This window comes from Mesoplodon mirus (assembly GCF_964341445.2).
Source record: "Mesoplodon mirus genome assembly, chromosome: 19".
In the NCBI taxonomy this organism is placed as follows: Eukaryota; Metazoa; Chordata; class Mammalia; order Artiodactyla; family Ziphiidae; genus Mesoplodon; species Mesoplodon mirus.
In genome coordinates this window covers 52412882-52526233 of record NC_138995.1, presented here as the reverse complement: position 1 = coordinate 52526233, position 113352 = coordinate 52412882, and the positions used below count along the sequence as shown (strand labels likewise).

General features: G+C 50.0%; 6 protein-coding genes and 1 pseudogene across 15 annotated transcripts; 4 read left to right on the top strand and 3 right to left on the bottom strand.

Annotated features, from left to right (window-relative positions):
- Nucleotides 1–2150: 2150 nt before the first annotated feature.
- On the bottom strand, nt 2151–5485 carry MED29 (mediator complex subunit 29). Its single transcript, XM_082606827.1, has 4 exons — nt 5223–5485; nt 4608–4666; nt 4255–4339; nt 2151–2454 (listed from the first exon to the last, which is right to left on the bottom strand). Exons 1-4 carry the CDS (start codon nt 5436–5438, stop codon nt 2212–2214), a joined length of 603 nt encoding a protein of 200 aa, XP_082462953.1. The 5' UTR covers nt 5439–5485; the 3' UTR covers nt 2151–2211.
- Nucleotides 5486–5698: 213 nt separating this feature from the next.
- On the top strand, nt 5699–10485 carry PAF1 (PAF1 homolog, Paf1/RNA polymerase II complex component). Its single transcript, XM_082606826.1, has 14 exons — nt 5699–6047; nt 6600–6629; nt 6728–6820; nt 7133–7254; nt 7348–7414; nt 7502–7603; nt 7685–7790; nt 7882–7950; nt 8035–8138; nt 8229–8345; nt 8443–8571; nt 9561–9666; nt 9779–9869; nt 9948–10485. Exons 1-14 carry the CDS (start codon nt 6001–6003, stop codon nt 10343–10345), a joined length of 1581 nt encoding a protein of 526 aa, XP_082462952.1. The 5' UTR covers nt 5699–6000; the 3' UTR covers nt 10346–10485.
- Nucleotides 10486–10776: 291 nt separating this feature from the next.
- On the bottom strand, nt 10777–48277 carry SAMD4B (sterile alpha motif domain containing 4B). Of its 6 annotated transcripts, XM_082606823.1 has the most exons (16): nt 48172–48269; nt 41738–42056; nt 37096–37156; nt 36099–36155; nt 34440–34842; nt 24258–24728; nt 19671–19910; nt 18988–19097; nt 18743–18829; nt 17668–18004; nt 16477–16562; nt 15857–15975; nt 15087–15285; nt 14776–14899; nt 13085–13168; nt 10777–12874 (listed from the first exon to the last, which is right to left on the bottom strand). In XM_082606823.1, exons 5-16 carry the CDS (start codon nt 34633–34635, stop codon nt 12846–12848), a joined length of 2082 nt encoding a protein of 693 aa, XP_082462949.1. In that variant the 5' UTR covers nt 34636–34842; nt 36099–36155; nt 37096–37156; nt 41738–42056; nt 48172–48269; the 3' UTR covers nt 10777–12845. The 6 variants fall into 6 exon arrangements, with proteins under 6 accessions (XP_082462949.1, XP_082462947.1, XP_082462950.1 ...); XM_082606821.1 differs by lacking the exon at nt 37096–37156; XM_082606824.1 differs by lacking the exon at nt 41738–42056 and having other exon boundaries at nt 48172–48267.
- A 6658-nt stretch (nt 48278–54935) lies between these two features.
- GMFG (glia maturation factor gamma) lies at nt 54936–59777 on the top strand. Of its 2 annotated transcripts, none has more exons than XM_082606828.1 (7): nt 54936–55076; nt 55461–55557; nt 55655–55704; nt 56154–56203; nt 58807–58889; nt 59368–59441; nt 59615–59777. In XM_082606828.1, the coding sequence occupies exons 1-7, from the start codon at nt 55074–55076 to the stop codon at nt 59684–59686; spliced, it is 429 nt and encodes a 142-aa protein (XP_082462954.1). In that variant the 5' UTR covers nt 54936–55073; the 3' UTR covers nt 59687–59777. The 2 variants fall into 2 exon arrangements, with proteins under 2 accessions (XP_082462954.1, XP_082462955.1); XM_082606829.1 differs by having other exon boundaries at nt 54993–55076; nt 55382–55557.
- A 5885-nt stretch (nt 59778–65662) lies between these two features.
- Nucleotides 65663–77829, top strand: LRFN1 (leucine rich repeat and fibronectin type III domain containing 1). Of its 3 annotated transcripts, XM_082606815.1 has the most exons (5): nt 65663–65738; nt 68182–68214; nt 70416–70470; nt 70885–72327; nt 76125–77829. In XM_082606815.1, exons 4-5 carry the CDS (start codon nt 70922–70924, stop codon nt 77035–77037), a joined length of 2319 nt encoding a protein of 772 aa, XP_082462941.1. In that variant the 5' UTR covers nt 65663–65738; nt 68182–68214; nt 70416–70470; nt 70885–70921; the 3' UTR covers nt 77038–77829. The 3 variants fall into 3 exon arrangements, with proteins under 3 accessions (XP_082462941.1, XP_082462942.1, XP_082462943.1); XM_082606816.1 differs by lacking the exon at nt 65663–65738 and having other exon boundaries at nt 68104–68214; XM_082606817.1 differs by lacking the exon at nt 65663–65738 and having other exon boundaries at nt 68139–68385.
- A 5502-nt stretch (nt 77830–83331) lies between these two features.
- Nucleotides 83332–94987, bottom strand: LOC309794788 (interferon lambda-3-like; annotated as a pseudogene). Its single transcript has 6 exons — nt 94889–94987; nt 94593–94643; nt 84698–84757; nt 83717–83855; nt 83527–83611; nt 83332–83430 (listed from the first exon to the last, which is right to left on the bottom strand). The product of its transcript is annotated as an interferon lambda-3-like (transcript).
- Nucleotides 94988–110647: 15660 nt separating this feature from the next.
- Nucleotides 110648–111288, top strand: DPRX (divergent-paired related homeobox; the record flags this gene model as incomplete). Its single annotated transcript, XM_082606675.1, has 1 exon — nt 110648–111288. The coding sequence occupies one exon, from the start codon at nt 110648–110650 to the stop codon at nt 111269–111271; it is 624 nt and encodes a 207-aa protein (XP_082462801.1). The 3' UTR covers nt 111272–111288.
- Nucleotides 111289–113352: the final 2064 nt, after the last annotated feature.

The following is a 113352-nucleotide window of genomic DNA, read 5'->3' as shown; positions in this document are numbered from 1 at the left end:
GTCTGGGGTGTGTACACACACACACACACACACACACACACACTTCCCAGGATTCCAGTATGGGGACCTGGGCTCTGGGTGAATCGCAGGTCTCACACACACACACACACACTTCCCAGGATTCCAGTATGGGGACCTGGGCTCTGGGTGAATCGCAGGTCACACACACACCCCCCCCCCCCCCAGGATTCCAGTATGGGGACCTGGGCTCTGGGTGAATCGCAGGTCACACACACACACACACACACACACACTTCCCAGGATTCCAGTGTGGGGACCTGGGCTCTGGGTGAATCGCAGGTCACTCACACACACACACACACACACACACACACACACACACTTCCCAGGATTCCAGTATGGGGACTTGGGCTCTGGGTGAATCGCAGGTCTCACACACACACACACACACACACACTTCCCAGGATTCCAGTATGGGGACCTGGGCTCTGGGTGAATCGCAGGTCACACACACACACACACACACACACACACACACACACACACACTTCCCAGGATTCCAGTATGGGGACCTGGGCTCTGGGTGAATCGCAGGTCACACACACACACACACACACACACACACACACACACACACACACACACACACACACACACACTTCCCAGGATTCCAGTATGGGGACCTGGGCTCTGGGTGAATCGCAGGTCTCACACACACACACACACACTTCCCAGGATTCCAGTATGGGGACCTGGGCTCTGGGTGAATCGCAGGTCACACACACACACACACACTTCCCAGGATTCCAGTATGGGGACCTGGGCTCTGGGTGAATCGCAGGTCACTCACTCACACACACTCACACTCACACACACACACACACACACACACTTCCCAGGATTCCAGTATGGGGACCTGGGCTCTGGGTGAATCGCAGGTCACTCACTCACACACACACACACACACACACACACACACTCACTCACTCACTCACTCACTCCCTCCCTCCCTCCCTCCCAGGATTCCAGTATGGGGACCTGGGCTCTGGGTGAATCGCAGGTCACACACACACACACACACTCACACTCACTCACTCACTCACTCCCAGGATTCCAGTATGGGGACCTGGGCTCTGGGTGAATCGCAGGTCTCCATGGTCCCGGGTTTTCCTTACAGATGTGGAGTCCAGGACAGGAGGCCTCTGGGCGGTGCCATGGGAACCAGGGTACAGAAGGTTTTGGGTGGGTCAGTCCCCCAACCAGGCTGAGTCACTTGAGCCTTTCACACCCACCAGCTGGGCCTGGGCTGGTAGCTCCGCCCTATACTTGCCCAGGCCTGAAGGCCATGGGGAAGCCTGGTGGGGCACTCCCTCCCTGAAGCCCCCTCCCCAAGGTCTGCTTCCCGGAGCTGGGGCCCAGGCGCCTGTCTTCTTCCCCAGGACTGATGATTCACCCCTGCTGGGGCCTTTTCACTTCTCCTTTGGGGCTAAAAATACAGGGACCCAGGCATCCAGTTGGGCCAGGCTTCACCGCAGATTGCACAACGCCCCTCGTTTGAGTGCTGCTGACGCAGACCCCAGCTATGGGGGGTGGCGGGCTGGGTTGCTCCCCAATCGGGCGTGCTGAGGTCAGGGCCTAGACCCCTCCACTTCCTCTTTCCTGGGTCAAGTTGACATGGGAGGTGCTAGGGATCCCTGGATATGACTGTGGTCCCTGGAAATGAAGCTCCTTCTAGCCCCAGGTAAGCCAGGGGTTCTGGCTTCCATTTTGGCCCCCTGCACAGACACAGAGTCCCAGTTAGGAGCTGGGGGCAGAAGACAGCAAAGGGGCACTGGGAGAGAGATGTTCAGAGACAGGGAGATGGGGACAAAGAGATCGAATGACACAAGATGCTCAGAGGAGCAGCTAGAAAAAGGAGCAGGCACAGAGACCACCCCCAAACTGGGACAGAATCAAGGAAGGATTGAGGGAGAGGGACCCAGTCAGGGCTCCAGAGCCAGGCCAGGTCGGGGGAGAGCCCCTGGAAGAGGTCACCAACAGGCACAATCCAAAGTCCACCCTCAGCCAGGGAACAGAAAAGGCAGCCCGCAGAGGCCAGGCCCCGCCCTGGGTGCTCCCTGCTGGCCTCTGCTGCCCCCTGCTGGCGCCAGCCGCAGTGCGCAGGCAGGAAGAAAAGTCAGAGACATAGCTGCTTTGAGGCCACTCTTCATTCCCTCCCCCACTGCCAGCCCCACTCCCAGCCCTGCCAGCTCACAGGGCGCCCCCCGGGCCCGTAGGCGGTGCAGGCGTCTTGCCTGTGACCTTGTTGGCGCAGTCCAGCAGGGCAGTGTGAATGTCCTTGGCACAGGCAATCTGGGCTTTGATGACCGCCAGGTATTGCGGGTAGGGCAGGCTGTCAGGCTGGACGGCGTCAGGCTTGGTGGCTGTGGGCACCAGTGTCGGAGAGTGCTTGGCACTGTCGCAACTCTGTGACAGGCACTCATGGGCCAGGCGCTGTGGGCAGGCAGGCAAGGCATGGCATCAGCCTTCACTCCGGGTACTGCCAACCCCACCCCAAGGGCCAGCCTGGGGTAGCCTTTTCAGCCTCTGGAATCCTGGGGTCTTGGGGTCAGAGCCTGGCCCTGCCACTCGCTGGGTGACCTCAGGCATGCGGCTGCTCCTCTCTGCATCTGTTTCCTCCTTTGGAAAATGGGTTTAATAACTACTCCTACTATCTAATAAGGTGAGAATGGTGAGAGCAGCGTGCAAGAGACACAGGCACAGGTCCTGGCAAGTTAACTTAAGTGCTAGTTGATGAATGTCAACTACTCTCGTTGTGACTGTCCTCACCCTAGGCTTGGCATTGGCACTAGCTTCTCTGGCGGCACCTGCTCCTCCTGGTTTTCCTCCTACTTCTCTGGCTGGTCCTTCTAGATGCTTTTTAATCTACCTAAGCCTTAAATGTGGTCATTCCCGTATCCCTTCTCCTCCTCTCATTCTCATTCCCTCTAGGGGTTGTCTCACCCCCACACACTACTGTTCCGACCTCTGTACTGATGACACCACTTCTGTGCGCCCAGCCTCCCCTAAAATTCCAGAGTTCCCATACTCTGCCCCCAAAACCACTCTCCTTCCTGGGTCCCTGTCTCAGGGACGGCCCTACCATTCCAACTAGAGCCCTGGGCCTCATCTTGGAGGCTCCTCCCCCAGCCTGTCAGTCCCATGGCCCTGTGCACAAAGCCTTCTGAGTACCTCTCCCACCTGCCCTTTCCCACTTCCTCAGGACCCTGCCCTGGTGGAACCTGGCCCTCCTGAGTCCTGCCATGGGCTCCCAGCCTCCACTCTCAGCCCCTTGCACCCATCCCTCATGTGGCAGCCAGAGGCATATTCCTAAAAAAGCAAATGGGTCCATGTCCTTCCCTGCTTGAAACCCTCCATGGCTCCCCAGCACCCTCCAGGCTATATTCAAAATCCAACAAGCGCCAACGCCTACCACACCTCAGCCAGACTGAATTTCATGATGTTCCTAAAGGGAACTTAAAGCAGAAGCTGTTCCGTCTGGCTGGAATATCTTTCTACCACTACGAGGCTCCTCAGACTGACTTTTCCTTCAAAGTCCAGTTCAAAATAATGACAATGAGGATACTACAGGAAACATTTGCCATGTGTCCATCACCAGGTTAAGTGCTTTATATGCAAGATCTTGCTGAGCCCTTCCCAAAAATCCGTTTTCCAAAGGAGGAACCCAAGGCTCAGAGGTAGAGATTGGTGGTCCATCTGACTCCAAAGGCTGCGCTCTGAGCCATTTGCCCTCCTCTCAACTCCTGCCCTTCTTCCATTTTTGTTCCAGCCTCCGCTCAGATGTGCTCTCCACTAATAGTCTACCTTGAGCCACTTCCTCCCTAAACCTGCCCTAGGCAGGGTCAGGTGCCTTCTCTGGACTTCCACAGCCCCCCTGAGCTTCCCTCATTTTAATCCTGCCCCCTCTGCCTGTGCCTCCACGACTCCAGCCCTGAGCCTTCTGTCTGTGCTTCCCCCTTCAGAGCCCTCCATGGCCTGAGTTTCTCCCATCAGAGCCCTGACTACTCTGAGCTGTCACTGTTTGAGGATATATTTGTCACCCCACTGAACTGGAAGCTCTGTGAGGGCAAGGATTGGGCAATATTGTGCCCCCAGCATCAGCTGCAGCGTCAGCACAGGTCTGGGCCGCGGGAGGTGCTCAGTGAGCGTGTGTTGATTGACTGAATGAAGGTTCCTGAAGCACCAGGAACTGAGGCAGGGCTGTGGTCACCTGGTGGCTGGGAGACCCCTTACCAGGCAGAGCTCTAGCTGGTCACAGAGTGCGTAGAACTCCTCCAGACACTTGTCAAAGCGCTGAATGGGTCCATCGCTGCTCTTCCTACAGTCCAGGAGAGGAAGGTGCGGAATGTATTTCCAGTCTCTGGGACTAAATGACTACCCAACCAAGTATCCATCAGAAAACCAGGTATAGGCCCAGGAGACCCAAGGCAGGGCCTAGGGGACAGTTAATAGAGGAAGGGGCAAAAAGGGCAAGGTCAAGCGCTAGGGAGCCAGGCTTGAAAATAAGAGAAAAGTGGGGTGGGTGTGGTGCAAGGGGGATGAGTTTCTAAGACTAGGATGGAGTTAGGAGAAAGAGGAGTACTCACTGTCCATTGTCAATGTTAGTGTTCTGAATCAAGTTCTGGGCCGCAACCTTCATCAAGGTCTAGTTTAAAGAAAAAAAAAAAAAAAAAGAGGTGCAGGAGATGGAGAAAGAGAAGAGGACACTTTTGGTAGATCTACACTCTTCCTTAAGATACACCCAATCTCAGGTCTCCTCTTCACTTGGCACTTACCCTCCCGTCACTCCAGAGTAACTCCAGCTTCCATTCCTCTATAGCATTAACCACCTGTATTTTCCCGGAGGCCCGCTCTCACCTGCGGTTCTCGCCAATACCCTCCCGGACATACCTTAGAGTCCTCCCTCACCCACCAGTCACGGTCAGTCTCTGTACAGGCCAGTCCTTTCCTCAGGCTTTAACGACTAGAGCTAAGTTTCTCCTTTAAATTCCCTCCCCCTCGAATTGCAGTCAGTCTCAAGCTCAAGATTCGCCCTGATCCCACCTCACACTGTCAATCCACAGAGCTTCGCTTTGGCCTCACGAAGAAGATCAAGTCTCATTCCTCTTCCCTGCCTAACGCTCCTTTTGCTCTCTCCCTGACTAAACAGTCCCTCCGCCCACCCCCGTGATGTCAGAGAGCCTAATCTCCCGACCACTCACCTGCAGACTTTCCTTCAGCTGCGGGATAAGCATCTTATAGCGCTGCACAGGATCGAAGTCCTGTTGCTGTTGCTGCAAAAGCCCGCTCTGGGCAGGTCCCACAAGCTGTGTTGGTGGTTGTGGCTGCTGCTGGGGACCCGAGCCACCGGCCGAACCCGGACCTGACACACTAGCGGCAGAGGAAGCCGCGGAAGCCTGCTGCTGGGATGCAGCCATCTTTCTCGCTTCGCGCGCGGGAAGTGCGTCAGAAGCGCGTCTTCCCGGTTTCTTCTTAGCGTCTTGATCTCTAGGCCCCGTTTACTGGTTAGCTCCGCCTCCCATAAAATTTAACCAATGGGAGGAAAGAACCCACCCTCCAACTCGACTCTCAAATCCGACGTCTAGACTGAGATACCGATTCACCAATCACAAGAGGCCCTCCCTGCCTCGCTCCGCCCTTTGCCCAGAAGTTCGCCAATCCGGGTGTGGTTCCAATCAGACTCTATTTCCCAGAAGGCGTCGCCGCCTGAGGCGACCTGCGGTCCTCAGAGCACTGGCGGCAGTTGGTGTTCTGGAGCTGTGAGTCAGTCCCTGGTGTTGTTTGCGCGTTTACCTGAGTACTACGTAGTACTCCAGTGTTGCTGGAACGCTTCTCACCAGCCCACCTCACTCCGACCCTATCCCTGAGGAGAGCGGTGTCAACCCGAGTCCTGCCTCGGATTGGGCGTGCGCCGAAGTCGGCACGCCTTTTACCGTGGCTCTTTGAGGCTCTTGTCAGGACTTATCTCGCGTCGTCGCCATGGCGCCCACTATCCAGACCCAGGCCCAGCGCGAGGATGGCCACAGGTAGGCATTACGGCGCCTGACTGTACTGTTTTTCTTTACGTTTGGGTAGGCATCGGCGAGGTGGGAGGGTCGAGCCCAGCTGTCAGCCTACAACCTCACCAGCCCCCCAAGTCAGCCCGTAACGTCATGGAGCGCTCACCCGTTCACGGGGGCGGGTCTCAGAAGGCGTATTGCCCCCGTCTTTCCCTGCCGCGGAGTTCTGGAATTAAGCTCTTGGGGACTTTACCCAGAAGGGATTGAGTTTTTATTCTTCCAGTCAGACGTTTGGAGATCCCTCTTCCCCAAAACAATTGAGCATGCGACTCTTTATTAAAGCACTTGAACACATCTCCTTCAAAAGGGATTGAGCACTTGGCTTCATTCATTAAAGCCTTTAGGGACACTGAAAGGAATACGTGACACTCTCATTAGAGCACTTGGGACACCCCTACCAAGAGGAATTAGCGTTTGTCATTCTCTCCTTCCCTTTTAAAAGCTTGGAAAACCCCCCTTTGCTCTCCTGTCAGTCCCGTTCTTTCCATCTTTTGTCAGTGTCTCTCTTTTACCCCCCAGGCCCAATTCTCACCGGACTCTGCCTGAGAGGTGAGCTCCATTGTGTTTTCTTAGGACGGGTGGGCCAATGGGGGCTGCGAACAGAGGTGGGGCATCAGGGGCTGGGTTTTGAGCCACTGTGTTCCCAGGTCTGGAGTGGTCTGCCGAGTCAAGTACTGCAATAGCCTCCCTGACATCCCCTTCGACCCCAAGTTCATTACCTATCCCTTCGACCAGAACAGGTGAGACTGCGCATGGGGGTTAGGGAAACACCTCACTTAGAATATGAGTTCCTTGAGGGCAAGGACTGCTTTTCTTGTTGACTGTTCAGGCATACAACAGTAGCTAGCACATAATAGTAGGTGCCCCGTAAATATTTAAGTACAGAAGCAAGCAGCATCCAAGTCTCTTCGAGAGCTGCTAGCCTGCGGACTCCAACATGGGGGACATTTCATTCCGAGTTCCTCCCTGGAGGAGCTTAGCCTCTGGGAAGCAGGGATGTGAGGGATGAGGCTGGAATTAGGCAACCATAATGGGCATGTTTCCCCACCCAGGTTCGTCCAGTACAAAGCGACTTCCTTGGAGAAACAGCACAAACATGATCTCCTGACTGAGCCAGACCTGGGAGTTACCATTGACCTCATCAACCCTGATACCTACCGCATCGACCCCAATGGTGTGTTGGGAGACAGGGAGGGCCTGCCCTAGGCTAGCGAGGGCTGGCTGTGGTCCTCTGTCATAGTGCTTCTCTCACCTTGCTCTCTTCTAGTACTCCTAGATCCAGCTGATGAGAAGCTTTTGGAAGAGGAGATTCAGGCCCCTACCAGCTCCAAGAGGTGAGGGGGTGCTGAGTGGGGACTCAGGACTGGCTCTGATGGGAGGAAGGCAGTGGGGTCCTGAGGTGCCCGATTCTCCCGCCCCAGATCCCAGCAGCATGCAAAGGTGGTGCCATGGATGCGGAAGACAGAGTACATCTCCACCGAGTTCAATCGTTATGGCATTTCCAATGAGAAGCCTGAGGTTAAGTAAGTTGCGGTGGGTAGCGGGGAAGGTGGAGCATTCAGGTATATCCCGTGGCCTCTAAAGGCCTTTTTCTTCCTCCCTAGGATTGGGGTTTCTGTGAAGCAGCAGTTCACTGAGGAAGAAATATACAAAGACAGGGATAGCCAGATCACAGCTATTGAGAAGACTTTTGAGGATGCCCAGAAATCCGTAATTGAGGGACTGGGATCGGGGGGAGGCAGGCAAAGGTGTGCTTCCACAGCACTTTGTACTCCTCTCACCCCGTTTTTGCCTCTGCCAGATCTCCCAGCATTACAGCAAGCCCCGAGTGACACCAGTGGAGGTCATGCCTGTCTTTCCAGATTTTAAGGTCAGATCCAGGGCAGGGGGCAGAGAGGGATAGCCTGCCATCTCTCCCTGTCCCAGTCTAACCCCCGTGCCCTCCACCTCCCAGATGTGGATCAACCCTTGCGCTCAGGTAATCTTTGATTCAGACCCCGCCCCCAAGGACACAAGTGGTGCAGCTGCATTGGAGATGATGTCTCAGGCCATGATCAGGTAAGTGGCCCTGCTGTCCACCTTGGCCTGCTGCTTATTGTCTCTTGCTCCTCACTCACTCTTAACTGCTCCTCCTCTCCCCGCAACCAGGGGCATGATGGATGAGGAAGGGAACCAGTTTGTGGCTTACTTCCTGCCTGTGGAAGAAACACTGAAGAAGCGAAAACGGGACCAGGAAGAGGAGATGGATTATGCACCAGATGACGTGTGCGTGGGTTGGGGTTAGGTTTTGGGTATTGAGAAGTGTCTCCTTTTCTCCCTCACAGGGAAGAAATGGGGCTGACCCTATCCCCTTTATCCTCAGGTACGACTACAAGATTGCTCGGGAGTACAACTGGAATGTGAAGAACAAGGCTAGCAAGGGCTACGAGGAAAACTACTTCTTCATCTTCCGAGAGGGTGATGGGGTTTACTACAATGAGTTGGAGACCAGGTACTCAGCACAGTCCTACCTCACGCAGATTAGCCTGGGCTTGTACTTCAGTACCCTGGGGTATGCAGGAGCCACCTTGGAGGTCATTTATACCTAAAGATTTGCCATGTGCATTTGTAAGAGCAGAAGCCTGTTCATGCATGTGGGCTGGACCTGGTTCTGACACAAGAACCCAGAAACAAAATCTTTACTTAACACTGGAAATATTTAGAGCTTTCATGTAGGGTAGGACTACCAAGTTTACCGATACTAAGGAGACTTCATGTAAGAGTAAACATAGCTAAAGTATGGAGTAATACATAAAATTAGCATGAATGTTTTAAATGAAGCGCTAGATACCCAAGTTCAAAAAACATGACCCCCCAGACTTCCCTGATGGTTAAAAGTTTACTGCCATGTTGGGACCCTTGGTGTAAGGTTGGGAAAGTGTGACCTGGAGTTTCTATTTAAAGGAGAGATCCAGATCCTGATCCCATTAAGACAGGCAAAAAATCTAAAAGGCACAGTGGGCTGCTGGGGGCTGGGTGACCTGGAGCTCTTGGCAACCTCCAAGGGGCACTGTGACCAGCACAGCAACCCATTTGCCGCTATGCTCGGAGTGGGGGTGGGGGGTGCTGGCAAGGCAACAAAGGCCCAGGGGGGTCACAGAATCTTATTTTCCAAAAGCCAGAAATCGAGATTATGTTCTTTTCAAGTGTTGGTATCTAATTCACATTGAAGTCTCTTTATACGTTTATGTGTATGTGTACAGGGCACACATGTACACATATATAAAGTGCAGGGCAACCAAACTGCTATCCTGATGGCTATCATGCCGCCCGTCCCTTACCCCCAAGTTTAGTCTCCTTTATTCAGTCTGTACTTATTCTGGTCTGCTCTAGGCTAAGCATAGATGAGTAAGGATGGGTAAAGAACCATATTAGACCAGATTCCCCACGGGGGTCCTTAACTGAATCTCACGCACCCCTCCCCCAACTCCGCCGCCGCAGGGTCCGCCTGAGTAAGCGCCGAGCCAAGGCTGGGGTTCAGTCGGGTACCAATGCCCTGCTTGTGGTCAAACACCGGGACATGAATGAGAAGGAACTAGAAGCCCAGGTAACAAGCACCACTGACCCAGGGCACCCATGGGGTGGGTGGTAGTTCGTGAGGAGTGGGGCAGGAACCAGATAGAACACCCTCCCCTTCCCCTCAACCCTGCTGCTTCCAGGAAGCACGGAAGGCCCAGCTGGAGAACCACGAACCCGAGGAGGAAGAAGAGGAGGAAATGGAGACGGAAGAGAAAGAAGCTGGGGGCTCAGGTAAAGCTGGACGGGCCAAACTCTGGGAGCCCTGGGAGGGTGGGGAACTGGGTCTTACTTCTTCTTGCTCCTTCACAGATGAGGAACGAGAGAAGGGCAGCAGCAGTGAGAAGGAAGGCAGCGAGGATGAGCGCTCAGGCAGCGAGAGTGAACGGGAGGAGGGTGACAGGGATGAGGCGAGTGACAAGAGTGGCAGCGGTGAGGACGAAAGCAGTGAGGATGAGGCCCGGGCTGCCAGGGACAAAGAGGAGATCTTCGGCAGTGATGCTGATTCAGAGGACGACGCTGACTCTGATGATGAGGACAGAGGACGGGCCCACGGCAGTGACAATGATTCAGACAGTGGCAGCGATGGGGGTGGCCAGCGGAGCCGGAGCGCCAGTCCCTTCCCCAGTGGCAGCGAGCATTCTGCTCAGGAGGATGGCAGTGAAGCCGCAGCTTCTGATTCCAGTGAAGCTGAAAGTGACAGTGACTGAGTCCCAGGGCCTTCAGGGCTGGTGCGGATAGTTACTTCGTGCAGGAAGGCACTTTTCGAGTGGTCTCTTTGTGAGCCTTTTGCTTTGTTTCCCTCTCCTCCAAACCTCTGCTGTTAATAAAGCCAACTTCTCTTTACTTACCCTCCCAGGCACCATGGTCTCATTCTCCTGCCCCCCCCCCACACCCCTGGTGCTTAAGGCATAGAAGCAAAGGCCACAAAGGCAGGGCCACTAGGTTTTTCATGAAATGTAGCATAACAAAGGTCAGAATCCTTTTTGTTTGTTTTGTTTTTTTTTTTCCAAAATAAGCCCAGACCATTAAACAAGTGAAACTCCAACAAATAAGTCTTCTCCAACAGCGAGAAAAACTGTACAGTTACTCAAAGCTGATTCTGCCGGTGGGGCTGGGAATAGAAGGGAGAGTGAAATCATGGTGGAGGAGCAGGGGCCGGGGAGGGTCGGGAGTGGATCAGGGTCCTGCCCATCAGAGTGGGGCCGCCTGCGTCCTGCACACTCTGCTGACAGGTGGAGGGATGGGGGGCAACTCTTGCCTCCCACTGTGTATGGGGGTGTCCCTCACCACCTCCCAGGGCCAGGAAGACCCAGCTCACCCTGATGGGTAGTGAACAAGACAGGACTGGCTGGGAAGAGGTGAGGGTCTCTAAGAGGAACACCCTGCTGATTCCAAAACGAGGTGGCCCCTGTCCATCCCACTTCCCCGGGCTAGGAGAGGATTGGAGAAGCCCTGGGAGTTGGAGGGGAATGAGCAAAGGCACAGAAACATGGAGGGGCCGGGGTGGGGGACTTGCATAGGTTGATGAGTGTGCAAGAGGTACATAAATAAACCTGACACCCTACCCAGCCCGGCACTGGGAGAGGAGGTGGGGACCTAGAGCAGGTCCCCAGGGCCACCCCACCCCCTGGCTTCCTCCCCCTCCCTGGGCTCAGAGTTGAGGGAGGTCCAGACCAGGAGAGCAGAGGCAAGAAGGTCTGGGGAATGGGTGAGTGCAGGGAGGGTGGTGGTTTTAAAATTTTTTTTTTTTTGGTTTTTTTTTTCCCAACATTTTGTATCTTTAATAACATACACAATGGTTACCAGCCATATTCATAACAAAAGTTATTCATAAAATGTATCTAAAAATAACATTTTTTTCCTTTTCGGTGTGAAAAGCTTGAGAATGTCCCAGTGTGGGGGGGGCGGGTTGAGGGGGACAGGGGGTTGGAATAGAGGACCCTGGCTTCCCTACAGCCTGAACCCCCAGATCCCCTCCCTCCACCTGGGCCCCAGCACAACCCCTCAGGAGGAACAGGGATCAGAGGGTCTGTATGACTCTGGGGCTGGGACGAATCTCTGGCTTATGATATAGTGTTCCACTTAAGTGAGGTCATGACAGAATGGGGGGTGGGGGTGGGGTAAGGGTGAAAGAAAAGGGGATGGGGGTGGGGAAAGAAACCAAAAACCATCCCCTTTCCCTTATTCCTTACCCCCAAGTCTTTCAGCAACCAGACCTGGGAGTGGAGAAGGGTTTGTGTCGGTGGGGGAAGGAGACGTTAAGGCAACAGACTTCCTGACCTCACTGGCTGCCCTGGCTCCCGGCCTTCAACCTCCGCATCTGGGGAGCCAGGGCTGGGGGCAAGTGGGGAAGGGCTGGAGGGGTCTGGAGGAGAGGGCGCTGCCCTCCCCCCTCGTAAAATTCAGGCTCCCCCTGCCACCTTCTTGGCTCAGAGAGAGGCCTGGGGATTCTAAAAAAATGAGAGGGAATGATCAGAGAGAAAAACCGTTAAGAACTATATAAATATGTATCTTAAATAGGCCTAAGAAATTAATTGCAGAGAACCTCTGATAAACAGGGCAAAGGGAGGTGAGGGAGAGGAGAGTGGCTCCTGTCCTTGGGGAATGATGGGAATGGGGAAGGAGGAGAAGGCGGCAAGGAGGTGAGGGGGGCGGGGGGAGGGGGGAGGGAGAGAGAGAGACAGAGAGCATGCCAAGACAGACACGCTCCTCTCCTCACCCGCCTTTATCTCCTCAGCTCCTCTCAAATAACGTTCAGGAGAGCAGATTATCTACCTCACTCATCTCTCCCCAAATGTCAGATGGTTCTGAGCAGGCCCCACAAGATAGTGGGTCAGTGAGTCTCTGGGGTAGACTGTTTCCTTGGGAGGGGCAGGTGGCCGGCAGTCTGGAGGAGGTAGGGGTGGGACGGGGCCAGGTGGGGGATGAAGGAGGGAAGGAGGGGGCAGGCAGGCTGGCCAGTCCCTGCCCCCTTTATCCTGGCTGCCCCCTACCTCCCTGGGCCTCAGCAGAGATCCCTCGACGGGCCTGGGAGTGAGCAAGGTATGTGCCAATGTTAAACAAAAGTTAAAAGGGTGAGAGAGTAGAAAAATATTAGAATGTATAGCTGAGCCAGCCCACCCTCTCGCTGTCGCGGAGAAGCCCGTTGGGGGTTGGCCCCCGCCCGCCGCCCGGGGAGCCTATGGGTGCGCTGGGCTGTGGGTCCTGTCAGATGGTGGAGGTTTTGTCTGTCCCATCTGTGGTAAGAAAGGGAGGAAGGGAGGAAGGTCAGGAGCTGGCGGGAGGCCCAAGAAAAGGTGCTCAGGTAGCCTGTCATCCCAGTCAGGCCCTCCCTGGAGTCCGGCCTCCCCTGGGGACCCCTCAGGATGACTCTGAGTTGCTCAGTTCAGAGGTGGAGACGCTGGTGGGTAGGTGGGAGCTGGGTCAGGGAAAGAGGAAATGCTCACCACCCAAGGCGTGTTCTGTCATGCTCAGACACAGAGACTCCAGAGTGGGATTGATCTCCAGGTCAGGCCCAGGGACCGGGCAGTCTGGGTGGGAGAGAGGAGAATGGAAGCAGTAAGGACTGGACTGGGGTGAAAGGTAGAGTCATGAAGACAAAGGCTGGCATGAGGGAGAGGCTGAGGGGGACGAGAGGGAAAGGGAGGAAGGGAAAGTAAAGGCAAGAGACAGAGACCCAGAGAATGTAAGACATGCACACACTTGGATGGAAGGTATGACTGGGCAGAGTTGAAGGACAGACAGGCCTGGGAGTGCCACTAAGCAGGCAGAGGTGATGATGGCAAGGGCAGAGGCTTGGCAACACAGAGAAAGGCTGACAGGAAGTAATGTAAAGCTGGGGGAGCTGCTTGGAGGCCACGACTATTTTGGACACACTACATGTTCCCTTGGGCACAGTGAGGGCATCTGCCCTGAGCACTGGGCAGCCCCGTGCTCCCTGACTAATGACTTGCTCTGTACTTGGTGCGGAAGCTTAATTAGAACCCTTCCCTCCCACCTGGACTTGCTCCTCTGGCAGGATGCTGTTGGGGAAGGCCTAGCAGGCAGGGCAAGTCTGGACAGCAGCCATGGGGGCTGGTCTTCATACAGTCTTTCAAAGGGCCTCCTGTTCTGGCACCTGGGCAAGAGCCCTGTCTCTCCTTAATGAAAACAATTTTCGACCTTGGGCAAATCACCTCTCTGAGACTCCGATTCATGACTAATAAGATGGGAATAGTATCAGTGCCTTCACGTGTGCAGTTGGGAGGATTTCAGTCAACAGTGCCGAGAAGCTGTCTGACACGCAGTCTAGCACACGCCATACTGGTGAAAAGAACTGTTCTCATGTTGACTCCTGCGATTCATCCATCTAGTCATTTAATATCATTTACAGATGCCTACCATGTGCCAAGCCCTGTGCTAGGATGAATGGGCCGAATGGGGTCTCTTGCCTCCCACAGATGGCAGTTTGCGTAATCTCATAAAGAATCCCTATTGATTTGGCTATTTGTGACATGAAGACTTTAGGGTCACAGGCAAATCTAAGCTCTCTCTAGAGGCAGCCCTTTCCAAACCAGCCTTATCTGCTTCTGCAGCCTCAGTGCCCAGCAGCAGGCCTGGCACAGGGGGTCACCTCTGACTTACTGAGCAAGGCAGGGCTAGCGCTTCTCTAACCTCCCTTTTGCCCACTTTGCCCTCATTTTAATCTCCCATCTCTAGGCTGATCTGTGAGCAGAGGGGAAGACAGCCCTTCCACCCTTTAGTGTAGAACCCATTCCAGGAGCTGAAGTCTACTGGTTCCTGCTCGGTCACCTGGCTCCTGAAAGAATGCCAGCGGACTGATAGGCAGGACTCCCTTCTATAGACAACTGGCTGCTGTGACTGTCTCATCCCCTCCACCCTTCCAAACTGAGTACTCGAAGAAGACGGGGACAGAGACCAGTATGAACACTAAGATTATGACACAGGGAGGGAGAGAGATAGAGATGGGGGGTGGGGTGGGAATAAGGAGTGAGAGAAGATGACAGGGAGGGGGAGAAAGACAGAAAGACAGAGAGAGAGAACACATGCAAGGGATAGTGTGTACAAGACCCAGAAGAGAAAAGAAAGGCCAGCTAAGGGTGCTGTTGAGGCCGAGTCCTAAGGGTGGGCACTGTACCTGGAGGGAACATGAGAATGGCCTGGGGGGACGAGTGGACCGGGAGCGAGTGGGTCCGCTGCACAGAGCTACGGCTCTGGCTGGGCATGCTGTTGCTGCCTCCAGGGTTGGCGAACCACAGGTTCTGCATGTGGCATGGGAGAGAAAGCAGTGGGTGAGCGGGGAAGAGGCCCAGACCCAGGAGTGGTGGAGCTGGCAGAGTCGTCCCCTCCCCTCTACGCTGGGCCCAGACACAAAGATATGGACACATATCTCAGGCACCACCACCCCAACCCCAGAAGTGCCAGGTCCTTTGTTTCCAGCTGGCTCACCTGTCGGCCCTGGCCCCCAAGGCTGGGGCTGGTGAGGGCATGTCGAGGGGAGATGCCCCCAATGCCCGAGGGGCTCAGAAGGCCCATTCTGCCAGGCGGAAGGGCCCGGGGAGGCATTGGGAACTGCCGCTGGGTCCGCCGGGCCACCCCCATCCCCACAGAGCCAGCTATGGGGAGTGAGTTGGAGCCGAATGCCCAGCTGTGAGAGAGCAGAAGGCAGGGTGTCAGTTTAGGTGGATGGAGCCCATCTGTTCACCTCTTCCTCACACCCCCCGCAGCCCCCATGGGTAGACAGAACACAGATCTGCTCTGAGCAGGGATTCCCTGTCCAAGTCCCTGCTCTGTACATTGTCTCCTCCTGCCCCAAGGGTACTCCCAGGATGGAGACGGGGAGTGTACGAAGGTTTCCTCAAGTCCACTCAAAGTAGTTCTCCTAACTTCAATTCTCAAGCAGAATATTTGTTGTTTGTCTGGAGTGAGAAGGGACTTCAGAGTCCTCTGCACACAGGTGAGGAGAACAAGGGACAGGTAAGGGGCCAGCTATGGGGACACGTGCTAGTTTTGCCAGCTCAGCACTCTATTCTAATGGAAAATCAGGGACCACCTGATTTTCTTATGGCAAAGTCCTCACTGGGTGACTTAAAGACACCCAGTTACTGAATGAGTATAACAGGATTCCCAGCCCAGAACGCAATCACCCCTCTAGGCACTATCTGTCAACCAACGAGGGCCTAGGGAGGGAAGTCCCTGTGCCCTGGCCGCCCGCCTACCCTTTCTGCTGCCGGTAGTTCTGCATCTCTAGTGCGGCTTTGCGCGGGAAGGTCCGGAGGAGCTTCAGCACTTGCTGTTTCCAGGACAGCAGCCGTTTCTTCTGCGTTTCCGTGAAAGCCTAGAATTAGGGGGGTGAAAGGGGTGTGTGTGCTTCTTTCACATTTGCCTTCCATCCATTTGCTCAAATATTTATCAACTGCCTGTGCTGGTCAATGCTGGGACACAGAGGTGACCTGTGCTCACGGAGCTTACAGTTTAGTTGGGGAGAAGGTACACACGCATTCATAACAGTGATAATGCTGTGAGGGAGAAGCACAGGAGGCACAAGAAACCTGATGTTATGAGGGGCTGGTCAAGGCATCCCTGAGATACAGATGTATCAACTGAGATCTGAGGGGTCAGCAGACAGGAGGGGGACTTACTCCCCAGAAGATTATGTACTAAGGCTCTAAGAATGAGCGCTCAGGGGCATCCACTGAACCCAACACTGGGAAGGATGAGGGCTGGAGAGGTGGGCACGTGCCAGTCAGGCAGGGCCCTATTGGCTGTATAAGGAATGTTGGTCCTGAGAGTGACAGGGCAGCCTTTCCCTTCTTGGGACCCCTAGAGAAGGCCTCACCTCATGAGTCAGGCACTTTTCGATGAGCTGGAGGTAACTGGTGATGTTCTCCTCGTCTGGTCGGGACACCAGCAGCTGGGTGCACACTTGGGGACATGGGAAAGGGCAGGAGGTTAGCTACCAGCGTGCCCTCTGCCATGTTCCAGCTTCCCTGGCCCAGCTGGGTGGCACAGAAGGTGGGTCAGGAAACTCATGCTGGATGAGTACTAGCTATGTGCCAAGCACTGTACCTGGCTTATCACAAGGATATATGAAGTGCCCACCATAGTGCCTGGCATAAAGCAGATGTGAAGTCAATGATACCTTTTCTCTTTTTTAAGTCTTGCAACAGTCTCATCAATGTAGGCACTTTTAGCCCGAGGCTCAGAGAGGTTGAGTCACTTGTCCCAGCCACACAGCTAAAAGAACTTAGACCTGGGACTTCCCTGGTGGTGCAGTAGTTAAGAACCCGCCTGCCAATACAGGTGACACGGGTTCGAGCCCTGGTCTGGGAAAATCCCACAGGCCGCGGAACAGCTAAGCCCGTGCGCCACAACTACCGAGCCTGTGCTCTAGAGCCCACGCGCCACAACTACTGGAGCCCGCGCACCTAGAGCCCGTGCTCTGCAACAAGAGAATCCACCGTAACGAGAAGCCCGCGCACCGAAATGGAAGAGTCGCCGCTGCTCGCCACAACTAGAGAAAGCCCGTGCACAGCAATGAAGACCCAATGCAGCCAAAAATAAATAAATAAATTTATATATAAAAAAAAGAAAACAAACTTATTAAAAAAAAAACCAAAACTTAAACCCAAGTGTAAAGTTGCCTACACTGTGCTGCCTTAGGAAAAGGCGAGCCCATTAAGAGCTTCACCATACCCATCCCGTGGACTTCAGTCCCCTCTGAAAGAACCAACGGATTCGCCTTATCTGTTCACTCTTTACTGTATGCAGTTTCCACTGACACAATGTCCCATCTTCTGCTCAGGCTGGAGACACTTTGAGGGTAAGGGCTGTCTCCCACCATCAGCCTGGACGCACCCGAGGGCAGGGGCCCTGTCATCTCAATCTTAGCCACTCTCTGTAGTGCTCTGATCCCCAGAGTGCTTTGAAAAGTTTTGCTTCCATCATTTAAACTGGATTTGACCTTTGATGCCTGGGTTCACTTGGCACCCTGCCCCAGAATTTCCTGCTGGGCCCTGGGTGGTCTCACCTTTGCCCATCACCCGTGTAAACTGACTGGGGATGTCTCCGTCAGCGACGGGAGCCGGGGCTGGCTCACTGCCATCAGTGGGAGCTGGAGCTGGTGGAGGGGGGTAGCCCTCTGCAGCTGGAGGGTCCTTGGCCTCACTGCCCTTGTCTGTGCCAGGGTGAGCCAGGGGAGGCTCCGCACCTGGCAGCGGCGGCTCCCCCCGGCCCCCATCCTTGGCAGTAGAGGTGGTGGCGGCGGCCACAGTGGCCTGGAGGACACTGTAGGCCTTGATGGGGGTGATGATGATCTGCTGCAGCTCCTGCAGAGCGTTTCGCAGATTCCCGCCTTCCAGCACATCCTGAGTGGGGAAGACACAGCCTGGGTCACATGCCAACCCCCAGAGCTACGTAGAATGACTATACACGTGGGGTCAAACAGTCCTTGCAGAGGGCTGGTGGGACCCTGGGTTCCAGCACACAGAGAAGGCAGGTAAGGGCACTGCCAGAGCATACACACACACACACGCACAAACACACACGTTTGTACATACACAGTCCCTCTTCCCCCCCTCAAGGTAGAGTCCCACGTAGCTTAGAAGGTGGGGCCTCAGGGTCCCACCGAGGATGGAACCAGATTCAGACCCAGAGATCTGGACTAAGACACTGAAGGGGGCAAAAACCAGAAGGTAAGTGGCGGGGAAAGGGAAAAAGGGATGTAAATCAAGGCAGATGTGTAAGGAGAGTGAGCGGATAAGAAACAACCAACTGGAAAGAGAGATCATGCACACAGGGGAGACACTCTGCTCTATCAGAAAGAGCTGTTAGAAATGGAAAAGTGAAATGGAAGAGAGGGGCTGAGTCAACAAACAAGATTCTGGAGACAAAGGCCAGGACAGACAGGGAGGAGAGCCTCTTAGCTTAGCCACAGCAAGTGAGCCCTGTGATCCGACCTGCACTTGGTCCCTGGACCCTGGTTCCCTAGGGCTGGGGAGGTCCCGAGATGGGGGCCACATGGGCAGCAAGGCTGACCCAGAGACTTCAGCCACTAGCACCACTGGGTAGCCAGTTGGCCTTGGATGGGGATACCAGGTCCTCACCTTCTCCAGGGATTTGAGGACACTCTGCCTCTCGCGCAGCTTCTGGATGCTCAGGGCTATCTTGTGGCGGGCACCTTTGGTGACATTCTGCGGTAGGGCAGAAGGGGACAGGAAGCTGGAAATGGGAGGCTGAGGTACTCAAGGTGCCCCAACAAGGCCCAAAGAGACAGAGGAGGCTTGGGCTGCAAGGGTAATGTCAAAATGGTACTGCCCCCAGCCCCGCCCTGATGGTCCCTCTGCTTCACCTGAGACTCCAAGTGCTGCTCAGTCAGTGTCATCATCTCCTCATAGCTCATCTGTGAGAAGAGGGCCGCGTACTTGTGCAAGCGGAGGCTCTTAAGCCACGAGGGCACATCTGTGGAAAAGAAGGGAGGGCCTAAGATCAGGAATCTGGCCCTGGTAACAGTTGTGGGGAAGGAACAGGGATAAATCATAGGCAGCCTTAAAAGCTGTAGAAAATTGGAAGGAGGTAGGGAGAAGCCAAGGGTCCATAGGCTACCTTCTTCTGTCCAGCCAGACCCTTCCAGGTGGCCTTCCCTGGTCAGAACACCCGATCCTCCTGAGTTGCTGGGTTGGATGTGTACTAGGATGACCTCTGATGCCTTTAAAAGTATTCCTGGAACCTCTATTCCATCAGTTACCTCTGTGTCCTGGCTTTCTTGTCAGACTGGTGTGCCTGAGGGCAGGGGCTTTTCCCCCATCAGACTGGGACCTGTGGGGGTCCCTCTGCTCAGTCTTAAGCCCTAAGGGCAGGGCCTGTCCACTCTCCTCAGACCTGTCCCCTTCTCGGGGATGGAGTGGGGGAGAGGAAGAATTGGGTGGGGAGGGACCGGACAGGTGGGGTGGCAGCTACAAGCTCTCTTCTGTCCTTGTAAGTTCTGTGGAAGCCTCTTGAGGAGGGTCCTAGTGCTACTCTCCCCCATTGTACCTTTCATGCCACTGCCGTCCTCCTGAAAAGTGTTCCGGCTGGAGCCCTGCTCCTCCGTCTGCTCGCTGCCAGAGGAGGCCACGCTGCTCTGGGGCGAGAGGGGTGCGTGGTCGGGCGTGGTGAAAGCAGCCCGGGCCCCAAGCTCCTCTGGACTCGGCCACTCACCAGGGGCCTGGGGGCTCGTGGGGATGAGCGACATGGAGCGCTTCAGCGGGCTGGGGTGGATTTGGCAGGGGAGACCTGGCCGGAGGGGGAGAGAGGGAAAAGGTCAGGCTTGGGGATCTGACCACAGGAGACCGTGTCCCCCTGGTCAGTGCCATGGACGGCAGCTCAGCCCTGGAATCCAACAAGAGGAAGGGACCCTGGGGTCTGAGGGGAACCACCTACCAGGTACTGCTGGTTCCCTCATTCCTCCACCCCCCAATCCATCAGCAAGCTCTCAGCCACTTCTCTGAACTGCTCCACTTCCTCTGCTAGCACCCTGGGCCAAGTCACTGGCGTCCCCAGCTGGAATTACTGTCACAACCTGCTCACCGGTTTCTTGCCTTCATCCTTGCCCCCTACAGTCTAGTCAACTCACAACAGCCACACTGATCCTTCTTAAAGATGCCAAGTCTGACCCAGTCAGTCCCCGATTAAACCTTACCTGTAGCTTCCCTTCACACTGAGAATAAAATTCAAACTCTTCCCCTGACACCTACGAGGCCCTGCAGGATCTGGGTCCTGCTCACCTCTGACTCCTCATCTCTCATGACTCACCCCTTTGGTTCAAGCCCTTTTAGCCTTTGCCGCACACCTGCCCCAATTTGTTCCTGGAACACTCAAGCTTGTTCCAGCCTCAGGACTTCCGTGCTTGCTCGCTCTTCTCGTTCTCCTGATCTTAGCAGTTGGCTCCCCCAGGTCTCATCTCAATCACCTCTTCTGAGGCTTTCCCTGAACCCTCAGTCAGCAGTAGCTGTCCCCCACCAACCCACCATCATATCACTCTGCCTTATCTTTCTTACAGCACCTATCACAGCTTGAAATGACCTTATCTAGTTATTTGTTCCCTTATTGACTGTACGCCTCTCCTACAAGACCTGTGACAGGAGGGCCCTGTCCTGTCGCAAACATCATTGTATCCTCAGTAATTACAATGGGGCCTCGACTAGAGGAGGTTCTTCACAACTACTTGCAAAGTAAGTGAATGAAGTACATAAACTGCTTCCTCAACATCTGTTATTGGGCTTCATCACCTCCCGAAGATTTTTCCTATCCTGAGCCCAGATCAGGGTGAATCCAGGCCCTCATCCACAGGATGTTTCGCATCCTCCACCCATCCCATTCCTGAGGTAAGAAAAAGGATCCAACTTGATTTGTAACCATTCTAAGGACAGGGCAGGTTCTCATGAGCTTTCAGACCTTTACAAGTGCTATTCCTTCCCCCTAGCTCACTGCTCGTCCACCCTATCTGCCAGCCACTTCAGCCTTCCCTCCTGGCTCACGTGTTCCCTCCTCTGTGACTCCTTCCTCTGCGTTCCCTGGGCCCCTGTGCTGCTACCTGAAGTCCAGCACTTACTGCCCCCTTCACGAGCCTGCCTCGCACTGGACTCTGGGCTTCTGTAGGATGGCAGCAAGCCTGCCCAACCATTTCTGCACCTCCGGGTCAGGGCAAGATACACAGGAATTTTCAAAGTTTCACTAAGTCCGAAAGGAGGGCACCCACCATCCTAAGGGTGCTAAGGGGGCCTCTGAGCTTGACACAGGAAATCTAGAAGTATCCCAAGTCAAAAAAAGAAAAGGAAACAAAGCCAAAAAGCCTCACCCTGGGTAGGTGAGAACATCAAGGCCTGGGGAACTGAAGTCCTTTGCCCCAGTTCCCACAAAGAGTTGGGAGGCAGAGACAGAAGAACCCCAGCCTTGTTTCTGATGGAAAGGCTGGGATTCCTGCCAGTGCTACACTGACACCCAGCCTCAGAAGGACAACCAGCCTGGTACAGGCCCCCAAAGCACCTTCCCTCATCTGTGACAGTTATCTATGATCCTAGCCAGGAAGTCACCTGAGGGAGAGGGCAGTGCATTGATCCCACCCACTAAGGCTAGCCTCCTCCCCCTATCAGTGATTTCTGGGGCTCTCTGCAAGGGGCTTCTCCAAGCCTCTGGACTCCTAGAAGATGTTACCCTCTGGGCCCTGGGGAGGGCTGGGTAACCCTTAACACAGGTCTTTTTTTTTTTTTGCCTATCTTGGTGTTCCTGGCTTCCTCCTTCCTCCCTTCTCAACCAAGAAGCGGGAAGGCGAGGCTGAGAGGGCTGGAAATTATCCTGATTGGAACGATTATGCAGTTCCTGAGGAGCCCTTTTTGGACCCACACTGGGGTGGAGGCTGGCCACAGTATAAGAACCATAAAAACAGGAATGCCGGCCAGACATCCAGGGCCTCACACTCTCCAAGAAGCCCTGGCCTGCCCTTGGCAGCACCCCAAACCCACCCTGCCTGCCCTTACGGGCCAATCCTTGCTCCCCACTCAAAAATAGTTTAATGGCTTCCTGTTTCCTGCAACTGCTTGAAATTGAAATTGAAAAGCTTCATCCTACCCTTCAAGGCCCCCTCTGAATGTGGCCCTAACATACTGAGATCTGAGAGTCAAGACAGACCTGCGTTCAAATTCTGGCTCTGCCATCTATTAACTTCATGATCCTGGGCAAGTCACTTCATCTTCCCCCTCTGTCTCCACTTCCATGTGAAGTCTCTGGCACAGGGTAAACATGAATATTTGCTACTGCTATTACTCATTTAAATCCTCGCACTTCTCCATCCTAGCCGGACCTGTCTGCATACTGTCCCCTCCAATTTGTCACCCCTATACCTTCAATTCATGCTGTGCCCTCTACCTGGAATGCCCAATTCCTCTTCTGGTTCAAATCCCCTATTCAACATTGTTCCAGCTTGGTCCTCTAAAGCTGCTGTCCCCATCGTGGGGAGGAAGGAATGTATGGGCACCCTGCATGGGTGACCCCTCCCCTTGATGAGCATCTTCGGGAGGGTCACTTTTAGGTGGGGGCAGTGTAGCACAGTAACAAAGAATATAAGCTGAGGAGCCAGGCTGCCTGGATTGAAATTCTGGCTACAACACCTTGGGCAAGTGACTCCTCTGTGCCTCAGCCAATGAACTTATAAGTATAAACTTCTCAGAACAGCTCTTGGCAAAGACTAAACGCTGAATATATTTTAGCTAGAATTATCATTATTAATATACCCTCCCAACCTGGACCCAGAAACTGTCATGCTCTGAGACTAGAAAACCAGGTCCAAGACACCTTGGGTTGCTAGAGTTCCCAAAAGTGCCCTTCTACCCCTCTGTCTTCCCTGATTCTTGCCAGCATCTGGGAAGGAGGCAGGTGACCAGGATATCCATATTCAGCTGGGGAAGAAAGAGGCTCAGGGGTAACTGATATGTACCAGGTGCCACACAGCTGGGCAATGAAGACCCAGGGTTCACCCTACCCACTGGCACAGGTAACATTCCACTGCCACCCTCTCCTGGCCTGCTTTAACCAGTGCCTGCAAAAAGGGGCCGGCTACCTTGACGTTACATTTGGAAACTTCTTGCTTTGAGTCAGGTCCTGTCACCTCATCAATCCTTGGAAACGCCATTCTCCCTTATACTGTTCAACGAATATTTCAAAAACTCTCTGGAATACCAGCTCCTCCCACTGACCCCAGCCTCTGCGGGTGCTTGCTAAGAGACCACTTAGTTGAAGGATGGCACAGTGGTCAGACGCAAGCTCTGGTATCAGACTGCCTGGGTCTAAACCCCGGCCAGTTCCACCACTTGTTCTGTGACCTTGAATACAAGACTTCGCCTCTTTGAGTCTCAGTGCCTTCATCTGCAGAATGGGGCTAATAATATTGTTGTGATGAGGATTAAACGAGATCATGCCTGAAAAGTGCTCATACAAGAGTACCGAGCACAGTCAACGCTCAACAACGTTACCCACTGTTACTAATGCCTTTTGCAGCATGAGCTACATCTAGTATGAACAGGCTTACAGACATACATTTCTCAGAAATGAGTCTGTACGCTGGAGCCAGATACAAAAAGCCAGAATGTCTGGGCTGGAAGGGACCTCAAATTATGATGGTCTACAACTGAAGTCAGGCAGTTGTCACACATGCCCAAAGTGGGATGGTAGGGGCAGAGGCCGACTGGGACACATGTGCAGGGTCAGAAGGCGGTGATCAATATTCAACTCCATCTTACGGTTGCCACCAGGAATACAGGCCTTGAGTTGCCAGATCTTTTGACTTTTCAAGAGCAGCTGAAAATCCGGATTTTTAGGAGAAAATTCCCAATTCCTTACATCACCAAATTTATTTAAAAACATAAAAAAACAAAACCCAAAGTTTTGTTGAGTTTGAGCTCAATAAAACATGTCTGCAGGTCAGAAATGGCTCTGGGAATGCCAGTTCACAACCTCTGCACTGTCTCATAAAGCTGAGGCCCAGAGAGGTTATGTGACTTGCCCAGGGACACAGAGCGAGTGAAGAGAGAGCCCAGTCCAACCCTTTTCAAGTAGGCATGGCCTCCCGGACTCCCACCTCCTCACCTGCGTTTGCGTTGCTCCCAATACTGTTGATGGCTGGCGGCACTGAGCTGGGTGGGTGGAAGGGCACGTGTCCATTTTCCCGGGGTGGCTTGTCCTGCCAGCCTGGTCCTGCCTCCCCAGGGCCCAGCTCTGCAGGGCCACCCCACTCATCTGAGCCCTGGCGTGAGTGGTAGGTGGGCTCAGGCCGGGTGCGGAAGCCGCTAGCTAGCCGCTCTTCCAAGTGACTCAGCCAGAGGGCCAGCGCATTGCGGTCCTCCAGAGTGGTGGCCGGGTGGATGAGGGCATAGGAGAGCAGCTGGCGGCTCTCCTCGATGAAGGCATTGCTCTCAATCGAGTAGGCCAGCACTTTCTGCAGCAGCCTCATGTACTCCGACTTGGCCTCTGTGTTGCCTGGCTGAAGCAGGGGTAGGTGGGACAGCAGGAGGGACACCACCTTCTCTTTGGACTCCTGCTGCCACTGGCTGACGATGGCTGCAGAGGGGACAAGAGGGAATGTCAGGGGAGCCAGGGTGGGGGACTCCCATAAAGCCAGGAGAAGTGCCTATAGCCTGCTCCCTCAGCTCCAATCTCATTTCCCTTCTCCTTTCATGACTCTGACCTTGTCCCTCATACAAGCGATATCTAACACACTCAGCCTGCTTCCAGAGTAATTTTTTTTCTGGTTTTTCTGGTTTCATCACTCCCACTCTCAGAAACCTGCTATGACTCCTAATAAGCCAAACTTGCTACTCTGGAATCTGAGCCCCTCCTGCTGCCCCCAGGCCTGCTCTTCTTGCTGTATCCCCACTCTTTATCTTCATGGCCTGTACCTGCTTTCCCCTATCAAAACAGCCTCTCTTTCCTGACTTGGAGGACAATGGAATACAGTGGTTAAAAGCTTGGACTCAGGAATTCCCTGGCAGTCCAGTGGTTAGGACTCCGCACTTCCACTGCAGGGGGCAGAGGTTCAACCCCTGGTCTGGAAACTAAGATCCCACATGCCACATGGGTCGGCCAAAAAAAAACCCAAAAAAACCTTGGGCTCTGGAATCAGATGGTCTGGACTCCCCAACTCACTAGCTGGACCTCTGTCACTTGAACCTCACTGAGCACTGATTTCCTCACCTGAAAAATTCTGAAGATAATTACAGTACCCAATTCACAGTGTTGCTCTGAGATTCAAGAAGTTAATAAAGAATGGAAAGTGGCCTGGCATACAGAACATAGTTAATAAATGCTTACTGTTGCTTTTTATTTTTATTTTTTTTCCTGGTATGCGGGCCTCTCACTGTTGTGGCCTCTCCCGTTGCGGAGCACAGGCTCCGGACGCGCAGGCTCAGCGGCCATGGCTCACGGGCCCAGCCGCTCCGCGGCATGTGGGATCTTCCCAGACTGGGGCACGAACACGTGTCCCCTGCATCGGCAGGCGGACTCCCAACCACTGCGCCACCAGGGAAGCCCTTACTGCTGCTTTTTAAACTGGACTCAGCCTCTAGATTCTCCCCTTCCAATTCATCCCATACACCCAGATGGAGTGATCTTCCTAAAGCACACCAGGATATCATGTTCCTGACCAGGAGCTTATAATGGCAACCAGTACCAATGGACTCAAGTTCAAGAGCTCCTAGCCCAACATCACCTTCATTTCCAGGGCACTCCCCCACCTCCTATTCCTCCAGATAAAGACTTGGTTTAGGATATCCCCAAACTCCCTGGGGCTCTCTCCATGCCATATTCATCCAAGCTTCCATACTCAGGCTGAGATTCAAGGCTTTAGCCTGCAACAGTCTCCTTCCTCCTATCCAAATTCTACTTCTTTTAGGGACTGCCTACACCTGCCCTTCTTCAGGAAGCCTTCTGTGGCTACTCCATGCCCTGGTGATCTGGTGATGTCTCCTTCCCATCCCATCGTCTGAGGGCCTGTCTGTCCTGTGAAGATGAGTAAGGTTTCCTCTCTCTACCCAGAAGTGAGCTCCCCAAGAATAAGGCCCCAAGCTAGCCACATAAAGGAGGCCTCGGTACTCCCTGGTGGTCCAGTGGGTATAACTCCACGCTCCCAATGCAGGGGGCCCGGGTTCGATACCTGGTCAGGGAACTAGATCCCACATGCATGCCGCAACTAAGGGCCTGGATGCTGCAACTAAAGGTTCCTCATGCCGCAACTAAGACCCAACACAGCATGAATGAATGAATGAATGAATAAATAAATAAATATTAAAAAAAAGGAGGTCTCAGGAAGGAACTGTTACAGGACTGACTGTCCTCCTTGAAAACCTTGTTACCACTTCCATGACTACCTCAATGGAGTGGAGGATGGCAGGTAATGCTGATGGGGCAAGGAAAAGGGACAAAGTATACCAATACTTGAGAAAAGAGACAATGATCAAAGACTGGGACCAACTCTGCCCTCACTCTTGGGCAACTGAGCTCATATCTATAGCCACGGTAATGATTTTCAAACTTCTAACAAGGAAGTTCTGAGAGTTGAGTTACTGGGATATTGGTGAGGTTTTGGAAAGGGACAAAGGAGCTGGTTCTAACCGAACAGAGCTAGGACCCTAGAGGGGTGGGTGATGAAAAAGAACAGGCAGTGATGTGGCTTATGTCCCGCCTCTCCTACTTACTGATGTAAATGGGATCACTTCACTGAGCTCTACTTTCTCTGTCTGTAAAGTGGGGCTCACAGTCACTCCTACCTGGCATGGCTGCTATGAATTGAGACCAAAGCACAAAATAGGGCACAAAGTAAGTCCTCAGTAAACATCAGCTGTCATTTCTAACACCATGGTTATTATATCTTACAGGGGCTCCTTCCTTTTGAATACCCACAGAGATTCTCAAGGCATAAGCCAACTCTTGGACCAGGAAACAGAGAGGTTGGGAATGGGCATGTATAGAAGGAGGGCCTCAGAATTCTAGCCATCTGGATTTCAAGTGAGCCCCGATCTGGATCCCTCTGCCTCTGATGGTGTCTCAACCCAATTTCCTTAAGGCTTAATATTCCAAGGACCTCTGGTCTCCTCTGGCCACACTACAGACCGGACACCTGGCCACTGGGAGCCTTGCATAAAAACCTGAGAAATACCTTTTTCACACATTTCTTTCCCTTAATGACCTGTCTGGAAATCTATGTCTTGGGAATTCACCTAACTAATTCTTACATTTGTAGCTCTAAGAAAATGAAACACATACACCTCTCAACTCCTGGCCATATAAGTGCACATTTTCTTGCCTGGGCCTCTCTGCCCCAAGCTTCCTAGAGAACCCCTGTTAAAATGTGCAAGGGTTCATCCATTTATTCAGAGTCATGTTATGCCCACAGTACTGGCCAAAATAGAACAAAGAGTAATACTACACAATAATAGTAATAATGGATATTTACTGACCATTTACTCTGAGCCAGACACATGCTAAGAACATGACCGTCTTTCATCCTCACCTCAACTCTTGTTTTAGCACCCCCATCTCATTTAGCATCTCATCTTGTAGATGAGAAAATACATTTGGGAAGGTGACGTCCAAGGTGACAGAGCCAAGATCTGAACCCAGGTCTCTCTGCCTCGAAAACTGGGAGGAACTTTTACCCACAACCCTCTACTATCTCTCCAATGCCGCGTATCTTCTTCTTCCCCCTGTCCCTGGCTTTCAAGATCCCTTTCAGGACCTGCCACACAAGGCTAGGAAACCTCATCCCCTCCACCCATCTTCTCCTGAACTAGCTCCCCATGATCATGAAGCTATCTCTTAGGTCAGCTCCATATCTAAAGATCTTTCCAAGGTGGGATAAGCCTTCCTGACTTCAGGGAGCCTTCACCTTTTGAGCTCTCCCACCTCCATCTGGCACTGGATCACATGGGAAGGACCTCCCTGGTACTCCATTTCCCTGACTTAGTCCCTGAGTTTTTAGTTTTTGATGAGAAGGAAGAAGAAATATAGTGATTGACGATTAGGGACAGAAAGTTAAGGACTTGCATCCCAGCTGTGTGGTACAGTTGCCTGGGCAATATGCCTCCTCCTCTGTAAAAGAGGGATTACAGGGCTGCTGAGAGGATTTAGGGAGACAATGAATATAAAGCACCTGACAGAGTCTGCCCATAGTAAGCACTCAGTATGTGACTCAATGATTGGTGTTTTTCTCCCTTCTCCTCCAGCAGAGTTGGCCTACCCCTTTAGCCCTACCCTGATGCTCTCAATCGCTGTTGTTCAGGCCTTGCAGGGTAGCCAGAGGCATCTGGGACAGAGAGAAGCCTTGTCTAGTCCCTCCCCCACCCCAGAGTACTGCCAGGGCTAAGGGACGCAGCTTCTCCTCTGGTACTGCCAGGGGACATGACAGAAGAGCCCCAAGGGTTGGGCTCAATGAAGGACCTTGTTCTACTGCAGTGAAAGGGGAGAGTGGTTTTGGAAGAATGGAGGCTGACCCTCGGGAAATGTGTGTTCATGTGTCTGTACAGCGGTGAACTGGGAAGGGTGGGCCTCCCATGACTGGAAAGCATCAGTGAGAACTGGAACTGGTCCAAGGAATCTGCACAGCCTCAGGCCCCTTGGGGTGAGCCCAGCAGGGGCTACAGATGACGGGTAGGGTAGGGATGGAACTTCTAGTTTCCTGCCCAGGGCAGAAAAGTCTGGCCCAGAGTTGAGGCACAGCAGAGGCCCAATGAATACCTGCACAGCTGAACCCTGATGGTCCCCTGGAAGGTAGTGGTGTGTGTGTGTGTGTGTGTAATGTGCCCTGTCTAGGATCCCTTGACCTTAGGTCTCTCTGTCTCATGTCCTAGCAGAGTATACCAAGTAAAGAGTACAAGTTCAACTGGCAAACTTGCCTCGATTAGAAATCTAGCTCTGCCTCTAAGACGTAGGTCAACGTAACTGTGGGCCAGTCCTTTAAACCTCTCTGAGCCTTGGTTTCCTCTTCTGTACAATGGGGGTAGTTAAAAGCCCCTACATCACAGGGTTGTTGTAAAGATTCAATGAGACAATCGTGCAAAGCACCTGATATGTGTTAAGTGCTCCATGCATTTCAACTATTATTGTCATTGCTGATGGTTGAAGATCTAAAGCCTACGCTATTTCGGGGCTGGAGGGAGCAATTCACACAGGAGGGCACATCTGGTCTCCCCCTTCAGATTCCCCACAGGGGTGGGGAATTTCATGCAGTTATTTACCAAAAACAGACACGTCTCTGGTTCCTCTGAGCTAGAGGCACAACAAGCGATGATGAAATTCTGGAGGTGGGTGGATGGGGGAGGGGACTGGGGAATGCCATGATGTCAATGACTGCTGCTCACCAAGCTGCAAACCTGGACTCCAGAGAGGATGAGGGAGACTGCATATGAGTGCTCTCCTTGGCCAGGTGACCAGAGCTAAGTAGGTCATGACCCTGGTTTCTGGCAAATCACAGGAGCCAAATATATCTTGGAGACTGCCATAAGAGCAAATCCATTTTTACATGCTGGGCTGTTGCAACAATCGTGGCAGCCTGAGGCACCAGCCAGAGGGGATGCGTTTTGGCTCCAAACATGCCCCTCTATGCTTCATCCAATCTCACACAAACATAGGGGAGGGCAATGGGGCTCACATTTTTGTTTGATGAACTGTGTTAGTAGAGTTTGAAAGGAGGGTGGAGGCATTAGAGTTGAGCTTGGGTGACTCACTCACCCACAGCCCCTTCTTGACCTCGGTTTCCCCACCCAGATTTGATGAGCCAGAGAGGGCAGGGCTTAAACCTGCTGGATAGGGGGACTCTGACTCAGAGGACAGGCGGAGGGAAGAAATGCAGGAAATGTGGCCCAGGAAGCTATAGGACCAGGGAGGGAAGGAGACTTCAGCTTCCCCGGCCCCACCCTTCTGGTCCAAGTCAGCATGGGAAGTGGAGTGGGTTGCAGGATTACTGTAACAGCTCCAAGTAGGCAGGAAAGACAGCACTGAGAGAAGGAACAGGGATAATGACAAGGGGAAACCTGGGGCTTCTCCTTCCCTGTTCCAGAGACCCTTGGGTGTTGCTTTTCTGTTCCCAGGTTTTATCTCAGACTCTGCTTCCATGAAACCAATGCTGGCTGCCCGGGCTGGGGGACTTCCCTACACCCTCCTAGCTGCTTGAGAGGAAGGGAGAGCCCAGACCAGAGCCTCTTCCATGCCCCGTTACTCTCCACTCCCAGTAGGTCATGTGACAGTACCTTCACCACCTTCCTGGGCCCACCCAGAATCAAGTGTCAGCATCAAGACTAGTAGTTCTCCACTGGATGCACACAAGGGCCAAGTAGGGAGCTTAAAAAACACCAAAATCGGGCCTCCCTGGTGGCGCAGTGGTTGAGAGTCCGCCTGCCGATGCAGGGGATGAGGGTTCGTGCCCCGGTCTGGGAGGATCCCATGTGCCGCGGAGCGGCTGGGCCCGTGAGCCATGGCCGCTGGGCCTGCGCGTCCGGAGCCTGTGCTCCGCAACGGGAGAGGCCACGGCAGTGAGAGGCCCGCATACCGCAAAAAAAGAAAAAAAAAGAAAAAAAAAAAAAAAAAAACAAAAACAAAAAAACACCAAAATCTCTGGAGAGAGGACCGAGGCCTCAGGTTCTTTTTATAAAGTGACTCTGACATGAAGCTGGCATTGGAACCCACTCACCAAGATTGAGCTCTCTGCATTCCCTGGCCCTTTCTGAGAAGGAGATGGGTGGGTAGGCAGCTCTGACCCAAACCTGAACCCAGGGTTTCCCTGGGAGAACTGAAGAAAGTAGCAGGGTTGGACGGGTGGGACATGGAGTATAAACCCAGAAAAAGGCAGAGGATCTGCCTCACTGTTCAGCCCTCCTGGCCTGACGGGATCTGAAAAGCTGAAGAAGAGCTTCAGATCCTGTAACAGGCAACCCTTATCCAGAATTGGTAGACCAACTGAAGAATTGGTTTGTGGGGTAAGTGTGCATCTTGGTGGGAAGGAGGGACAGGTTCGCTGAGGGGCCCACCCCATAAAATACTAAGGGCTACTGATGTACTTGGAGAGTATCTAGAACAATCCCCGTACTGTCTAGTGAATCCTCAGGCCCAAGAGGGATGGGGCTGGCCCACGTCACACAAGGTGTTGGTGGCAGAGCTTGATCTAGAACTCCTGGGTGCCCTGATTCCTATTCTCATGTCCCATGACAAATGAATCATCAGTAGAGCATCATCTCTCAAACTGCCTGGTCAGCAGGAGAACTCAGGTACCCACTACCAGGCCTATCCTCTCAGAACTCTGACTGAGTGGGTCTGGATCCAGAAATCTGGATTTTAGGTCACATTCTCCCCCATCAGGTGATTCTGATGATGCAAATTTAGGAAACAGTGGGATAGGAAGGCCGTAATGAACAGAGGATGCAGAGCTCCTCCAAGCCCTCCAAAAGGATGCAGGCCTCCAAGCCCAGGAAGCAGCTCCTTCCTTCACAAATAAGGCGGGGCAGCTGCTGTACCTGAGGTTGGGAGGGAGACAGGAGACACAGTCTTGGAGCCCCCATGTCTATTAGGGAGAGGCCTTCAAGGCCCCACAGGATTTACCTCTGTGATCACTTCTCTCTCCAGTCATGCTCTGTTCTAATCCTGGCAGGCTTCCTGCTGACTCTGGAACACACCATGGCCCTCCCTCTCTTCCCTCATTTCAAGTTTTCCCTAACTCTCCATCCACCCAAGTACCAACTTGTTTTCCTCTCACCACCTGACATGGGGCTATGGCTGAAGACCTTGATTCATATATTCATTCACTAGTCAACTCATTCCACAGCAATTCTCAAGGACAGGCATTAACCACAGTATCTTAATGTAAACTGTCTGAGATGGGTCTCAGGCATAAAGTATACCATGGTATAAAGTGTACCATGTCTTTCAAGGGCAATGTGGTAACAACAAATATTTTAAACGTACATAACTTCGAACTAGCAGTCCCACAGAATTCTGGAAATTTATCCTAGAGGTGCTTAAAGGGTACTCATTACAGCACTGCTTATAAGAGTAAGACCAAGCACACCATGCAGCAGAGCCACTGATCAAGAGGAAGAAAGCTACAGTCAAATGCCAGCTCCACCTCTGACCAGTTGTACAACCCAGGGCAAGCCACTAATCTCTGCAGACCTCAGTCTTGTTTGTAAATGGGGGGGTTACAAGACGTTCCTTACAGAGCTGTTGTGAGGGTTACGAGGAATAAAGGTAAAGCACTGCTTGATACACAGGTCAGGCTCTGTTACCTTACTATGCTTACAATCAAGCAGCCATTAACAACAACGAGGTATACACGTATGTGCTGAATATGGAATGATCTTCAAGTTATACTGTTAAGTGAAAAAAGCAAATTGGTTAATATGTGCAATGTTCTATGTGCTAAAACAATCAAAACAGTGAAAAAGCTGGAGGGAGAACTTGTATGTGCTCATACATGCACAGAATATCTCATAAAACATATACAAATTGGGAACGTGGAAGTCTGGAAGGGGACCTCACTTTTTACCTTTCATATGGTTTGATTTTACCACAAATTTTGAAAACAAAAGCAAAAACTAAAAATGCTCTAATAAAGAAATAGCAGTAAGCACGAGTGTGATTCTGATATATAGCCAGGATTGGCACCCAGTGCTCACCCAACTCCCTGCTCAGGATGGGGTGGTAGGGATGTGTGACCAAGCTTCTTAAGACACTGGCCTGCCTCAAAGGAGCCCCCACTCTAGGGGCAGAGCCATACCACAACCCCAGAACGCTTGCCCTGGTGCTAGAGCAGAGGGGAACCCTCCCTGGTGGGGAGGACGGGAGGGCTGTGAAATGGCTGAGGTCTGAGCTTGCTGGAGCCAAGCTGGGTTCCTGCTGCCCACTGTCTGCAAGACAGGGACTTAAGCTGATGATTTCTGGCCTGAGGAGCTGTCTTCCCCTACAGCCATGGCGCTTCTGTGAATTGTACATAAAAACTCAGAAAAATGAAGGTGACTGCTGCTAAGACAGGTAGGCCTGAGAAGAGGAAGGAAGCAGCTCTGGGGGTCCCCAAATGCCAATCCTAGCAGCCCATGCTGATTTCCTCACCTGTAAAATGGAGACAACACCACCACCTGTCTCATGAGGTTGTTGTGTGGACTCAACGGGTTACTGACAATAAAACTAACAGTGAACATTCATTGAGTGTTTACTACATGCCAGGCACTGTCCTCAGAGGGGGCGTAACTAACCTAGAAGCACAGTTTTCATCTTGGTTTTAAAGATGAGGACACCAAGGCTCAGAAAGGTGAAGTTACTTGATTATACAGCAAGTGACAACTGGGATTTAAACCTCGACAGTCTGACTCTAGAGCCACCAAAGAACACTGTTTTCAAAGTTACTATACAAGTCAAACCAGTACTTGGCTTGTTGTAGGGACTCAATGTGAACTGTTATCCTGAGGAAGAACATGGGAAAGGTTTGGACACATGCTACATGGGGTCCTGGGGTCCCCTCCCCAGCTAGCTTTCAGGTGCACATACTCCCCCTCTTCTAGGGCCTCCATCACTCCCACCCGTCACCTAGGTCAACACCTCTCCATCCAGCCTTGTGGAGGCCCAGAAGGCCAGAATGGCTTCAGCAGTGCCCCTTGAGATGGTTCTCTGGACTGACTCCTAGCTATACCTGGGGCCTGAGGGAGAGGTTCTAGAGAAGCCTAGCTCACCCATCCCAATGTCAACTTCGTGGGACAAAGAGCACTTCTCTACTGAGTGTTCAGGAAACTGATACGGACTATATCTAAATTCAAAACTCTCTTGAAGCTGTTTATGCCTTAGGTGCAAGCTACCTTTGAGGGGGTAAAGAATAGTCCAAGATGACACGTGAATTTTGGAAGAGTTCTAAAAGTTCCTCCTAGCTCTGATGTCCCGTAGCTTGAGAAATGAATTAATGCTCACCTTCTGTCCCCCTTTCATAGGTGATGACTTTAGTCTGTTCCTTTTAGCCGCCCAGACAAGCCACCCTACGTGATCCTTCCTCTGTTATGGGTAGTTTCTAGTTTGCACTGCACTCCCCCAGGAGTCCCCCATTCCACGTCTGAGGATTTCTGGCAACTAAGCCCCAGAGGAGCCATGATGATGACTCGGGAGGTCAGGGACTCCTCACCTACCAACAAGCCTAGAACCCACATTTCTCAGTGCCACTGCTGGGGAGGCCTCCTCAGACACCTGCTACCTGTTCCTGCTCCAGGTCCCCCTCCTGCTGTGCTCCCAGCTCTGGGGACTCACCTGCACTGTTGGCCTCCGACTCCAGCAGGTGAATGTCGCTGCAGTCCGCCAGTGAGTGCTCCAGGCAGAGCTGAAGGAAGCGGGCCTGGGTGCGGGTGACCCGCTTCAGAAGTGACAGCAGGGCCACTGTCTGCTCACACTCATTCCAGCCCTTGAACCAGCCAGCGAGGATGCCCACCTGGTCTCGGAACATCATGGTGCCAGGCCTGGGGCCAGGGTGGGGGGGACGGCGGTGGCAAGGGCCAGCGCCGTCACATGGTCTCGGCTGCAGGCTCCTGTTACCTCTCCCCTGAGGGCCAGGGCTTGAGGATGTTCCCTGGCGTGGTGGCAATGGGTGGTGCAGGGAGGAGGACACCTGATCACATCGGGGGAGGTCTTGGTCTAGCCACTCCTCTGCAGGCTCCTGGAAAAGGAAGCAAGGTGGTCAGAGAGAATGAAGGGGCTGGAAGTGGCCTGGTGAGTGTGGGCTGAAGGGGTAAGGAGGCCTCATGCCTTCCTCTTTCAGGGTACCTACTCTGCTGAGCTACTGGGAGAAAGATGAAGCTAACCAGATACTAAACCAACTCTCCCTCCAATCTCCAGATCCAGGTAAAAGGCTTGATTGGGACTCAGAGACCCAGACAAAGGAAAAGATGCTGCCCCTCAGGTCTGGCTGCCACAGGGCCAAAGGAAGTGGATTTAAAGCAGAGAGTAAGTTGGCAAGATATTCTAGATGGGAAATAGGAGACAATGCACACTGTGGCAAAATATCTGAATTAATGGGAGACCTGGCCCCAGGTGACATGACTAAGCAGACATGGGATGCTGAGCACATGCCCTTTCCTTGCTGGTCTCTGGTCACCTCCTTCAGGGAGCTGGGCAGAGTGAGTGCTCTCCTCCTAAAAGGACGCTATGGACTCTTTGTATTATTTCAAGCTAAGACCCACAAGGCTAGGATATAGATGGGTGGTGACCCTGGTGGAGAACTCAGGTATGTGGATAGCTAACTGATCAGTAACTGGGTGCCTAAGGGTAGGGGCAGAGGTCCTTTTCAAAGATCTCCAACATGCTGGGGGGATCTCATCTGTTCCAACCCAGCTCTCCCACTCTGATCTCTAAGATCCCACCTATCCCTGTTCTGAAGTGAATCTCTCCCTTCTTCTTCATTCCCTTGAAGGTTACACCTGACCCAGGTCCTCTGGGTTGGGATGTCCCCTTGGCTCCCAGAGATGGCAGCTTGTCACTCAAACGCCTAAGAGCCAAGAGGATACCAACCTGAGAAGGCGACACATCAGATGTTAAAAACTCCCAAGCAAGGAAGTGTCCAAATTCCTTTTGCAGGCAGGAACTACACAGGAGCTGTGTCAACTGGGCAGACAACAGGCCTATTCTTCAGTTGACTGGTTTCTGGACACTACTCCTAAGGTTTTTTCTAAGTGTCTCCTGTTCCAGGTCTCCACTCACATTTCCCCTCTGTTTCTCTTGCAACCAGTGCTCTTGGCTCCATCCCCAAACCATTTGGCTCCATCTCCCTCTGGCTGCCAAGAGGACTGAGAACTCCATACAAAGACCCATTGAACCTGCTGGGCTAGGTTTTAGGGAGCTATTGCCATCTCCCTGAATGTCCATGCTCCTGCTGAGGAGGGCTGTGAGGTACGACTGACAATGGCTGTGACTCACCTCAATAGATCCTCAGTGGGACAGCTGAACAGAGAGAACTGGTCTGGCTGTCAATCCCTTTGGATATAAGAAACAAGAGAAAGTGTGTAAGGGGGGAATGAAACCTTGCTCCCAGAAATCTTTTCAAAAGACAAATCAAATGTTGCCTCCCTGGCTTAAAATCCTCCAATGACTTTCTACTGCATTTAAATAAAATGCCTACAGGGCTCCCTGCAAGACTCTGGTGGCCCCTCCACCCTCCCTGTGTACCAAGTTCTTGTTCACTTGGACCTATCCATGGCTTCCCCCAGACCTATGCATGGCTGGCTTCTACCTGTCACTCAGGTCTCAGCTCAGTGTCATTTCCTCAGAGAGATCTTCCCTGACCATCCAATCTAAGGAGTGTCTCTCTGTCACTCTATTATATTAATGCTATTTCATTTATTCTATATAATTTGGCACCCTCAGATACCATCATATTTTTGTTTGTTGTTTCTCTCTTCCCAACAAATGCAAGCTATATAGTTGCGCAGTGCCCAGGACAGTGACTAGGACTTAGAAGGTGCTCAATATATATTTATTGAATGAATAAGTGAAAGTGAGCATGGAAGCCACACTTGGGACTTCTACAGCCCCTGGGGAGGTGATAGAAGGAATGGCCCAAAGGATGGTAAAGGGATTTGGAAACCTTGCCCTAAGAGAAAAATTTGAAGGCACTGGGGAAATTTCCCCTGGGGAAGAGAAGACTCAGGAGGAATGGCATAACTGACTTCAAATACCTGAAGGGGTAGCACACAGAAGAATTAGATTTGTTTATTTACTCCAGAGGAGAAACAGGGTAGATGGCTCTAAGTGAGAGGCAACATGAGATATGGGAAATGTTGAAAGTCAAGAAAATTCAGTTCTAGTCTTGCCCCAGCCACTCTGTCACTTTAATCTTTGAGCTAGTCTGCTTCCCTTCTCTAGAATGTGTGAGATAAGGAGCGAGACTGGATCAGACATGACAAATGGGTTTTACCTCACAGGCTAGCTCCAATCGATTGGTAGTGGCTGCCCGGAACACTGCAGTGAGAAGGGTCCTGAAGAAATGAAGCAATGGCAATACCCATCAATGGAGAATGACTAATAAATTGGAGCATACCTCATATAAGGGGATGTTATGAAATAATTAAAAATATGCTTGATCTTGATAGCAGCATACAAACAATATATTTATATCTAAGTATAGTGTTTGATCTTTAACTACCAAGATGGAGGGATGTCCATAAGTACATAGTAATATGTACAATGATGCCATTTTTGTAAAATGAAAAAAAAAGAGCCATATACAAAAGCCCTTATATCTCATATGTCCATGTCTATGTATGTATGTATGTATGTAGAGAAATGTGTATGCTGTTCATATTGGTTACCTTGGAGAGAAGGAGGAATTATTAACACTCTCTTTATATAACTTTGTACTATTTCACTAGTTGCAAATGAACATATATTACTTTTGTAATTTTTAAAGATAAATTTAATTTTAAAAAGTTAAGGCTGCATTTTACTTTCTGGCTCAGTGAGAAAGAGTAATGTGATTGATTATCAATGTTTGCCCTGGATACTGGATGGATGAGTGGTAGCTCATGTGCCTAAAAAATCAGTTTCCCTTCCCAGCTCCAGCATTTTGTGGCTTTCAGTCCCAAGGAGACAGCAGCTGCCTCAACATAAGGAAGAATTTTAAAATAATGTATCTGTCCAAGAATGGAACTGGCTGCCATATGAGGAGGTAATAAGCTCCCTGGCTGCTGGAAGTGGTCAAGCAGAGGCTGGATGAATATCCCTTGGGAGTGGGAGGGATTCCTTCACTGGGTGGCAACTCATAAGATAGAAGGACATGTTACTATTTCAGAGGGAACAACTGTGATGGGAGGTTTGCTATGCCAACAGCGTTTACGGCAAAAAGATGACCAAATCCACAAACAGACCAAAGTTGTGCACACTCTTTCCTATAAACACTTTTACTGGGTTGTTACTTTTCCCAAGCAACAGCACTGTGCCCCCCAAATAAACTGTTGACTGAACATTAATCTAGTTTCTTCCCCTGAGCCAAATGCTAGAAGCAAAGCCTTGGGACACAGCAGGATCTCAAACATGATGCTTACAGGCCAGGTTTTGAATGGAGCAGGCTGGTGAGGACTATGGTGAGCTGGAAAGCACACACCCTGTCTAAAGGGAGAAGTTACTATTTAGCTCTAATCAACTGCTGCCATGGAGGAATTTGGGTCCAGTATTGTTAGATTTTAGATTATTATATATTTTTTAAAGAGGAGCCATAAATCTGATTTTTAAATAAAATTCCCCTATTTTTAAATGTTGGAAAATAATTCATATTAAAAGAGCAACAATGAACCACTATACAGAACAAAGTCTGTGGCCTGCAGTCCTTAGACCAGATAGACACAAACTGTGATAAGACCAAAAGTCCGATAACTATCCCTCTCGAGGGCCTAGAGAAGGTCCTACACGTTTAAGCCACCCCACTGCTCAAGAAACATGATTGGCAGAGAGGATCTAGTGTGCCCAAGTATGGCTTGGACAGTCCTCAGGAAACACTGGGGCTTTAGGTAACAAACAGTCACTTTTAAGAATATACTATTAAGGGAGGAACAAATCAGGAGTTTGGGATTAGCAGATACGAACTACTATATACAAAACAGATAAAACAAGGTCCTACTGTATAGCACAGGGAACTATATTATCTTGTAATAAACCCTAATGGAAAAGAATATGAAAAAGAATACACACACACACACAGACGCACACACACACTTAACTGATTCACTTTGCTGTACACCAGAAACTAACACAACGTTGTAAATCAACTATACTTCAATAAAAATCATCCCTAAAGGAAGTGTTTCTATGTTTTGGACAGGAGAAGAATGCTGGGTGTTTGGTCTGGATGGTGACTGGAGAGGAGAACTGGATGGCTTTCTTCCATCAAAAAGCCAGAGGCCCCCAGCTACCTCCTCTCCTGCGTGCTTGGCAACAGTGAGAAAGGAAGACCTGGCTTGGTGAGATTGGCCAGGGAAGAGGCATCAGCCCTGACTCTTTGAAGACATCTTACTGTGGTAGCAAATTACCATGATACACTCTGGTGGATTTGTCTGCCAAACATCCATGCCCATCTTCTGGTACCAGGCCCCTAAATTCCCTTTGGAGAATTAACTGTATTTCTTGGATCTAGGAGCATACATGGAGTAAAGCCTGGCCAAGGAAAGGCCTCCTTGGACTTTTGCTGGAAGTATTGGGGAAAATAAATTCTTGGTTAGGGTTGCTCAGATTATACAACATCTCCTGATATTCCTGGTTGCCACTTGTGCTACCTCACAGTGAGGGCCTACCTCAGAATGAAGCCAATACAGATGAAAGCAGAATCAAAAGAGGGGAGAAAAAGAGAGACCTGTTCACATCATTTGAAGACCTGTCTCCAGTTAGCCTGAAGCCCCCCATCCCACCTCCCCATCCCAGACTTTTCAGTTACATGGACCAATAAATTCCTTTTGTGTTGAGGTCAGTTTGAGCTGGGTTTCTACCACTTAAAAGTTTCAACTTTAAGCCTTGACTGCTCCCATACAAGAGAATTCACCACTGCTCTAATCTCTATCCTTATGTGACCAAAAATGACTCCCTGCCTTTGAGAAAAGACACTAGAGGGGAACCCCTATAGTAAAGTCTTTCAAATAGTCCAACAATATGGCTGCCATACTTGGTCTCTAAGAGACCAAGTAACCTTCTTGAGAAGCATCTTCTAACCCTGGAGGGTGAGAAATGGAGTCAAAAATTGGCTAAGAGGTTCCAGGAAAAACTGTCCACTGGACTCTTTCTTTGGCCCCAGTGAAAAGCAGCCCACATACAGGAGGCGCCTCTGGAGGTCAGCTCTCCTCATCCACAAGCAGCACCGTGGAGTGAGACCTGGCTGAACCAGAGCTTTCCTACTGATACTAACTTGCTGTGTTGACCTTTGGCAAGTAACTCAGTTTCTTCCTCAGTGAAGCTTGTTGTAAGAATGAAATGAAAGTATATAAAAACACCTAGCATGATGCTTCAAATGTCTTCACATCATATATTATTGTATCATGTGCCAGGCCTTATGCTAATAGCTTGCCATGGATGAGCTCATCTGATCTCAAAAACTATAAATATAAATATACATATGTATATAATAGTATTCTCATTTTACAGATGAAGACACTGAGGCACAGAGAAGGTCAAGTCACTTACCCAAGACTGCACACAGCTAAGCTGAGATTTTTAAGGCCAAGCAGTCTGGCTTTAGAGCTCTTGCTTCTTCCTGCAAATAACGCTACAGCGTATTTATTTATATTTAATTATGTAAACTTATAAATATATGTAAGTTTATATATATATTTATAAGTTTATATATTATATATTTATATATATTTATAAGTTCCCTTCCACTGCCTAGAAAGCTGGACCAAAGCATACACCCTTTAACGCCAACATCTCTGGACAAATAACGGGAGGGTCCTATTAGCCTTCCCACCTATCCCTAGCCTTTCTACAGCACCCACATAGGCCTTGGAGGAACTTGTTCACTTCATGAGTAAAGTAATAGGCTAGTTACCTAAGGTTAACTCACTATCCCAACTTGAGAAGAACAGGAGAATGTCAGAAGCCAAGGGAGCCCAACTTCTCTCTTGTGAAAACCAACCATTATTTTCAGAAACTCGTGAAATATGTATACAAAATATGTATATTATTGCCTCAGCCAAGAATGAGGCTTTTGTATGAATGGTCCTGGAGAAGGGAAGGAGAGGAGGGGAGAAGCCAGGCAGGGCCTCCTGGAAGATAATAGAGCCTGGGGAGCTCTGGGAAACCTGCATAATTTGGGGCAAATGATTTTACCTTGCAGTGTCTGTTTTCTCATCTGTAAAATGGGTTTAATAATAGGACCTACTCTCATAGTGTTGTGAGGCATAAATACCCTCACAGAGTTGTTACCTAGTATCATCATCCTGGATTCCTCTTTCTCTAATCCCATCATTAAGTCCTGTTTTCTCAACATGGAACATGTATCTGTATCTCTCCATTTCTACTACCACCATATTCAAGTCATCATCCTTTCTCATCTGGACAAATGTATTGCCTCCTGCTTCCATTCTTGCCCGTTTTCCTTGCAGAAACCAGTGAACTTTCTTTACAAACAGACATGCAAACAAATCATGTCACTGTCTTGCTTTACAAATCCTCTAAAAGGGACTTCCCTGGTGGCGCAGTGGTTAAGAATCCGCCTGCCAATGCAGCAGACACGGGTTCGATCCCTGGTCTGGGAAGATCCCACATGCCGCGGAGCAACTAAGCCCGTTTGTCACAACTACTGAGCCTGCACTCTGGAGCCCGCGAGCCACAACTACTGAGCCCACGTGCCACAACTACTGAAGCCCGTGAGCCTAGAGCCTGTGCTCCGCAACAAGAGAAGCCACTGCAATGAGAAGCCCACGCACCACAACGAAGAGTAGCCCCCACTCGCCGCAACTAGAGAAAGCCCGCGCGCAGCAACAGACCCAACGCGGCCAAAAAAAAAAAAAACAAAAAACAAAAACACACCTCTAATAGCTTCACAATGCTCTTATGTGAAAATGTAAACTCCTTACCATGGCCCACAAGGCCCCAAATGATCTGGCCTCTGTCAACCACTCCAAGCCCTTGCCCCTTCTGCTTCACTTATGCTTCAGCCACACCGATCTCCTTGATGTTCCTTGAACACATCTCAGGGGTTTTGCACTGGCTGACCCCTCTACCCGAAATGTTCTTCCCCAGATCATCACATGGCTGGTTCCTTCTCATCAATCAGATCTGGGTTCATGTGTGCCCCAATCTTCCTCATCTCCCCAGTAGGAAGGAGTCTTTGGTCTGATATCGTTGTCAAAAAGTGTTTCTTCAAAGGCTGCAGCTCTTCCGGAAACACCTAGACTGTAAGATCCACGAGGGAAAGGAAGACTGTGGCTTTATTATTCACGGCTACATTTTCAATTCCTAGAATAGTACCTGGCACATAACAGACCCTCAGTAAGCATCTGTGAAAAATTTCCCCACCTTGTAGCAGTCCTTCCTCCACATGGAACAATGCTTAGATTAGAATGCCCAGCTCTTAGGTCTTCCCCCAACTGGTGCCTTCTCATCTTTCAGGTTATCAGGCTCAACTGTCACCTCCTCAAAGAGGCCAATTCTGACCACCCTGTGTACAGTGGCTAACCTTCCACCCCCTTTACACTGTTTTAATTCCTTCATAGCACATATCACTATCTGATTTCTTTTGTTTATATATCTTCCCTCCATCAGAATATAATAAGACCCAAGAGCTCTAAGACCTTGACTGTTTCATTCACTGCTGTATCTCCTGTACCCCGAAAAGTGCTTTCATAAATTCTTTAATTGCTGGAGACGTTTGAGATGTGCACACTCTACACTGCTGTTCTGTTACTTGCCCTCAACCAGACTCTATTCAACAAATTTACCCTAAAACAAACAAAACAAAACTCTACTCACAGTAATCTACTTAACCTTCTTCTAAAGCTCTGAGCCCTAGAAACCCAAAGCTGAGGTAAGGAACTGAACATGAGTACTCCTGGATTCCACTACCCCAAGGCTATAACCAAACCAGGCCAGTTATCTCATTCCTGTTTCTCCCAGTGAGATCCCAAAGGAAAGTCTGGTGGGGTCAGACCAGCCATAAACTCTCTCTGGATCCAAATGACTACATAGAGAAGAGAATGATTGGGGCTGGGGAACAGTGAAGAGAGGGACTACCATCAATCCTCAGAAAGGTCATGGGATGGAATCACAGTCCTATCCGATTTAGCAAGCAAGAGAGTCTCTAAGAGTGCCGCTCACCTAAACATGTCTCAAAGGATCTTCTGTCACCATTTCACACTTATTCAGAGAGGAAACTGTTTTCAAACTGGGGCTCTCAGGAAAGAGTTCTCTTTCCAGTGAGTCTGCTAAGAAGGTAGGGTTTAAGCCTACAGTTGCTGAGGGTCATCTTTGTCGTCACAAAGCAGAAACCAGTTGAGGATGAAGCTAAGTCAGTGGAGAAATGGGGAGAGATTACTAGGAAGAATGAACTCCTGGATGCAGGTAGGTCTAGAGCCATCCTAGTTCTGGACTTTTCAGTAACATGAGCCAATTAATTCTCTTTATTTTTATTAAACCAGTTTGAGCTAACGTACTGTCACCTATATCTTAGTGTCTTGGTTGATATGAACTTTTTTTTTTTTTTTTGGCTAAAACTGAGCACTTATATACAGGGCATTGTTCTAAATACTTTATACATATTAACTTATTTAATCCTTATAATAGTTCTATGAAGTAAGATATTATTATTACCTTCATTTTTCAACTCTGGAAACTAAGGACCAGAGACGTTCAATAACTTGTCCTAGGTCACAAAACAGGGGGTAAGCAATGATGTGGGATGCAAATCCTGTCTGGCCCCAGAGTCTGCGTACTTGATCACTACACTACAATGCCCCACTGCACCCAACCCTATCTGAACAGAAAATCCAACTCTCTGACCCCAGACACTATCATCCTGGGACGGACAGAGCCCGGGACCTTCTATTTGTGCCACCTGTCCTCAATTTCATCCTTTGTAAAATGAGGATAATCACAGTTTACCTACCTCAGAGAGTTCTTGTGAATATGAGATGAGACAATATATGTGAAGCACTTAAAACAGTGACTGGCAGATAATAATTACTCAATCAACAGTGGTCATTAACATCATTACTCTGTGGGTCACTAAAGTGCAACTGGCAAATACAATGCAGATGGAAGAGATCTGTTTTCTTTCACCTCTGTCCTTTAGGTGAAGAGAAGAGATGCCACGGGTTAGAGATGAAGAGTCTTTCTTGTCTTTCACCCACTGCATAAGCTGCTTCCTCTGCCTGAAGGCCACTCATCCTTGTCCCAACTCTTGTGGAACAGCACCCAGAACAAATACCACCTCTTCTATGAAGTCTTTCCAGATAGAGGGTGCCTTCTCTCACTGCCAAATTTCCACAGTATATAATTTGTACCTCACGTTCTGCCCCGTGTACCTGCCCAACCTCTCTACTGTACTATGAGCTTGCTGAAGGCCGGCCCCAGTATTTACCTCATGATCTGTTTATTCTTCTCAAACTTAGAGAGAAACAAAAACCCTTGGAGAAAGTTGAGAGCCCTGTGGAGGCCCCAGACCTACAAAGGCTGAGGAGGGCTGAGAAGCCAACTAGGATGGGGTGAGGCAGATCCCCAGGAACAGGACGCGGGGAAGCTAAGAATCAGGAAACAGCACAAAGAGAAGTTCCAGGTGAGAGAAGGTGGGGAAGGCAGCCTCTCCTAGGAGGAGTGGCAAAAGGAGCTGGGTAGAGAGAATAAAAGAGGTGAGAGGACAGGAGGGGGTGGATAAGGTGTGTTGAACCTGAATGGGGAGTGAAAGTAAGGAACTCAGAGATTTCTGACCAAATGCAGGAAGGGCTGCCCATGAGCCAATGATTCCGAATAACTTACAGAGGGAAGGATCCCAGCTTGTGGGATTCAGAGAAGAACACGTTACATCCTGGTACTTTCCACGCTCCCAGTCCAGTGAGGGTGAGTGGACAAGTACATGAAAAACTACAAGGAAGAAGATGAGCGGTGCTCTAAGAAGTACAATGGAAGGCTCTGGGCAGTAAGACACAGAGAATGAAAAGACTGGAAGGTGCCTTAAGGCAAGGGTGCCTCTGTGGAGAACAGATGAGGAATAGATAAGGAGAAGAGATGGATGTGTGTTCAAGAGGGGAGCAACTTGAAGCAGAAGCACAGAAAGGGGGTGGTATGGAGGGGTGGAGGGGAAGCCAGAAGGAGAAAATGCTGAGGGAGATCTGAAAGGGAACCATTCAAAGGCGGAATATGAAGTAATTGCTCAGAGGGTGGGGTAACCTTGTGGAGAAGCCAGAAACCTTTCAAAGAGGGTAAGGAATCTTCTGGAGGGTAGGTACTTCACAAAGGGGACTCCCAGGAAAATGGGGGTGGGCGGTAGGGCACAGAGGCATAGGCTGAGATATCTTTCAGGGGGACTTTCTGTGGGGAAAGGGAAATCCTCTTAGAGGGCAGTGGTTCTCAAACCTGGGCATGCATCAGCATCACCAGGAAGGTGCCTAAAAGCAGCTGGGCCCTACTCCTAGGTTTTCTGATTCAGCAGGTCTGGGTTGGGACCTAAGAATTTGCATTCTAACAAGTTCCCAGGTGATGCTGATGTTGCTGGTCCAGGGACAACACTTTTTTTTTTTTTTGCGGTACGCGGGCCTCTCACTGTTGTGGCCTCTCCCACTGCGGAGCACAGGCTCCGGACGCGCAGGCTCAGCAGTCACGGCTCACGGGTCCAGCCGCTTCGCGGCATGTGGGATCTTCCCGGACCAGGGCACGAACCCGTGTCCCCTGCATCGGCAGGCGGACTCTCTACCACTGCGCTATGAGGGAAGCCCCAGGGACAACACTTTGAGAGCCACTACTATAGGGGGAGGCATTCTTTTGTGAGGAGGCCCTCACAGTGGAAAAAGGAAGGAGAAGGCTTCAGAGAGGAAAACTGGGGGAGTCTTCAAGGAGAGTCTAAGGAGGGTGGGAATTCCCTGGCGGTTCAGTGGTTAGGACTCCATGCGCTCAATGCCGAGGGCCTGGGTTCAATCTCTGGTCAGGGAACTCAAATCCCACAAGCATTGCAGCGTGGCCAAAAAAATAAAAACCTTACGAAAAAAAAAAGAGTCTAAGGAAGGTGTTAAGGGTCTCTCCATCTCTCTGAAGGGGAGATCTAAAGGGAGAAGGGGGTCTATGAAGATTGAACCTAAGAAAAATGGTCTGAGAGAAAGATCTCTGAGGGTTGGGATTTCAAGAGGTGAGGGTATCTCTTGAGGATCTGCTTAATAAAAGGGGACATAGAGGCTCTTGAGAGGGGGAGTCTGTAGGATGCTGGGGGCCTATGGTGGGACAATGGGGGAAGGAGGCTCAGATCTGAGAAGGATCTCTAAGTTGATTGCAGAGGAAAGAGAATGGAGGAGATGAGAGGGTGTAAATGGGGGTTCTAAAAGGGGTATATCTGATAGGGCCCCGAATAAGGTTTCTTGGGGACGTCAGAGGGAGAACCTGAGAGAGAGTGTTCTGAGGAAGTCTTACGAAGTGCTGGAGTTGTTGATGCACAGCAAGTTTGGAGAAAATTCTCTAAAGGGAGTCTGTGGAGGTGTGGTCTTCTGTGAGAGATCTTAGATTTACTGGAGCAGGATGACAGAGGTCTTTTTAGGAACAGCTCTCAAAGAGCTCAGATGAGAAATCTCTAAGTAAAGGTCTCAAGAGAATGTACGGGGAAGGTGGGTCTTGGGGTGGGGGAATATGGGAACCTCAGAGTAGAGGGTTTTTCAAAAAAAATTCTGGGGCTTTCTAAGAAAAGGAGCCGGTTGGTGCTGGGGGTCTTCTACAGATGGTTCTGGAGGGTTTGAGGGAAGCTGTGAGGGTGAGTTCAGGGAGGGAATTATCTAGGAAAAGTCTCTTAGTAAGGCAGGAGGTCTCTAAGTGCTGATTCAAGGGTCTATGTGCTGGAAGGGTCTCTGGGAGGGATTTCAAGGGCGTATCTCAGAGGGCTCAAGGAGGTGGCTGGGGTCTCTGTGAAGACAGGAGGAGGTCTTGAAAAGCTGCATCTCAGAGGGGTCGTGAAGAAAGAGAGGGTCTTAGGGTTTACAGGGGTTGTGAGGAGGAAAGTTCATCTGAAAGTAGGTCTAGAAGGAGAGATTTTGAAAGGGGGATTCGATGAGCAATTCTAGAAAATATCAGAGAGAAACTATGAGGAAACGTTTTGGAATCCTGAGGAAGCAATTTCTGGAACATTTTGTGTGGGTTACTAGGAGATTTGGGATACATAAAAAGGGTTTTGGAAGAGACTTGTGGAATGTGGAAGAAGAGTTCTCCAGAGATTTCAGGGAAGCTCTGGAGATTTTTGGGATAAGTGAGGAGGGTCTCGGGGGAAGATTTCTGGGGTATCTGAGGGTGATCTCTAGGGCATTTCAGGGTGGTGAGATTTGAGAAACATGAGGAGGTCTTTGGGAGAGATTTTTGGGACCCGTGGGAGGGGCCAAATGGATGACTTTTGGGATATGTCAAGGGGGAGTGTATATGGGAGATGGATTGGCGGCGGCGGGCGGGGGGCGCTCCAAGTGAGTTTTGAGGATCCGAGGCCATTTCAGAGAGTCTCTGAGGAAGATTTTCAGGGGACATCAGGGGCATTCTGGAGGATTCCAAGGGGAGGGGCTCTGAGATTTGGGGGCTATGAGTGGAAAATCTCCAAGGCGATTTCTGGTATGGGGGTAGGTGGGAGGGAAAATTCTTGGGATGTGTGAGAAGTCTGGGGGAGACTGTTGGGATGTGCGAAGTAGGTCGCTGGGGGAGATTTCTGGAATGTACAGGGTCTGGAGAGGATTTCGGGGAATCTCTGATCTGAAGGAGATTTTTAGGGCTTACGAGGGAGGTTCCTGGAGAAGATATCTGACACATATCGTTGGAATATGAGGAGTGGCCCCGGGAGAATATTTCTGGACGGACGAGGAGGTTCGGGGATCTGGGACCAGACGGGGGTTCTCTGAGGAAGATTTTTGGGGCGTAGGACGGGGTCTGGAGCAGACGTGGAAATATCAGGGGTGGCCTCTCGGGAAGCCTTTCGCACCGCGGGAGGGTACAGAGGGCTTCGGGCGGATTCGGGGGGTCTGTGGGCGTGCCCTCCAGGGAGGTGTCCGAGGTACACCTTGGGGGGTCACGAGATAGGCTGCTGCCGGGCCCCCCGGCCACCCGGAGGGGCGAGAATTTCGGAGAGAAGCTCGAGAAGCGGCCTGTGAGGGCGACTCGGGGGATGGGTGTGGGAGATTCTCTCGAGGGTCGGGACCCCGGAGGCCCGCGCTCCGCGCCTGCCGCCTCCCGGGGTCCCTGAGGGGGCGGGGCCGCCCGCGGCCTGGGGCGCCCCGAGGTGAGCCCCGCGCGCTCTGACCCGCCGCCGCCCCGCGTCCGCTCGACCCTGCCCACCACTCACCGCCTCGGCCTCCGCCGCCGCCGCCGCCGCCGCCCGGGCCTCCTCAGGCCTCCGCCACTGCCGTCGCCCCCTCTCCGGCCCGCGAGCTCCCCTCCCTCCTCCCGCACCGACCACCGCCGCCGCCACCGCCGCCGTCGCGCTGCGTCATCGCGCCGTGCGTCACCGCCCCTGGCCCCGCCCCGACGGGACTGCCGCGCGCCGGCATTAGCTGACGCCGCGGAGAGGAACGGTGCGCCCGCCAACGGGCTGCGAGGGCAGCCCAAAGGGCGGGAGGTGTGCGCGGAGAAAGGCGGGGTCCCAGCGGAGAAGGGGCCGCGGGGGTTGAACGAGGCCCATGAGGCCCGCCCCCCGCTCAGTGGGATTGGCCTGCTGCGCGGCTGACGAGCAGTCGGCCCGGCGGGCGGGGAAGGGGCGGGGCGCGCGCGGTGTTGCCACGGGCAACGGGCCCTGCGGAGCTCGGCGGAGCCTGGGATTGGGCCTCCCGGCCTGCAGGGGGCAGTCTCGCGCGCGTCTACCTCAGCGGCCTCGAGCTAAGTCACAATTCCTGATTCTGGCGTTCAAGGCCCGGCTGTGCGCCCCGCCTGCACGCTCCGCGCTAGGCCTGGGCCCCGCCACTACCTCACTACCTGGTTGCGAGTAACCGCTCCGGCTGCTGGAGTCTCAGCTTTCCCACCGCAACCGTCTCTGAGCCTGTTGCTTCTTCTCTCAGATAGGAATTGAAAGAGAGGAAGCATTTAAAAGCACTGGGCAGGGCTTCCCTGGTGGCGCAGTGGTTAAGAATCCGCCTGCCAATGCAGGGGGTAATGGTTCGAGCCCTGGTCCGGGAGCAGCTAAGCCCGTGTCCGGGAGCAGCTAAGCCTGTGTGCCACAACTACTGAGCCTGTGCTCTAGAGCCCACGTGCCACAACTACTGAGCCCGCGTGCTACAACTACTGAAGCCCGCGCTCCTAGAGCCTGTGCTGCACAACAAGAGAAGCCACCGCAGTGAGAAGCCCGCGCACTGCAACGGAAGACCCAATGCAGGCAAAAATAAATAAATAAAAATTTAAAAAATTGTCGATAAAGCGCTGGGCGCAAAGCCTTCAATAAGTGGGAGTTGTTGCTCTGACTGTTGTAACCTATTCATTCCGCACACTGTCCTGGATGATCAGCGTGAACTAAGCGGGGCGCTCACTCAGAAGGCTGTCAGGTGACAGAGGCGTGGTTGTTAGAGGAACCCAAAGAAAGGCAGTCGGAGTGGAACATAGAGTTCACCGCGGCCAAAAGTTTGGCCACTTGAGAGAGTTTGGATTTGTACCGAGGACGCTGAGGAGCCATGGAAGGGCTTCAGGCCAAGGCGAGTCAGTGGGGGTTTGCAAAGATGTCTCTGGCTTTTATATGGAAGATGGATTGGAGGAAATAGAACTGGAGCTGAGGGTCCAGGGAGGCAGCTGGGGTAGGAGAGGGGTGTTTGCACCAGGGTGGGACTGTGGGGAGGGGAGGAGGAGTGGGTGGCAGGGCTGGATGCCCAGGAGGCCCGGGGAACCTCCTCTGGGACTGAGTGGCCGCAGGGGGGTAGGGAGGGAAAAGTCCAAGACGAGGCCCTCTGGCTAGAAGGTTGGGGGGATTGGGGGCTTCCCTGAGAAGGAGACCCAGAGGAGAAGCAGGTTAGGAAGATGCTGAGCCCAGTGTGTGCCACCCAGCATGAGGATTTAGGTGGCTCCACACCCCTGGGTCTGGGGCTTAAGAGAAAAATTGGGGCTGGAAACCAAGATCTGAGGATGATCAAAGATGGTAATTGAAGCTGTGGGAGTTAGTGACCTAGCCTGCGGAGGGTATGAAGGATGAATGGAGACAAGGACTGGACAGAACCTTGAGAAGAGGAGACGTATAAGGTTTGAGCAAAAGAATGGACACTCTCAACAAAGATTGAGAAGGAACAGCCACAGAGAGAGGAGGAAGAAAACCAGGAAAACATGGCATCTCAGACGCTGTGAGGAAAGGCCATTTTATTTATTGTTATTAAAAAAATTTTTTTTAGTTAAAATTTTTATTTATTTTTGGCTGCGTTGGGTCTTCGTTGCTGCTCGCGGGCTTTCTCTAGTTGTGGCGAGCGCGGGCTACTCTTCGTTGCAGGGCGCGGATTTCTCATTGCAGTGGCTTCTCTTGTCGCGGAGCACGGGCTCTAGGCGCTCAGGCTTCAGTAGTTGTGGCACAAGGGCTCAGTAGTTGTGGCTTGCGGGCTCTAGAGCGCAGGCTCAGTAGTTGTGGTGCACGAGCTTAGTTGCTTCGCAGCATGTGGGAATTTTCCCAGACCAGGGCTCGAACCCGTGTTCCCTGCGTTGTCAGGTGGATTCTTAACCACTGCGCCACCAGGAAAGCCTGGAAAGGCCATTTTAAAACAGAGTGGGGGGTGGATATCACAAACCCTAAGCATTACCCCCTCCATTTAAGCAACAACTTTCACACCATATAGAATGGTTGTGCTCTAAGGATGCTGGTTCATTTATTCATTCAATAAGATTTCTTGAGTACCTAAAATGTGCCAGGCACTACTCGAAGTGCTAAAAATTCAGCAATGAACGAGGCAGGCAAAAAGCCCTCTCTTCATGAGGCTTACCTTCTAGTTGGGGGGACAGAAACAAATAAATACTTACAATGTAACTTGGTAATAAGTTCTATGGAGAAAAAGCAAGCTAAGGGGATTGAGAGATGGGGTTGGCACTGTTTTAGATGGGGAAAAGCACCTTTGATCAGGTGACATTTGAACAGAAATCTGAAGGAGTGAAGGGGTGAACCATGAAGGAAGGAGGGTTCCAGAAAGAGGAGCCAGCAAGTGCAAAAGCCCAGTGACAGGATCATTCACAGAACCAAAAAGGGGCTAGTGTGGGTGGAGAGGAGTGAGCAAAGAGGAGAGTATTGAAAGACAAGGTCCAAGAGGTAATGGAGGAGGGGTCGTGGCAGATGATTTAGAGTTTTTAGGGCCACTATAAGGACTTTTGCTTTCACCCAAATAATAGTGGAGCCATGAGAGGGTTTTTGAGAGGGCAGGCATGTCATCTGGCTTGGGTTTTTTTTGTTTTGTTTTGTTTTGTTTTTTTTGGCCACGCTGCGCAGCATGCGGGATCTTAGTTCCCCTGACCAGGGATCGAACCTGTGACCCCGCAGTGGAAGCACAGAGTCCTAACCACTGGACAGCCAGGGAATTCCTGGCTTGGGTTGTTTTAGGATGTCTCTGACAGTCCTATGAAGAACAGAGTGTTGAGAGGGGGGCAGGAGCAGAGAAACAGTGAGGAGGCTGCTGTGAGATTTCAGGCAGAAGAATATGGGCTGTGGAGGGGAGCAGTGGACCAGTTCTGGTTATATTTTGAAGTTCAGAGCTGACAATTTCTGAGGTACATTGTCAGAGGAAACAGACGGGTCAAGGATGACTCTAAGACATGCAGATGGATATGTCACACTGGCAGTTGGATATAAGCGCCTAGAGTTCAGGGAGAGGCCCAGCTGGAGAAATAATTAAGGTATTACCCCTTTGAAAACCAAGAAACTGATGCTATCAGGAAGACAGGAAGATGGATGGAAAAGAGAAGGGGACCGAGGACTGACCCCTGGGACACCTGACTGTTAAAAGGAGGCTGACATATGATCCTGCAATCGCACTCCTAAGCACATATCTAGAGAAAACTATAATTCGAGAAGATACATGCACTGCAGTGTCCCTTGCAGCACTATTTACAATAGCCAAGGCATGGAGACAACCTAAATGTCCATCGACAAATGAATGGATGGACCTAGAGATTATCATACTAAGTCAGAAAGAGAAAGACAAATACCATATGTTATCACTTATATGAGGAATCTAAAATGTGACACAAATGAACTTATCTATGAAGCAGAAACAGACTCGCAGACATAGAGAACAGACTTGTGGTTGGAGGGGTGTGGGAGAGGGATGGATTGGGAGTTTGGGGTTAGCAGATGCAAACTATTATACATAGAATGGATAAACAACAAGTTCCTACTGTATAGCGCAGGGAACTATATTCAATATCCTGTGATAACCAAAATGGAAAAGAATATGTAAAAAAAGTATGTACGTGTATAACGGAATCACTTTGCTGTACAGCAGAAATTAACACAACATTGTAAATCAACTATACTTTAATAAAATTTAAAAATAAAAAGGTCTGGGGCTTCCCTGGTGACGCAGTGGTTGAGAGTCCACCTGCCGATGCAGGGGACACGGGTTCGTGCCCCAGTCCGGGAGGATCCCACATGCCGCGGAGCGGCTGGGCCCGTGAGCCATGGCTGCTGAGCCTGCGCGTCCGGAGCCTGTGCTCCGCAGTGGGAGAGGCCACAACAGTGAGAGGCCCGTGTAGCGCAAAAAAAAAAAAAAAAAAAAAAAGAAGGTCTGAGCAGGCACAGCCTGAAGAGCCAGAGGAAAACCAGGCCAGGGTGGTATCCTGGAAGCCAAGTGAAGAAAGTGTTTTGGGCATGGGGAGTGATGGATGGTGTCAGATGCAGCTGACAGGGCACAGCAGATGAAGACTGAGAATTGACCATTAGGTCCAGCACCACAGATGTCCTTGGTGGCCCTGACAAGGGTATGTCATTGGAGAGAGACAGGAGTGAGTCTGCTGGAAGAGAGTTGAAGAGTGAATTGGGAGGAGAAATTGGAGGCAGTGAGTGTGGACAGTTCTTTCAAGAAGTCTTGCTGAAAAGGGAAGGAAATGAATGGGCAATGGCTGGACGGGAGACAGGGTTTTTAGTTTTTTAGATGGAAGACATAACACGGCATGTACGCTGAGGGGAAAGATCCAGTAGAGGTGAAGACATTGATGATGCAGGGAGGAGAGCAGCTGCAGCAGTGCCCTTGAGGAGGTGAGAGAGGGTGGGATCTGCCCACTGCTATGGAGGGAAGTCGGTACAGTGGGCCAGACATCATGGGGCTGGATCCTTTAACAATTCCCTATTGTTTGCTTATATTTTCTCCCGGAAATGCACAGGTTTCTGATCAATTACTTCCCTTTTATTTCTCCTTTATATGACAATTAGGACATTATATTGATTTGGGGGAGAACTTATGTGTATATGTTGCATTATCTAGGAATTTCATTTCAGGATGGGAACTGGGGGGGGCAATACAAAATGCTCTTAATAAAAAAGGAGGTATTGGACTGATAGGATGGAACACCATTGTTGTAGTGCCATTATAAGGCCCATGAGGTTGAATAATTGCAGGAAAAAATTCACCATTACTTGGGTGCTGTGGAATCTTCTCTCTATTCTCCATTTCCCCATCAACCTACTAAGTGGCAGTTTGACCAGCAAACATCTCTAAGTTCCCCCTTTCAGCTCTGGAATTAAAATATTACAGATTGGGGGGGGGGAATCCAGGAAGGCTTCCTGGAGGAGGGTCTAAAGAGCTCATTATTCCATTATCAAAAAATCTACAGATAATAAATGCTAGAGAGGGTGTGGAGAAAAGGGAACCCTCCTACACTGCTGGTGGGACTGTAAATTGGTACAACCATTATGGAGAACAGTATGGAGGTTCCTTAAAAAACTAAATATAGAACTACCATATGATCCAGCAATCCCTGCACATATATCCGAAGAAAAATATAATTCAAAAAGATACATGCACCCCAGGGACTTCTCTGGTGGTGCAGTGGTTAAGAATCCGCTTGCCAATGCAAGGGACACAGGTTCGAGCCCTGGTCTGGGAAGATCCCACATGCTGCAGAGCAACTAAGACCGTGCGCCACAACTACTGAGCCTGCTCTCTAGAGCCTGTGAGCCACAACTACTGAGCCCACGTGCCTAGAGCCTGTGCTCTGCAACAAGAGAAGCCACCGCAGTGAGAAGCCCATGCACTGCAACGAAGAGTAACCCCCACTCGCTGCAACTACAGAAAGCCCGTGCACAGCAATGAAGACCCAATGCAGCCTAAAATAAATAAATTTATTTTAAAAAAAGATACATGCACCCCAATGTTCATTGCAGCACTATTTACAATAGCCAAGTCATTGAAGCAACCTAATGTCCATTGACAGATGAGTAGGTAAAGAAGATGTGGTACATAGATACAATGGAATATTACTCAGCCATAAAAAAGAACAAAATAATGTCATTTGCAGTAACATGGATGGACCTAGAGATTGTCATACTGAGTGAAGTAAGTCAGACAGAGAAAGACAAATATATATCACTTATAGGTGGAATCTAAAAAAATGGTACAAATGACCTTATTTACAAAACAGAAATAGAGTCACAGTTGTAGAAAACAAACTTATGGTTACCAGTGAGGAAAAGGAGGGGAAGGGATAAACTGGGAAATTGGGATTGACATATATACACTACTATACATAAAATAGATAAGTAATAAGGATCTACTGTAAAGCACAGGGAACTCTATTCAGTACTCTGTAATGACCTATACGGGAAAAGAATCTAAAAAAGAGTGGATATATGTATATGTATAACTGATTCACTTTGCTATACCCCTGAAACTAACACAACATTGTAAATCAACTATACTCCAATAAAAATTTTAAAAAAAGAAAGCTCATCATTACCTACTGTGTATTGAGTGTGTCCACCATGCTGGGAGATATGTGAAACTATTTTATCCTCATAACAATCCTGAATCAGAGGCGTGAAGTTACTTAGCTAGGGCTACAGAGTAAGGCAGCATTCGAACCCGGTCTGGGTGACTGCAAAGCCTGGGAGGTCCCAGCAGATGAGGGGAAGGAAAGAGGGGGAGGAGTCATCTGTGACAGTTGTCCCAGAATGGGCATAAACAGGATGTGGTGTTAGATGAAACCTTTCCCCTACCCCACACCCTGCCCCCTGTAGCCCTGGTCTCCACCCCTAGAGGACAGCGGAACCCAGGAAAGAAGAGGCCTGTGGACAGAAAAGTCATGGTTGGGGCCAGGGTCGTATGGAAAGGGCTAGGGGCTGGAGTGGGGCTGGGGCTAGGAGGACGCCAGGGTGAAGGTCAGGCTGTGGAAGGGAGGTCAAGGCTGGGGGAAGAGAGACTGTGGTTCCGGGTTTAGCCCCAGGCAAGCAAATCCCTGGGCCACCCTGGGCGTTGCCCAAGGGCACCTGCTGAGAGGACTCGAGTCCAGCCACTGCTCTGCAAGGGGCAGCATCTGCCCTGAGGGAAAGGAGCCTTTTCCTAATGTTCACAAAGGCAATCTATGGGCTATTGGGTCTTCTTCTTCATTAGTAGATGGAGAAACTGAGGTTTGGGCAAGGGAGCAGGGCTGAGGCCAGGCGACTCAGCTCTTGCTGGGCTCCTCTGACAGTCTGACTCCCTGGTGGTGTGCGAGGTGGACCCAGAGCTAAAGGAAAAGCTGAGGAAATTTCGCTTCCGAAAAGAGACGGACAATGCGGCCATAATAAGTGAGTGTCATCTTCCCTCCTGGAAGGATGGGGTATGGGGACAAGAGTGGGGGAAGATGGGAGGGGCCTCTAACCCCCATGTGCCCTCCCTCCTCAGTGAAGGTGGACAAAGACCGGCAGATGGTGGTGCTGGAGGAAGAATTTCAGGTGAGGGGATCGGGGGATGGGACCTCCAAGAAGGGCAGGGTGGGACTGGGAGACCCAAGCGACTGTGACTGATGCTAAGAGCCTGGCACTGGGGGCCAGAAAGACCCGGAGGTCAAGTCCCAACTTAGCTGTGACCCTAGGCGAGAGACTTCACCTGTATGGGTCTCTCTTTCCTCATCTGTGAAATGGTGATAGCAGTCCCTACCTCTTAGGGTTGTCTGTGGATTCAATCATTTAATCCTTGTAGTGAGTTTAGAAGAAAAGTGTCTTAACACCTCTGGGCTTCAGTTTGCTCATCTGTAAAATGGGGATAACAATAAGACCCACCCCTCTGGGATTTGGGAGAGGTCAATGAGTTAATCCATGTGTATTTCTTGGACTAGTGCCTTGGCACACAGTAAGTGTTCATTTAATGGCAGTCTTTTTTTTTTCTCTCCCCTCATCCCCAGAATATTTCTCCAGAAGAACTAAAAATGGAGTTGCCAGAGAGACAGCCCAGGTATCCTGGGGGAAGGAACGGGAAGGTTAGGCCATGGGGAGAGGGGTGATGATAGGGATACAGACTGAGGGACTGCTTGGGTTCCAGTCCTATTCATGGGCTCGGGATCTATGTCTTTGAAGTCAAATGTTCCTGTCCTAGGACTTTTTGGTTTGTTTACCAAAATTTTATTGCAGAATTTTACACGAATAGTCATATGTAATGTTAGAGTTTGCTTTTTTTTTTTTTTGCTTTTTTTTTGGTCTCAACATTGCACTTGCTTCTTTAAAAAAAAAGTTAAAATTTCCTTATTTTTCAATACTTGGGAATACTTTGAGTAGCAAAGGATTTATTTGACCTTTAATGATTGGGGAGAATCCTGTGTGAAGCCAGAGGAGACTGGTGCTTTTGTGTGTGGAGGAGCTTTTTGACACTTCTGTGAAAACTGGTCTCTTTAGATTTTTCATCTCGACTGGGGTGAATTTTGGGTGCCCTACAACTCTGAGCCTCAATCCCAGGCTCTAGATCTCAGCCAGGACCAGCATCCTGGGCGTCTGACAAGTGCAGTCACACAGGGCCCTGTACCCAGAAGGGAGCCTTGAATGCAGGGCTTGATGCTCTACGACTGCCTGCTGTCTTGAAATTCTTTATAGTTATATCTTTGAATCCGTGTTTTGTGTGAAGTGTGATGGAACAATGGAGCATGTGCTGGGGGCTTGGAGCCTCCCTCAGCTCATATCTCCAGCCTGGATGGGTTCTCAGCTACCCATTCCCCGCATTGCCCAGCAATGGCTGCTGCCCTCTGTCCCAGGCAGGGGACCTGATTACAGATCCAGGGAGTGTCAGGGTCAGGGTCGGCACTCACCCCCTGCATGACAAGTTCCAGGGTGTACCTTTAAGCATTTCCACTCCCTCTGTGAGTGTCCCCACGCCCAAGACAGCGTGATTTTAAATAGGAAATTTTAAAAGATCAACCTGGAGAGAGACTGCAGAAGAAAGGAAAAAAGCCTTTCTCCTGTGTTTATAACAAGGGGTCCTGCATTTTCATTTTGCACCGGGCTTGGGAAATTATGTAGCTGGCTCTAGTCTCAGCCCCTGATTCTAGTCCTCTGTATAGTAAAACACAGTGGTTGAGCACTTATACTCTACCAGCCAACTTCCTGGGTTCAAATCTATCCATAGAAACTTGGGCAAGTGACTGCACCTATCTGGGCCTCAATTTTCCCATCTGTAGTATGGGGATAATAATAGTACTTACATCATAGGGTTGTTGTGAATCAAATAAGCACTTATTTATTTATTTATTTTGGCCACACCACTTGGCATGTGAGATCTTAGTTCCCTGACCAGGGATGGAACCCGCACCCCTGCAGTGGAAGGGCAGAGTCTTAACCACTGGACCACAAGGGAAGTCCCTAAGCCATTTTTTCTTAAAAAAATTTTTTATTGAGATATATTTGACATATTATACTAGTTTCAGGTGTACAACATAATGATTTGATATTTGTATATACTGTATTACAAACTGTTCACCACCATAATTTAGTTAACATCTGTCATCATACATAGTTTAAAAAAATTTTCTTTCTTACGATGAGGACTTTTAATATCTACTCTTTTAGCAACTTTCAAATATACAATACCGCACTGTTAACTATACTTACCATGCTGTATGTCACATCCCTAGGACTTATTTAAAATAAATAATGGGAAATAAAATAACTGGAAATTTGTACGTTTTGACTCCCTTCACCCATTTCGCCCACCTCCACCTTCGGCAACCACTAATCTGTTCTCTATATTTATGAACCTGGTGGCTTGTTTCTTTGTTTTTATTTTTAAAATTCCACATATAAGTGAGATCATAAGACATTTATCCTTCTCTGACTTATTTCACTTAGCGTAATGCCCTCAACATCCATCCATGTTGCATATGGCAAGATTTCATTCATTTTTTTGGCTGAATAGTATTCCATTATGTGTGTGTGTGTGTGTGTGTGTGTGTGTATGTGTGTATACTGCATCTTCTTTATCCATTCATCCATCAATGGACACTTAGGTTTTTTCCATATCTTGGCTATTATAAATAATGCTGCAATAAACATGGGGGTGCACATATCTTTTCGAATTACTGTTTTCATTTTCTTTGATAAATACCTAGCAGTGGAATTGCTGGATCACATGGTAGTTCTATTTAGCATTTACTATTATTATTATTATTTTAATTATTAAAAAGACTTTTTGAAATTATTATAGATTCACAGAGAGTTGCAAATAGAATACCCTTATCCAGTTTCCCCCAATGGTTACATCTTACCTAACTATAGTGCAGTATCAAAACTGGGAAACTGACATTTATACACTGTATGTATAGGTCTATGTTATCTTTTTTAAAAAATTTAATTAATTAATTAATTTTAATACAGCAGGTTCTTATTAGTTATCCATTTTTATTATTATTTAATAAATCATTTATTGTGTTTGAGGCCAGTACCCTGCGTCTCAGTTGTTAACCCTAGGTTCTCAGACTCAGTCAAGATTTCAAGGTTGTGGTCTCAGGTAATGGGCACTGGGCCTGGGCTCCAGGCCAAGTCCTGAGTTTGGATTCCCTCTTGCTGCTGTAGGTTCGTGGTCTACAGCTACAAGTACACGCACGCCGATGGCCGAGTGTCCTACCCCTTGTGTTTCATCTTCTCCAGCCCTGTGGGTAAGACACAGCTCTACGCATCCTGAGAAAGTGGTCTTAGATTCTGTGTGAGGGTGTGTAAGCGTGTGTGTTTGAGTGCAAGTGTGTGTGCATGCCTGTGGCTGGTGACTGTGTGACTGTGTGCATGTGTGTAGGTGCCTGTGTGAGAGTGTGGTGTGTGTGATGTGAGTCCTGAGAGGGCATTGGGTGGAGGTGGAGGCACAGAGCCCCCATCCTCCTTAGTCCTGAGGCGTATAAGCAAACTCACTTCTTCCTTTTACCTAGAAACCCCTGTCTGGCCCCAAACCATCTCCAGGGACCCTAAAATAACTTCAAGCCCCCAAACAAACCTGGAGACTCTGACTATAGCCTCCAGGGACCTCTTTAGAACAGTTCCTGGGACTCTTAGAAAACTCCAGGGTCTGCAGGACATTACTAGGGCCTTAGAGAACACTCTGGCATTCCCCAGTTATGCTTCTTCCTTCTCTTTTCCACACAGGCTGCAAGCCTGAACAACAGATGATGTACGCAGGAAGCAAGAACAGGCTGGTGCAGACGGCAGAGCTCACAAAGGTCTGGGCCTGGGGCTGAGGCTCCCGAGTGTGAGAGGGAGAGTCTGGACTCCTGGTCTGAGGCAGGAGGGGGCTGGGGATCTGGGTTCCTGGGTCTGAAGGAGGAGGGGGTCAGGGCCCTCACTGTTTTTGGTTCCTGAGTGCATTATAATACTGAGCCCTCTCTCTGCCCAGGTGTTTGAAATCCGCACCACTGATGACCTCACAGAGGCCTGGCTCCAGGAGAAGTTGTCTTTCTTTCGCTGACCTCTGGGCGGGGGACCTGAACTCAGGCCCCCTAGGACCTGAACATCTGAGACCTTAAAGAAATTAAAATGCAAGAACTCAGAGACCCTCAGTTCTGGCTCAGTTTCTGTTCCTCACTGTGGGCCAAAGGTGGCAGTCCTGCAGTACCAGCCTTTGGCCAGTAGAGGGCAGGCAGATCCAGTGGATGCCTGCTGAGGCCTGGGAGTAAAGGAGGATACAGTACCTGTTCCTCTGAAAGAAAGGGAGGGGCCTGCAGGATTTCCTAGGGAGAAATGAGGGAGGCCTGGTCTCCTAGAGGGATTGGGGGGACATCTGAATCTGTGGAGGGGCCACTCCCAAGGGGGACAAGGACACCTGTGTCCCTGAGAGTAAAGAAGGCAGAGTGCCTGTCTCCCCACCTCTCACCTTCCCACCCTAGCAGGCATTAGCTTGTACCTATGCTAATTTTCTCAGTGAGCCCCCAGGCAGGAAGATTTTAAAGGCAGAAAAGTTGTTGAAGTTGCTATAAAAGTGAAATATAACAGCTTCAGGGGCTGGGGAGTTGCTGGGGGTGGGTGGTTTGTGCAGTTGGGTAGGCCTGAGGGCCCAGGTCTGGGGAAGATTAAGAGGATCCAGGACTCTCAGTGGACCCCGGAGGAGTATGAGGTTGAGGAGGCAGGAAAGGGACACTGCCTGCCCCTGTCTGGAGATTCTTCTTTCTTTCTCTGTCATCTCTGGGTATTTGACTCTCTCAGGCTTTCTGTTTCTGAGGGACATTCACTGAGCACCCACAGTGTACCAGGCTCTGAGGATTCTGAGATGGGCAGGTCTTCACAGAGTTAAATCACTGTCTCTCTCTGCTTCTCCTCCAGGTCTCTGATTGTTCCTCTCTGTGTCCCTAGATTCAGGGACCTGGGAACTCCCTCCTCCCACCCTTTTCCAGGTTCCCAGTTGAGAGGTGGCTGTTGCCATGGTAACAATGACAGAGTGACCTTGGGCCCTGGCTGCCCCTCCCCCGGCCCTGTCATTCCTGGGAGCCCAGCTCCAACCCTTCCCCTTCCTTCCCAGCCTTAACATGCCCTGTCCTCATCACCCCACTCTGTCCCATCCCTTGCCCCTTGTCCCCAGTCAGGACAAGCCCTTTCCATGAGGGATTCAGGATAGAATCGCTCTACACTGGACTGTAGAGAGATCCCCACTGCCCTCAGTTTTCTGGGGGGAGAGGGTTGGGTTGAGCGCCTCTCCTCTCTTTCACCCATTCTGGTGCCCCTATCCCATTTCTCTTGCTAGGGATGTCTCTACACATCCCTCTGCACAGCCTCAGTTCCTGAAGGCTAGAGATAGGAGATAGGACGTGTCACTCAATGAAGAGGTCAGCAACTCCTGCTCTGCAGGGATCAGAGAAGCAGAAGGACTTGTCCAAGGTCATGAACTTACATGATCAAATGGGTAATAATAGCAATTCTTTGATTGAGGGCTTCCTATGTGCCAGGTACTTCTATAAGCACTTTACAGGTATTAATTAATTTAATTCCTACAGTAACCCGTGAAGAAGGTACCAGTATTATCCCCAGTTTACAAATGAAGAAACTGAGGCACAGAAGTCAAAAACAGTTGCTCAAAGCCACACAGCTAGTGATCTGTACAGTTAGAACTTTAACCCAAAGCTATCCTGTGGTCCACGGCCACTCCCTCTCTTAGGCAGGGGATTCAGGGAACCCGCTCCTCTTCCTCTACCTCCTCTTTCTCCTTCCACTACCCCCCACACCACAGTTGAACTGTCTGCCTCCAGGTTCATGATTGCAAACGATCCAATCAGAAAGAGGCATGTGCAAGGACTTGCCCAATCAGGAGCAAGGAATTTGGAAAGCAGGGACCAATCAGAGAGGGTGACTCTGAGGGGCAGTCCAATGCAGAGTAGGTTTGAGTAGAGGGCTTGTGGAGGGACCAATCAAAGAGGTCAGAACAGAATACCGCTGTACAATGCAAAGTGGGCTCAATGGGGCGTTGCTTTTGGTTTGGGGCCAGGCCTTTGAGGGGCGGTACAAACTGGGAGCCACCTCCTCTCTTTCCGCCAACCTCCCCTCTAAGTTCCCACAGATCCAGGCTCCATAGGCTTTTCCTGGGGCACTTCTCCCTGCTAACCTTGAATGTGAGCAGGGCTTATGTTGAACAGGTGAAGACTGGACGTTAGGTCGGAGCTGAGGATGGGGTACCCAAGCTAGGCCTGAAGGGCCAGTGCCTAGGCTGAAAGCTTGATGCTTTTGGAGTGGAGCCTAAGGTGGAGGGGTGGGGCTTAGGTGGGGGCAGGGCCCAGACTGAAGAAGTATGAATGTTATAAATTTTAGGGTGGTGACTAAGGTAAAGGGGTGGGGCTTGGGCTGTGAGGGTGGGACCTAGGCTTGAGGGGTGTTATTTAAAATATTTATTTATTTATTTATTTTTGGCTGCCTCGGGTCTTAGTTGCGGCATGCGGGATCTTTCCTTGTGGGGGGTGGTGCGTGGGCTTCTCTCTAGTTGTGGCTCGTGGGCTCTGGCCGCGTGGGCTCTGTAGTTGTGGCATGAGGGCTCTGTAGTTGTGGTCTGCGGGCTCCAGAGTGCGTGGGCTCTGTAGTTGTGGCACATGCACTCTCTAGTTGTGGCGTGTGGGCTTAGTTGCCCCACAGCATGTGAGATCTTAGTTCCCCAACCAGGGATAGAACCCGTGTCCCGGGCATTGGAAGGGGGATTCTTAACCACTGGACCACCAGAGATATCCCGAGGGGTGTTGTTTATTTAGGTCAGATAGGGCAGGGATTTTGCTGTGGGGTGGGCCCTTAGAGACAGAAGGTGGAGCCTATGCTTGGGGGCAGGGCCTAAGTTGCTGAAGAACTAGATTGGATCTCTATTAGCTGGTCTAGGTCAGGAATTAGGGCCCCAGGGAATTAATCACACTATCAGCTTCCACCTGTTGCCCTGTTTTTCAGGCCATCTCACATTCCCTGACCTCATGGGGCATTCCCCTGCCTCTGGGGTATATCTCTCCCCTTGCAGGGACCCCAGGCTGGGAGATCCTGTTTATTCCTGAATGTGGGCTCTCCAGTGAGTCTGCAGCAGATCTAGCTTCCAGACCCTCTCCTAAGAGGCGTTCAAGAACACATGTTTACCGAGCACCTACTGGGTGCCAATTACTACTCTGGACACTGGAGAAAATTGGTGCCCATGCCACCTCCCTCAGGTGGCTTACGTTCCAATGACTAGACAATAAGCAATAAACAAGTAAACAATAAATAGGTAAACAAACAAGCAAACAAGAGTATTAGCAAGAGTGATTGGGCTATGAAGGAAATAAAATGAGGTGATGGGATGATAGAAATGGTGGGACCCATCTGAGTTTTTTCTTTTATTGCTGCCTCTTTAGTCTCTAGAAGAGTCTTCTGTTTTTTTCCCCACCAACATTTATCATGAAGCATTTCAAACATACAGCAAAGTTGAAATAATTTTACAGTGAACACCCATATATCCATCACCTAGATTCTACCATTAACTTTTTTTTTTTTTTTTTGGCTGCGCCATGTGCCATGTGGGATCTTAGTTCCCTGACCAGGGATTGAACCTGTGCCCCCTGCATTGGAAGCTTGGAGTCTTAACCACTGGACCGGCAGGGAATTCCCTACCATTAATGTTTTGACCGTACTTGCTTTATCACATAGCCATCCATCTATCCATCCATTAATCCATTTTTATTTTTAAAGTATTTCAAAGTAATCTGCAGACATCAGGAGAATTGGTGGTGGTGGGGATGTAAATTGGTCATGGGAAAGAGATCTCTGAAGAGATTACATTTGAATTAAGAATTGAATGAAAAGATGGGATCAGCCATGGAAGGGGAAAACAGTGCAAAGGCCAAGGGACTGGAATGAGGTGGTATGTTGGAGGAAGAGAAAATTCATTATTGAGGCTGAAAGACAAGCATGGTGAGGGATGATGTCAAGAGGTGGGCAGGAGCCAGAGCTTACAGGGCCAGATATGCTCTGTGAGTGAGGCTGTCTCTGCCTGGGCTCAGGTTCTTTGTTTCTCCATCTCTGTATACCTTTGTCTCTCTTATTATTAACTTCTCACCGCCCCGCCCCCTTCCACTGCCATCCATTCCAGGCCTGCCCTCACCTTCTTTCCCCTTTGCCTCCACCTTGTTCTGACATTTACCATCTGTGTGACCTTAGGCAAGTGACTAAACCTCTCTGTGGCTCAGTTTTCTTCATCTGTGAAATGGGGATAATAATGCGACTTCCTTATCTGGCTGCTATGAAGAGTGAATGGAGTCATATATGTGAAGCCCTTAGATCCACTCCTGGTACATAGTAGTGTTGGACACGTGTCCCCTTTTGCTGTTGCTGTTATTATTCTCCCACATCTGTCCTCCCAGCCCTGGTCCTCCACATCCTGGCAGGGAGCACCAAATACCAGGGTGAGAGGTGGGGATGGTGCCTGGGTGGTGGTGGTAATGGTGGTGGTGATGATGAAATCTAAAGACTAGGGGGTGGGAGGTGGGATTGTGAGTGTCCCCAGGGGGATCTAATGGTTGTGCGTCGTTCACTAGAGCTTCACTAGAGGGAGGTTCACTAGAGGGAAGCTCTGCAGAGATGCCCTTGATCTGGGGGGCAGGGCAAGCTCCATGTGATGATGTGGCTAGGAAGAATTTAGGGAAGGGGTTTAGGGGAAGACCTTGGAATCCAAATGGGATTCAAAATGGGAGGGATTTGGGCCACCAGGAAGCTGGGGAATTGCAATAAGACAGATTTTGAGGGGAGGACTTGCTGCGTTTAGGGGCCAGTGAATATCTCAAAAAGAGGTGGAAAGTGGCCTGAGATACTCAGTGGGAGAAGGGCTGGGGGTCAGCTATTTGATAGGAGTTGGGCAAAGGGGTCTGAACAAGGAAGGAACAAGGCATTCTGTACTCCACAGAAGTCACAGGGAGGGGGAAAGGTCTTCAGGGTTCAAGAGAGGGAATAGGAATGGGGAGGAGGCTGGGTCCTCAGGAGGGCAGCACGGTGGAGAGGGTGATCAAGAATCTGGAGCAAATTGGGCATTCTGTAAACCAAGGGGTGCCTTGGAGGGGAGGATGATCTGGGATCTAATGGGGGTAATCAGGAACGTTTAGGGTCATGGGGGTAAGAGACATATTTGAGCCTCCTAGATGTTAGACGTGGTCTGGAGTTCCTATTGGGGGGCAGGGAATGGTTTGAGGTCAAGAGGTTAGAAGGACATAGAGGGTCCCCAGGAAGGAGTGGGATATGGTTTGTGGTCCTGAGTGGCTGTAGAACATGGTTTGGGTCCCCAAAGGGAGTAAGGCGCGATCTGGGGTCTCCCTGGATGTTGACATATGGTCTGAATCCTCTCTGGATGTTGGGGTGTGATCTGGGGTCCACCTGAATGTTGGAGTATGACTTAAGGTCCCTGATGGGGGTGCTGTGGATCCCCTTGGATGTTGGGATGTGATCTGGGGTCCCCTTAGATTTGGGGGTACAGACTAAGGTCCCTGATGGGTTTGGGGCAGAGTCTGAGGTCACCAAGGAGAGTAGGACATGATTTGTGGTCCTGGGTGGCTGAGGAACATGGTCTGGGTTCTCAAAGGAGGTAAGGCATGATCTGGAGTCCCCCTGGGTATTGGGACACGATCCGAGGTCTCCACTGGGGCTTCAAGGGTTCCCCATGCCAGTCGGGGCGTGGTCTGGTGGTCTCCGGGGAAGCCGGCAGGGCTGGAGGTGGGGCTGGGGAGGGGTTGGGGGCGGGCCGGCAGCTCCGCAGGGGAGAGGGGTCTGCGGCGGGCCCCGGGGCGGGGGGCGGGGGCGTGTGGCCCCCCTGCCCGGCCCCTCCGGTCGGCGTCTCCTCCCCGCTTGCGGCGGTGGCGGCAGCGGGGCTCCGGCGGCGGGCGGTGCGGAGGGCGGAGCTCGGCGGCGGCTCGGGAGGGAGGGCGGGAGGCGGGAGGGAGGCGGCCCCGCGGCACCGCGCCCCCTCCCCCGGCCCTCCCCCCACCATGGCGCGGAGCAAGGCAGCGGCGGCGGGGCCGGGCCCGGGCCCCCCCCCCGAATGGGTGAGCGCGGCCCGCAGCGGCCAGGGAGGCGGCGGGCGGGGGCGCCGGTGTGAGCGCCGGTGTGAGCGTGCGAGCGTGTGAGTGTGTGTCCGCGGCGCTGCGGCGGGCCCGGCGTGCGCTCGCGCGGCCCTCTGTGTGCCCGGCGCCGGCGTGTGCGGCGCCCTGCTTGTGTGGCCATCCGGGTGTGTGCCGGGTGTCGAGCCGAGGTGCTGTGTCCTGCCGTGCGTGTGTGTCCCCCCGGGTGGCTGCCCCTCCTGCTGTGTGTCTGGGGAGCTGTCGCGCGCCCATCGGAGGGGCTGTGTGCAGGTGTGTGTGCGTGGGTTGTGTGCCCAGGTGTGGGTCCCCCACCCTACCCCCCCGCAGCTAGTGTGTTCGCGCGGCTAGCTGCGTGGGGTGTTTGTGTCCGGGTTGGATGTCCATCCCAGGATCTGTGTAGCCGGGTGTGCCCGCTTGGGTGTCCATTTGTGCGTGTGTGTGTGTGTGTGTGTGTCTGCGGGTTGTATGTCTCCGAGGGTGTGTGTCTGTGCGTCCATGTCAGGTTCCCGGCGGGGGGCTGGGGCTCAGCGCCTCGTGGGACCAGGCCTCTGTGTGGGTTTGGGGGAGGGGAGTTTGCCGCTTCCTCGGTCCATGTCAACTCCGGGGGGGGGGTGGTCCTCGGCGGTCCTTGGGGGAGACGGCCATGTCTTCCCCTTCCCGGTGGCTGGGGGGGGGGATGGGCAGCCGGTAGGTGGACAGATGGAGGGATGAGAGGCCGAGGGATGGACAGATGGGCCCTAGGGGAGGGACGCAGACCTGGCCCTTTCCCACCCATCCCACCCCACTCCCCCACCGGCCAGATCTCCGCAGATGGGGCCGGAGTTGCCTGCATCCAGATAGCCAGGCTGAGGGACCTTTGGGCTGCTGGTGGGAGGATTGCCTTGGACCAATGCTCTACGACTCAGGCCCCCAACCCTCTGAGATTCGACCTGCTGAACTCTGACCTGGCTGGGGAGGGGTTGTGCTGGGAGGGAGGAATGTTAGGATTTCTTTGGCCTGGGAAGTAGGTGGGGCGGGGGTGCCTCAGGGCTGGGAGGCATGTGTGTCCGTGACTGTGTGTGAGTGGGATTCTCTGCTTATCTGTTGACTGTGCTACTGTGGTTCAATATTTTGTGTGTATTTGTAAGTGTGTAAATCCCTCCCAGGGCAGTTGTGTGAGCATGTCTGTTATGAGTGAACATCTGGGAGTGTCTGTGCAAAGGTGGATCTTTCTGTACCTGTGTGCTTGTTTGAGTATGTATCAGCCTTGTAAGTGTCTGTGCACGTTGTGGTTCTGTGTATGTGTGTGAGGTGTGTATTTGCAAGTGTGTGCATTTGTGCATCTGTTGGTGAAGTAATGTATCAGCTTTGTGACCATGCATCATGGGGATATGTGAAGTTGCATGAGTGTGTTTGGGCATTTAAGAGCATGTACCTGTGTATCTTTGTATGTGCCCCTGTGTGTTGGTGAGTGTGCAAGGATAGATCTGTTATAGGTGCACGCACCTGGGGACACGTGGGTTTCACTGTAGTGTGTGTGCATCTGTGTGTGAGTGTACAAGGGAAAAGGCAATATTGTATGTGTGGTTGTGTGTCAGTGTGTCAACCTTGAGGATATGTGTCTATACTGTGAGTCCATTTTTGTGTTCACGTTGGTCTCTGGGGGTGGGGTTGTGTATGTTCAAATACATACATTCAGGATGATATACGCACATGTGCCTGTGTCCTTGACACAAGGCTGACCCCACTTATGGGCCCAGTGAATTGGGGCCCATATGGCATGACCTGTGGTATGCTGGGAATCCAAGGATACAAGTGTGCCCACATCCTGGACTAAGAGCCTATTGTAGGCAGGGGGCACACAGATCATGCTGCTGTGTCCATGGAAATCCAGATGGAGAGTCGTGGGTTGTGGGCCCATGTGGGTTTTGGCATGGCCACACATGTTGGTGTGACAGTGGTGTGACGGTGAAGATGAGAATCTCTGGTCCTCCCCCAGCTCCTGGTACTGTTCAGGTCTTTGAAGTTGGGGGACTGGGATGTGGATTCTGGAAGGAGGAGGCTGGGAGCCTAGAATCCTGGGTTTGAAGGAGAAGAGGGCTGGGGGGCCAGAGTCCTGTGTCTTGAGAAAGGAAGTAACTGAGACCTGGACTCTTGAATCTGAGGGAAGGGGAGGATGGGGTTCTTAGCCTCTTGAGCCCCCAGACGACAAAGGACAAAAGTCCTAGACTCTTGGGTTTTGGAGGGTGAACAGTCTTAGGCCCAGACTCTTTCGTTTCCAGAGATGACTTTCTGGGTCCACCTGAGACTATGCAGAATCTGCAGCAGGAGAGCTGAGAGAGTGATCACACCAGGGACTTCCTTGGCTGAGATGGTCTCTGGAGAGGAGCCAGAAGAATGTTAACAGTGCGGTTTTGTTCCTTTGCAGGTACTGGCCCAGGCCCTGATTCCCTGAAGAGAGGTGAGTGGGGGTCCCACAGGCTGGGGAGAGAGATGTGGAGTGACTGGGCTCGTTCTGAGCCAGCTGGAGGCCTGGAGCACTGCCTTGTATGGATTTTAGTGGCGGGTATGGCAGGGACCAGGTGCCCCCCAGGCTGGGGGGTAGTGACAAGGTCAGGAACATCGTGTTTGGGTAAGGGCTCGAAAGAACCATGGCATGGGTGGTAGGTGGTGGTCTCAGACCTGGAGACATCCCCTTTCAGGACGAGTCAAGTGGTCGGAAAAGGGAAGTTTCCGCATATCTGTAAAGGATGCAAAAGAGTTTCCTGACGTGATATGACCCTGCATTTGGAGAGTGGCATGGATATGGTTTACCATTGTGTGTGTGTATGTGCATGTACATGGGAAAATCTCCTGATACTCAGACCTGCTGGTGGCTGAGAAAAAGCCAGAGAAAATGATAATTTAATGCTAATAGCAGCTAACATTTATATAGTGTTTACTCTGTCAGAAACTACTCTAAGCATGTTACAGTGTATTATCTCATCTAATCCTCACAATAATCCTATGAGGCAGGTGCTGTCATCCTTGTTTTACAGATGAACACACTGAGGCACAAAGAGAGGAAGTCACCTGATTAAAGTCACACAGCAGGGAATTGGGGTGTGAACCTGGAAAGGTTGGGGCCAGATTCTGTCCGGCAAGGCTGCACTGCCTCTCGATGAATGTTAGCTATTTTCAGTGTTATTATTACAGTTTCAACTTGAGTCCCACCCAAGCTGTGGGACTTCCCGTTGCATAGATTGTGGTTCTGAGCCCTAGAGACCCTACTGCCAAGCAGGTACAGAGCTGGGCCTCCTACCTTGGGAGCGCCACCTCCCAGGCCAGGGTTTTCTGTCTGATGTAGAGCAGTGTCCTGGAGGGAGTGCAAGACAAATTAGTGGGGGGCCTCAGAGATGGTGGGATGCCCTGACTTAGCCTTTTTCTCTCTTCAGCCCCATCACCGTCTCCCTCAGTCTCTCTCTTTCTTCCCGTCTTTATCTGTCTCTATAACACTCTTACTTTCTCTTCCTGTCTCTCCCCCTCTCCATCTCTGTGTCTCAGTCTCTCTTTTCTGTGTGTCTCCTCCACCCAGTTTTTCTGTCTCTCTTTGCTTCAATCTTACTGTCTCTTCACCTTTCTTTCAGATTCTTTCTCTTGTTGTCTCTTTGTCTCTCTCTCTGAATCTGTCTCTCTGTAACTGCGAGTCCATCTCTTTCTCCCCCTCATCTCTGTCTGTCTCTTGGTCCCTTCTCTGTGTCCACAGTCCCCCTCCCCATGGGCCGAAGGATCAAGGCCACATCAGGCCCCAGGCCCCAAATGTAGATTCCTGGGAGGTGGGCCAGCAGGGACTGGGGCATGGGGTGGGGTGAAAACAGTTTCAGGGACCCCCCCTTCCCATCCTTTTCTCTTCACCCCCCACCCACCCTGTGTTGTGATGGGAGCTGACATGTCGTGGGCTGCAGCTGCCGCAGGGGGAATCCCTGCCGGAAGGTTTTGCCTGGAGCAGAGGCACAGCCTGATTTTGTGTGTGTGTGTGTGTGAGTGTGTTTGTGTGTGTGTGTGTGTGTGTGTGTGTAGGCATATATGGGGTCTTGTGTTGTGCCCATTAATGTGAGCATGAAAGTCTGCCCCCTGTGTGGGAGCTCAGCAGAGCCCAGGATGAGAAAGACTTCTCAAGACTGAGCAGGGAGACTGACGTGTTTTTCTCAGCCTCTCCCACCTTCAGACCCCCTCTGCTACAGCCAGAGATTGCCGGGGGTGTATTACCCTTAACATGTACTGAATACTTACTGTGTGCCAGGCCCCATGCTCAGTGACCCCTATGAATGAGTTCACTGAACTCTTGCAGCAACCCAATGAAGACAGTACAATTATCAGACCATTTTACAAATCAGGAAATTATGGCCTAGTTAGGGAAAATCATTGGTTTGGGGTCACAGAGCTATCAAGTTGGGGAAGCCAGGACTTGAACCTGAGTCTATTTGATCTAAAGCCCTTGCTCTTAATAATAGTGCACATTTCTATCTCTGGCACATATTGGACATGATGATAACAATAATAATTATCCACTTACATGTATTGAACACATTTTATGTGTTGGGCACTGTTATGAGTATACCATGCTCATTAATCCATTTAATCCTCACAGAGGTAAGGCCTGTTTTTATCTCCACTTTACAGATGAAGAAACCGAGATTCAGAGAGGTTCAGACACTTGCCCGAGGTCACACAGCTAGTAAGTGGCAGAGCTGGAATTTGAACCCAGGGAGTATGGCTTTGAAATCCATGACTTTAAGCCCTAGTCAGCAGTGATTTTTCAAACTATATCATGGGTAGTGGAAGACACAGGCTGGGCCAGATGACATCCCTCTGGTTGTGAGATTATAAGAGGTCTGGGAGCTCCTAGAAGAGGGGCAGAGGTGGGGGTAGGACACTCAGAGGTGGGGCAGTGGTAATTTACCAAGCAGCCATGGAAATACTGTTATCTGTTAACAAGTGCATGCCAGCTGATGATCAGTCTTGTCACTGTCCTATAGGACCCGCTTGTCAGGAAGGGAGGGATCTGGGCCGGACTCCTAGCAGGAAATCCCAGGGTGGCCAGGCTGGTGGTCAAGCCCTACGCCTGGGTGACCCTCCTCCCTCCTTGCAGATCGCACCTCCCACTCCTCCCGTCTTCCCCCTGCACCATGGCTCCGGGCCCCTTCTCCTCGGCGCTCCTCTCGCTGCCGCCTGCTGCCCTGCCCTTTCTGCTGCTTCTCTGGGCGGGGGCATCTCGAGGCCAGCCCTGCCCCGGCCGCTGCATCTGCCAGAACGTGGCGCCCACGCTGACCATGCTGTGCGCCAAGACCGGCTTGCTCTTTGTGCCGCCGGCCATCGACCGGCGCGTGGTGGAGCTGCGGCTCACCGACAACTTCATCGCGGCCGTCCGCCGCCGAGACTTCGCCAACATGACCAGCCTGGTGCACCTCACCCTCTCCCGGAACACCATCGGCCAGGTGGCGGCTGGCGCCTTTGCAGACCTCCGCGCCCTCCGCGCCCTGCACCTCGACAGCAACCGCTTGGCGGAGGTCCGGGGCGACCAGCTCCGCGGCTTGGGCAACCTCCGCCACCTGATCCTCGGCAACAACCAGATCCGCCGGGTGGAGTCGGCCGCCTTCGACGCCTTTCTCTCCACCGTGGAGGACCTGGATCTGTCCTACAACAACTTGGAGGCCCTGCCGTGGGAGGCCGTCGGTCAGATGGTGAACCTGAACACCCTCACGCTGGACCACAACCTGATCGACCACATCGCCGAAGGTACCTTCGTGCAGCTTCACAAACTGGTTCGCCTGGACATGACCTCCAACCGCCTGCATAAACTGCCCCCTGATGGGCTCTTCCTGAGGTCCCAAGGCCCCGGGCCAAAGCCACCCACGCCGCTCACGGTCAGCTTCGGCGGCAACCCCCTGCACTGCAACTGCGAGCTGCTCTGGCTGCGGCGGCTGACGAGGGAGGATGACCTGGAGACGTGCGCCACCCCTGAGCACCTCACCGACCGCTACTTCTGGTCCATCCCCGAGGAGGAGTTCCTGTGTGAACCTCCACTGATCACTCGGCAGGCAGGCGGCCGGGCCCTGGTGGTGGAGGGCCAGGCGGTCAGCCTGCGGTGCCGCGCTGTGGGTGACCCTGAGCCAGTGGTGCATTGGGTGGCACCTGACGGGCGGTTGCTGGGGAACTCGAGCCGGACCCGGGTCCGGGGGGATGGGACACTGGATGTAACCATCACCACCTTGCGGGACAGTGGCACGTTCACTTGCATCGCCTCCAACGCCGCCGGGGAAGCCACGGCACCGGTGGAGGTGTGCGTGGTGCCTCTGCCTCTGATGGCGCCCCCACCGGCTGCCCCACCACCTCTCACCGAGCCTGGCTCCTCGGACATCGCCACACCTGGCCGACCTGGTGCCAATGAATCTGGGGCTGAGCGCCGGCTTGTGGCTGCCGAGCTCACCTCCAGCTCTGTGCTCATCCGCTGGCCAGCCCAGAGGCCCGTGCCTGGCATCCGCATGTACCAGGTCCAGTACAACAGCTCCGCAGATGACTCCCTTGTCTACAGGTGGGTGCTGCAGTCCCAGGACCTCCTCTCACCCCAGGGGCCCTCCCTCCCATCTGCCAGCTCACTAGGCCTCCTTGCTCAGCTGGGGTTCTAGATGGGTACGTAGAGTGTTCTCCGGCTCTCATTTGCCATATTTCCTTCTCTCTCTCTTTCTGTCTCACTGTCTTTGTGTTTCATGCATTTTGCATATCTTCGTTTAGCACCCACATGAGCCAGACCAGGGCTGGGCACTGGAGTTATAACTGTGAATGCGCCCAGCATGATCCCTGCTCTCATGGGGCTCAGGGTCTACATCACTGCTCGCCAAAGGTGTCTGATTGTCTACCTTGTCAGTTAAACATTCTAGAGCATGAAATATACTCACACATGTATATTTACAGTTACATTTATATTTGGAAATTATATACCAGTACTACTGTATCAATACATTGGGTACATTATAGAAACAGAAAAGTATGAGAAAAAGATATAAATACAAATTATTTCCACCATCCATTGGGTTAGAAGCCATTGCCCCCGTGAGGACAGACACGTATGGTGTAGACAGATGTTAAAGAGTTGCTTTCCCCCATCATCTCTTTTTCTCTTGTTCTCGCCGTGTCTCTGTCTGTCTGTACCTTCTCTCCCTCCTGCCCTCATGAGGCACTAAGCCCCTGCTCTCTGCTAGGCCCTGCCTGAGCTGGGTGCAGGGGACACAGGGAGACCAAGAGAGCAGTCCCTGCCCTCAGGGAGCTCACAGCCCAGAGGGAGGAGGCAGTGCACGATGAATTAACAGCCTTGGCCTTGCGTTGCCTCTCCAGCTGGGTAGTTCTTGAGTGTGGCTCACAGCCACAGACCTGGCACACAGTGGGAGAGTTTGATAGGTGGTTGTGGTCTCTGTGGACATCTCTCCTTCATCCTGGCTCTGCCTGCCTTGGGCACACTGTAGAGTGCCCGCTGAATGCTTAATCCTTGTTTGACTTCACTTGGGGGCGCCAGAGGGGGTGGAGCCATTTCCCTACCTGTGGGCAACCCCAGATCTTGGGGGTGCTCAGACCTGCATGAGAAGTCTGCCTCTTGGGCTCCATCTTCACCTTGCCCAGTGTTCTCTTGGCCACGGTCCTGGCACACAGTAGGCACTTTCCCATTGTTGGTTGAATGAGTAGCTGCCTCCCTTTTCTCTTGTCTCTGTCATCCTCATTTTCCTCTCTTTTTGAATCTGGTCACCAAACACTGAATAAATGCCTACTGCATGCCAGTTTCCATGCTGGGCCCGGGCCTACCGAGATGGATCAAACACCGGCCCAGTCTTACAAACATTGAGGCAAACAAATGAACAAAACAAAAACTTTTATAACGTACCACCAAGGATTCTACTCCATTCGACCTTCCCAACTCCCCTGTGAGGCAGCCATGATCCCCCTCCCATTTTACAGATAGGGAAAGTGAGGCTCAGTTGGGAGAAGTCACTTGCTCAAGGTCACACAGAAAGAGGCAGAGCCAGGATTCCAGTTCTTACCCTTCTAACACCTAATTCTGCCCTTTTTACACTGAACACATGTTTATCGAGCACCTACTGTTTGCCAGGCAGGGATTAGGGGAGATGGATAATACATTTCTGTAAACAGCTCTTGGTTTCTGTGATTCTCCACCTCTCTCTTTTTCTTTTCCTTCTATCTCTAACCCATGGTCACTACATGATGGAGTGGAGGGAGGTTTACAGGTCCCCAGACCCTGCATGTATGCCGACATTGGTGGCCCTCTGTCTCCAGCTGGGCAACAGACCCTGGGACTCTTCCATTCCCTGTAGGGCCACAGTTCCAATCCTCCGTCCCCCATTGCAGGCACCTGTGCTACAGCACTGCAGGGGTTAACTTCCTCACTGCCGCCATGGGCGGAGGTGACAACCAACCAGAAGCCTGCTCTGCTGCTTGCTTGGGTCTTACAGCCAATTAGAGACACATGGGCTCAAGCTTTCTTAAGGAGGCAGCCTCTGTCCTTGAAAAGGGGGGAGCCCCTAGCAACTGGTTATTTTGGGGGAAGGAGCAAAAGGAATCCAAGGCTCTTTGAGAAGGGATGATGAAAGGAAGAGGAAGACTTACAGCCAGGGGCCCAAGGTTGGATTGGGGCGGGGCAGTGGTCTGTGAAATGGCAGGCAGGGGGAGAGCCGGAGAGGTGGTTGGCCTTTATGAGGTGGTGAGGGCCTTACTTGAAGTCTTTCGGTGGGAGGATGGCTCTTGGTGGTGGTGGAACCTTCTGGAGATGGAGGAACTGAGGTGGGTTTCAGGACCAGAAGGTGGCCTGTAGAGATGGGGGCATGGCCTTTAGAGGAGGTGGCGCTCCTGCAGCATCGTCCCCACGCAGATGAAGAGGCGGTTCTTGTCTCTGGTGACCCACTAAGAACTTTGTGGGAGAGGAGAGCTTGCGAGATTGAGTGCATGCAAATCTATGTGGATGTGGCAGTCCCAGGTTAGCCGAGGCTGGACATGGAAGGGACGTGCCCAACAGAAGAGGGGCAAGGCCTAGTGGGAATGGCCTTATAGATGCGGAGGAGCACAGCTGGCAGGAGAGTGTGAGCCACAGCAAGGGTTACTGACCAGCATCGTGTGGGACGCAAGCTGTTAGTGAAATTATTAAGTGCCAGGCTTTGGGTATGTTAACTCATCATACTTCACGCCATCTCTATGGAGTGGGAATTGTTAATACCCCCATTTGGGGGAAATGAGACACAGAGAGGTTAAGAAACTTGCCTGAGGTCACAGAGCTAGCAAGGAGCAGAAGAGAACTCAAACCCTGGCATCATGGCTCTCAGACTTTGTCAGCTTAACCACTTCTCTACACTGCTGCTCATTTGAGGGCAGGGGCCCATAGCAAGAAAGAAGCATGCTTTCTTGGCTACATTTGCCCCAATTATGGATGAAACTTACCAGGGGGCATGATTTAGTGACTTCAGGCAGTATAGGGGCAGGGCATGCACAGAGTGGTTGCCTTTGTTACCTGGACACGTGCAGGACATGCAAAGAGTGGACATGGTCCTAGGCACAGTAGGGGAACCATCTCCAGTGGACCGTTGTGGGGTGTGGCTTGGAAGGCACCTGTCAATCAGAAGGGAAGTGGCCTTTAGCCCTGGCCCCTTAGTAGGCGGAAATATGTAGTTGAGGGGCTTGGAAATTGTCCCAGAAGATAGATGCAGCTACGAGATGTGTATACCCAGGGATGTACAGATGAGGGGGAGTGGTCTGTATCATGGTTTCCCCAAAAGGACAGGAATGTGTAGAAGAGAGGAACTAGAAGAGCACCCATTGCCCCAGTAGGAGTAAGACGGGGTGTGAGGTGACCTCATTGTCCACTTGAGTGAGGGTGGGGCATGCAGGTAAGGGGGCGTGGCCTGTAGCATCCATCCCCTTAAAGGTGGGAATATGTAGATAAGAACGTTTGAACGGCATTTGTCCTAGTAGGAATGAGACACTGCTAGGGAGCACGCCCCTTGAGGGCAGGGCATAAAAACTGTAGCATTCCTCCCTGGCAGGGGCCAGGATATGTAGATGAGGGTAGATGAATGGCTAAAATTATCCTAGTAGGTGATGAGACACGGACCGGAGGTGGGTCTGAGGGTGGGGCATGCAGATAAGGGGCATGGGCTGTATCAAAGGTCCTGAGAGGGTGAGAATTTGTTGCTTGAATGGCTGCTGTTGTCCCAGTAGAGGGTGAGACACTGGTAGGGATGTATCGTTTGGTCCCCCCGGGTGGGACATGCAACTGAAGCATCGTGGTTCAGAGTGGAGCTAACCCCGCGCTGATCCCGCCCCCTCCCGCAGGATGATCCCATCCACCAGCCAGACCTTCCTGGTGAATGATCTGGCAGCGGGCCGCGCCTACGACTTGTGCGTGCTGGCCGTCTACGACGATGGGGCCACGGCGCTGCCCGCCACCCGAGTGGTGGGCTGCGTGCAGTTTACCACGGCGGGGGATCCCGCGCCCTGTCGCCCACTGAGGGCCCATTTCTTGGGCGGCACCATGATCATCGCCATCGGGGGTGTCATTGTCGCCTCCGTCCTCGTTTTCATAGTTCTGCTCATGATCCGCTACAAAGTCTACGGCGATGGGGATGGCCGCCGAGTCAAGGGCACCTCCAGGTCGCCTCCGCGGGTCAGCCACGTGTGCTCTCAGACCAACGGCGCCGGCGCAGGCGCAACGCAAGCCCCGCCCCCGCCGGCGCAAGACCGCTACGAGGCGCTGCGCGAGGTGCCAGCTCCGGCTGCTGCGGCGGTGGCCATCGAGGCAAAGGCCGTGGCTGCCGACACGGCTTCCGCGGAACCGGAGGCGGTCCTTGGACGCTCCCTGGGCGGCTCAGCCACCTCGTTGTGCCTGCTGCCGTCCGAGGAAACCTCCGGGATGGAGTCCCGGGCCGCGGCGGGCCCTCGGAGGAGCCGTTCTGGGGCCCTGGGACGGCTGGCTTCGGCTCCCCCCACTTTAGCTCTGGTTCCTGGGGAAGCCCCGGCCCGGCCGAGACCGCAGCAGCGCTATTCGTTTGACGGGGACTACGGGGCGCTTTTCCAGAGCCACAGTTACCCGCGCCGCGCCCGGCGGACAAAGCGCCACCGGTCCACGCCGCACCTGGACGGGGTCGGAGGGGGCGCGGCCGGGGAGGACGGAGACCTGGGGCTGGGCTCCGCCAGGGCGCGCCTGGCCTTTACCAGCACCGAGTGGATGCTGGAGAGTACCGTGTGAGCGGCTGGCGGGCGCCGGGACGCCTGGGTGCCGCGGACAAACGCCCAGCCGCCCGGACGCCGGACGCCGGGGCAGGACTCGGGGGACAAAGCGCCGAGCCACGACGTCGGACTGCAGGGGAGGCGTGCCCTTCTCCTCCCTGGAGGGGGTGGGCGGCCTGGGCTGCGGCTCGAAGTCACGCCCCCGCGCTCAGGGGGGTTTGAGGGTGGGCCGCCGAGCTCCTCTCCCCCACGGACTTTAAGCCCCCCTCCTGCCCCTCCCCCCGCGCGCTCGCGGACCTCGCTGGAGCCGGTGCCTTACACAGCGAAGCGCGGGGAGGGGCAGGGCCCCCCGACACTGCAGCACTGAGACACGAGCCCCCTCCCCCCGCCCGGGACCCGGGGCAGGGGCGAGGGACCCATTTCTTGTATCTGGCTGGACTAGATCCTATTCTGTCCCGCGGCGGCCTCCAAAGCCCCCACCCCCACCCCATTCAATTCCCTGGTCCCATCGGGTCTGGCTTGGGGTGCCCCTTTCTCTGTTCCCTTCGTTTGTCTCTGTCCCGCCCTCTGTCGTCTCTGTCTTACGTCCTTCCTTGTTTGTCTCTCATCTCTTCTCCCTCTGCGCTCCCGTATTGCGTCCAGCCTCCTTGTCTCTCCAGATTATATCTCCCCAGTACACATTCTCCCGGGCAGGTCCCACTGGAAGGACCAGACTCTCCCCTATTCCTTCCTCTTAACCCCCAAATAAATCCCCACATGAACAAAATCCAAAACCAAATCCCCCTCCCTACCGGAGCCGGGACCCTCCGCCGCAGGAGAATTAAACTATTTTCTGTGTCTGAGGCCACTCTGCTGACCTCTGTGTGTGTCCATGTGTCTTGGGGAGGTTGAGGGGGAGGGTGACCTAGATTACAGCATAAGGGCTCTTAAGTGAGACTGAAGGTAGGACAGCTAACTGGGCCCAGGGAGATTTGCAGACAGTTTCCTACCCTCTGAGAGACTTAGAGGTGGGGAATAATATGTCAAAAACAAAACACAAACAAAACCCCAAAGGCACAAACAATAGCTAAGGTTTAGTGAGTGCTTGCTGTGTGCCAAGCACTTAATTCGTTTAATCCTCACAACAGGGCTTCCCTGGTGGCGCAGTGGTTGAGAGTCCGCCTGCCGATGCAGGGGACACGGGTTCGTGCCCCGATCCCGGAAGATCCCACATGCCGCGGAGCGGCTGGGCCCGCGAGCCATGGCCGCGGAGCCTGTGTGTCCGGAGCCTGTGCTCCGCAACGGGAGAGGCCACAGCAGTGAGAGGCTCGCGTACAGCAAAAAAAAAAAAAAAAAAATTAAAAAAAAAAAAAAAAAAATCCTCACAACAGCCCTAGGACATCAGTACCATTATCCCATTTTATAGATGAGTAAATTGAGGCCCAGAAGTAAAGTAACTTGCCCCAGGTCACATAACCAGAAGGTGGCAAAATTGGGATTTAAAAAGGCAGGCAGGCTTCTGAGACTTTAGTGCTGAGCAGCTAGGAAATGTTCATTCTACACATAGGCATTGTGCTAAGCACAGCTCATCTCTCCAAGGTCGGATGGCTGTTGGAGGCAGATGCATTTGGCCCCATTTTACAGACAGGAATCTGCACCCGAGAGCGGTGAAGTCATGTACCCGAGGCTCCCCTGGTGAAGAAATTGCAGAGCTGGCCGTTTGACCTCAGTATCTGTTCCTCACCACTACCAAATGTAGCCTCTGATGTCTGTGTCTGGAGGCTAGAGAATGGCCCCAAGGACCTTAAGTTAGCTGAGCCTGGGTATCCAAAGCCAGCCTGGTGGGGGAGGGGACGAGGGAAAGGGCTCATTGGTCATGCTGTCTGGAATCTGAGGGCTCTTAGGTAGAGAAGGGGTCTGCTTAGGGCACAGGGCTTGGTGTGGGGAGGGGAGTTTCTCAGGTGAGGGTGTGGGCTGTGGCTGGGGAAGGGAAGTCATTTTGGCTGGTGGGGCCTGCAGTGAAAACTCTTTCCCAGTCCTGGGGAAGGAGGAAGAAGGCCTCATGCCAGCCAGGGGCCTCCTGAGGCCTGGGGAGGAGGAGAGAAAGACAGAAATAGAAACAGAGCAGGAGGGAGGGGAATGGATCTGGGCAGACAGGATGGGAGGCAGCAAGGACAGAGGCACCAGAGAATCACAGGCCAGAATCACCCAGTGGCCTAGCCACACTTATCTATCTCAGTCATCACGACTCCTGGGTACTGAGGGCTTCCCACACACCAGGCACTGTGCTCACAAACCCTCCCTGATGCATGAATAGAGAGTGTGCAGCTCAGCCTCTGGCACATAGCACTCACAAAATGGACTTAAGATAGTAAGCATGATTACATCTATACTCTGCAACAGATGTGTGCGCTGTGTGCACCCTCTTATTTATTTATTTTTGGATAGGTAAGAAGTGGATTTACTTCGAAACACACTCCACAGACAGAGTGTGGGCCATCTCAGAAGGCAAGAGGCCTTGTGTACCCTCTTTTTTTAGATAAGGAAACTGAAGTTCAGAGAGGTGAGGACCTGCCCAAGATCATGCAGGCAGTAAACGGCAGAGCCATGATTGGAAAGTTTACTGCCCCCAAGTCCTGCACACCTAACCATCTGACTATATTGTCTCTGATCCACCTGATAAAGCTTTCTTGAGCATGTACTATGTACCTGGCCCTGTGCAGGGGCTACAACAGTGAACAAAATAGACAAAACAAGAAACCCCTGCCCCATGGAGCAAGGAGACAGTAATCAAGCAAGTAAATAATGGGTGTCTGGTAGTGAATAAGTGTCACGTTGAGAATGAAAACAGGATGCTGAGATGGGATGACTGAGAGGCTTACCTTAGGTTAGAAGGTCAAGGAAGGTGATGTTGGAGCTGAAGAAATCCATTGTGGGAAGAGCCAGGGAAGAGCATTCCTGGCAAAGAGAACAGCATGTACAAAGCCCCTGAGGCAGGAGTGTGCTTGGTGTGTTGGAGGTATAGCGTGTCTGGAATGGAATAAGGGGGAGAGTGAGAGGAGAGCAAGTGGGAGAGGCAGGCAGGGAGCAGGTTCTGCAGAGCCTTGTGGGCTGTGGTCAAGAGTAAAGATTTTATTCTCAGAGCTGTGGGAAGCCAGTGGAGTGTTTTCAGCTGGGGCAGAATATGGCCTGATTTCCATGGAGAACCCAGCTTTGAGCAGGGCGTGCCTGTCTTCAAAACAAAATCAGGAACGGCCACCTCAGAACTTGGCATCCACCCATCAGCATATTTGGGGCCTACGTGGTCCCCCGTTCAGCCCTTTGGATGACAACCATCACCTTCCTTCCCCTGTAACTTCTGTAACTTCAGGTCTTTCATTTTAACAGAGAAGTATTTATCAATGCCAATGACATGCTTGGTTTTGTTTTTTCCCAAAATTGAGAGATTTAAACCCAAGAACAGGTACATTAGGTGAGAGAGGGCATGGTATCATTCGAGGGGAGTATTGGAAGATCTGCTCTGTGCCCTGGTCCTGTGATGGGCACTGGTGACCCAGCAGTGACCAATTGGTCAACAGTGACCGACTGACCAAGACAGCTCCAGTTCCTGCCCTCTTGGAGCTCAGGCAGACAGATGGCAATAGGGCTGCGGTGGGAGAAACATAAAGCCTATCAGAGCCCAGAAGAGCTGCCTGACCCTGCCTGGAGGTTCAGGGTAGCAAGTGACAGGAAGTCAACTTAACTGGATTAAGTGTAAAAAGTGTGCATTTGTTGGCTCATGTAGCTAGGAAGGAGACAGTCAAGGGTAAAGCTACCAGGAACCCAGGCTCAACTCCATCATGACAGTCTTCCCATTCATTTCTCTTCTCCGCTTGTCTCAGCTCAGATGTATCCCCTTCAACTGCATGTAGTAGGGAAAATGGCCATTTATTTACAGACACAGACTCAATCCTTCTAGCACCATAGCCCAGAGGTAAAATGGCAAAATCTCCAGTCCTAAATGAAAAAAAAAAATCCCAGGGAAGGGCTCTGATTGGCCTGACTGGGGACACATGCCACCCCTGCATTGATTGTGATATCCAAAGGAATGGAATGCTTTGACTGGCCAGGTTGGGGTCACATGTCCAGATCGTTTGGTCGAGGGACGAGGGAGGTGCTAAAAATATTTGGGTGAGCCATATGAAATTGCCAGTTTTGTAGGTTAGAAATGGCAGAACATTGGCAATTTCATATGGTTGAACCTAAATAGTCACTGGAAGAGTAGGATGGGAAAACTTATTGGGCATATAAAAGCAATAGAAACCCCAGTGCTCCACTCAGAAGGATTTTTTTTTTTTTTTTTTTTTTTGTGGTACGCGGGCCTCTCACTATTGTGGCCTCTCCCATTGCGGAGCACAGGCTCCGGACGCGCAGGCCCAGCAGCCATGGCTCACAGGCCCAGCCGCTCCGTGGCACGTGTGATCCTCCCAGACCGGGGCACGAACCTGCGTCCCCTGCATCGGTAGGTGGACTCCCAACCACCGCGCCACCAGGGAAGCCCACTTAGAAGGAATTTTGGTGGAGGAAGTGATATTACTGAGACATAGGGAATGAGTGGAAATTAGATGAAGACGTGGTAGTGGTGGGAGAGTAGTGGGGACATGTCCCAAGCAGAGGGAACAGCTTATGCAAAGGCTGTCATGAGGGAGGCAAGGGAAGACTGGCCACTTTACTCTGGAGATGGGGTGCTCTGACTGGGCACACCTGAGTCTTGTGTCCAACCAATGAGGGAATGGGAAAGGGGGGTCACGCCCCAGAGGAAAATTGAGAAGCTTTACCAGGTGAAATGGACGCTGGGCAGGCAAACCAAAATATATCCAGTTCAAAATTTCTTTGTTAGGCCTTGGCATCTCCAAGCAGAGGTTTGCAACCTTGTTTCAATTACATCACTCATATTGAAAAGGGGTATATGCCTGAACTCAGACATGTCCTACATGATTCAAATTTTTATTATCAAATAATTGGTCTCTTTCTCTGGGTTCTTTGCTGGGCATACAGAGATGGATTTTTGAGGATACATTTGGCTGAAGAAACAAAACCCAATTAACATGACTCAAGATATTTGGTTATCTCATTTAATATGTCTGGAGTTGGGAGTTTGGAGCTGTTAATGCAATAGCTTATTGATATCACCAATGATCCATTCTCCTACTATTTTGTTCCACCTTCCTTAGAAGAATAGTTTCATATTCTAGGCTTGCTGCCTCATTGGCCACCACAGCTCCAGGTCTCATCCTTATACCGATGAACTAAGCAGGAAGGAAGGGAACAAATGGAAAAGCTTTCTTTGTGTTAAGGAAGAAAAAAATCCGAAAATAATAAAAATGACAGCAATAAACGCATATATGGGACTTAACCTGGGCCAAGAATTGTTTTCAATTCTTTACATAAATTAACTCACTTAAGAAGCCCTTCAGTCTCATGGCCACTCCAAACTGCAGAGGCAAGTGATCCACACTGGGCCTTGTCCAATTTCGTGACCCACAGAATCTGTGAGCATAATAAGATAGTTGTTTTACTCCACTAGGTTTGGGGTGTTTGTTATGACTTGGAGGATATTGTTTGTGTGAAAGCTGGAGCCATGGCTGCTGTCTTGAGACCGTGAGGTAGCCAGAGTAAGAATCAGTCAACAGAAATGGAAAGAACCTGGTTCCCCAATGACATTGTTGAATGAATGAATGAATGAGTTTTGGAACTGCCCTGCCAATGCACTTTTTACTGTGACATAATAAATTCATTTTTGTTCTACCCATTTGAGTTTGGTTTCTGACACATTATAGGATAAAGCATCCTGACTGATATAGACTTCCATCTGTCCTAGGTACATATGGAAAAGAGAGATATACAGTTCACACAGGGAGAGATATATAAACGTGCATAAATACACACACACTTACACACACATGGGCATGAATATGCTGTTATACGTCTTCAGGTGGACTCAGGTTCGGGCAGATACTCACTTGGATGCCTGTACATACTCAGTCACAGAAGTCAGGCACACGCAAATATACGCAACCTGTCATGAATTTTGCCTGCACTACACAGACATCCACACTCAGTCACAGACCCACAGTCACACACACACACACACACACACACTCAAAGATTCACTTATCACAGAAGATTCCAATTCCTTACTGTTTATTTCTGCATATTATATAAATGTAGAAAAAGAAACATTTCTTTCAGGTCTTAGGGCTGCAGGGGTGAGAAGAAATAACTTAAGGCAGGGCTTGGGTTAGTGCATAAATAAGGTCTGGGCTCCCAGATGGGCTGGGGTAGGTCCCAGTTCTCAGATGCACAGGTCTCCTCTGGCAGCACAATTCAGGTCCCAAGTGAGGAGGTGGAAGAGGATGAATGTGACAGAGGCCTTGAGGCCATCTTGAAACTCCTGTGGGAGAGACGAGAAGGTGGTTTCCCATTGCCCAGGCATCAGCCTCCTCCTTACCCAGGACCCAGGCATCCACCCTCTTCCCGGGTCACTCACCTTCTTTGGGGCCTCCTGGAGCCGATGCAGCCAGTACTGGAAGCGGCTCCTGGGGCCTGGACCCTGCTGTGGGCTGAGCCTGGACCTGAGAACAGAGGAAGGTGGTGTGTGAGACAGGGCTTGGGAGAGAGAGGTGAGGTCCCACCTTCCCAGAACCCACAGATATGGCCCGGGTGTCCCGAGCGCTCACACAGGCCTGGAGCTTGGAGTGGATGTGGTGCAGCGTGTGAAGTGGCTGGTCCAGGATGTGATCCAAGGATGAGTTAGCCACCATCCCCAGGACCCTTCAGTGTCAGGGCCAGCTCCGCCTCCAAGGCTGTGGGGTGCTCCTACACCTGAGGAGAGGTGAGAGAGAACAGGTGAGGTGGAAAGGTGAGGAAGGATAGGCAAGAAGGCCCAGTTAAGTGGGGACAGGTAGGAAGAACAGGGGAGGAGGGCAGGTGATATGAGACATATGAGGGGGACAGGTGATGGGACAGGTAAGGGGGAGACAGGAGAGGGGAACACATGAGGAAGGCGGCAGATGAAGGGGATACAGATGAGGCAGAATGATAAGGGAAGAGGAAAGTGAGGGAACAGGTGAAAAAGTGAAATGGGGACAAATGAAAAGTGACTCATGAGGGAGGTCACCGGGGTCTGAAGAACGGGGCTGGGAACGGGTGAGAAGAGAACAGTTTGGGGAGGTAGGTGAGCGCGGGACAGTTGGCTGCATAGGTGAGAAGCGTGGAGGAAGGAGAAGTGTTCGCTGGGAAAAGATCAGCGGAGGAAGATGACAAGGGACAGAGGTGAGAGCGCGGGGAGGGCAGGTGAGAGGGGATGAGGGAATCAGTGTTGAGAGTAGATGGTGACAAGGTGGGCAGGGCAAGGGGCACAGGCTGGGGCCAGAGCCGGGAGAGAAGAGAGAAGTGAGAAGGAACAAGGTAAGAGTGCAGGTGAGAGGGACAGGTGGGGGAGATAGGGAAGTGAGGACAGGCAGAGAGATGATAAAAAGGAACCCAGGGGAGGGACAGGGTCAAGGGAGCAGTTGGGGAGGCACAGGGGCCCAGGACAGAGGAGGAGAGACCAGAGAGAGGGAAGCACAGGTGAGATAAAGGACATCAGGGGCCGCCTGCAAAGCCAGAGGAGCGGGGCGGGCAGGTGAGGGCAGGCGGGCTTGACTCTCCCAACTCACCTGCAGCTGCCTCAGGTCCCGGGTCCTGGGGAAGAGGCGGGAGCTGCAGTTACAGTCCTTCTGCAAGAGAGACACTTCCCAGAGAGCAAGGGCAAGGTCAGCCCACAATGGGAGGGACAGAGGCTAGCAGCAAGGATGAAGGTCTAGCAGGAGGGCTTGAGTTTAATCCACAGCAGAGAGAATAGATGTTAGTCATAGCCGAAAAGCTAGAGGCTAGCCCATGTAGCAGGACGATAGAGGTTAGGCCAACAGTAGCAGGGTAGCAGCTTGGCTATGGTAGAAAGGGTAGAGGTTAGTCCACAACAAGGACTTACCAAGGCATCTTTGGCTTTTTCTTTTTTTTTTATGGCCGCACCCCGCGGCTTGTGGGATCTTAGTTCCCTGACCAGGGATCGAACCCGGTCCCGGCAGTGAGAGCGTGGAACCCTAACCACTGGACCGCCAAGGAATTCCCATCCTTGGCTTTCTTTTTTTTTTTTTTTGCTGTACGCGGGCCTCTCACTGCTGTGGCCTCTCCCGTTGCGGAGCACAGGCTCCGGACACACAGGCTCCGCGGCCATGGCTCGCGGGCCCAGCCGCTCCGCGGCACGTGGGATCCTCCAGGATCGGGGCACGAACCCGCGTCCCCTGCATCGGCAGGCGGACTCTCAACCACTGCGCCACCAGGGAAGCCCCATCCTTGGCTTTCTTGAAGGCCACCGGCTCGCTTGGCAGCAGAGATTTGTTTGAACATGCCAATGTCGCAGCCCTTCCTGGTTGTGGTGGGGACAGGACATGCTCTAGCTAAGCCCAGCCCCATGGTCGTCACCAGAACTAGCGTCAAGTCTGCAGCCATGGCCAAATCGCAAACTGCTTCCCCAGCTGCCTGGCTCGGCTTTTTAGCCAAGCTAAATGCACAACCCTGGCTGAGGGCTTTGACTTTAAAAAGCATGAGTGGATGGGACCAGCTGCTAAGCCAGGTGAGTTGACAGGTATGGGCGGGACCAGGTGAGCTCAGAGCTATGCCCAGAAGGAAAGAGAAACTGGAATCCCAGGAGGGAGCCTGAGAAGTTCCTGAACCTAGTTTAGGAAACCCTGGGATGTTGGGGAGCCCCTGACTGAGGCTGAGGCAGGAAGAGAAATGGGAAGCTGTCACAGCAAGGCAGGGGCTGGGGCGGGGTGTGTGTGGGCGGGGCTGCTGGAGCAGCAGAGAGGGAGCTTCCTCCACTGGTTTAAGCGTGTTCCGCTAACTCATTCATATTAGGCTCCGAACATTCCCGTGAGTAGTTATTTTTATCATCACCCCCCATTTTACAAGTGAAGGAACTAGGGCACAGGAGGGTAAAGTGACTTAACCTAAGGTCCCACAGGTGTTTAATGGCAGAGCTGGGGTTTGAATGGAATCCCATGCAATTACTCCCTATTCTGTGTACAGCCAAAGCAGAAGATGGGAACCTCTGGGACCCACAGACGTCCAGCTTTCCTTTCTCTCCCTCTGGGTAGCATGAAAGGCTAGGAAGTTCTTCATTTGTGGGGCAAGAGCACGTGCTGGGGACTGGAGGGGCTGCCTGAAAAGAAGGCAGTGAGTAGGGCTTCCAGAAGGCAGGCAGAGTCTGGTTGCTTTGCTATCATCATCCCCTGCGGCGATAATCATTGTGTAGCGAGAAGGGAATTGCTCTGATGTACAGGCACTTCACATTTTTCATTCCTTTATTTTTTTCTTGGCCCTTAGGTGCAGAAAGATACTAATCATACTCTTCAGATCATAATATAGAATCACAATTGGCCCATGAAAGACCCTCTAAGCTTTTACCCCCAGCCTCATGCCCAAGCCCTATCCCATCCCTCCCCTTCACAGACACCCACTTTAATGTGCTTGATACATAGCTGCGAAGATATATCTTTATACTTTGTGATTTTGTGTGTGTATATGTCTCCAATTTACATAAATGGGATTGGGCCATAAATCTTGTTCTGTTTCTTCCCCCTCTTTTTTTAAACGTAACAGTATGTTTCTGAGGTCCATGTAGTGGTGTACATCAATCCCTCTGTTTCTTTTTCTTTTTAAATAAATTTATTTATTTTATTTTTGGCTGCATTGGGTCTCCGTTGCTGCGTGTGGGCTCTCTCTGGTTGTGGCGAACAGGGGTAATCTTCGTTGCAGTGCGCGGGCTTCTCATTGAAGTGGCTTCTCTTGTTGCAAAGCATGGGCTCTAGGCTCGCGGGCTTCAGTAGTTGCAGCACACAGGCTCAGTAGTTGCGGCTCGCGGGCTCTAGAGCGCAGGCTCAATAGTTGTGGCGCATGGGCTTAGTAGCTCTGTGGCATGTGGGATCTTCCCGGACCAGGGCTCGAACCCGTGTCCCCTGCATTGGCAGGCGGATTCCCAACCACTGCGCCACCAGGGAAGGGAAGCCCCCAAGCTCTCTGTTTCTAACTGCTGTGTTGTATTCCATGGTGTGCCAACAGCATTCCTTCACTTATTTATTCCTCCAGTGACGGACATTTAGGTTGCCTCCAGCTCCCTATCACCATAAGGCTCACACACATCCTCTCTGTGGGAGGTTTTCTAGGCTGCTGTAGCCCCAAGCGGGTGCCCCCACCATATCACTTCAGCTCATTTTCTCTCTCACTTGTACATCTGGTTCCCACACACGCTGTCAGCTTCCCACCTCATGTGTCCGTATCTATCTGCTTCTCTATCTGAGTCTTTCTCCTGTGGGCATGCAAAACAGACTGGAAGTGCCAGGATTAATTCCCCATGGGCAATCTTCAACCAGTGAGGGTCAGGAGCTTGTGCTTAAACACTTTTGCTTCCCTTTTCCTCAGTGAGTCAATTCTGAGGTATGTTCTACATGATTTCTCAATTCCTTAGAGGGTCCTGGGTACCAATGAGCTCTAGTTGTTCACAGTGGTCACCCTTTCGGGGCTGGGACTAGGGTGAGGAAGCAAGGTGTCTAGGGTGCAAAATTTAAGGAGCCAGCCCCCCTCAGGTTCAGGTAAGCACCCTAGGTGCCTCACTTGCTTCACTCTAGTCCACACTCTGCACCATTTATTGGCTTTTCCTCTCTTTCCTTTAAAAAAAAAAAATTGTGGGCTGTGCCTCGCAGCTTGTGGTATCTCAGGCCCCCGACCAGGGATTGAACCCGGGGCCATGGCAGTGACAGCGCCAAATCCCAGCCACTAGGCCACCAGGGAACTCGCAGCTGTTTTCTCTTTCAGTCCCAATCTTCCCGCTCACTTGTATTCCCTGGGGATAGCTCCCAGATAAACTACCTATACCCTTTGCTCAGGGCATGCTTTGGGGAGATCCCAAACTCAATCCTGATCCCTATTCAGGAGTAAGATTTCTGAGGCACAGGGCACACCTGTGCTTATATTGTCTAGTTAGCACCATTCCGTAGAACTTTCTGCACTGATGGAAGGGTTCTATATCTGTAATGTCCAATACAGGAGTTACTAGCCACATGTGGCTGTTGAGTACTTAAAATGTGGCTAGTGTGTTGGAGGAACTGAATTTTCAATTTCTTTTTTTCCCTTAATTTAAATCTAATTGCTATATGTGGCTGGTGGCTTCCATAATGGGCAGTGCAGTTCTAAATACTCATCTTGTTCTCCCAAATAGTTGCACCTACTTCACTCCCTTTGGAGGTGCTCGAGAGATCCTGTATCCCTGCAATAGGGTGGCCTCCTCAACACCTGGCTTTGACTTAGATGATGAGGTCCTAGACTTTGACTATGAGCCTGCTGCAACATAGATGAGACTTTTGAGGTTGAGGACAGAGGTGAGTGAATTTTGCATGTGGAAGGAATGTAAATATCTCATGGCCAGAAAGCAGTCTGTAGTAGTTTCAAAACATGTCTTCAAAAACTTTGACCCTTTCCCTACCGAGAAGTGGGTCTGTCCCCTTCCCTTCAATCTGGGTTGACCTTTGTTGGGCTGTACCCTGAAGGCCTGCAAGCCCTGTACTTGCCCAGCCTCAAGGTCAAAGAAAGAGCCCAGAGTCAGTGACAGAGGCATCAATGGTTTAATGGATGGGGGGATCTTACATTTCTGAAGCAAGGTCTTGGAGTGACTCCCCACTGGGTGTGGCAGACAGCGGGCAGGACATGGTGGTAGCAGTATTTGCTACGGGGGTTTGGGAGGGAGGTTACCAGTTAGAGGGGGGAACTGATGTCAGGTTGGCTCACTGGTTACCAGGGAAACCAGCAGAGGAGCATGGCCCCTCACCACCCCTCGGATAAGCTGTCTTGGTGGAGACATTCTGATTTAAGATTAGAACAATCACTAGCTGGGGCTGGAGGCAAGTCTGTAGGTGTTTACTGATTAAGCTCTATGATTTAGAGGAAGGGTCAGTCATGTGAGTAGGGTGTAGGTGAAGCAGGGACTGGTCAAGCAGGGGATGTACAGAGAGCAAGAGAACAGCCATCTTGGGTGGCCTTATCATACAACCTAGTGGCTCACGTGTAACCATAGGTGCTGCATGACCTCTGGGTCTAAGTCAGAAAAGACTTAGGCAGCGTCTGTGTCGTTCTCTCTCTCTCTCTCTCTCTCTTTTTTTTTTTGCCATGCCGCAGGGCATGTGGGATCTTAATTCCCCAACCAGGGATCAAACCCATGCCCCCTGCAGTGGAAACGCAGAGTCTTAACCACTGGACCACCAGGGAAGTCTCCGCATGTTTCTCTTGAGAATCTCTCTCTGGGGAAGGCCTGCTGCCATGTGAAAAGGATGAATAACCCGAGACCACCATGCTCCCACCCTGACTCAGCATCAACTGCCAGCCATGTGAATGAGACATCTCAGACATCCAGCCCAGCTCTCAGAACCCCCAGACTATGGTTGGGGCTCTATCATCTCTAATCCCCACTCCACCAAGGACTCTACACAGCCATTTTTACTCTACTGCTCCCAGGCCTCTGTGGCCCAAATAACAAAATAATTATAAATGCCACATACATTCATACATATACAATCTCCCCTTTTATATACAAATGGGTATATATACACACACACACACACACACACACACACACATATACATACATGCATACATACATACATACATATCTGGTTACAATTACTATGAAACAAATTATCCAAAACTCCAAAAAATGTGATTCAGCCACTGTACGCTACTGTACAAGGTGACCAGCACTGGGAATGTATAAACAGAGCTCTGATTATTGTTCTGGCAGTAACATTTTAAGAAAGGAATTAGAGCCTCATATTATAATACTCCAAATATCCAGGATACAAAAGAAAATAATTCATTATACTTGATGTCTCAAGAATCAGGAAAATCTTAAACAGAATGGGAAAAGCCAATAAATAGATACCAACACCAAGATGATGCAGATATTAGAATTATTTGACAAGAATTTTAAAGTAACTATTGTAAAAATGCTTCAAGGAGCAATCATGAACGCTCTTGAAACAAATTAAAAAATAGAAAGTCTCAGCAAAGAAATAGAAGACATAAAGAACTGAATGGAAATTTTTGAATTGAAAAATACAATACTTGAAATAAAACTCACTGGAAGGGGTAAATAGAAGAATGAAGATGAGAGAGAGAAGAATCAGTGATCTTCATAATAGACCAATAGAAATTATCCACTCTGCACAACAGAGAGTAAACAGACTGAAGTCCAAACAAAAGAGAAGTAGATTTTTAAAAATTAAAAGGGAGCTTTTGGGACAAAGGGAGCCTCAGGGACCTTTGGGACAATAAAAAATGATCTAGGGCCTCCCTGGTGGCGCAGTGGTTGAGAGTCCGCCTGCCGATGCAGGGGATACGGGTTCGTGCCCCGGTCTGGGAGGATCCCATATGCCGCGGAGCGGCTGGGCCCGTGAGCCATGGCCGCTGAGCCTGTGCGTCCGGAGCCTGTGCTCCGCAACGGGAGAGGCCACAACAGTGAGAGGCCCGCATACAGCAAAAAAAAAAAAAAAAAAAAAAAAAAAAAAAAAAGATCTAATATTCATATCATTGAAGTTCCAGAAGAAAAACAGAAAGAAACTGGGTCTGAAAAAAAGTTTTGAAGAAATAATGGCTAAAAATATCCCCTAGTTAGCAAACTATATAAACCTACAAATTCAAGAAGCTGAATAACCCTTAAACAGGATAAATAAAAGAAATACAAATCTAGGAACATCATAAAAACACTTCTGAAAACTAAGGGCAAAGAAAGAAACTTGAAAGGAACCAGAGAGAAAAGATGCATTACATTTTATAGGGGGACAATAATTTGATTGACAATGGATTGCTCTTCAGAAACCATAGAGGCCAGGAGAAAGTGACCCATTTTTCAAACGCTGTAATAAAAGAACTGTCAACCAAGATTTCTTTATCCAGTGAAAAATATTCTTTAAGAAAGAATATGGGACTTCCCTGGTGGCGCAGTGGTTAAGAATCCGTCTGCCAATGCAGGGGACACGGGTTCGAGCCCTGGTCTGGGAAGATCCCACATGCCGTGGAGGAGCTAAGCCCATGTGCCACAACTACTGAGCCTGTGCTCTAGAGCCCGCGAGCCACAACTACTGAGCCTGCGTGCCACAACTACTGAAGCCCGCATGCCTAGAGCCCGTGCTCCACAACATGAGAAGCCCACACACCACAATGAAGAGTAGCCCCCACTTGCTGAAACTAGAGAAAGCCCACGTGCAGCAACGAAGACCCAACGTAGCCAAAAAAAAAGAAAAAAGTAAATGGTTGGAAAAAGATATAGCAATCAATAGAAAGCTGGAGTGCCAATAGAAATACTAGATAAAGTAGGCTTTAGGAAATTATCAGAGACAGAGAAGGACATTACATAATGATAATAGGGTCAATGTACCAAGGAGACAAAACAATCTTAAAAGTGTATACACCAGGGCTTCCCTGGTGGCGCAGTGGTTGAGAGTCCGCCTGCCGATGTAGGGGACATGGCTTTGTGCCCCGGTCCAGGAAGATCCCACATGCCGCGGAGCGGCTGGGCCCGTGAGCCATGGCCACTGAGCCTGCACGTCTGGAGCCTGTGCTCCGCAGCGGGAGAGGCCACAATAGTGAGAGGCCTGCATACCGCAAAAAAAAGTAACAACAACAAACAAAATTAAAAATAGGATACCTCTTACAATTGCTAAAAAAAACCCACTTAGATATAAGTCAACAAAATATAGATAGAGTCTGTATGTTAAAAGTTACAAAATTCTGATGAAATGTTACCGAGACCAAGCTCATATGGCTTGCTGCACAACAGGCCAATAAATCGAGAGATGAGTTGGGGCAAGGAATAGGGGCTTTATTTGGAAAGCGAGCAGACCAAGAGCGTGGTGGACTCGTGTCCCAAAGAACCATCTTACCCGAGTTAGAATTCAGGCTCCTTTCATGCTAAAAAGGGAGGGGGTATGGTTCGTCGTTGCAAGCTTCTTGGTGGGGAAATCCTTTGTTCTCTCAGCTATTCACTGTAGGGCTGGTTGCAATATTTTTATAAATCTCCAACAAGACAAATGTTATTCTCTATCCTGCAACTTTTTATCTCTATATGAATGGAAAAGTGTTATATATTTAAAGGTCAGATGGGCTATCATGTATATTTCAGGCTATAGGCAACATTCTTTTACAAAGGTGTAGGGCCAGAATTACTAAGCAGAGGCAACAGAGCACAAAGGGTTAGAGCTAAAGGAATAGGTCGGATATGGAATCAGGTTTGTTCTTCTCTTTTTACAGAAAGGCATCAAAGGAGAAATAAATAAAGGTAGAGACATACAGTGAACAGGAATGCTCAATGTAGTAAAGATGTCAATTCTCCCCAAACTGATTTGTAATTCAATGCAACTCCTATCAAAATGCCAACAAGATTTTTTTAGTATATATACACAAGCTTATCTTAAAATTTCTATTTACATGGATTATTATATTTAAATTTATATGGGAAAGAACCAGAACGGTTAAAACAATATTAAAAAAGAAAAAAAAATGTTAGAGGAATCACACTACCTGATCTCAAGACTTATTAGATAGTGACAGTAATCAAGACAGTGTGGTACAGGGGGAAGCATAGACACATTAATCAATGGACCAGAGTAGGGAACCTAAAAATGGGGCCACATAAGTATGCCCAAATGAATTTTGACAAAAACTGAAAAACAATTCAAAAAGGAAGGATAGTCTTTTTAACAAATGGTGCTGGAACAACTGGACATTAGTAGGCAAAAATATGAACCTTGACCTAAACTTCACACCTTATACTCAAATTAACTCAAAATAGGTCATATATCTTCATGTAAAATGTAAAACTGTAAACTTTTAGAAGAGAACATAGGAGAGCACCTTCATGACCCAGGATTAGGCAGAGTTCTTAGATTGACACCAAAAGCACGATCCTTTAAAAAAACAAAAGGATCAATTGGACTTCATCAAAATTAAAAACTTTTATTCTGTGAAAGGCTCATTTAAAAGGATGAGAAAATAAGTAGCTGACTGGAAGAAAATATTTGCAAACCACATATCTGACAAGGACTAGTATCTAGAATATATTTTAAAAACCTCAGAAGTCATCAATTTTGAAAAGTCAAAAAATCCAATTAGAAAATGGGCAGAAAACATTGACATTTCACCAAACAGTATATTCAGGTGGCAAATGAACACAAGAAAAGATGTCAGCATCACTTGCCATTAGGAAAATGCAAATTAAAATTATGCAAATTGAAATCGTGATGAAATGATGATTCATCATTCACTACACACCTACTAGCCTGGCTAATAATAATAATAATACTGATAGGACCAAGTGCTGGTGAGCGTTAGAAGAAACTGGAACTCTCATACATTGCTAATGGGAATGTAAAATGGCACAGCCATTCTAGAAAACAGTTGGAGATTTCTTAAAAAGTAAAGCATACACTTACACTGCATGACTCAGCAGTCACGCTCCTGGGCATTTATCCTAGAGAAATAAAAATTCATGTTCACACAAAAATCAGATATGAATATTCATAGCAGCTTCAATAGCCCATTAAACTATTTAATACTAGCTAACCTGGTTAATATTATTAGTTTGTAGTAGCCCCAGACTAGAAACAATCTGTATGTCCTTCAACTGCTGAATGGTTAATATTCCTTTGTTGTCACATCCATGCAATGGAAGAGTACTGAGCAATAAAAAGGAAGGAACTAGTGATACACAAATTGGATGAATTTTAAGGGCACTGTGCTGAATGAAAAAAGCCAATCTCAAAAGGTTACATGCTACAGGACTCCATTTATATAATATTCTTGAAATGACAAATTATAGAGATAGAGAACAGATTCGTAGTTGTCAAGGGTAACAGAAGAGGAGGGAAGGTATGACTGTATAAACGGGTGGCACTTGGGCATTCCTCTGTGGCGAGAAGATAATTCTGTATTTTGATTGTGGTACTTATACATATGATAAAATGTCATCGAATTATACACAAAAGTCCAAAAACAAACAAACAAACAAAAAAAAGAGTGCATTGGAAAGCTGGGGAAATCCCAGTCCCAGTAAGGTCTATGGTCTAGTTAATTGCATTGTGACAATGTCAATTTCCTAGTTTTGAGACAGTGCTATAGTTATGTAATAATGGATACAGGGAGCTTCTCTGTAGTATTTTTGCAACTTCTTGTAAGTCTATAGTATTGTAAAATTTTTATTTTTTTTATGTACTATGCAGTAAATGTACTAAAAGAAAAAAACGATTCCATGCGCATTTTTCCGTTCAGCTTATGCTCCTTTTCCCCTTTCTTTCTTACCTCCCTTTCTGCCCCTCCCTGCCCTACTCCAATTGCCTTAGATAACCATTGTTAACTCACAGCTTTTCCTATACACTTATATCAAATGCAGATTCATGCACATATTCTCGTTTTGGTTTTACAAAAGTGGCATCAGTCATATGTTTTTCTGTAGTTTGCTTTTCTCACTTTGCAGTGCTCCTGGAACTGGCCAGTGTTTTCCTGGGGGTCAGGGTAGGTCTGCGGGAAGGAGTAAAGGGGAAGCACGAGTTCCCAGGTGGGGGTAGGAGGGGCTGTCAGGGGACCCTGATTGGGGTCTCAGCCCCCCTCCCACTGCGCATCACTCCCACAGTGCCTGCCGGGCCACCTTGAAATCTCTGGTGCATCTCTCAGGAGCCCCACTGCAGGTGTGTAGGGGACCCAAGGGGCAAACACAGGGGGCGCGTTTTCAAGGGCAGAGGCTGGGAGACGGCAGAAAGGGGCACTTCGGTTCCCCGGGGGTTGAGGAGGTGGATGGGCTGCACAGGCTTGCCCTGCAGAACGTCGGATGCCACCCCGAGGTTGCAACCCAAGGGAACCTCCATCTCCTACTCAGCCTTTTCTGCACGCTCCTCCCCACCTCTTGCTTATCCCTCCTGCGCAGGTCTGAAAAGTTCCCCAGCCCCTACATTCCTTCCCAGCCCTGAGGTCCACAGCCCTGCCCAACCCTGCCTAGGGTGCCCAGAATCCCTGAGAGCCTTTGGGGCACCCTGGGTGGGAAACAGGAAGCCCTTGCTAGCAAAAAGGATACAGAAGAGGAGACAAGTGGGGAATAAGCGAAGGGGGAATGATGAAAAAGACAGAGGCAGAGGGTTAAAGGTGAGGGGGGAGGTCTGTGAGGAGTGTCTGAGAGGGGACAGGTGGGCAAGGCAGGCAAGGGAAACCACAACTGGATTAGAACAGTTGAGAAGGTTGAGTGAAGGGGGCAGGGAGGTGGGACAGTGAGAGAGTTGAAGGGAAGTTAGGAGAGGGAGAAAGGTGAGGGGAGACAGGTTATAGAGGCTGGTGGGGAGAGCCGGATGAAAAGACCAGGTGAGGCGGCCAGGTGAGGCAGGAGAGTTAAAACGCCCATTGGACTCTCCTCCTTTTCTCTGACTTGCCCCTTGCCTGTGCCCGCCACCTGTGCCACTCAAATGTGTCTCCTCACCTCTCTCTCTTCACCCTGACTTTGTGGGTCTCCTTCTCACTGATCACCTGTCCCCACTGTCCTGCTCAGCTTTGCCCCTCACATGTACCCATCTTTCAGCTCCCCCAGCTCCTCGCTTGCTACAGCAGGTCCCAGCTTTCAGGTCCTCCGGAGGGGCAGGAGCCATGCCCACCAAGTCCCTAAGGATTCTCTCATCTGTTTTCTCATCATATATTAATGAGCCCCCAGTGTGTGCCCTGGGTGATCCAATGTTTACTGCCTTGGTCCCTCAGAGAGGAGTGGGTCTGAGGACAGCGGCAGGGCGGGAGGGGGTCTCAGCCCAGAGCACGAGGGATGGGGGAATAGACCTCAATAGTAAGAGCTACCACTGTCATCACCCAACGAAGGAACATGTGAGTCCACAGACAACCTGAGAGAACAGTGCCAGGAGTGAGAGCCCCAGAGGTGAGCCTTTAGCAGGACAAGTGGGAAATCATAAAGCTCCCCCAGCTTTATGACAGTGGTGATGTTTGAATGCTTACCCTATACTAGGCACTGTTCCAGATATGTCACTTGTGTTGTCCCCCTTAATCCTCAGAATAGTCTTAGGACCTAACTCAGACATATTATTTATATTTCCCATTTTCCAGATGAGGAAACTGAGGCACAGAGAAGTAAAGTAATCTGCCCTAGGCTACACAGTTTGTAGGTGGTGGAGTCAGATTCAATCCCAGGTCTGCCTGACTCGAGAGCTTCTTAACACTCATAGGGGAGGCTTACAAAGGTGGTGGCCTCTGCTCTCTTGGATGCCTGCCCACTAGAACCTCGCAACACAGCAGTCTCTCCCAGGTGTGTGCCCCCAAAGATGCCACTTGGACAGGGCTGGACCTATGGCCCTACCTGTTGGATGGACAGGCTGAAGGGATAAAGACATGGAAGGGAGAGGGGAGTCACGGCTGGGGCATGGATTGGGCAGATGGATAGATGGATAGATGGATAGATGGATGGGCATTGATCAGGGGAGGGAGGTCTGCCTCACCTAGCTTTGCCTCTAACTTCTGGCTGTGGAAAGTGTTGGTACTTCTTCTCTGTGGGTGTATTTCTCCTGGAGTCTCTGTCTCCCGCGTTGCGTGAGTCTGGGGCTCAGCTTTTGATTTCTTGGGTCTCAGTCTCTGGCGCTTTGCTGCTGTCTGTTTTCTGGCTCTAGCCTCTATCTTGGTGTCTGCATCTCTATTTCAGTCTGTTTTCATATTTTATCAATATTTCCATGGCTCCTGGGGCCCCAGGGGGCAGCTTTCAGCCTTGCTCAGTGTTTTTCAGCCTCTGCTGCACATTAGAAACACCTGGGGAGTTGATAATACTCATAACAAAAATAGCAAATATTTATTTGGCGCATATCCTATGCTAGGCACTGTTATACTTATGTTAACTCATTTAATCCTGACTATGCCCTTATGAGATAGGTATTATTATTACCCCCATTTTACAGATGAGAAAACTGAGACCTCAAGAATCCACTTCCAAATCTCATAGTTAATCATAGGCAGAACTGGGATTGAACCTGGTACTCCTTAAACTTTAACCTATGTATGAACCACTTGAAGTTATTGTTAAAATGCAGATTTCTGATTCAGTAGGTGGGGGTGGGGTCAGGCCTGCGATTCTGCATTTCTAGCATTCTCCCAAGGTGATGCCAATGGTCTGTAGATCACACTTGAGGAGCAAGAGTTTTAACCATTTCCAGTTACCACCACTTGGTATAGGGCAGTGCTTCTCAAAGTGTGGTCCTTGGACCAGCAGCATCAGCTTCACCTGGGAACTTTTTTTTTAATCTTTTTTTTTTAATTACTTTATTTTTTGGCCGCATTGGGTCTTCGTTGCTGTGCGTGGGCTTTCTCTAGTTTCGGCGAGTGGGGGCAACTCTTCGTTGCAGTGCACAGGCTTTTCGTCGCGGTGGCTTCTCTTGTTGCAGAGCACGGGCTCTAGGCACACGGGCTTCAGTAGTTGTGGTGTGTGGGCTCTAGAGTGCAGGCTCAGTAGTTGTGATGCATGGGCTTAGTTGCTCCGCAGCATGTGGGAATCTTCCCGGACCAGGGCTCGAACCCGTGTCCCCTGCATTGGCAGGTGGATTCTTAACCACTGAGCCACCAGGGAAGTCCACTGGGAACTTCTTAGAAATGCAAATTCTCTGAGCTACACTGAATCAGAAATTCTGGGTGTGGAGTCCAGCAGTCAGGTTTAGTAAGACCTCCAGCTGATTCTGATGCACATTAAAGTTTGAGAACCACTGATTGAGTGTGACAATTAAGACCAGTCAAATCTCTGGGACTGCAGCCCAGACATTGGTGTCTTTACAGTTCCCCAGGTAATTGTAAAGCAAGCAAAGACCCTGAACCACCAGATTAGCTGGAGGGGCAATCCTAGTTTATGTAAGTAAATGAACATACTAGCTGAATTGGAATTTGCTGACAGGGTTTGGGCAGGCCTGGGGAAGCCCAGGTGGGCAGTGGCCAGGAGATGACAAATGGGAAACTGAATTAGGAAGAGTACCAGAAAGGAGGCTAGAACAGGGAGACTGGAATCCTTCCAAGAGACTCCTGGACAGTCAAATCCTTAGAACCCATGGAATGGTGGGAGGGGAGGAAGTTGCCCTGAATCACCCCTATTTTCCTTGTGAGGGACACAAAATAAGGGGGCAAATGTTTTTGAAGAAATTGGGGCATGGTGGAGGGCTTTCTTGGAATCTCAATGGACACATGTAGGGTTTGGGGGTGCCAGAATAAAGATGATGGGTTTAGATGAGTTGTCTCAAACACACCCCATAATAAATAGTGATGACAGTGGTATATGAAATGTAAGGAGTGTTCTATACCCACTGTTACAGAGACTCCCTGGGGTGACCCTGTGCAGTAAGTATTGCTTTCCTTTTCCTGTCGATGAAATTGAGGCTTCATTGTAACCATCAAGTCATACTTGATTTTTCTTTCTCCCTCTGTCTGTCTGTCTCTCTCACACATAGTCCGTACTATTCTCAATTTATCAGCAAATTCTGCTGGCTGTACTTTCAAAGTGTTTCACCCACTTCTCATCCTCTCCACACCCCCAGCTGGTCCTGTTATGCTCACCTCCTGCCTGGACGATCACAGCAGCCTCCTCCCTGGTCCCTCACCCCCACCCTAGTCTGTCTCCCACATACAGTCAGCGATTATGTCCCCCTTCTATTCAAGACCCTCTCATGGCTCCCATTTCACTCAGAATCAAATCCAAACTCCCTGCCATGCTTTACAAAGCCCGTTGAGGGCTGGCCCTCCAGGTCTTCCAACCTCATCTCCCTCTTCACCCCCCTCTCCTCCACCACATGACCTTACTGCTGTCCTTTCAGCAAGCCCCTTCCTGCCTGTATCTGTCAGGACTCTTAGTTGCAAACAACAGAATCCACACTGTCTAGAGCAGTAAAGACATTCAATTAAAGATATTGGGAAGCTCATAGATTACCAGAGAGGGCAGAGTGGCAGCTTATGGAGCCAAAAGCCTGGAATAATCCCCAGCCACACCATGAGGGCCTCTCTGGGGAGAAGAACCCTGTACCTGAGGCTTAGAATCTCTAAAGGTCAGAACCAGGCTCCAGGAACAGCCTTCCCCAAAGAACCAGAGGCTTTTTTGTTTTTTTAAATTTTACTGAAGTATAGTTTATTTAAAATGTTGTGTTAGGGGACTTCCCTGATGGTCCAGTGGTTAAGACTTCGCCTTCCAGTGCAAGGGGTGTGGGTTTGATCCCTGGTCGGGGAGCTAAGATCCCACATGCCTCGCAGCCAAAAAATCAAAACATAAAATAGAAGCAATATTGTAACAAATTCAATAAAGAGTTTAAAAATGGTCCACATCAAAAAAATCTTAAAAAAATAAATAATGTGTTAGTTTTTGCTGTACAGCAAAGTGAATCAGTTATACATATACATATATCCACTCTTTTCTTTTTCTTTTTCTTTTTTTTTTGTGGTACGCAGGCCTCTCACTGTTGTGGCCTCTTCTGCTGCGGAGCACAGGCTCCGGACGCGCAGGCTCAGCGGCCATGGCTCATGGGCCCAGCCGCTCCGTGGCATGTGGGATCTTCCTGGACCGGGGCACGAACCTGTGTCCGCTGCATCGGCAGGTGGACTCTCAACCACTGCTCCACCAGGGAAGCCCTGTTTGATTCTTTATTCATGATTTAAATTCAAGTTAAAAGTTTGGCCAAGAGTAATTCAGAGATGACATTGTGTCCTCAGTGTGTCACATCCCGAGGAAAATGCTGTCAGTTTATCTCCTTTTTGGTGATTGGGTTAAGGTGGAGTCTGCCAAATTTCTCCATCATAAAGGTTTCTTTGCTTCCTTCTAGTGAATAAGTCATCTGTGGAGGATACTGGAGATTGTGTGAATATCCTGTGCTCCAACAACTTTTCACCCAAAGGTTTTAGCATCCATGGATGATCCTCATCTGAATCATTTATTCCACTGATGGTTACAAAATGCCTTGAAGATTTTGAAATATCAATTTTTGTTCTAGCATAAACAGTGCGGATTTTCCATCAAGAGGGAAAAATTTTTTAGCAGTCTGGTATTCTTTGACAACAACGTGGAAACAAGTTTTTCTTGCTTTTTTCTTGAAATCTTTTTGTAGCTCGATTCCCGCACAGCCTGAATCTATTTGTCTGCTTCTCTTCCTGTCCTTATTGATTTTTTTACCTGTCCTGGTTTAGAATTTCTTGGAAAGACTGGCCAAACGTCCCTATATTCTAGTGTTTGTGGAGAAATCATTAAACTCAAGTGGGCAATGAAGCTTCAGGAGCACAGATAGGTGATGATGATCGTGATGATGATAACTAACATTTATTGAATACAGATGATGTGCTGAGAATTATTCTGTGATTTATATGCATTAAATAACTTTAGATTTTCAATAACCTTATGAGTTAGGTGTCATTTTTATTCTTATTTCAGAGGAAAGTGAGGTACAGAGAGGTTAGACGATTTGATCAAAGGCACATACCTAGTAAGTGGCAGATCTGGGACCTGAATCCAGTGATCTCACCTGAGATTATCTCTCTGACTCACCTCAACTTTAACAAAGAGACTTTGTAAAGAGGAAGACTTTGAAGCAGCTCCCAAGTATCTTGCAAAAAGACTGATATTGATATCAGTCAGGGTTCATTTCTAGAAGAAATAAACCACTCTAGCTATTCTAAACAGAAAGGAGTTTAATAGTAAGTATTAGGCACTTACTGTGATGGTTAATTTTATGTGTCAAGTTGACTAGGCCATTGTGACCAGGTATTTGGTCAAACATTATCCTGTATGTTTCCGTGAGTGTGTTTTTGGATGAGGTTAACATTTAAATCAGTGGACTTGGAGTAAAGCAGATTTTCCTCCACCATGTGGGTGGGCCTCATCCAATCAGTTGAAAGCCTGAATAGAACAAAGAACTGACCTCCTCTGAGCAAGGGGAAGTTCTGCCAGCAGAAAGTCTTAGGACTTGAACTGCCACCTCCCTTCTTTCCAGGATATCCAGCTTTTCAGTGCACCCTGCAGATTTTGGACTTGCCAACTTCCATAATCATAAACCTCTGTCTGTCTCTCTTTCTGACTCTCTCTCTATATATATCTAAATCTATATCTATATCTCCTATTGGTTCTGCTTCTCTGGAGAACCCGACTAATACACATATAAAATCACTTACAGGCTCAGAGGAGAAAGCTGTAGGCTTGGCCTCCAGAAATGACTCTCAAACAATGCTGCAGAACTTACCGAGAACTTACTATTTCTGCCACAAACAGAAGATGGGAGTTCAAAAGACTATAGCGGGACTGTTGAATTCAGGAGCAAATTGGGAGAACTGATTATTCATCTGTAGTCTCAGCCTCCAGCTCATTTGTCTCCACTCTGCTCTATGATTATAGGGCTGAAAGCCTACAAACTACATGTTCCTAGACTCCTTTGCCATCTTCTGATTAAGTTCTGCCAATGAGGGCAGAAGGGATCAGGAACTTTCTTCCTGCTTCTAGCTCAGATCGGCATCCTCTCAGTCGCTGTGTGTCACGGCTGGAGTTCCCAGGGAGAGCACTAGGGAGGGCTTCTTCACACCTGTGAAAGGGAACTGAATCAGCACTGGGCAGAGGGGAAGTTGAGCTGTGATGCATTCCCAATAAAGATCTCTCCCGACCTTGTGGGACCTCTGGATGGCTCTTCAGAATTGTCTTGAGTTGGGGTGAAGGATATGGGTCTTTATGCCTCCATGTTCATAAGTTATTGGATGCAGGCTGCCCTGGAGTGGGGTGTGAATTTAGGCAAAGGAGTTTCCTTCAACTCAGGCAATTCTTAAAGAGAGCTGACAGCTAAGCAATGCCAGCACCTGGAGAAGTTCTTCATTCCTGAATGGGAGTCTGGGTCATTTATTGTAGCATCTACCACACAGTGGATAACTCTATTTTCAGCTGGAATACTGCAGTATTCCCATACTCTGTACTGTCCCTAAAATATTCTAGTAGGCCAATATGCCATGCACCATGGATGATCAAAGAACCAGCTGCAGGGAACCTACATTTGATGATCAGAAAATCAGCTTCACAGTTCTCCATTCAGAGCCTGTGCACCTGATGCAGGGGGCTCCCTTCAGAGGCCAGAGCATGAGCTGCCTTTGTGCCTCCTTGGAGGTTCCAGCCCCAGCTCTTGGTAATCTGGGACTCTACCAAGTGTGGCCTCATCTCTCAGACCCTAGATTCTGGGAGTACCACCTGTCTTCTTTTGTTCCTTCAGTCCCAGAGGTGACAGTGGATTTATTCCATTACAATCTTCCAGTTACTCTGACATCCTTTTTTTTTGCTTATTCAGGCTTCCAAACCTCTGTGCAACTGAATATCTGAATTATTTATTTATATATATATATATTTTTATTGAAGTACAGTTGAATTACAATGTTGTGTTAATTACTGCTGTACAGCAATGTGAGTCAGTTATACATATATATATATATTCTTTTTCATATTCTTTCCGATTATGGCTTATCACAAGATATTGAATATAGTTCCCTGTGCTATACAGTAGGACCTTGCTGTTTATCCATTCTACGTACACCAATTTGCATCTACTAATCCCAAACTCCCAATCCAATCCTCTCCCACCCCCATCCCCCTTGGCAACCACCAGTCTATTCTCTATGTCCCTGATTCTGTTTCTGTTTTGTAGATAGGTTCCTTTGTGCCACATTTTAGATTCCACATATAGGTGATATCATATGGTATTTGTCTTTCTCCTTCTGACTTACTTCACTTAGTATGATAATCTCTAGTTGCACAGATATCTGAATTTAAAACCCTCTTGCTTGAAATAACCTAGAGTTGTTCTCTTTTCCTGACTGGACCCTGACTGATCCCTCTGCCACAAATAGCTGAAGATGGGAGATCACGAGGTTATCACTGGAACAGATGACTTCAAGAACACATCCTGGGGCTTCCCTGGTGGCGCAGTGGTTGGGAGTCTGCCTGCCAATGCAGGGGACACGGGTTCGTGCCGCGGTCCGGGAGGATCCCACATGCCGCGGAGCGGCTGGGCCCGTGAGCCATGGCCACTGAGCCTGCGCGTCCGGAGCCTGTGTTCCGCAGCGGGAGAGGCCACAACAGTGAGAGGCCCGCGTACCACAAAAAAAAAAAATAAATAAAAAATTCTTATCTACAGAAACTGTAAAATAATAAATGTGTGTTGTTTTAAACTGCTAAATTTGTGGTAAGTTATTATGGCAGCCATAAAAAATACTAAAAAAATAAAATAAAATAAGAGAGAAAGAGCCCCCAGATGAGCATTTACCCTGCCTGATGATCTCCATGTGTGTCCTCATCAGGCTGCAGAGGAAGGAGCTGCCCAGCCTGAGTGGTTTCTGAGGCCAGAGTCTATAAATGAATCACCCAGTATGTGGCCCTTTTCTGGCTTATTTCAGGAGTGCAAGGAAGGGAAGAATTACAAAGTAGCAGGAGAAAACTTTAGCAGTTGGTGATCTATTATCTTGATTGTGGTGATGGTTCCACAGACGTTTTTATATGTCAAAATTGATCAAATTGTAAACTTAAATATGTGCAGTTTATTGTATGTCAATTATATCTCAGAAAAACTATATATAAAAAATAGGGACTTCCCTGGTGGCTCAGTGGTTAAGAATCTGCCTGCCAATGCAGAGGACATGGGTTCGAGCCCTGGTCCGGGAAGATCCCACATGCCATGGAGCAACTAAACCTGCGAGCCACAACAACTGAGCCCACATGCTGCAACTACTGAAGCCCACACGCCTAGAAGCCCGTGCTCCGCAACAAGAGAAGCCACCGCAATGAGAAGCCCGCACACTGCATCGCTTGCCACAACTAGAGAAAGCCCATACACAGCATCGAAGACCCAACGCGGCCAAAATAAATAAATAAATAAATAAAAACAGTAAACTGATTTAAAAAAAAAATAGACAAGGTTAAGACAGGAAAAGATAAGCCATGGATGGGGAGAAGATATCTGCAAAACAATGATTAGATAAAGGCTTTTTATCCAGAATATATTTTTGAAAACTTGCAACTCAATAATAAGCCAAAGAATCAAATAAAAATGAGCAAAAATTTTGAACAGACACTTCACCAACAAATATCTATAGATTGTAAATAACAGTATGAAACCATGCTCATCATTATTAGTCATTAGGGAAATGCAAGTTAAAATCACAATGAGACACCACTACTCACTCACCTGAATGGTTTTAAATAGAAGGACTAAAAATACCAAGTGCTAAGGAGTTTGAGAGTAACTGGCCTGGGAACTCTATGAGGGCAGGACCTGGGCTCTCTTGGTCATCACAGTGTCCAGTCGTCACCTAGTTCAGGGCCTGTCACAGGGTAGGTACTCAGTAGATATTTATTGAGTAAGTGGACAAAATTCTTTGGGAGGACATTTCTTGATGATTTCTGGGGTCCCAGAGCAATTGGACTTTCTCTCCTAGGGGCTCCCCTGAGGTAATGTCCCACCTCAGGGGTGATGACTTTCACTATAGTTGTTGGTTCATTCCTTCATTCATTAATCACGTATTTCTTTTACTTATTTATGTATTTATGTACTTATTTACTGAAGTACAGTTGATTTACAATGTTAGTTTCTGGTGTACAGCAAATTGATTCAGTTTTATATATATGTACATATACATATGTATACATATATACATATATACACATGTATATATTCTTTTTCATATTCTGTTCCATTATATTATATTATTATAAGATATTGAATATAGTTCCCTCTAGTATACAGTAGGACTCTGTTGTTTATCTATTTCATATATAGTAGTTTGTATCTGGTAATCCCAAACTCCTAATTTATCCCTCCTCCCACCCCCATTTCCCTTTTGGTAACCATAAGTTTGTTCTCTATGTCTGTGAGTCTGTTTCTGTTTTGTAAATAAGTTCATTCGTATCATATTTTAGATTCCACATATAAGAATCACATATTTCTTTTTTTTTTTTTTTTTTGTGGTACACAGGCTTTTCACTATTGTGGCCTGTCCTGTTGCGGAGCACAGACTCCGGACGCGCAGGCTCAGCGGCCATGGCTCATGGGCCCAGCCACTCCTCAGCATGTGGGATCCTCCTGGACCGGGGCACGAACCCGTGTCCCCTGCATTGGCAGGCGGACTCCCAACCACTGCGCCACCAGGGAAGCCCAAGAATCACATATTTCTGACATCTGTATTTCTGGCATCTGCAGAGTCCAGGACTTTGTCCTCGATACTGGAATCCAGTGTGGCCCACCGTCTCAGCCCTCTGAGGACTCAGAGGCCACATTAAGAAGGAGCTCATACACTCATTATGTGTCATGTGCAAAGTGTGTAGGAAGAAAGGTGAATGTGACTTACTGATGGAGCCAATGAAGGCCTCTCAGAGGAAGAGGGGATCTCGTTAGACCTTAAAGGATAAAGAAGAATGTCTGAAACTCCACAAGGACAAGGAAGGGTCTGTCTTATCATTACTAAAACTCCAGTGACTAGTACATGGGCAGATACAAACTGGTAAATATTTACATAAAAGAATGCTGCTGTTTTATATGAGGCCCTCTATTTCCACAGAGAAAGATTGCCTGTGTGAGGTCACCAGGATGCATTGGCTGCAAGTAACTAGAAACACTGTCTCACCTGGGCTTAAGCATTAAGGAGAATGTATTTCATTACAATTAAGGAATCTAAATGTAGGTGGCTCTGGAGGGTAGTTAATGAATTTTAAAAGATGAAGGAAGTATGGAAGGCTTAGATTCCTTCCTTCTCTCTGATCTGCTAGTCTTAGACAATTGACTTGTCCTCAGATCCTTATGGTCCCAAGATGACTGCTGCAGCTCCAGGCATCACATGGAGACACAGCAACATCTAGGGTAAGAAGGGGATGGAAGGATCTCCTGGTCCTACTATCAACCAGGAAACCTGTCTTGAATATGTATGTTGATGCTCTGCATTCACTTCAACTTCCCTCTTGTACACAATCCTGCCTGCAGGGGCTGAAGGGTTTAAAACAACTTTTCTGACTCTGGTGTAGCTGGGATCTGCCTTACATTTGGGTTCTTCCAACCAGATGCACTCAGACAAGATTTGAATGATGGACGAGGGGTGGAGGCCATTCTTCTGCTGGCTCTACCCCCATGGAGGTGTCTGCTTTTTTGTGGTGGTCTTTCTGATCATAGCAGTTTCCAGATAGCAGTTGTCCCATAACTATGACAGATCCCTGGTGTGTGGCCTGTGGCCTTCCTGATCATGGCAGTGGAAGCCAATTCCTAATTAAGCAGTCAGGATCCTGATCCTAGAAAGGAAGTGGGCCTTTGAAAAGCTCTGGTTTATGGTTTGGCTCTTAAAGTTATACCTGAATGGTCAACACAGAATCTATTTGTTCAACATTCCTGACACTTCTGTGAGCCACTTATCACCCTATAATAAATCCTTTACTGCAGACATTAACCAGAATTGGTCCTGGTCTCTGTAATGAACTGTATAAGTTTACCATGGCTACTGTAACAAATTATCTCCAATTTTGTGGCATAAAACAACAGAAATGTATTCTCTCACCTTTGTGAGGCCAGAAGGCTATAATCAGGACCACTGGGCCAAAATCAATGTGTTAGCAGAGCCATGCTCCTTCTGGCAGCTCTAGGGGAGAATCTGTTCCTTGCCTCTTCCAGCTTCTGGTGGCTGCCGGCACTCCTTGGCTTGTGGCTGCATCTCTCCATGTCTGCCTCCCTGGTCATGTTCCCTCCTCCTCTTCTGTGTGTGTAATCTCCCTCTGTCTCTCTCTCTCTCTCTTTTCTTTTTTTTTTTTGGCCATGCAGCTTGAGGTATCTTAGTTCCCATACCAGGGATCGAACCCAGGCCCTTGTCAGTGAAAGCACGAAATCCTAACCACTGGACCACCAGGGAATTCCCTCCCTTTGTGTCTCTCCTTTCATGATGCCTGCCATAGCATTTCAGTCTCACCCTGATAATCCAGGATAATCCCATCTCAAAAACTTAATTTAATCACATCTAAAAAAATCTCTTTTTTTTCCCCCCAAATAAGGTCACATTTACAGGTCCCAGGGATTGGGACATGGATATCTTTTGGGAGAGCCATTTTTCAGCCTACCGCATGAAACACCATAAAACCTTTCTTAGAGGGCTTCCCTGGTGGCGCAGTGGTTAAGAATCCTCCTGCCAATGCAGGGGACAGAGGTTCGATCCCTGGTCCAGGAAGATCTCACATGCCGTGGAGCAACTAAGCCCGTGTGCAACAATTACTGAGCCTGTGCTCTAGAGCCCACGAGCCACAATTACTGAAGCCCACGGGCCTAGAGCCCGTGCTCTGCAACAAGAGAGCCACCGCACCGAGAAACCTGCGCACCGCCACGAAGAATAGCCCCCGTTCGCTGCAACTAGAGAGAGCCTGCATGCAGCAACGAAGACCCAACAGAGCCAAAAGAAAGAAAGAAAGAAAACAAAACCAAAACCTTTCTTAGAGCATCCACCTCCCCGCAAGCCAAATTCCCCTAATCATGGGCCAACTGGATCACTGTGAATCACGTCCTCTCTCCTTCTGTTTTTTGACCACGCCGTGTGTCACGAGGGGATCTTGGTTCCCTGACCAGGGTTCAAATCCGTGCCCCCTGCAGTGGATACACTGAGTCTTAACCACCGGACCGCCAGGGAAGTCCGAAAACATGTCCTCTCTTTTCCCTCTGGATTCACTCTCCAATCTGCTCTAGGTCCGGGAATGTAGATTACATCAGTTGGGACTCCCTTGCCTTCTGTCTTCCAGCTGGGTTCAGCAATGGGAGGTGTGAGCAGAAAATTGGAGAGAGGAAAAGAGAGCAGGTGGGTGTTTACTCTCCTACTTCCCTGCTGGGCTGTGGGCTGGCAGCAGTGATGTTCCAGAATCTCTGTCAGGGGACTGGTAACCGCTCCCTCCCAGGTCCCTTCTGGTGGTTTAGGAACAGTGATAGCTTCCGGCTGTTGGGTGGGCCCAGGTGCTGCCCTGTGTTGGTTTCCCCTAACCATACCCCGCATCTGTACGTTGTTGCTTAAATAACTCCCTTACCCCATTTGACCATTTGGTCTCCTGCGGGGATCCTGGCTGACGCAGTCACAGAGCCAAGCCTACACGAGTCTTTAGCAAGAGGGCTCGTGTAGGTCGGTTTAGGTCAATCAAGAATGACGTGGGGGAAGGGCTGTGCCACAAAGAATGACATGAAAAATTTTTGCTGGGCTGGCAACGACTGTGTCTCCTTTATCCATTTTAGAGATTAGGGCCCTAGGATAAAGCTTCATCTCTTCTTTGACAGTTCACATGTTAGAAAAAAATTTTAATGGTGATATATTGATTTAATAACGAGTCCTTAGGTTGTGCCAGGGACTGTGCCTTGGTACTTGACGTGATTGAACACATTTAATTCCCACTACCACCCAGTGACGAAGGATATTATAATATAGCTTACTGATTGGAAACTAAAAGTTCAACTGACTTGCCCAAGGTCATGCAGTAACTAAGCGAGCAGAAGTTGGGATTCTAAGATCTCTGTGACCTCAGAGCTTGCATTTTTAACCACTACAACCATACTGTCTCCTTTATCATACTTGAGATACTTCTATCCACCAGGTGAGATGCTAATTGCTTTACGTATATTGTTTCTAATTTACAGAAGAACCTGTCTACGTGAATACATGTCACCATCATCTCACACCCAAACTCCCTCCTGTACTCTTAGGCATTCCTGGGTGCTCTCCTCTTATGAGTCCTGAACTTTTAGAAACATAAACTGGAGCAGTTGCTTCTTTGCTTAAAACTCTGCAGTGACTGCCTATGTATCTTCCAGAAAAATCCAAGTGCTTAAAGATCTCACAGACGTCCAAGGCCCTGGTCCCTATCTACCTGTCTAACTTCACTCCTAACCACCTCTTCGTGGAGTTCTGGACTGCAGCACACTGGCCTCCTTTCTGTTCTTCAAATTTTAATGACCAACTCCTTCCCCAGTCTGAAGCTCCCCGAGGACAGGGGCCTGTGGCTCTGTATTCCCAATACTGGCAAATAACAGGCAGCTAGGAAATACTGTCCATGTATATAATGAATGGATGACTGAATGGCTGCATGGATGAATAAATGAACCTTTCAAAGAGAGGTATCCCTAAGTTATTTTCAGATGAAGATATCTAGAGGCCAGGAAAGGCAAGTATATTACTAAATGTCACTCAGCAGATAAATGTTCCATCTGGGTATCAAATTCAGGTCTGAGTTCAGAGTTGGGCTTCCTCTACTCACACTGTCTCAAAATGACTGCACCCACTAGTAAGTGCAACACCATTTGATAATGAAAATGAATTGACACCAGGAGAAAAGATTGACACCAGAGGTACAGGGTTTGCAAACATGAGGACACATAAAAAGCAGGACCCAAAGTATCATAACTGGGAACTTTGACATCTGTGATCCCCAAATCCCTCAGGGAACGAGACCTGCTCAGGTGGGGAGGTCCAAGAGTGACAGATTTATAAAATCCCCAAAAGGTGTTGGGGATTCACATTAGAGGACCAGCCCTGTAATGGTCGGAGGAACCCAGGCAGTTATGTCAGACTGGTTCATGGTATGTGGGGGTCAGTGACCAAAGCAACCCAGGAATCAAGTCTTCTACTGACCACCTGGAAAGATATTCTGGCCATGCATCCCATGGAAATGTCACTGCATCCAGGGAACTCGTTCTGGTCTTGGGAAAGAATCCATGCCTCTTGCACCCAGTGTGGGTGGGTCAAGGTTCAGCCAATGGTGGCAGAGAAGCCACCTGTAAGCGCTCTGCTCAGCATGCCCAGCTGAACTCCCAGCCAACAACTGCCCTGTGGGTGAGCCATCAACTGCCTCCAGCCCCGTCAAGCCTTCAGATCAATCAAATCTTAGCTGACATCCAACTGCAACCATGGGAGAGACCCCAAGTGAAAAATCACTCACCTGAGGGAGAACAGGAGGAGGAGAAAGGCACAACATGGACAGGTGAGAGGGTACTGTCTTACTTCCCCACAGACAGCAATTGCCAACTCTGAACAAAATATTAAAAAAAAAAACAGGCCTTCCCTGGTGGCGCAGTGGTTGAGAGTCCGCCTGCCGATGCAGGGGACACGGGTTCGTGCCCCGGTCCGGGAGGATCCCACATGCCGTGGAGCGGCTGGGCCCGTGAGCCATGGCTGCTGAGACTGTGCGTCCGGAGCCTGTGCTCCGTAACGGGAGAGGCCACAACAGTGAGAGGCCCGCGTACCGCAAAAACAAAACAAAACAAAAACCCAACTATTTGAAGGCACTGGAGAGAAACCAGACACAGGCAGAAGATGGAGGGGATTCAGCCTTATAAGGAATGGAAGACACTGGGAATTCCCTGGTGGTCAAGTGGTTGGGACTGTGCCCTCTACTGCAGGGGGCACGGATTCGATCCCTGGTTGGGGAACTAAGATCCTGCGAGCTGAGCGGCATGGCCAAAAATAAAATAAAGAATGGATTTTTTCACTTATTACTAGACCACAGCATGGAAGCACATCTAGATTTCAGGGTGTCAGATCCAGACAACCTTTCAAAAGCAAAGTACCAGAAGCATCCAAAAAGGAAACGAACTATGTTCATGAAGAAACATTTGGCAGATTTGAACTTCCTTTTCAATAAAAACCCATACCCCACCCCTAGCCTTCAGCGAGAAATGGCCTCAAAAATGGACATACATCCAACAGTCCTGCAGGTTTGGTTCAAGAATCGTAGAGCAAAACTCAAGAAAGCCAAATACGAGGATTTTCAGTCAGAACAGCAAGAAGCTCAACAGCAATTATCTGAGGCAGGAGGAAAGATCAGCTCTTCCAAGGGAAATATGGATACACCTCCCAGGTCCCCTAATGGTACCTCCCCTGCATCTCTAGATTATATGGATCGTCCAATACCTTCCTTCCAACTCAGCAGGTGGCGCAATTTGAAGGCTGTCACAGACCATTCTCTTGGCCACAAAATGGTCCATTTTGGCTACTGCCAAGACCGTAATATATACTGCCTCTATCCCATTTTGGAATCCCAAGCTCTCTCCACAAGCTTCAATTCTAATTCTTTTGGCTCTTTTTTTGCCATAAAGATCTTAGAGAAGCTAGACACAGAAAGTCATATATGATTTGTAATGATTCCCATACAAGGGAATACTTTTCAGCAGTGAAAGGAAAAAACAAGATATACACAACATGGATGCAGTTCAAGACCATTATGTTGAGTGAAAGAAAAAAGAACCCACACAACAGAGTACAGTGTATAATTCTGTATAAGTCCCACTACATGAATTTGTAGAGCAGGCAGGAAAAACTAATATACAGCAGCCAGAAGCAGACTAGTGACTGTCTATGTCGTAGAAAGAACCGAATTGAAAAAGGCACAGGATGATGTAGAGGTTTCATGTCTTTTTTTTTTTTTGGCCACTCTGTATGGCTTGCAGGATCTTATTTCCCTGAACCTGGCCCACAGCTGTGAAAGCGCTGAGTCCTAACCACTAGACGGCGAGGGAATTCCTCTCACGTCTTAAAATGTCAGTTACCTAGGTGTAAAATTCATCAGAGCACTACATTATATACTTGAAAGTTGCAAGAGACTGGATCTTAAATGTTCTCCCCACAAAAAAGAAATGAGAATTATGTGATGGGATGGATGGAGGTGTTAGCTAATGCTATGGTGGTAATCATTTTGCCACATATAAATGTATAAAATCAACATGTAGTATACCTTAAACTTATGTGAAGTTATGTGTCAATCATATCTCATTAAAGCTGAAGGAAAAAAACAAGAATGGAACACACTATGTGAGATCAAGTTCATATGGCTTTTCCTCTGAGGACGTACCTCCATTCATGTGGCAAGGGACAGCTTGAACTCAAGCAGGAAACCAGTCTTTTTTTTTTTTTTTTTTTTTTTTTTGTGGTACGTGGGCCTCTCACTGTTGTGGCCTCTCCTGTTGCGGAGCACAGGCTCTGGACGCACAGGCTCAGCGGCCATGGCTCACAGGCCTGGCCGCTCCACAGCGTGTGGGATCCTCCCGGACCGGGGCACAAACCCATGTCCCCTGCATCGGCAGGTGGACTCTCAACCACTGCACCACCAGGGAAGCCCAGAAAACCAGTCATTGACTTGAAGTATCAGACCCTAGAGTTCAGGGCAGCAAGAGTAGTTGGAAACTGACAGGAGAAATCCTAATATGGAGGGAGCCCCAGACAAAGAGGACCTAAGTCCGTATATAAATTACCCTTGAATCTTCAATGTACTGAAATAAAAAGAAAGCTGTCAACACAGAATTCTATATCCACTGTAAATATCCTAGAAAATTGGCAAAATAAGATGGCTGCTCTCATTTCTGTCATTCAGCAAGAGTGGAGACAGGAAAGGAGGAGGGCATTGCCATTTCCTTTAAAGGACCAACTCATAAGGTGCTCAGATTGCTTTCACTCATTTGCATTGGCCAAAACATAGTGCCATAGGTGTAGGGAAAGCTGGAAAATGTTGTCTTTAGTAGAACACTCTTAAATCCACTAGGTAAAGGAAGAAGGGATAACAGATATAGGGACAGCTAGCTGGCATCTCTGTCATCCAGCTTTATAGACAATTATGTGGTTGTGTGATGGCTGGAGCTGTGGCAGCCATGTGATGACCATGAGGGGAGACAGTACTGATACACTGAGGATGGAGGAGCAGCCAGATGGAAAAACCCTGGCTCTACTATGACATCATGCTCTCTAAACTGGCACAATTCAGTATAAATATTATGTGAGCCATGCATACCATTTAAAATTTTCAGTAACCATGCTTAAAAAGTTAAAAAATATATATGAAATTAATTTAAAATATACTTTATTTGACCCAGTATACCGAAAATATAATTTAAATATATAATCAATGTAAAATTATTAATGATTTTAAATCTTTTAAACAGTAAATAAAAATTCTGTATGTACACACATCTGTTTCCTAACTCTATCCACTGAGAGAGTGTAGAAGCAATGATATCCTTGTAGCAATCAGTTCACCCAGGTGTTGGTTTCTAAATACTGTTCTCCACTAAAAGGAACCAGAGCTCCTTGGGGAAATGACCAGAGTTACAGAGATGAGGCAGGAAAATTACAAAAGGAGCCTGGGAATCTGATACCAGAAAGCGAGGAGGTGCTCAACAAATGATGGGAACACATCAAAAGGACATGAGCCCTCTTGAAAAGG

Coding starts and splice junctions, on each gene's coding strand:
- MED29 (XM_082606827.1), bottom strand. CDS start 5,438: ATGGCTGCATCCCAGCAGCAGGCTTCCGCGGCTTCCTCTGCCGCTAGT. Junction 4,667..5,222: donor AGCTGAAGGAAAGTCTGCAG/GTGAGTGGTCGG, acceptor TCTTTAAACTAG/ACCTTGATGAAGGTTGCGGC. Junction 2,455..4,254: donor ACCAGCTAGAGCTCTGCCTG/GTAAGGGGTCTC, acceptor GCCTGCCCACAG/CGCCTGGCCCATGAGTGCCT.
- PAF1 (XM_082606826.1), top strand. CDS start 6,001: ATGGCGCCCACTATCCAGACCCAGGCCCAGCGCGAGGATGGCCACAG. Junction 7,255..7,347: donor CTACCGCATCGACCCCAATG/GTGTGTTGGGAG, acceptor GCTCTCTTCTAG/TACTCCTAGATCCAGCTGAT. Junction 9,667..9,778: donor AGAAGGAACTAGAAGCCCAG/GTAACAAGCACC, acceptor TGCTGCTTCCAG/GAAGCACGGAAGGCCCAGCT.
- SAMD4B (XM_082606820.1), bottom strand. CDS start 34,635: ATGATGTTCCGAGACCAGGTGGGCATCCTCGCTGGCTGGTTCAAGGGC. Junction 19,911..24,257: donor TGGGAGCAACGCAAACGCAG/GTGAGGAGGTGG, acceptor CCCTCCGGCCAG/GTCTCCCCTGCCAAATCCAC. Junction 16,563..17,667: donor TACACGGGTGATGGGCAAAG/GTGAGACCACCC, acceptor CATGTCCCCAAG/TGTGCACCCAGCTGCTGGTG.
- GMFG (XM_082606828.1), top strand. Junction 55,705..56,153: donor TGCTGGAGGAAGAATTTCAG/GTGAGGGGATCG, acceptor CCTCATCCCCAG/AATATTTCTCCAGAAGAACT. Junction 59,442..59,614: donor AGACGGCAGAGCTCACAAAG/GTCTGGGCCTGG, acceptor CTCTCTGCCCAG/GTGTTTGAAATCCGCACCAC.
- LRFN1 (XM_082606815.1), top strand. CDS start 70,922: ATGGCTCCGGGCCCCTTCTCCTCGGCGCTCCTCTCGCTGCCGCCTGCT. Junction 72,328..76,124: donor GATGACTCCCTTGTCTACAG/GTGGGTGCTGCA, acceptor CCCCTCCCGCAG/GATGATCCCATCCACCAGCC.